This window comes from Impatiens glandulifera, chromosome 2 (assembly GCF_907164915.1).
Source record: "Impatiens glandulifera chromosome 2, dImpGla2.1, whole genome shotgun sequence".
Taxonomy (NCBI): Eukaryota; Viridiplantae; Streptophyta; class Magnoliopsida; order Ericales; family Balsaminaceae; genus Impatiens; species Impatiens glandulifera.
In genome coordinates this window covers 42,820,357-42,964,535 of record NC_061863.1, presented here as the reverse complement: position 1 = coordinate 42,964,535, position 144,179 = coordinate 42,820,357, and the positions used below count along the sequence as shown (strand labels likewise).

At 32.1% G+C, this 144,179-nt stretch overlaps 4 protein-coding genes, 2 long non-coding RNA genes, 3 other non-coding genes and 1 pseudogene across 14 annotated transcripts; 2 read left to right on the top strand and 8 right to left on the bottom strand.

Annotated features, from left to right (window-relative positions):
- Positions 1-6,267: 6,267 nt before the first annotated feature.
- TRNAQ-CUG lies at positions 6,268-6,339 on the bottom strand. Its single transcript has one exon. It is a non-coding gene; the product is annotated as a tRNA-Gln (tRNA).
- Positions 6,340-32,239: 25,900 nt separating this feature from the next.
- TRNAG-UCC lies at positions 32,240-32,311 on the bottom strand. The gene has a single exon. It is a non-coding gene; the product is annotated as a tRNA-Gly (tRNA).
- A 465-nt stretch (positions 32,312-32,776) lies between these two features.
- On the bottom strand, positions 32,777-32,848 carry TRNAQ-CUG. The gene has a single exon. It is a non-coding gene; the product is annotated as a tRNA-Gln (tRNA).
- A 5,590-nt stretch (positions 32,849-38,438) lies between these two features.
- LOC124928146 (inactive protein tyrosine kinase pTKL-like) lies at positions 38,439-43,713 on the bottom strand. The gene is made up of 8 exons (XM_047468675.1): positions 43,482-43,713; positions 42,144-42,306; positions 41,934-42,061; positions 41,357-41,495; positions 40,264-40,381; positions 39,723-39,789; positions 39,132-39,635; positions 38,439-38,608 (listed from the first exon to the last, which is right to left on the bottom strand). Exons 1-8 carry the CDS (start codon positions 43,671-43,673, stop codon positions 38,600-38,602), a joined length of 1,320 nt encoding a protein of 439 aa, XP_047324631.1. The 5' UTR covers positions 43,674-43,713; the 3' UTR covers positions 38,439-38,599.
- Positions 43,714-46,905: 3,192 nt separating this feature from the next.
- LOC124926505 (serine/threonine receptor-like kinase NFP) lies at positions 46,906-50,587 on the bottom strand. Its single transcript, XM_047466741.1, has 2 exons — positions 49,423-50,587; positions 46,906-48,008 (listed from the first exon to the last, which is right to left on the bottom strand). Exons 1-2 carry the CDS (start codon positions 50,572-50,574, stop codon positions 47,271-47,273), a joined length of 1,890 nt encoding a protein of 629 aa, XP_047322697.1. The 5' UTR covers positions 50,575-50,587; the 3' UTR covers positions 46,906-47,270.
- A 16,492-nt stretch (positions 50,588-67,079) lies between these two features.
- Positions 67,080-68,328, bottom strand: LOC124924694 (CASP-like protein 5A1). Its single transcript, XM_047464693.1, has 4 exons — positions 68,123-68,328; positions 67,863-67,995; positions 67,678-67,761; positions 67,080-67,193 (listed from the first exon to the last, which is right to left on the bottom strand). The coding sequence occupies exons 1-4, from the start codon at positions 68,326-68,328 to the stop codon at positions 67,080-67,082; spliced, it is 537 nt and encodes a 178-aa protein (XP_047320649.1).
- Positions 68,329-73,283: 4,955 nt separating this feature from the next.
- On the bottom strand, positions 73,284-88,277 carry LOC124924693 (annotated as a pseudogene).
- Positions 88,278-89,350: 1,073 nt separating this feature from the next.
- LOC124927108 lies at positions 89,351-90,269 on the bottom strand. The gene is made up of 2 exons (XR_007098387.1): positions 90,175-90,269; positions 89,351-89,449 (listed from the first exon to the last, which is right to left on the bottom strand). It is a non-coding gene; the product is annotated as an uncharacterized LOC124927108 (long non-coding RNA).
- Positions 90,270-121,908: 31,639 nt separating this feature from the next.
- LOC124926395 lies at positions 121,909-124,700 on the top strand. Of its 6 annotated transcripts, XM_047466612.1 has the most exons (4): positions 121,909-122,106; positions 122,447-122,532; positions 123,240-123,305; positions 123,641-124,700. In XM_047466612.1, the coding sequence occupies exon 4, from the start codon at positions 123,643-123,645 to the stop codon at positions 124,435-124,437; it is 795 nt and encodes a 264-aa protein (XP_047322568.1). In that variant the 5' UTR covers positions 121,909-122,106; positions 122,447-122,532; positions 123,240-123,305; positions 123,641-123,642; the 3' UTR covers positions 124,438-124,700. The 6 variants fall into 6 exon arrangements, 5 of the variants coding, with proteins under 5 accessions (XP_047322568.1, XP_047322569.1, XP_047322566.1 ...); XM_047466613.1 differs by lacking the exon at positions 122,447-122,532; XM_047466610.1 differs by lacking the exon at positions 121,909-122,106 and having other exon boundaries at positions 122,364-122,532.
- A 3,878-nt stretch (positions 124,701-128,578) lies between these two features.
- Positions 128,579-129,874, top strand: LOC124926396. The gene is made up of 3 exons (XR_007098343.1): positions 128,579-128,654; positions 128,794-128,879; positions 129,587-129,874. It is a non-coding gene; the product is annotated as an uncharacterized LOC124926396 (long non-coding RNA).
- Positions 129,875-144,179: the final 14,305 nt, after the last annotated feature.

Here is a 144,179-nt window from a genome sequence, read left to right as displayed (position 1 = left end):
AGACTGGTAACACTGGATTGTAAGGTCTTGAGATTGGGTGTTGTATTGTCGATAGATATGAGACTAGTAACATTGGGATTGAGACCATTAAAATTAATGGTTGGTTTGTGGTTGGTTTACTGAGTTATAAGAGATGTCGTTAATATTTATTTACTAAAATGATAAGAGATTATGAAAGTGTGATTGAGATTTGTGATTGGTTTGCTGATGGATAAGAGGTCGATAGAGATTTTGTGGTTATTTTACTAAGAGGGGGGGATAAGAGGCGTGTGAAAGTATTATTGAGATTGGTGGTTAGTTTGCCGATGGATAAGAGATATGAAAATATGATTAAGATTTGTGGTTGGTTTACCGAGGGATAAGAGACATGTAACATTGGTTTGTTAATGATAAAAGATTTTTTGTTGGTTTGACGAGGAATAAGATGAAAGATAGTAATATGAGAGACTAATTGGAAAACAAAAATTATTGGTGGTTAAATATATGAATGAGATTGTTGGTTTACCGAAAAAGTTAAGGTAAAGACATGTAAAGAGGTAATTGAGAAGTATTTAAAACGAAATATTGACTCTTCTAAAAGTTCTAATGAAGAAAGTAATAAGAAGAAATATTATTGCGTTCAATTCAACCCAGATGAGGTTATTAGTGATCCAGGACTACGCAAACCGATTAATGAATATTATATTTTAATTGGAGATCAGCTTCGAAGAGAATATTTGATTAGAGGTCCTTGTCAACCATTTGGTCATAACTATCCACAAAAACAATTTGGTATAGAGCATTAGTTTAAAAGGTTTTCATGGTTAGAGTATAACATTTCAAAAGATGCTGCATTTTGTTTTTTGTGTTATCTCTTTGTAAATTCTCACACAGGATATCGAGTAAGAGATGAGGCATTTACTAATTCGGGAATAAGAAATTAGAAAAAACAATGGAAATATTTAATAGACATGTTGGTGGTGTAGCTAGTATTCATAATAATGCAAGAACGCAACTTGAGGCTTTGCAACAAAAGGATCAAAACATGGTACTAGGTGTCACTTTAATCAAGATGATAAAAGATATGTTGAAATTTAAAGAGGAAGGATGGGAGAAATATTTGGACGACGTCAACACATTTTGTAGTCAGCATATGATCCCAATACCGAATATGGAAGAAAATATGAGAACTCATGGTCAAAGTAGACGTAATGGGTAAATGGTTACTAATTTTCATCACTATCGTGTTGGAAATTTTTGTGAGGTATTAATTTTTCTCAATAGTGGTCAAATAATCTATTGAATTTTATTGTTTTCTAATAGCATTTTTTATTTACTTTTTTTTTATAATAATAGGTTCTTGATACGATGATTCAAGAGATGAACAATCATTTTCGGAATCAACTACGGAGGTACTTACTTGCATTGCTTGTTTAGATCCAACATTTTCAACAAATGAACACCCAAATAACTCAATTGTCTCCATTTGTTTGTATGTCTAGTAGTAGTTGAATTGTAAAAGGATAAATATTTTATTAGTATCGGTGTGATTTTGTATCTTTATTAATATCATTATTAATTATACTTTTATTTTTGATACAAGTGTTGTATAGTAAAAAAAAAATACTTGATAAATTTTGGAGTACCCGTTGAAATTTGGCTTTGGATTCGCCATTACCTGTTAAAGAACGGTCTCTACTTTATAAAATCTTAGTTTTTTTAAAATTTAATTTTATTATGTTTTATTTAACCAATCATTTTTCAAGTCCTAGACATGCACGAGTTTTCTTGTATTTAAAATTTTAGAATAATATTTAAATACATGTACATGCGATTGATGTAGACGATTGTTGAGGGAAATACCTAAAAAATATCAGTTTAAGGCATTATTATTTAAAAATAAATTTCAAATGGGCCTTTATCAAATATTTGTTTATGAAAATATTCTTAAAATATTTTGAAGTTGTTTTCTATCTTTTAAGATTTTTAGAAAATGGCTTAGGACTTTTAATTAAAAAATAATAATTTTAGAAATTAAAAAATCAAACAAACCCTTCAATTCTTTAGTCAATGGCTAAAATCCCTCGGTCTTGGGTTGAGATCACTCGTTTGGATGCGGGGAACTCTCGGTCAAGGTGTGGAGAGACTAGGGATGGCAACGGGTACCCTACCCGACGGGTAGTGAAGTACCCATCCCCGAACCCGATTTTCATTTTACTACCCGACCCCGACCCCGAACCCGACGGGTATCTCTACTTCTATACCCATTCCCGATTCGTCGGGTACCCGATCCCCGACGGGTACCCAATTACCCGATTAAATTACTTATAAGATTATAAAGTTTGAAAAAAATAAACACAACTTTAATAAATAATTTTAACATTAGTAATATTAAAATATTAAAAATAAAAATAAAACCATTACTTACCCACCTCATAATTTTTGTAAATTTTGAAGAAGATAAACTAGAGTGGAAAAAAGTAGAATGAACATTGAAAAAAAAACTAGAGATTGAATATGAAGAATTATGAGAGAGAGTAATATTTTGTTATTAAAATAAAAATTGAAGTTATGTAGAGAAATATTGTTTTGTGAATATAAAATAATTAAAATTTAGTGTAGTGTATTTATGACTATGGTTGGAGTGAAGTGTGGATAATATCAAATTAAATGATGCATATTTATGATACATTTACAATGATGAAACATTTTTGAAAAGTCACACATTAAACTTTAATAAAAAAAATCAATAATATTAATATAACCGGGTATCGGATATCGGGTTTGGGTTTCGTACACTCCCCATCCCCGACCCTATACCCGACCGGGTACCTTCTCCCTCTCCCCATGCCCGACCCCGACCCCGAACCCAATTTAAAATACCCGAACCCGACTATCGGGTACCCACGGGTATCAGGCATACGGGTACCCATTGCCATCTCTAGGAGAGACCTTAGTCTTGGGCTAGAGATTCTCGATCGGGTGTGGGGAGCTCTCAATCGAGGTGCGGGAGGCCTCATTCCTGGGCTAGAGGTCCTCGGTCAGGTGAGGGGAGCTCTCGATCGAAGTGCGAGAGGTTCTCGGTCGGGGCTAGAAATTCTCGGTCAGGTGCGGGTAGATCTCAGTCGAGGTGTAGGAGATTCTCGGTTGGGGATAAAAATCCCTAGTCGAAAACCATATAAGGCTTGTTTTCTCAATCAAAAATCAAGCCCATGCTAAACATTTCTAGTCAGGTGCAGGGGAGGGAACGATTTTCATGATCAAAATTTGAACCCAAGTTGAGCCCTCGGTCGGACTTCAAGAACATCAAACTGCAGGTTTGATGATTTTAAATGGGACCTTAATCCTTCGATCCAAAGGCATGGGGAGTTTTGTCTAATCCCAAAGATCATTTATAACATCATTCTGATGTGTTAATCAATTAGGATTATGTTCCATTTAAATCAAAAAGTTTTGAAGAACAAACGTGTTTTATTTTTATTTTTAATGTTTAATGAAGTGTGAATATCTTGTCAATAGTTTCCTTATATATCATATGTGTAACCCCCAGAAAAACCCTTAAGTTTTGTTCCGCGGAAAAATTGATGTTCGAGAATTTCAACATCGGTTTACATGTCAGGAATAATTTTTTTTTAAATAAAACTTTTTTTAAAAGATTTCAAATAATTTTTGACAACTTTAAAAATTAATTATAAAAATAATTAATTTTGTTCAAATTTGAATAATCCAGGGATTTGCATTTAATCAAATGACAATTTATTTTTCCTAGAAATCTATAAAAAAAAATATTTATTTGAAAATAGAGTCTCCAATTAATTTTTGAAAATCAATAAAAATGGGATACGTATACAAACGTATTAGCCAAAGTTTCTTGTAATTTGTAGTTTGGTGATACTCGAAAAAGGGCTTTCACGCTTCATCTTCCGTACCCATTTTAAAAACGATCTCTACTTAAATTTGGCTTTTGAAAATCGGTTTTATAACATTTTATTTTAACCGATTATTCTTCTGGTCTTAGACATGCATAGGTTTATGCATATTTAAATAATTTTAAATACAATTATTTAAATGCTGGTATTTGTTGCTGATGATAACTTAGGGACGAAAGTACCTGAAGAACACTAGTCATTTTAAAGACATTATGATTTAAACAAAAATTCCAAACAATCCTTTATCAAAATATTTTTTGTTGAAATATCCCAAAAATATTTTGAAATCATTTTCTAATTTTTCAGGATTTTGAAAATGAGAACCAAACAGACCTTAGGACCGGTGTCCTAGGCTTTGGGTTCGTTTTCATCGGTCAGGGTCTGGGACCCTCGGTCGGACCCATCGCTTCGGGCTAAGAAGCCTCAATCGAGGTGCTAAGGACTCTTGGTCCTTGGCTGAGATTATCGGTCGGGGTATAAAAACCAACGGTCTTGCTAAGGATGTCTTCAAAATGGAAAGCACAACCAATCTAAAAATTAGTAAGAAATTTTAACCAAAAATAAAAGTTGTTGAGCAAATCCTATCTATTTTTCAAAAGCAAACCATAGGTTGTGAAATGCTTGGAATCAAAAGGATATTACATTCCAACCATGTAGATATAACAATGACAACTAACATAGAAAATGTAGATATAACAATGAGAAAAATCTACAGCTCCAACAAATTATAAGAGAATTGAACATTTTCTCTAGGGAACCAACCTCGTCTAGTTATAGGAAAGCTTCTAATTCAGCTAAGTATTCAACATGGATGAAACTAACAACCATTTATTTTTGTATACTTCTTCAAGTAAAAGGTACTATTTGTTTTAAAAAATGAGAGTTCAAATATTACTTCATGACACAATAACTACTTCACAGCTGTGGCAGGAACAAAATGACCAAGCCTATAGTCCTGTTCAAAGAAAAGATGTGAAGAATTCAGGCAAGATAATACAATTAGTCTTGGAAATGACTGAGAAGGATATAATGATAGGATGTTGACCTTGAAATTTATGAACTCGGCTAGTGGAGGGTCAAATGTAAGCACCAAATCATCATGTCCTACGTCATAAATCATAACTTGGGTTATTGGATAGAGCATCAGTTTTCATGGTATTTTATGTCATTGAATATGATACCATGTACAGAAACTGCAATGCCAGGCTGGTAAGCTGCATAATACTAAGTCAGAATTCAGATCGGCTTAAACCTTTGAAAATCAAAATGTAAGAGTTCATGTGATTAAGTTTCATAGCCAAGAGGGACATTTTTTGTGTACGCATAATATATTGGTGAAGTAAATCAGAAGAAGTGCCAAGATGATTCAAACATTTCACCTTCAAAAAGACAGAAATTAGGTAATTTAACCCAAAAGATGTAGGTTCTTTCCAGAATAGAATAGAATTGAATATACATGGTATTAAAGGACACTTCATAGAAACATTCTTACAGTTTTTTTCATTACCGGGTCATGATAACACAAAAACATAATGTATGATAATTAGTCAGAACGTACTCAATCTTTTCATAATTATATTATATATGATACCAATCAATCTAATTCTATAATAGAACGTACTCAATCTTTTCATAATTATATTATATATGATACCAATCAATCTAATTCTATAATGGTAAGAATATATATAATATCTAATATTCCAACATAGGCAAACAGTGAATCATATCATGAGTTAAAATGCCTTCTAATAAACACAATTAGATATATGTTGCATTCTAAATTTTTCTATCCTACCATGCAGGATAACAACAACACAAAAACATAATGCGTCTGCCGGGAGTCGAACCCGGGTCTATTGCTTGGAAGGTGAGTACTCACTGGATCTGAATTTAACTCTACTTAATTTATCACAACCAAACTTGTAAAGAACAAAGGCCAAAAACCAAAAACAGTACAGAATAAGGTAAATATTATTATTATATGTATCTTGTCTGTCTGTCTTCTGGATAGTGGGTCAAATTTTCGAATCCCATGAGCTTTTGTTTTTCATGCCATCTTGTTGACAATTACTTTACCTATCTTCCAAGTTATAGGATGAAGATGAACCACCCTAATTAAATTTACAAACCTACCTTTGGAAATGAATAAGAGATAAATAAATGACATAAAACAGAGCATTTTTAGAGAAGATGCTCTCAAATGATAACCGTTCAATATTGGAGAGCTTAAAACTGATAGTTCATCGACTGCAGGACGGCATAAACTTGTGCACCAAACACTCCTGAACAAGCTGGACTACAGGACGGCTGCCATTGCTCACTCCTTCAACTGAATATTAAAAAATATTTATTTATTAGGTCCTACCGAGAATTGAACTCGGGTTACTGGATTCAGAGTCCAATGTCCTAACCGCTAGACCATAGGACCATTTTGAATAGCTTATATTTTATTTAATCATTAAATTATTATTTATCTAAGCAATTCTAACCAAATATTTACCACCATGTCTTATTTTACAATGATGCCCATCGTTTTTACAAAACACTCATTTAATTTGAAAATAAATGAAGATTTGAGAAAGACTTATATCTATGCTAATGATGGTAAACCGTTAAATGAATTTGACAAATTGCAATTTTGTTTCTCGCATACTTGATTGACTCTTTTCGAGTCTAATTGTTTCCAATGATTTATATATCTCACAAACTTATGCAAAAGGGTAGGGTTTATTTTTTGAAAATCTATTTTATTTTAATTAAAAAAATATTAGTGTGAAATTCGTGTATACTACGAAAAAAAATTCAAGGTTAACATCACCACAAACTAACACATAACAAATTATTTGAAAAAATCAATCGAAATGAAAAACTTCAAGCGAACAAAGTAAACCGGGGATCAACGACTCTACTAACACCCATGGCGTCCCTTCTTCGAGCGTAATTGAAAAAAAAAATTCCTTTTTCAATGTATCATGATTTCCGTACGAGGGAAATGTTATACTTTTTATACGACCACATTAACTAGATTTGAAGATTGAATTGAAGCTAGACTAGGGTTTATGTAAGCCTAAGACAATTTTATAGTTAGAATGTTAATTTATTTTTAAGGATAAACTTCACTAAAACCGCATTACAACTTAATAATGACTTTACATGACACATATAGCAACTTGTATGTAAGTTACTGGTAATTCTTGTATTTTAATAAGAAAGTAAAGTCTAAGCAGCGACCATAGTTGTGGGATGTCATGTTAGTTCTCCATTAATTCAAAAAAAAAATTAAAAAAAATTAAGTCTTATTATTTAAGAAGTATAAGAAATTCAAAACATCAACGTGACAATTAATATTCTTCACCATCATCATGAACCCTAACAAAATACTTAGTTGGCTCTACATCAACAAACCTCAAACAAGAAAAAATAATAGGTCCTACTTTTTTTTTGGGGGGGGGGAAACGACTTATCGTTATTTCATTTAAAATTCCCAAAAACGGGAAAAAAAACCACGAGTTTAAGATATCATTTTAGACAGGCCTAGAATGATTTTGAAGTCGTAACATTCTGAATAAAAGCTAAAAAGCTAAAAACGTAAATGAATTATCTGTTTATAATGCTTTCAATTCTAGTGAGTTTAAAAAACGGTAAACTCCAGTTTTTGCATATATTCCAGTTCTGCTCCGTGCTTGGAATTCCTCTCCACGTTCTCGCGAGGGCGCTGCAATCCGATACAATATCTTTCCATAACTCGTCAACGCTCATGCGGGTTCTGCCATATACCCTTGCATTCCATTCTTGCCAAATATTATACACCACTGCTTCAAAGCCGCACTTAAACACGCTTATTGCAAATTTATTTCTCTTGGCTTTGAGTAGTGCTGCTTCTTTGATTTAATTCCATTCGCTCTGGAAACTAATCAGCTCCAGGCTTTTATATAATCTGTCATAAAGCTCCAAATCAATACAGCAGTTCCCGAATATGTGATCTATGGTTTCTTCATTTCTTATGCATAGAAGACAACTCGCATCCGGGATGCTCATATACTTGCTAATACGATCACGAGTGTTGATTCTTTCCTAGAAGGCGAGCCATAGGATGAACTGGTGTCGTGGGATAATCTTCGTTGACCATACAAGAGGAGCCCATTCCACTTTATGCGCTTTTTCCTAGATAACTCTCATATTTTCTTCAATACCAGCTTCCCATTGTCCTCGACTTTCCATTCATGAATATCCGGTTTGTCGTGTAGTTGTATGTTACTTATATGATCAAGTATCCTCTTTCCTTATGAAATTCTTCTCAAGAGCAAGTTCCAATTCTCGTCTTTGATGTCTCTGATTTTCGCTTTTGCGCAGTCCCTTCTGATACGGGTATTTTGAAACTCCTCCTCGTCGATGATAGGCTGGTTTTCGAACTAGGGGTGCCATAATAGAGTGCATTTCCCGTCCCCTAATCGGATGTAATAAAGATCTGCAATACCGCTTCTTAGTTTAAGAATCTTTTTCAAAGACTAGCTCATACCTTCGTGAATTTTGCAGGCCAGATGCTGGTTTCGTGTTTCATAAACCTCGTATGCACCCATTTGATTCATAGTGACTCCTGATTGCGCTCCAAAGCCCACAGATGCTTGAAGGTTAAAACCTTGTTCCACTCAATACAATTCTTCAAGTCGATGCCTCCCTCGTCCTTCGGTTTGTAGAGAGCGGTACATTTGACTTTCTTTCCTCTTCTTCCACTACTACCCCAGATAAATTTTCTCATCGGTGTGTCGAGTTCCTTCATTACATTCTTCGGAATGACCATTTTCTGCGCCCAGTAGCCAACTATGCCCATAACCACGGTTTTGATAAGTTCGATCCTCCCTACATAAGAAAGTTTTTTGATGCCCAGCCAGATATCGTGTTTTTTACCTTTTCAATCAGCAGCTTGTAATGTGAGATCTCGATCTGCTTCGCAGTTAACGGAATTCCTAAGTACCGAGAATTGAACTTGGGTTACTAAATTCAGAGTCCAGTGTCCTAACCACTATATCATAAGAACAATTTGAATATTTAATATTTTATGTCATTATCGATCCATATGAAAACACTCCTTCCCCGGGAAAAAGAACTTGAAAGAATGTGCTCTATTACCCAAAGACAATGAGACTTTTACGACCACTTAAGAACCAAAGGACAAAGGCTTGACTATGTTAACCTTAGATCCATTTTTGGCTATTCATTTCATGGTAAATGAATCTAGAGATCCAATAAGGAGGGGTTTATGTCACCTAGAAAAAAAAACAAATGAATGAATTATAGGCCTAATTCCTTAGACAATGAACACTCTTCTTAAAGTTGTTAAGCATGGGAACGATTTTCCATTTATCTGGAGTAGAAGTCAAGAAAGGAGATAGATATAATCCCGATTTTCTGTCATGTTCTAAAACAATTTTAGTAGGGAGAAGGCATAAGCTCTAAAATGCTATGTCTTGTAGGGAGCAGATAGACCTGGGATCAAATGAGATTGATTTTTTCAACTTCTTCTTACTATCTCGTGGGTTCTGAGATGTCTTTACTTTTCAGGCTTAGACTTTGCCCTTCTATCGCGGAGATCGAGCCAATACAAAACTAAACAAAGAGGAATAAACTAAAAGTAAAGGCAGACATAAATTAGTTGAGAATCCAAATTTTTTCTAGCTAATAAAAGATATCATTTTACAACTAAAAGGACATGAAGGGACTTTATAACGTATATAGAATAGTTGCGTAGCCGCCAGAAGCTAATGCAAGAGCAGCGGGTTAAGAAAGTGTACCATCACCTAGAAGAATTGATAAATAACTTGAGATCTACGGGACTTTCCCATTCTCGTTTTCTACCATTGTTATTCATAGGACTAAGGAGAACCAACTCTTAACCCGCGCCAATTGAAGCCGAAAGAACGTAGTACGGTTCCCTACTAGTGGTCTAATCAATCATAAGTATAAAAGGACTCGAAGTACCTTGACTAAGACGAATCCCTTGGCTTCTCTTTGCATCCCAACTCTGACTTTCTAACTCCCGCTACTTTTAATTTTTACATTTTTTAGGGTTCCATACTAGGAGTAGTTTTATTATCTGATCGTGTAATCGGTCATAAAGGTTATGAAATTTTAGTCTTTACTTCCCTCCCAAGAGTTCAACTTTGAAATAAATAAAAAAGTTAATAGCAAACCCCATAATTAAAAATCGTCTGCTACGACCATTTCAATGAATGGTTCCAAGTGCTTAAAAATAAATTTCTCATAGAACGGAAATGATCAATTGCTCGTGAATGTCTTTGCGAGAGAAATTAAATACATATCATTCCTTATTTATTGAAACTATTATACAAAAATAGAAAGAAAAAGATATTGTATAAGAAAGAAGCACGAGTAAAGATAATAAGACTTTGTTCTCTTGTCCTGCTCAACAATTTATGTTATATGGTTCACGAATGTATAGCATAGATCATCAACCCGTAGATGTTCGAGATGAAACACCACCCGAAGTGGTGGTGGAGGCTATGGTTGTTGACATAGATCATCAATCTGAAGTGGTGAAGTCTAGGAAACTTATACTTGAATCATCCGAAGTGGTGCAGCCGATTAAGAAATTATGGACAAAAGAACCTCAACCCACATAGGTTGAAAAAGAAGCCTCACTTCTCTTAAAACACAACCTAAGAGGAAGAAGAAGTTAATGATTAACAATCGGCCAGGGTTTCGAGTTGAAACACCGCAACTTCCGACTGTAAAAGTAGAAGTAGAACCTCAACCCGTAAAAGTTGCAAAAGTAGCCCCACTCTCGCTTAGAACACATTGTAAGAGGATTAAAAAACCTAGGACGGATCTTTACTCTCCTTACATGGAAATAGTTAGGAAGAATTTATCCCATGTCTTCGATTTTCTAGAATTTCTGATTGATCAACATCTTGTGGGCTTAATTTTTACAGATTTTGACTCAAGGTAACATCTTTATAACTCTTCATAGTCATTATAATGTTTTTTGTTAACTCTTATAAAGATGTTTTTTCTTCATTTATGTTTTTAGTGAAGTTTTATTCCAGAGCGACCGAGTCACGTTGAACAGAGGACACATGCTTTTGCTGAAAAGTGATACATATTTAGACTCTGGAATAATTGATGCTTGGACCCAATTGATCAATTACCGCACAAAGAAAACTCCCAACAACATCCTGAAATTTGTTTCTCTTATTTTACATATGTAAGCCTTTTTTTTATATGATTATTATATTTTTTTAATATGATGTTTATTTGCAGAAGTGGTGATTGTTTTGTCAATATAATTAAAGAAGAAATGACAATATTTCATATATCATCTGAAGATTTAAAAAAGGCTGACCTTGTAAGTAACATCTCCAATATTTTAGAACATTCTGAATTTTTGAATACCTAATCATCTAATATCTTAAATAAAATGGTCAAGTTTTTGCAGATTATGTTCCCTATTTTAGAACATGTTCATTATTATTTGTACTGCATCAACAACAAAAATCCAAATATGATACATCTAAGGCCTTGGTAATAAGATTTACCATGGGAAGAAAAATATGATACATCTAGATTTACCATTGCCAGAAGATTTACCATGGGAGGAAAAATATGATACATTTAAGGCATTGGTAATAAGTTGGATTTCTATATCTAAAAGTTTTTATATTTCATATTTATGTTTATATTTTTCTTGCCTTGTTAAAATAGAAAAATACTTTTCCTAAATTCATGAAGACTGTTGACTCAGAATCGTCGCTTCAATAGCTGACTTCGCATTCAATATTATGAAATTTTCCTTGGCAAGATTGTGATAATAAAACAGATTGTGAAATATACTACATGTGACAAATGGGGTCATTTACAGGAGAAGAAACATCACTGCTTCCTAGGATTAACAACAAGAAAATTATAAGTAATATAGTTTTAAGATTGTTTGTGAATTATATGTACTGACCTGCTGAAACATGTGTTTTTGAAGTTCAAAGCAGTACTTGAGTCGAAGAGGATAAAGTATGGTTCATCACTCCTGGAGTCAAAAGTCAACAATGTTAAGATCTAAATTCCCGAAAAATTAAAGAGAGTTGCTATATTGTTAGAAAATGAATATGAAATGAATTGTAAAATAAAACCATTTGCAACATTGTTTGGTTGCTACATTATATATGAAATGAATTGTAAATTAACATTTGTTTATATTTAAAATTACATAGAATGTTTGATTCGTTGATACAATATATTGAAAATAGTCCATTTTCTGGATAATTGGTCTCGAAGATGTCTATATTTTGGAGAAATGGTCCAGAACATGGTCTTATTCGGGACAACATGGTCTCAAACATGGTTGTGTTTGGGAAGAAATGGTCCTTAACATGATCATGTTCGGGAAGAAATGGTCAATTAAATTGTGAATTTATTGTATTTCGATATGGATGGGTAAGCATACTGTGTTAATAGATCCATTATAGTAATGTTGAATAGGTCAGTTTAGTTAATAATCGGATAAGGTTCTTTGTATTTGTGTATAGCTATTATTTTACCAGGATGTGGAATATGATATGTAGATTCCTCTTCTACTGAAGAATATAACTTGTTTAATAACCAAGATTTTTCATTTTGTCTAAATCCTGTTGTGTATTGATTATATTTTATCATTTAATGATGTATACAATATATTCCTTTCATTTTTTGAGTGAATCTTTCCCAGATCTAGAAGAAAGAAGAAATCGCCGAAGATCGAAGTCGCGAAAAATGAATAAGAAATCGTCGAAGTCTGAAATCGCGTAAGGAGAAAGGAATACGATCGGCTCGAAACCCAAAATTCAAAAATAGAGAGAATGAGAAAGAGGGGAAAGGAGGGAAGGGAAGGATTAAAAAAATTAAAAATATATTTTATTTTAGTCCACCGTGACTTTTTTTTTCCTCGTTGGCTGTCAGGTGGGGCGTCGCTGGGAAGTCGCTCCCCAGCGTCGCTCTCCTTATCATATATATATATATATATATAATGCTATACATTATCTGTTTTTATTCTATTTCATGCATAAGTATTTAAAAAATTACTAATATTATCGTATAAAATAATATATTTAAGAAATAGGGTGAGAATCTTGTGAGCAAAAGAGATAAAAAAAATTGAAGTTGGTATAATTTTCTAAAATTAGATGGATGATGGATCTATACATACCATCTCTGAGTGTTGTCAAAAATTAAAAAAATGATGAAAACTCTTTATACCATCATCAATAGTTTCATGCAAATTATAACTAAAATACCTATCTATTTTTTTAAATCTTAAATACAAATGACATTTTAGTCATTTATCTCATCTTTATCGGTGATATTAATTACAGTTGGTGGAGAATTTTCTTCTACATTAATATGTTCGATGAGACCACATCTTTTAATGAGATGAATAACATAAATTTATATAAAACATAGTTGTGTTGATCTAGCTTTAAAGTAAGACCCATAGAATTAAAAGAGTTGTAAATAAAGAAAGCAATATATAGAGCAATGACATCTAAAATTGATTTTGAATATTATTATTTGAAATTATATATTTAGTTAATGAATCGAATAAATTACAATGTAATTGAATTATCATTTTTATAATTAAACTGAAGAAAATAGATTCCGAAAATAAAAGAATAAATAACAACAGGAAAATTAAAAAAAAAATCTTTAATAATAATAGGAATAAAAATAAGAGTAAGTCATTTTAATCTATTATTAAAAGTTATGTGTTTTCTTTAACATAAATCAATGAGGTGAAAAATGAGTGTCTAGCTATATCGAACCAGAAATAGAGTAGATTGGAGTAGATTGGTAACCACGTAGCCAAAGGTCTTGGATGATATTATTATATATATATATATATATATATATAAAATGAGGAAAATAAAAGTATACAATGAAGAGAAAGAAATAATTTATTATCTTTTTTTATTTCTTTTTTAACTCAGAGAAAATATAATAAAAATATGAAATCATTTATAATATATATATATTATTAAATACATTAAAACCTCTATATATATTATTATTCGATAAATTAATAACCTCGATAGAAATAATAAGTTATCCGGTCCCAACTTGGGACGGTCCCAACTTGGGACCAGTACAAATTAGACCTCTTATTATAAAATAATAAGATAATATTTTTTTGAAATATCAGTGTATATATATTTGTCCCAACGAAACTATAAATTAATAATTACTAAAATATTCAAAATTCTAAAATTATCTAGTAAAAAATGAATATATAGTCACTTATTTTTTTGTTAAATTTTAAATGTATATTGAGCTCATCTCTAAATCTCCTCATGGTAAGATCCACTTTTGTCAAAGTCAGTTGCTGATAGGAACTCTAATGATCACTTTAGAGTGTTTGATATTGTTCATTGACTAACTTTTATATTGAAAGTTTTGTCAACCCACTACACCAAATCTTATTGAGTGTGTCCTTAGTGATCTCTCTTATACTTGCATTACATTTTTTTTTTGTTGATTGGTCATAGTTGATTTTTGAACACCTTTTAGTTTATGAGTCATAGTGGATGTGATTTTATAAATTTTTTAATGGATATTTTATAGTGATCAATTTTTAACTATATTTAATGTATTACGTTGGTACTAGGGATGACAATGTGTACCCGTATACCCGATGATTGGGTTCGGGTATTTTAAATCGGGTTCAGGGTCGGGGTTGAGGTCGGGTATGGGGAGTGAAAAATGGTACCCGGTCGGATTCGGGGTCAAGTATAGGGGGTGTTAGAAACCCAAACCCGATACCCGAATATATTAATATTAATATATATATATTAATAAAATTTAAGTGACTTATCAAATTACACAAGTTGTAACTAATGAATATCATTAAATAAATACATTAATTATTTTATCATTACTCTTAACATCACGCTTAACATTATTTTATTCATTTGTAATTAATGTTTCCCTCTCATATTATTTTCATTAAACCTTACTTCAAGAGTTCAAGTCTTCAACTTCTATCTTCTTCAACCTTCTTCTAGTTTTTTTTCAAACTATCCAATAACAAAAAATATTATATTTTTTAACCTCTACCAAATAAGTTACATAAGTATGCAAGTAATTAATGTTTTCATTTAATAAAGTTAGGTATATTCTTCAACTTTTACAACCTTATATTTATTTATTAACTTAATCTTCAATCTTTATTTTGTATCTTCTTATTCCGTTTTAACAGTAACAGAGTTGACTTTTTCTGTAAGTTCTACACTTAGGTAAGTAATACTTTCATTATTTTAAAATGTTTTTGTTTAATATGTGGAATCTCTTGATTACTAGACAATTTCCTATTTTATATATATATATATATATATATATATATATAATTGATATATGCGACATACTTTCATTCTATATATAATTATTTGACTCATATTAAATAAACCACATTAAACATTATATAAATTTATTCAGGGTTGTAAATTATAATAGAGTATTAATATTATTAAATATTTTTTATGAAATAATATATAATTTAATAAAGTAATACAATAAATAAAATTATTTTTTATAAGGCAAAATAAAGGGTCAAAGAATTTTCAAGGAATATTAAAAGTTCCTTATATTTAGTTAAAAAATAAAAGTGTTTTTGTAAATACTATGTTTAACTATATTTAGGAAATAATAGTTCAATATATTAGTTATTTATTATTTTTGTCGAAGATTTGAGGTAGGTTATTAGTTAAATATTTTAATCTTAATTCTATTTTTTTTTATTTGTTAATGTTGATTTTTTATTTATTGATTATGTAGGTTGTAATTTACATGCGTTGAAGAAGTGTATTCAAGAAGGATGCTTTTTGTGATAAAACTAATTTAATGATTTTTGAAGTTCTTGTGTTTAATTAAAAATTATGTTCTATCACTTTTAAGTTTATTTGTATTTTTTTTAGTATGGATGAATTTATATTATGTAGTATGGATGAATTTATATTATATAGTGTGAATGATTTTCTATCTATTATTTAAGAATATAATATTTATTAATAGTTTTAGGTTAATCATATTTTACAGTAACATATTATCTTTAATTTATATCATTTTAGTTAATTAAAATATAATTTTTTAATATTTAATATCGAGTAATGGGGTACCCATCGATGATCGGGTACCCGACAAATCGGGGATGGGGATATAAATAGAGATACCCGTCGGGTTCGGGAATGGGTACTTCACTACCCGGCAGGTAGGGTACCCGGGTTCGGGTTCGGGCCCATTGTCATCCATAGATGGTACCATGTACCAACTTTTTTGTACCATAACTAAATTTTTACTTATTAAAAAATAATGAACTTGACAAATCTATATATATATATATACATTGATGCTTAATTTTAAAGTGTTTGGATTGTCGGGTCGAGAATTGTGGTTAATTTGGATATATATGTGAGAGTAAATGAATACATGAGTCGGATTATGGGTTGACCCGCCTATAAACTTAACATATTTAAAAATAAAATTAAAAATGTTATATGTATGTTTCAAACTTACAACCTAACAAAAACAAATATAATTCTTTAATCAACTAAACTAATAAGACTTTATTTATTAAATTCAACACCAAATTTGATGAACATGAGACATTTTAACGATATAAGTTTAACTTTTTAACTAACTAATCTATATATATATATTGAAAGAATAGGGAGAATCTTGTTTAATCTTCTTGCCCTTTACATCAAGGAAATCTCCAATATATATACATTACAAAAGATTAATAAGGAAACTAATAATATAATAACGATATTATTTTATATGCCTAATATAAAATTATTTTCATAATCTATTCACATATATTATTTTATATTCCTAATATAAAGATTATTCTCATAATCTATCACACCTCCGCAGTCGAAACAGGAGCTTTGCAAACGCTGAGACTGGCCCGAAAATCATCAAATAAAATCTTAGGCAGACCTTTAGTAAAAATATCAGCAATCTGGTATCGGGATGGCACATGCAAGACACGAACTTCACCCCGTTGGACTTTCTCACGAACGAAGTGAATGTCCATTTCAATATGTTTAGTGCGCTGATGTTGTACCGGATTACTAGAGAGGTAAATAGCACTAACATTATCGCAATAAACTAAGGTTGCCTGTGTAACCGAACATCTGAGTTCTAATAATAAGTTCCGGACCCAACATGATTCCGAGACGACATTTGCAACCCCTCTATACTCTGCTTCAGCACTAGACTTTGACAAAGTAGGTTGCCTTTTAGAAGACCAAGAAATCAAATTATCTCCAAAAAAGACACAATAACCTGATGTAGATCGACGAGTATCAGGACACCCACCCCAATCAGCATCCGTATAAGAAATAAGGGAAGTAATAGATGATTTGTATAACTGCAAACCATAATCAGCAGTGCCTTGAATATAACGGATGATTCGTTTTAAGGCATTCATGTGAGCAACTTGAGGAGCATGCATAAACAAGCAAACTTGTTGTACAACATAAGAAATGTCCGGACGAGTGAATGTCAAGTACTGTAACGCCCCACATAAAGAACGATAAGAGGTAGGATCTCCATAAGAAATGCCGGATTGAGTGCTCATCTTTCCTTTAGAATCAACAGGAGTGGAAGCTGGATTACAATCTGTCATACCTGCTTTCTTAATAATGTCATGAGCATATTTCGTTTGAGACAAGAATAAACAATTCTTGTGTCGGGTAACAGCAATGCCTAAGAAATAACTCAAAGGACCCAAATCTTTCATTGCAAATACAGTGCTAAGTTGAGAAATGACATATTTCCGAAGGGACTCTGAAGAAGCAGTGAGCACAATGTCATCAACATAAAGAAGAATGTAAGCAGTGTCATGATCATGACGATAAATGAATAAAGAAGTATCCAATTTGCTGTGATTAAAGCCAATTGATGCAGCAAAATCAGCAAAACGTTGATACCAAGCGCGGGGTGCCTGTTTCAAACCATAGAGAGACTTTCTCAAAAGACATACATGATCAGGACGAGCCGAATCTTTAAACCCCAAAGGTTGATACATGTATACTGTTTCATTCAAGTTGCCATGTAAGAAGGCATTCTTCACATCCAATTGATGAATAGACCAAGACTTGGATAAAGCAATGCTAAGAACCATCCGTATAGTTGCCGGTTTCACAACCGGACTGAAAGTTTCATCACAGTCAATCCATTTTCTTTGAGTTTTCCCATCACCAACAAGACGAGCCTTATGTCTCTCAAAAGAGCCATCAGATTTCGTTTTATGCCGAAAAATCTAAAGCGAACGAATAATATTTACATTAGACGGACGCGGAACTAAGGCCCAAGTACCATTGTCAATAAGCGCATCATATTCTTCCTGCATAGCAATTTTCCAATTATGGTCACGTAGAGCATGTACGGGATTTTTTGGAATGGGTGATATAAAGGTAGAAGTGTGAAGAGAGTGGTCTTGGTATTTTTTTATTGGGTTTGACAATTCCATGACGACTACGAGTGGCCATAGGGTGAGGGTGGGATGCTACGGGAGAAGGAGGAGTGGGAGAGTTTGAAGACTCGTTCGCAGGGTGAGTGTGGGATGTTATGGGAGAAGGAGAATAGTGGGGGGTGGTTGTGGGTTGGTGTTGGTGCTCGGGTGTGGTGAGAATTTGATGCAAGAGATGGGTGTTAAGGGCACCTGAATCATGACTCAAAAAATCGTATGTGTGAGATTTCGGAGTATGAATTTTGGAAAAAGGAAATGCTGACTCATCGAACCATACATGTTTGGCTATTATAATTTTTCGAGATGACATATCAAAACATTTATACCCCCTATGATTGGGCGGATAGCCAAGAAAAACACAAGGAGAAGACCGAGGTTCAAGCTTGTGTATTTTGGATGGTGGAAAAAGAGGATAACATAAACACCCAAAAACTCGAAGATGAGAGTAGTTAGGATCCTTTTGATACAAAATCTGAGTTGGAGAATTATAACCAAGAAGCTTTGTAGGTAAGATGTTGTGAAGGTAGGTAGCCATTTCGAGAGTATGATGCCAAAAAGATGGTGGCATGGATGCATGACAGAGAATAGTGCGAACAATATTATTGATTGTTTTTATTTTTCTTTCGGCCTTGCCATTTTGAGGAGAGGTATAAGGACAAGAAAGACGGAAAGTCATACCATGTTGGTGACCGAATTTTTCAAAACGAACATTTTTAAATTCAGTACCATTGTCACATTGGAATGCCTTAATTTCTCTCTCAAATTGAGTACGAATATATGTTCGAACATGAATAAATAACTTATAGACTTGAGACTTAGAAGAGATCGGAAAAGTCCATAAAAAATTCGTGTAATTATCAAGAAAGAGAACATAATACTTATGGCCGAGAGAACTAGGAATAGGGGATGTCCACAAATCACTGTGTATAATGTCAAATGGCATAGTAGTATGAGACATAGAATCGGGAAAAGGCGATTTTATTAATTTACCCAAAGGACAAGAATGACAAACATGTTTAGCCTTAGGACATTGAATGAAATTACTACTACGCAATGAATTTAAAATTGCATTTCCCGGATGACCGAGACGGGAATGCCATATATTTGGAGAAATAACTGAAAAAGCTGACGGTGTGAAAGAAGAGAAGACTTGACGATCTGTGAGAAAAGGGTAGAGATTGCCACTACTATTACATCTCACTCGTTTGCTCCCCGTCTGCAAGTCCTTCACAGTAAACCCAAAAGGATCAAACTCAATGGAAACATTATTATCAATAGAGAATTTCCTAACGGAGATGAGATTTTTGACTAGTTTTGGAACATGAAGGACATTTTTTAGTTGAAGTGTGTTTTGGTGTAGAGATTTGTGACCATAACCATGAATTGGAATTTTGCTACCATCACCAACAATAATTGAATTATTATGACTATTGATAAGGGAGAATATGACGATAAATTACCTTGAGAATTTGTCATGTGAGAGGTAGCACCCGTATCCATATAGTAGTTTGGATCAGACAATGTCATTGTGTGCATTGCTTGATCAATATTTGTTGACATGTAACCTTGAGACGATGGGCCTGACGTATAGTAAGCCTGAAGTGGTTGTGGCCCGAGGATACTGGTCTGATATGCAGGCTGACTGGGCTTCGTGGCGGACCAAGGAGATGGGCCTGGTGCCTGTGATGGATATGGGCAAGGAGGAAGAGCCCAAGGGCCTTGCTGCCAATATGCCCAAGGTGGAGGATACATCCATCCTGCTTGGGTCTTCTGCTGGTGCGAGGCGGTAGGACCACGCTGTGGGTTTTGCTGCTGCTGCGAGGCACCACCATTACGCTGTTGATTGCAAGAGGCACCCTTACCCTTACCGGAGCTGCCCTTTCCCTTGGTGGTTTTCCGGCCATTGCCACCATTATGTTGATTATTACCCCGAGAAGAATAATGGGAATTATCAGCATTATTTTGGGACGATAAATGTGATTGCGTGATGTGAGCCTCTACATGAGACTCAATAGAGAGATCAACAGCATTCTCATGTTCTTCTAATTCAAGCATTGAACGAAGAGTATCAAAAGAGGGCAACGGGTTAAGATGACGAACGGACGTTCGAAAGGGCTTATATTCCTCCGAGAGGCCTTTCAAAAGTTGTAGAGCCATTCGATTGTCAGAGACTTTATCTCCAACATTCCTCAAATTATCAGCTAGAGTTTTTAGATTAGCGCAATAAGACTTAACACCATCAAAATGAGCAAGCTTGGTATTTGTAAATTGCGCATCAAATTGCAAAGCTCTTGCAGATTTGTTGTTAAGAAAAAATTGCTGCAATCTGTTCCAAGCATCAACTGCCGAGTCATCAGGATCGAGGATGGAATTTAGGAGATCATTAGAAATGGTCCCGTAAATCCATTGACGAACAATGTCATCAAGTCTCTGTGTTAAAGCCTTTTCGGATTCCGTCGGAGCGGGAACCGCGACCGAAGGATTAACTGTTAGAGGTTGAATATGGTTGATCACCATATTAGCACAGCAATGAAGTTGAAAAAGGGTGGACCAGCTGTTGTATTGTTTTCCTTCATAATCAAGGGTGATAGGGATGCACGCCTTGATGTTGGAAACAATGGTGGCTGGATGAACCTTGTTTTCGGCCATAGATGAAGAAGAGAGAAAGAAAAGAGACGAAAGTTAGGTTTAGAGAAAAGAAGCGGAAGCTGGGTTTAGAAAAGAAAGAAAAGAGAACCTAGGGCTCTGATACCATGAAAGAATAGGGAGAATCTTGTTTAATCTTCTTGCCCTTTACATCAATGAAATCTCCAATATATATACATTACAAAAGATTAATAAGGAAACTAATAATATAATAACGATATTATTTTATATGCCTAATATAAAATTATTTTCATAATCTATTCACATATATTATTTTATATTCCTAATATAAAATTTGATTAACATGAGACATTTTAACGATATAAGTTTAACTTTTTAACTAACTAATCTATATATATATATATAATGAAGCTTAATTTTAATGTGTCTGAATTATCGAGTTGAGAACTGTGGTTAATTTGGATATATATGTGAGAGTAAATGGATATTTGAGTTGGATTGTGGGTTGACCTGCCCATAAACTTAAAACAGTTAAAAATAAAATTAAAAATATTATAGGTATATATGAACTTGAAGTGTTAATTTGGATATATATGAACTTGAAGTGTTAAGACCTCCATTTCGGTGATTATTCTAATTTCTTTATTGATTTTGTCCATACACAGCGTTACTTGTAAGTTCTCCTGTTGGACGTGAAGAAAGAATGTGTTTCTCATGCGTAAGAAGAAGTCTCGTAAGTTCGTTGACACTTATAGGTTCTCGTCTTATGGAGATCACAACAACAATTGATTCAAACTCTGATCTCAAACCTCCAAGAATATAAAGAACAAGATCAATATCTGTAACGTTATGGCCAGCTATAGCAAAGGCATAAGTTGTTGATTTCATCTTCCTGAAACTATTCTCAAACACTTGTGTTACCTTTTTTGAAAGTTTAGATTTGAAGTCTCAATTGCATTAATCATGACATAGTTTGACTACAGAATTTTTTTCCTAAGGATTCCCAAAGTTTTCTTGTCGTATCATTAGCATTTACAATGACTTATGTGAAAAACAAAATTGGTAAAAGTTAAGAATAACCAACCTACACTTTTTGAATCTTGAATTTCTCATTCTTTAAATATTAGATTCTTGATTGTTTTTGTTATCTCATCTTTATCTGTGATATTAATTACAATTGATGGAGAATTTTTTTCTACAACATCTTTTAATGAGATGAATAACTTAAGATTTATATAAGACATAGTTGTGTTGATCTAGCTTCAAAGTAAGACGCGTAGAATTAAAAGAGTTGTAAATAAAGAAAGGCAATACATAGAGCAAAGAGAGCCATGGCGTCTAAAATTGATTTGAAATATTATTAATTGAAATTATATATTTTATTAATGTATCGAATAAATTACAATTAATTGAGTTATCATATTTATAACTAAACTTTAAAGAAAGTAGAATACGAAAAAAAAAAAGAATAAATAAAAATAAGAAAAAAAAGTCTTGATAATAATAGGAGTAAAAATAAGAACAAGTGATTTTAGTCAATTATTAAAAGTGGTCTGTTTTCTTTAACCTAAATTAATGAGGTGAGAAATGAGTGTCTAGTTATATGGGGACAGGAAAGAGAGGTGATAATATTATATATATATATATATATATATATATATATAAATGAGGAAAATAAAAGTATATAATAAATGAAGAAAAATAAATAATTTATTATATTTTCTAATTTCCTTTTTTTACTCAGAGAAAATATAAAAAAAAAATATGAAATCATTTATAATATATATATTTTATTATATACATTAAAATCTCTATATATTAATACTCATTAAATTAATAAGTTCCATAAAATTAATAATTTATCCAGTCCCAACATCAGACATGTACAAAATTAGACCTCAATCGATAAAATAATAAGATAATATTTGTTTTTAAATCTCAGTGTATATATATTGATCCCAACGAAATTATAAATTAATAATTACTAAAAGATTTAAAATTCTAAGATTGTCTAGTAAAAAATGAATATAGAGTCACTTATTTTTTTTTTTTTGTTAAACTTCAAATGTATATTGAGTTCATCTTTAAATCTCCTTATTGTAAGATCCATTTTTGTCAAAGTTAGCTGATAGGAACACTTATGATCACTTCAGAGTGTTTCATATTGTTCATTGACTAAATTTCATATTGAAAGTTTTGTCAACCTACTACACCATATCTTATTGATTGTGTCCTTAGTGATCTCTCTTATATTCGCATAACATTCTTTTTGATTGATCATGGTTGATTTTTGAACACCTTTTAGTTTAAGAGTCATAATGGATGTGATTTTAAAAAAATTTAATGGACATTTTATAGTGATCAATTTCTAACTATATTTAATCTACTACGTTGGTACCACGTTTTTTACCATAAACTAACTTTTTACTTATTAAAAAATAATGAACTTGACAAATATATATATATGATGATGTTTAATTTCAAAGTGTCCGGTAATTTGGATATATATGTGAGAGTAAATGAATAATTGGGTCGGATTGTAGGTTGACATGCCCATAAACTTAAAACGGTTAAAAATAAAATTAAAAATGTTATATGTATATTTCGAACTTACAACCTAACAAAATAAGTACAACTCTTTAACCAACTATGCTAATAAAACTTTTTATTTCAAATTCAACATTATTTGTTGAACGGGGTAATTTTAACAATATAAGTTCAACTTTGTAACTAATTAATCTATATATATAATATTGGTTAATTTTAAAGTGTCGCATTGTCGAGTCGAGAGTTGTGGTTAATTTGGATATATATGTAAGAGTAAATGGATATTTGGATCGGATTGTGAGTTGATCCGCCCATTAACTTAAAACGGTTAAAAATAAAATTAAAAATACTATATGTTTGTTTCGAACTTGCAACCTAACAAAACAAGTACAACACTTTAACTAACTAGGCTAATAAACTTTATATTATAAATTCAACACCAAATTTGATGAACACGAGACATTTTTAAAATATAAGTTCAACTTTTTAACTAATTAATCTATATATATGATGCTTCGTTTCAAAGTGTTTGAATTGTCGGGTCGAGAACTGTGGTTAATTTGGATATATATGTGAGAGTAAATGGATACTTGGGTCGGATTATGGGTTGACCCGCCTATAAACTTAAAACAGTTAAAAATAAAATAAAGAATGTTATATATTTGTTTCAAACTTGCAACCTAACAAAACAAATATAATCTTTTAACCAACTAGGCTAATAAGACTTTATATTTTAAATTCAACACTAAATTTCATAACGCGTGACATTTTAACAATATAAATTTAACTTTTTAACTAACTAATCTATATATATATAATGATGTTTAATTTCAATGTGTCTAAATTATCGGGTTGAGAGCTCTGGTTAATTTGGATATATATGTGAGAGTAAATTGATATTTGTGTTGGATTGTGGGTTGACCCGCCCATAAACTTAAAATAGTTAAAATTAAAATTAAAAATGCTATAGGTATATTTCGAACTTGCAACCTAACAAGTACAACCAAACTAAGAATTAATATATTTTATTAATAAAATTTTAATTATATTATATTAAAATAATAAATATTTATTATATATTTTCAAAATAAAATAAAGAATGTTATATATTTGTTTCAAACTTGCAATCTAACCAAAACAAATATAACCTTTTAACCAACTAGGCTAATAAAACTTTATATTTTAAATTCAACACTAAATTTCATAACGCGTGACATTTTAACAATATAAATTTAACTTTTTAACTAACTAATCTATATATATAATGATGTTTAATTTCAATGTGTCTAAATTATCGGGTTGAGAGTTGTGGTTAATTTGAATATATATGTGAGAGTAAACTGATATTATGGTTGGATTGTGGGTTGACCCGCCCATAAACTTAAAATAGTTAAAACTAAAATTAAAAATGTTATAGGTATATTTCGAACTTGCAACCTAACAAGTACAACCAAACTAAGAATTAATACATTTTGTTAATAAAATTTTAATTATATTATATTAAAATAATAAATATTTATTATATATTTTCAAATTACTTCTCTCATTTAGTTCTCTAATAAATTAAATATATAATAACCGTAAAAATTAATAAATTTTATAAATACAATATTAAATATATATATATATAATAATAATAATGCTTAAAATCTAAATTGTTGGATTGTCGGGTCGAGACGCGTAGTTAATTTAGATCTTAAAGTGGGAGTAAATGAGTATGACCTGTATGGGTCAAACCGTGGGTTGGTTTAAATAAAAAAAAAACATATAAAATTTTTATATTTTTTCTTTCATTTCTCTCTTAACTAATAAATAAAATGTATAATAATATTAACAACTTAAAAATTTTAAAAATAAAAATTTAATTTATTTATATTAGTATAATATATATATATATATATATACATGTATATATATATATACATGTATATAGTATATACATGTATATAGTATATACATGTATATATATATACGTGTATACATGTATATACGTACACGTATATACGTGTATACGTACACGTATATACGTGTATACGTGTATACGTGTATACGTGTATACGTGTATACATATATATACGTGTATACATATATATACGTGTATACATATATATACATATATATACGTATATATATATATATATATATATTATTTTTTATTTTTATTTTTAAAAAATAAATAAAATATTAAAATTTAAGAATTAATTAATTTTAAGAATATAAAATTAATCTAATTATATTAACATAATAAATATGCTTATATAGAATTTTTAATAAATATTTATATGTATTATTAATTTTATTTGTATTAATTATTTTTATATTATTATATTATATATACATATATATGAACCATTTTTTTAAAATTATATTATATATATAAATATAACAATCTATTTAAAACTTAATTTAATATATATTTAAATAAAAATAAATTATTCTTTTTGATTATTTGTCTATAATTTATATTTAAAACTAATATTTTTTATACTCAAAAATAGTTTAAAAAATAATTTTTTAATTATTTAACTATATTTAATATTTAACACAAAATGATAAATAATAATTTATATATTGAAAATATAGTTTTAACTTATTAATAAAAATAGTTTACTGTTTTTTATGAAATTTAACACAAAAAAAATCAAAATTTTAAAATTTTATTAATTATAAAATATATACAACAACATGCCTATACAAAATTATAAATAAAACATATCATTCATAAGTGGTCTGATGGTTAAAGTGATCATTTTCCACACTCGAGATAAGAGTTCGAATTATTGCAAATGCAAATTTAAGTAAATTATATGTGTAAATAAGACGAAGTAATAAATGAGAGGTGGTTGATTTGACGAGGGATAAGAGACTGGTAACACTGGATTGTAAGGTCTTGAGATTGGGTGTTGTATTGTCGATGGATATGAAACTAGTAACATTGGGATTGAGATGATTAAAATTAATGGTTGGTTTGTGGTTGGTTTACTGAGTTATAAGAGATGTCGTTAATATTTATTTACTAAAATGATAAGAGATTATGAAAGTGTGATTGAGATTTGTGATTGGTTTGTTGATGGATAAGAGGTCGATAGAGATTTTGTGGTTATTTTACTAAGAGGGGGGGAAAAGAGGCGTGTGAAAGTATTATTGAGATTGGTGGTTAGTTTGCCGATGGATAAGAGATATGAAAATATGATTAAGATTTGTTGTTGGTTTACCGAGGGATAAGAGACATGTAACATTGGTTTGTTAATGATAAAAGATTTTTTGTTGGTTTGACGAGGAATAAGATGAAAGATAGTAATATGAGAGACTAATTGGAAAACAAAAATTATTGGTGGTTAAATATATGAATGAGATTGTTGGTTTACCGAAAAAGTTAAGGTAAAGACATGTAAAGAGGTAATGGAGAAGTATTTAAAACGAAATATTGACTCTTCTAAAAGTTCTAATGAAGAAAGTAATAAGAAGAAATATTATTGCGTTCAATTCAACCCAGAAGAGGTTATTAGTGATCTAGGACTACGCAAACCGATTAATGAATATTATATTTTAATTGGAGATCAGATTCGAAGAGAATATTTGATTAGAGGTCCTTGTCAACCATTTGGTCATAGCTATCCTCAAAAACAATTTGGTATAGAGCATTGGTTTAAAAGGTTTTCATGGTTAGAGTATAACATTTCAAAAGATGCTGCATTTTGTTTTTTGTGTTATCTCTTTGTAAATTCTCACACAGGATATCGAGTTAGAGATGAGGCATTTACTAATTCGGGAATAAGAAATTAGAAAAACAATGGAAATATTTAATAGACATGTTGGTGGTGTAGCTAGTATTCATAATAATGCAAGAACACAACTTGAGGCTTTACAATAAAAGGATCAAAACATGGTACTAGGTGTCACTTTAATCAAGATGATAAAAGATAGGTTGAAATTTAAAGAGGAAGGATGGGAGAAACATTTGGACGACGTCAACACATTTTGTAGTCAGCATATGATCCCAATACCGAATATGGAAGAATATATGAGAACTCATGGTCAAAGTAGACGTAATGGGCAAATGGTTACTAATTTTCATCACTATCGTGTTGGAAATTTTTGTGAGGTATTAATTTTTCTCAATCGTGGTCAAATAATCTATTGAATTTTATTGTTTTCTAATAGCATTTTTTATTTACTTTTTTTTATAATAATAGGTTCTTGATACGATGATTCAAGAGATGAACACTCATTTTCGGAATCAACTACGGAGGTACTTACTTGCATTGCTTGTTTAGATCCAACATTTTCAACAAATGAACACCCAAATAACTCAATTGTCTCCATTTGTTTGTATGTCTAGTAGTAGTTGAATTGTAAAAGGATAAATATTTTATTAGTATCGGTGTGATTTTGTATCTTTATTAATATCATTATTAATTATACTTTTATTTTTGATATAAGTGTTGTATAGTAAAAAAAAATACTTGATAAATTTTGGAGTACCCGTTGAAATTTGGCTTTGGATTCGCCATTACCTGTTAAAGAACGATCTCTACTTTATAAAATCTTAGTTTTTTTAAAATTTAATTTTATTATCTTTTATTTAACCAATCATTTTTAAAGTCCTAGACATGCACGAGTTTTCTTGTATTTAAAATTTTAGAATAATATTTAAATACAGGTACATGCGATTGATGTAGACGATTGTTGAGGGAAGTACCTAAAAAATATCAGTTTAAGGCATTATTATTTAAAAATAAATTTCAAATGGGCCTTTATCAAATATTTGTTTATGAAAATATTCTTAAAATATTTTGAAGTTGTTTTCTATCTTTTAAGATTTTTAGAAAATGGCTTAGGACTTTTAATTAAAAAATAATAATTTTTTAAATTAAAAAATCAAACAAACCTCTCAATTCTTTAGTCAATGGCTAAAATCCCTCAGTCTTGGGTTGAGACCACTCGTTTGGGTGCGGGGAACTCTCGGTCAAGGTGTGGAGAGACTAGGGATGGCAACGGGTACCCTACCCGACGGGTAGTGAAGTACCCATCCCCGAACCCAATTTTCATTTCACTACCCGACCCCGACCCCGACCCCGAACCCGACGGGTATCTCTACTTCTATACTCATTCCCGATTCGTCGGGTACCCGATCCCCGACGGGTACCCAATTACCCGATTAAATTACTTATAAGATTATAAAGTTTGAAAAAAATAAACACAACTTTAATAAATAATTTTAACATTAGTAATATTAAAATATTAAAAATAAAAATAAAACCATTACTTACCTACCTCATAATTTTTGTAAATTTTGAAGAATATAAACTAGAGTGAAAAAAAAGTAGAATGAACATTGGAAAAAAAAAACTAGAGATTGAATATGAAGAATTATGAGAGAGAGTAATATTTTGTTATTAAAATAAAAATTGAAGTTATGTAGAGAAATATTGTTTTGGGAATATAAAATAATTAAAGTTGAGTGTAGTGTATTTATGACTATGGTTGGAGTGAAGTGTGGATAAGATCAAATTAAATGATGCATATTTATGATACATTTACAATGATGAAACATTTTTGAAAAGTCACACATTAAACTTTAATAAAAAAAAATCAATAATATTAATATAACCGGGTATCGGATATCGGGTTTGGGTTTCGTACACTCCCCATCCCCGACCTTGTACCCGACCGGGTACCTTCTCCCTCCCCATCCCCGACCTTGTACCCGACCCCGACCCCAAACCCGATTTAAAATACCCGAACCCGACTATCGGGTACCCACGGGTATCGGGCATACGGGTACCCATTGCCATCTCTAGGAGAGACCTTAGTCTTGGGCTAGAGATTCTTGATCGGGTGTGGGGAGCTCTCAATCGAGGTGCGGGAGGCCTCATTCCTGGGCTAGAGGTCCTCGGTCAGGTGCGGGGAGCTCTCGATCGAAGTGCGGGAGGTTCTCGGTCGGGGCTAAAAATCCTCGGTCAGGTGCGTGTAGATCTTAGTCGAGGTGTAGGAGATTCTCGGTTGGGGATAAAAATCCCTAGTCGAAATCATATAAGGCTTGTTTTCTCAATCAAAAATCAAGCCCATGCTAACATTTCTAGTCAGGTGCAGGGGAGGGAACGATTTTCATGATCAAAATTTGAACCCAAGTTGAGCCCTCGGTCGGACTTCAAGAACATCAAACTGCAGGTTTGATGATTTTAAATGGGACCTTAATCCTTCGATCCAAAGGCATGGGGAGTTTTGTCTAATCCCAAAGATCATTTATAACATTATTCTGATGTGTCAATCAATTAGGATTATGTTCCATTTAAATCAAACAGTTTTGAAGAACAAACGTGTTTTTTTTTAATGTTTAATGAAGTGTAAATATCTTGTCAATAATTTCCTTATATATCATATGTGTAACCCCCAGAAAAACCCTTAAGTTTTGTTCCGCGGAAAACTTGACGTTCGAGAATTTCAACATCGGTTTACATGTCAGGAATAATTTTTTTTTAAATAAAACTTTTTTTAAAAGATTTCAAATAATTTTTGACAACTTTAAAAATTAATTATAAAAATAATTAATTTTGTTCAAATTTGAATAATCCAGGGATTTGCATTTAATCAAATGACAATTTATTTTTCCTAGAAATCTATAAAAAAATATTTATTTGAAAATAGAGTCTCCAATTAATTTTTGAAAATCAATAAAAATGGGATACGTATACAAACGTATTGGCCAAAGTTTCTTGTAATTTGTAGTTTGGTGATACTCGAAAAAGGGCTTTCACGCTTCATCTTCCGTACCCATTTTAAAAACGATCTCTACTTAAATTTGGCTTTTGAAAATCGATTGTATAACATTTTATTTTAACCGATTATTCTTCTGGTCCTAGACATGCATAGGTTTATGCATATTTAAATAATTTTAAATACAATTATTTAAATGCTGGTATTTGTTGCTGATGATAACTTAGGGACGAAAGTACCTGAAGAACACTAGTCATTTTAAAGACATTATGATTTAAACAAAAATTCCAAACAATCCTTTATCAAAATATTTTTTGTTGAAATATCCCAAAAATATTTTGAAATCATTTTCTAATTTTTCAGGATTTTTAGAAAATGATTTGAATTTCCAAAATTATAAAAATAATTTTGGATTTTTAAAATGAGAACCAAACAGACCTTAGGACCGGTGTCCTAGGCTTTGGGTTCGTTTTCATCGGTCAGGGTCTGGGACCCTCGGTCGGACCCATCGCTTCGGGCTAAGAAGCCTCAATCGAGGTGCTAAAGACTCTTGGTCCTTGGCTGAGATTATCGGTCGGGGTATAAAAACCAACAGTCTTGCTAAGGATGTCTTCAAAATGGAAAGCACAACCAATCTAAAAATTAGTAAGAAATTTTAACCCAAAATAAAAGTTGTTGAGCAAATCCTATCTATTTTTCAAAAGCAAACCATAGGTTGTGAAATGCTTGGAATCAAAAGGATATTACATTCCAACCATGTAGATATAACAATGACAACTAACATAGAAAGTGTAGATATAACAATGAGAAAAATCTACAGCTCTAACAAATTATAAGAGAATTGAACATTTTCTCTAGGGAACCAACCTCGTCTAGTTATAGGAAAGCTTCTAATTCAGCTAAGTATTCAACATGGATGAAACTAACAACCATTTATTTTTGTATACTTCTTCAAGTAAAAGGTACTATTTGTTTTAAAAAATGAGAGTTCAAATATTACTTCATGACACAATAACTACTTCACAGCTGTGGCAGGAACAAAATGACCAAGCCTATAGTCCTGTTCAAAGAAAAGATGTGAAGAATTCAGGCAAGATAATACAATTAGTCTTGGAAATGACTGAGAAGGATATAATGATAGGATGTTGACCTTGAAATTTATGAACTCGGCTAGTGGAGGGTCAAATGTAAGCACCAAATCATCATGTCCTACGTCATAAATCATAACTTGGGTTATTGGATAGAGCATCAGTTTTCATGGTATTTTATGTCATTGAATATGATACCATGTACAGAAACTGCAATGCCAGGCTGGTAAGCTGCATAATACTAAGTCAGAATTCAGATCGGCTTAAACCTTTGAAAATCAAAATGTAAGAGTTCATGTGATTAAGTTTCATAGCCAAGAGGGACATTTTTTGTGTACGCATAATATATTGGTGAAGTAAATCAGAAGAAGTGCCAAGATGATTCAAACATTTCACCTTCAAAAAGACAGAAATTAGGTAATTTAACCCAAAAGATGTAGGTTCTTTCCAGAATAGAATAGAATTGAATATACATGGTATTAAAGGACACTTCATAGAAACATTCTTACAGTTTTTTTCATTACCGGGTCATGATAACACAAAAACATAATGTATGATAATTAGTCAGAACGTACTCAATCTTTTCATAATTATATTATATATGATACCAATCAATCTAATTCTATAATAGAACGTACTCAATCTTTTCATAATTATATTATATATGATACCAATCAATCTAATTCTATAATGGTAAGAATATATATAATATCTAATATTCCAACATAGGCAAACAGTGAATCATATCATGAGTTAAAATGCATGCCTTCTAATAAACACAATTAGATATATGTTGCATTCTAAATTTTTCTAAACCTACCATGCATGATAACAACAACAACACAAAAAAATAATGCGTCTGCCGGGAGTCGAACCCGGGTCTATTGCTTGGAAGGCAATTATCCTAACCGTTGGACTACAAACGCTTGGTGCAACTACTCACTGGATCTTAATTTATCAAGTAAAAAAAGGCAAAAACAGTACAGAATAATAAGGTAAATATTATTATTATATGTATCTTGTCTGTCTGTCTTCTGGATAGTGGGTCAAATTTTCGAATCCCATGAGCTTTTGTTTTTCATGCCATCTTGTTGACAATTAATTACTTTACCTATCTTCCAAGTTATAGGATGAAGATGAACCACCCTAATTAAATTTACAAACCTACCTTTGGAAATGAATAAGAGATAAATAAATGACATAAAACAGAGCATTTTTAGAGAAGATGCTCTCAAATGATAACCGTTCAATATTGGAGAGCTTAAAACTGATAGTTCATCGACTGCAGGACGGCATAAACTTGTGCACCAAACACTCCTGAACAAGCTGGACTACAGGACGGCTGCCATTGCTCACTCCTTCAACTGAATATTAAAAAATATTTATTTATTAGGTCCTACCGAGAATTGAACTCGGGTTACTGGATTCAGAGTCCAATGTCCTAACCGCTAGACCATAGAACCATTTTGAATAGCTTATATTTTATTTAATCATTAAATTATTATTTATCTAAGCAATTCTAACCAAATATTTACCACCATGTCTTATTTTACAATGATGCCCATCGTTTTTACAAAACACTCATTTAATTTGAAAATAAATGAAGATTTGAGAAAGACTTATATCTATGCTAATGATGGTAAACCGTTAAATGAATTTGACAAATTGCAATTTTGTTTCTCGCATACTTGATTGACTCTTTTCGAGTCTAATTGTTTCCAATGATTTATATATCTCACAAACTTATGCAAAAGGGTAGGGTTTATTTTTTGAAAATCTATTTTATTTTAATTAAAAAAATATTAGTGTGAAATTCGTGTATACTACGAAAAAAATTCAAGGTTAACATCACCACAAACTAACACATAACAAATTATTTGAAAAAATCAATCGAAATGAAAAACTTCAAGCGAACAAAGTAAACCGGGGATCAACGACTCTACTAACACCCATGGCGTCCCTTCTTCGAGCGTAATTGAAAAAAAAAAATCCCTTTTCAATGTATCATGATTTCCGTACGAGAGAAATGTTATACTTTTTATACGACCACATTAACTAGATTTGAAGATTGAATTGAAGCTAGACTAGGGTTTATGTAAGCCTAAGACAATTTTATAGTTAGAATGTTAATTTATTTTTAAGGATAAACTTCACTAAAACCGCATTACAACTTAAAAATGACTTTACATGACACATATAGCAACTTGTATGTAAGTTACTGGTAATTCTTGTATTTTAATAAGAAAGTAAAGTCTAAGCAGCGACCATAGTTGTGGGATGTCATGTTAGTTCTCCATTAATTCAAAAAAAAAATTAAAAAAAATTAAGTCTTATTATTTAAGAAGTATAAGAAATTCAAAACATCTCCGTCAAAGTGACAATTAATATTCTTCACCATCATCATGAACCCTAACAAAATACTTAGTTGGCTCTACATCAACAAACCTCAAACAAGAATAGGTCCTACCAAGAATTGAACTTGGGTTACTGGATTTAGAGTCCAATGTCCTAAACAATAAACCATAAGAACAATTTGAATACTTAATATTTTATGTCATTATTCACCTATATACATAATATACAATTAATATTCAAAACAATTCTAATTAAATATTGACCACAAGTCCAAATTTAAACACTGAAAAGGTCCATAATAATCATTACCTTTATCGAAACAATCATATATCATTTATTTTAATAATTGAATATTTGAAGACTTGTATTTATGTTAACGATATTAAGCAGCTAAGTGAAAGGAACAAATCGTAATTTTATTTCTCAAAAACTTATAGAAGACTGGTCGATCACTCATCTTCGCGTTCTATGGCGGGTTATTTATATCTATCACAAACTTAGGCAAAATGGTAAAAAAAAAATTTGAAAGAGTAACTCCTTTTAGTTAAACGAGATTACTGTAATACTCGGAAAAATTTAAAATAATCCAGACGTATATCAACATAAAGGATACCTATGATATGAATAAATCAATCAAAACAAAGATAATTATTCAAAATGAAAAACTTCGCTATACACATAAAATATGGGCGAACTAAGTGAACTGGGTCATCGACCCTACTAAGACCCTTTGAGGTCTCTTCTTCGACCATAATTGAAAGCTTCCCTATTTCGTGTATCATGATTTCTGCATAAGGGAAATGTTATGTTTTGTATACAATCACTTTAACTAGATTTTAAGGTTAAATTGAGGATAGAATTGTGTTTATTTTATGCTTAAGACAAATTTTATAGAATTTTGAAGGAAAAACTGCACCAAAACTGCATTACAACTTAAAAATCTATAATGAAGTATTTTTATTGACATGAAACCATCATTGGATTTACATGATACTTTGCAAACAATCCATCATCGTCGAGTTTTCTCTCGCTGTCGTTGCTCACTCCTTCCGAGAATTAAACTCGGGTTACTGGATTCAGAGTCTAATGTCCTACCTGTTATAGACCATAGGACCAATTTGAACATTTAATATTTTAAATAATATATGAAAATTTAATATTCAAAACAATTCTAACTAAATATTGACCACAAATCCAAATTTAATATTGAAAACTTCCATAATAACCGCATCACCTTTATCGAAACAATCATTTATCATTTGTTTGAATAAATGAATATTTGAAGACGTATAGACGTATATTTATGCTAGATATGTTAAGTCGCTAAGTGAAAGGATAAATTGTAATTTTATTTCTCGAAAACTTATAGAAGATAGGTTGATCGGTTCATCTTCGAGTCTTGTGTCAGGTTATTTATATCTATCACAAACTTATGCAAAATGGTAGATTTTATTTTTGTGAAAGATTAGTAACTCCTTTTAGTTAGTCGATATTACTATGAAACTCGGAAAAATTCAAAATTAATCAAGATGTATAGCAAACATAAATCACACCAAATTATGATAGGAAGAAATTATTTAAAAAATATATAATTACTCAAAAGAAAAAACTTCTCTACACACTCAGAATATGGGCGAAAACTAAGTGAACTGGGGTCATCGACCCTACTAACACCCCTTTGAGGTCCCTTCTTTGGCCATAATTGAAAGCTTCCCCATTTCGTGTATCATGATTTCTGCATAAAGAAAATGTTATGTTTTGTATACAATCACTTTAACTAGATTTTAAGATTGAATGGAAGATAGGGTTGTGTTTATTTAAGCCTAAGACAAATTTTATAGTTTTTTAAAAAAATATTTCACTAAAACCGCAGTACAACTTGAAAATCTATAATGAAATAGTTTTATTGACATGAAACCATCATTGGATTTACATGATAAATATAACATATTTTATAACATATATAGATGTGTGTAAGCTACTTGTAATTTTTATGTTTTAATAAGAATGTAAAGTCATATTAGTTAAACATTATCATAAGAAACTCACTAAAAAAATATATATCTAGGGTTTATGCAGCTGGAGCAATATTAGCTCCGTTATTATCATCGTCATCATTGCCCTCGAATTCTTCACCATCATCATGAACCCTAACAAATACTTAGTTGGTTTTCCATCAATAAACCTCAAACTAATAGCCATGTGAGCTAACACCCTCTTTTATTTATATCAAAACCTCATCTATCTCCACCACCTATTTAAATAGTTTTTTATTGTCTTAACAATAAAGATCATTTTACTCTCTTTTTATTCTTCACGTTTTTATTATTCAATTCGACTTAAAATTAAGAAATAAGACTTGATTGCCATGTCATGTTAGTGTCGCGAGATGTGATGACTTGATTGCCATGTCATCTAATAGTACTTACTCTTGCCAATGAATTAAACAAACTTGTATTATTCTCAAAAACATTGATTTTGAATTTTTAGATATAATTTTATAGAGCTCTATAATTTGATTTATGATGCCAATTTCAAACATTAAAATTAATTTTTATCATAAAATGATAATGTTAAATAAAACTTGTGAATCTTGTATATTAGTTATGTTTTTGTTTAGGATTTTGATTTGTACTGTTTACCTTTTATATTGTGTAATTTTTCATTTTATGCTATAAAAATGATAAATATATATATATATATATAAGAATATTTAAAAAAAATTAATAAGATAATTTATGAAAATCTCTTTATTTATTTTTAAATAAAATAAATGTAAGGTTTTTCAGTTTATTTTTAAAAGTGGAGGGACCAATTGAAAGGGAGTATAGTGACACACTCATGCTTGTGGCAGCAACAATGTTCTAAATTTCGCCTAGGCGCTATTCTAGCTCGCACAACAATCTCTATTCGTTAAAAAAAATCGTTCTGTCACCTTTTCGTCGCACATGGGCGTCTAGGCTTTCAATTCGGACGCCTAACCTATTTTTGTTTTGAAATTTTTAACTAAAACCACTTCTAAATGCTATCTTGGACCCTCCCACTAACCTCTACCTCTCTACCTCATGATAAGAACCTAAACATGCTAATGAATTATCTACACCAACAAGAACTTGTACTTTACCAGTGAGTTGTTAGTTTTTGTTATTATTATTATGTTATTTTATATTACGTCTATTGTTGTGATATTTGGACAATAGAATTTGTTTTTTTTTATTTTGGTTTAGAAGTTTGGATCAAACTTTGTGATTGTTGGAATAATTGGAAGGTTGTTATTCTCATATTTCGAATTTTGAAATGGATCATTAACAGTTATAATTATATATTTAAATTGTTTGGTGTTACTCTCTACTTGATTTTTTAACTATTTAAAGATTTATTGTTAAATTTTAGTATTTCGTCAGGCCCCGCCTAAACATCAAGGCTCTAGCCCCAATCGAGCGCCCGACTGGAAACTAGCAAAGTTTAGAACACTAGGCAGCAATGAGATGAACTCACAACTTCCGTGCATGAACACATCTGTTCTAGAAACAACTCATCATTATTATTATTATTATTATTATTATTATTATTATTATTATTATTTTGTTTTAAACAATGTTAGATATAACTTGCTAAAAGATTAAAAAATAAAAATAAAATTTTGTAATTTATTATTATTATTGTAGAAAGTGAGGTTGAAATAGAAAAAAGATATTGTATTGAATTATATAAAAAAAAATTATATAATTTATGTTTGATATATAAATATTATATAAAATTTATAAAATAAATATAATAATATTATCACAATATTTTTTAAATATATTATTTTATAAAATAATATTAATAAATTTTTAAATACTTATTTATGAAAATAGAATAAAAAGCACAAAGATAATGTGTAGCATTATGTATATATATAATCTTGTAAGCAAAATGGTTGCTCAAAATAAAGAAAGATATATTTCTTGCTAAAATTTGACATCAACCAAAAAAAATAATTAGAAGAGGAAAAAAAAAATTCTGGACAAAAGTTGATTAAACTATTTTTTAACTTATCTAAAATTTATTATTTTTATTCATTTTTTACTTAAAAAACATTATATAATTTAATTACATCATTCATACCAAATTAAAATAAAATCACTCCCACATTTTATTTTGACAGATTTAAAAATATTTGTGAGTAAAATAACAAAATATTAATTTTTAAATAAATAGAGTGTTATCACTCAATTCGGTCACAAAAATCACCATTTCCAATCAATAAGAAGTTACTTAACTACTTCAATCAGAACTGAAAAGTTCATATAAGTGTGATAATGACTTTAACTTAACCATTATAATTTTCATCGACTATATATAGATTCATTTATTTGTGACATTATCATATTAGTTTACAATATATATATATATATATATATAAACTTTACACTAAAGGTTGAACACAATAAGAGGTGACTTATTCATAAGATAATTATGAACTTGTTAAGATATATATTGGACTACTTAAATATCAAGCATCTTTGTTGTCATATATTCCTTGCCACAAACCATGTTTTATTCTATTGACTAGATCGATTTGCATACACATGAAATAATTTAATTTATAACCATTAATTAGATGTTTATAAATACATTCATATCATCAAGTGTTTTTAGGTAATTTATATTTTTAAACTAAAATAGAATAAAGTGAGTGAAAGGGAGGAGGACAATAAAATAAATCCATTTTACACTAACAAAATTTAACAACCTACATGGAAAAACTGGAAAGAAAGTAACATTCATAGTTAGTTTGACTGTAAATTGAATATATAAAATCGCTTCGATTAGTCTTGTTAATGGTACATAATACTTATATAAACCAAGATTGTTTAATTTTCCTGCACACAAGAACCAAAGACAAATTAATAATAATAATCAAATGGAATGAAATGCTACATTATATAAAATCCTAACAGAATGAGTAACCCATAATTAAGCCAATTTTCAAATTTGTACTTACATAAAATCACTATAATTATGAAACAGATTTGATAAGACCACTTTTTACTCACTGAACCCTTCTCATTTTGTCGCGTCAACATCTATTTAACTTTAAATAGGTGCGAAAACGACAAAATAAATAAATAAGAGTGTTCCAGTAAGAAGAGAAGGGTGATATGTGGCTTAAAGATTAAACACAAAAAAAATCCAGTTAAGATGTTGTTTAGTCTTTTAACATATTCTACCTAGTAATATATCAGGTCAAAGACCAGTAATCCTAACTAAGTATGCTAAAAGAATCAGAAGAAAATGTCAGAAGAAAGCAATTTTTTTAAGTTCAATTCCTACAGAGCGCTATATGCTAGTCAACCTAGGAATAAACCCGGATAAAAATAAAATAAATCTACAGATTTTGTTCACCTGTTTTTTCTTCTTTGCCCTTCTTTTTCTCCGTGGTTTTCTAATTTCAGAACTGGAGCTAACATTACTGCTCAGCCCTACTGTCCCAACATCTGAAGCTGCCCTATTTCCAAATGATGGTCCATTCCAGGCGTTGGATGTGTAGCTTGGTGCAGAAAATTCGGCTCTGTGTACAACGGGTTTCTTACTTGTAAAACCTCCAAAGTTCGAATTTCCATGAGCAGAATTCGAGAAAGAGCTGGGGGTGGGGAGAGATGGAGGCAGCCTGGCTTGAGCAGAATTTGAGAAAGAGCTGGGGGTGGGGAGAGATGGAAGCACCCTGACTTGAGCAGAATTCGAGAAAGAACTGGAAGTGGGTCGAGGTGGAGGCTTCACAGCTCGAGCAGAATTCGAGAAAGAACTGGAGGTGGGGCGAGGTGGGGGCTTCACAGATCGAGCAGAATTCGAGAAAGAACTGGAGGTGGGGCGAGGTAGAGGCATCTTGGCTTGAGCAGAAATCTGTTTCTGCACAAATACATTAAAATAAGAACTTAGGGGAAGAACAAACAATATAACTGTATATTTGATACACAAGATATTGTTAGAACTAACATGGTTCCTTTTGCCATTTGATAATCCGGATGCTGCTGGTTTCCTTGATGAATTAGATGTTTGTACCCTGGATAGGAATAACAGAAATTGCAGACAAGTTATGAACAATGTTTAGTGTTTAAAGGAGAGCAAAAGAGATTAAAAAAAAATTGAAGTTGGTATAATTTTCTGAAAGTAGATGGATAATACATCTATCTATACATACCATTTCTGAGTGTTGTCAGAAATTTCAATTTTTTGATGAAAATCCCTTATACCATCATCAATAGTTTCATGCAAATTATAAATACCTTTAGATTTTTTAAAATCTTAAATACAAAGGACATTTTAGTCATTTAACTCGCAGTATTTTTTTCATTCAAAATATACGATTCTTTGAAAGAAAGAAAAAAAAAAGTGTTTTCTTAGAACAAAAATTGAGTTGTATACAAAATGAACATGAGTAGTGGAACATGGACAAGAATGATTTTTCATAGAGGGTGTGACAACAAGCAACTAATAGCCACAAAGTAAACATGGTTTAAGTTTATTGAACATTTACCTAGTACTTTTTATTTTCAACTCATCAGCATCGGCATCAGCTTCATCACTTGAATTTCCATTTAAGAAAAAATCATCATCACTCACATCAAGAATTCCATCATCCTCACCTCCCGTTTCTGCAAAAATGGAATATCCAAGATAAAAGCATAAATGGATTAGCATAGCCAATCTGCTTCAAAGAAAATAAAAAAAAAAAAAAAAACAATGCAGTTATAGTTTATCTGTATAACATCAATATATTTAATTATTTTGCTGAAGCAAAAACCACAACTTACAAATGGACAGCCAACCTATGGTTAGCAAAGTTCTTTTACACTAACTTTAAACCTTTAAGTTCCTACTTCGGTTGTATCCCATTTGAAACATAAATAATTTTTATTTGTTTCCAAATACATAAACAATTTTTTTTAATTAAAAGTGTAGAATGTTGAATACTATATTTTTAGTGTTCTATAAGTACATATATGTAAGTTGATTTGATACAATGTCGGGGAAAGTCATTAAAAACTATTTTACCCTTGCAGTGACGTAATTCTATCAATCTTGAGGATTTAAAGAGTTGTTTTTTAGATGCTCTTACTATATTACTGAATTAAGCCAGACTATTAGCTTAACTTGAGTTGAATCTAAATAATGAAGTAATTTTAAATAATAATTATCAAACTAACTTATTTCACATAAGCACTTATTTAGATTAAGTGATAAATTGTGTTATCAAACAACGCCTAATCTTAGTTTCCAAACATCTATGTATCTGGACAGATCCAAATAAAAGATAAAAAAATGTTTTCTAATGGGGCCAATTCAGATGTGTTCTTCCAGATTTAAACTAATGGAATGTCAAATAAACTACTTATGCCTACTATAGACAGACACGAAGGAAAAAAAACATTAACATACTTCTAGATCAGAATCCATATCATTGCAAATTATAGTAAAAAAAAAATTGTACTTTTATAAATATTTTAACATGAAAAATAATCTAAGTTCTGAACGTAATCCTCTTCCCCAAAATAAACACATAGTGTGTGTGTGCTATATGATTTTGATTAGTAACTCAAGTATTAGGGTAAAGAGTAAAATCTAGATACCTTCCAGGTTCTTCCCACTAGCAGCAGCTGCTGCTATATTAGCTTTGATCTGCTCACGTAATATATTTATCTTCTTGACAATGTCTGTATTATCACCTCCCATGAATAACGAAACATACTTCTCTGTCTTGGGAAAGAACTGCAATAAGATGAGATATCAGCTTTCACCATACAAGAATACTTAATATTTGTATAATAATACATAATTATAAGGAAGAATTATGTTGACAGAAATCCCTTTATTATGATTAACCCATTTCACTGACAAACGTTACAGAACAACAATCACTACTGCTCCTTAACCAAACAAATTTGGCAACATGGAATTCTCAAACATTACATTTTTTTAGACAAGGGTTTTTTCTCCTGGAGGATGCTAGCACAGCATCTCAACCACCACAACACCCCACCTCAATCAAGGTATTCTCAGTGGAAATCGAACATGAGATCTCAACCTCTTAGTTCAATACTTATACCACTTGAATTATACCAGGGTGGGTAATTCTCAAACATTACATCTCTTTCCCAAACACAATTTTTATTATCATGTAGAAAAATGAGTTCATGGATACCTTACCCTAACATATTCCAGATCTTCCTTAAGGCTACGAAGTTGCTCTGCAATCATTGCCCCATGTGATGGATCAGATGAATCAAGTTGTGACTTCTCTAGACGCTTTATTTTTCGATCAATCTTCCTCCTCTCTAAGAACAACGTTCATAATTTATGGAATTGTGCTAAGATCATACTCGAGGACAAGATTAAAATAAATATATATGTTCTCACCGAAAAACCTAACCATCTTGTACCGCAAGAATATTTTGTTATCAGCAGAGAGTTTTTTCTTTTTTTGCTGAATATCAACAGATAATTGGCTTTGAGTATCTTGCTGTTTCTTCAATTCTTCTAGCTTCTTCATTTGAGCTTCTCTAATTTCAGGCGGGATATCCTTAAAGAAGGCACTGAGTTAAAAGATATATAAACTATGGAAATGAAAAATGATGCATTCATTTGCAGCACGAGTACTGTAATAAAAATTTCTTGTCTCGTATATCTGACTTTTTAAACTGTATGTTAGAATTATAAGTTTACCAACAATCTCAAAAGATAATTGGATGGTGATGAGACTGCATACTGATACATGCTACAACAATGTAAGGACTTCACCTCTATACATACTTCCAAGAAACATATAATGATATAAAAGACACGAGTCCACATAAAATTTTAATCCCATACTATTGCTAATAAAGATCACTTAATTCATGTCCTCAGTTTTTTGCTCCACTACAAAAGCTGGTTACTAATTAAACTAAAAAATATATGTTCAATGGTCCGGTTCAAATTGTTTTATCAACATAAGTGTTCTATAGAAAATTTTCAAAAAGAAAAAAAAAAGTAGACCAACATCTACCATATAGGGATCACAGACAAAAAAGACTGATAATTAGATTGATAACTTAGGGAAAATTACACATCTTACTGTGAGGCAAAAGTGTCAAAGCATATCCAAGTTAAAAATTGCAATCAAAGTATCTCAAACTTTCTTGGTGCATTTGCAATCAAAGTATACATGAACAAATACTCAAATAGAGAATGAAAGCATCATATTTATGACAAAGAAAGTATACAAGATGATGGGGGCAACTGGAATCCTACAGAATAAAAGGCTACACACAGTTGAATCATGAGAAAGCTGAGTATAGTTAATGAGAACACTCTCCATGAATGAAGTTTGATAAGTGAGAGCCTATACATATTCTTCAAATTGCACCCACTAGACCAAATATAATATAATGACAATGTTATAAGATAACAAGGAAGAACAGGCAGTGTATCTCCTCATATGGGTATAGATTCATTATAGTGAAGTTCTATTCCTACATAAAGATAAAGATTACAAACTCAACTTAATAGAAAAAAATAGAGATATCTTTGGAATTACCAAAGATTTATCTATAAAACAAAGTTCTTCATTTTATTGAATGCCTGCAACTATCAATAAGGTAAGAGAATAGCCTATTATATTTATATTCAAGGGTTTATCCTGACCACTGTGTAAAACCCATATGCGAAAGCTGAAGCAATGAACATGAGACAAGTCTATACATAGATAGGAAGTACCTTCTGAAGCAATCTCTCAACCGAACGAATCTGGTTTTTGAAAGAGGCGGATCTAGGTTTGGTCTTTCCCTTGCCCTTGACATTGGGTTTGGACTTCTTATCAACGCCTAATCCTTTGGAGTGCTGCTGAATACTGCCTGCTGCCGGTTTACGTCCGTCGAATGTGCGCTTTCCATAGCCGCCGTGCGCCATGAGATGAGTAAATGGAGGTTTAACAGATAAACAAGCTTAAATATATTTGGGCGTGGGGAGTTATTAGGTATAAATATATAATTTCTCTCATCATTAATATATATAAATAAATAATATGTTTATGGGGGTTATGATTCAAATAATAAAAGATATATAATCACTATAATTTTTTATAATAATTTAAATATATCCTATTTATATTTTCTTTATCATATTTATTATTTTATTTTTTTCTACCCATTTTTATGTTTTGAAAATATTGTATTTTTTTTAATAAAATTGATATTTTAAAAAAAAAATATGAAAAAAACATGAAAAATTGTTTTCCCGCCCATTGGAAAATAGTTTTTCTCAATCTATGAGTCGCGTCTCTTCATTTGGTCTTGTGTCTTCCGGTTGATCTTTCATTGCTCGCGTTTCTTCTTCTTTTCTTATGGTTTCTCTGCCATTGCTCGCGTTTCATCTTCTTCTCTTCCGGTTGCTCTTTAGTTTGCTCGATATCAAACATTTATAATCAAAATGGTAATAAAATAGTTTCTAAAGCTTTAGTTTAATTTCTCATTTTAGTTTTTTAAACGTTACGTTTTATTATTTATTTCTTTTAAAACTTTACGTTTATTTCTTATTTAATAATCAAGAATCACATAAAGAAATTGTTAGATAAATAAATAATAAATAAAAATTATGAAGTAACTCATTTAAAATTATATTTATGTAGTATTATTTTAATATTGTAGTTGGTTTTATGTAAACGCAAATTGATTAGTTTTTAAGTGGATGAATTACATAAAATTTTCTTGTAAATCATTTAAAAGTAGATTTGACTGCACTTTTTGAATCATATATCAAAGTTTTCATGTAAAACGCATACTCATTAGCTTTTAAATGAATGATTTGTAAAATGTTTTCATGTAAATCATTTAGAATGTTTGGTTTAATGTTCAAATACGACTTTTATTGCTTGAAAACTGAAATATATAAAACAAATACGACTTTTATTATTTGAAAAATGAAATATATAAAACAAATACGACTTTTATTGTTTGAAAACTGAAATATTTATAACAAACTGTCTTATAAAACGATTTACACATTCATATAAAACGGCACACCTTCATATAAAATAATTTACATCTTCATATAAAATAATTTACACCTTCATATAAAGCGTAATTCATACATGTAATGAGATTTACTTAAGTGCTTAAAAGTTTTTTATTTTTATTTTTAAATTAAGGAGAACTAGCATGACACCCCAACAGTTATGACTCACTTCAACTACTTTCATATTGAACCGAACATGTAACTTTTTGGTTTCTTAAACCGACTCTTACCACTAAACTATTTTGGTAAAAGTTAAAATATTATAATAAAAGTTATTAAAATCGTTTAGAATAATTGGTTTAATATTAAAATACAACTTATAATGCTTGAAAATTGAATTGTATAAAGCAAATAAGATTTTTATTACTTAAAGACTGAAAAATATTTAAAGTAAACCGTCATATAAAATGATTTATATCTTCATATAAAACGATTTACACATTTATATAAATGTTAATGTTCAAATACAATTTATAATGCTTAAAAACTGAATTATATAAAACAAATACGACTTTTATTGCAAAACTGAAATATTTATAACAAACTGTCATATAAAAAAACAATTTACATATTCATATAGAGTGTATTCCAGATAGGGATGGCAATGGGGCGGTTCGGGGCGGGGAATGCAATTACCATCCCCGCCCCGTTTTAATTTCGGGAATTTTTTTAATACCATCCCCGCCCCGTTCGGTTTTTTTCGGTTTCGGGGAATCCCGCGGGGCACCGTTAATAATTTTTATTTAAAAAAAATAAATAAAAATTATACAATAAAATTATATAAACGAATTTTTTAATATAATATATATTGTAATATATTAAAATTTTATATTATTATAAAGAAATAATTTTAATAATCTTATAAAATATAGTAAATAAATAAATATATTGATGATTTAATATATTTAATTATATTTATGGTATTCGGGGCAGAATCGGGGTGAAAACGGGGTGAAATCGGGGCGGGTCGGGGCGGGGGACATAAATACCATCCCCGCCCCATCCTTGTTCGGTTTCGGGGAAAAACCGTCCCAAACGGGGCAATTCGGTTCGGTTTTCGCGGGGCGGTTTCAAATTGCCATCCTTAATTCCAGATATGTAATGAGATTTACTTAAGTATCTAAAAATTAAAATATTATAACAAAAATTGTTAAAAATTAAAAGATTATAACAAAAGTTGTTAAAATCATTTAGAATGTAAAAATTTAATGTTCAAATGCGACTTATAATAAAAACTGAATTATATAAAACAAATACGATTTTTATTGTTTGAAAACTGAAAAATATATAATAAAATGTTATATAAAACAATTAACACAATCATATAAAACGATTAACACCTATATAAAACGTATTACAAACCTATAATGCGATTTACTTAATTTTTTTAAAATAAAAGGTTATAATAAAGGGTGTTATAATCCTGATAGGTATTAATAAAAATGTATTGACAAGAAAATATAAGGAATGATAACACATCTTTTTTATTGAATTCAAATTTTATTTATTATTAAATTTTCAATAAAATTATCATCTCCACCATGTTTTATTGTTATATATATATATATATATATATATATATAAAAGAACGATAGAGATGGAGAAATATATTGAAAATAAAGTGTATGACATATGAAGATTGACAAACAACATAAAATATATTGATAAATAAAATGTAGAAAATATATAAAAATGATAAATAATCAGAAATATATTTAAAAAAATGTAAGGGATGATAATGAATTAAAAATTTAATAAAAGAGAAATTTTAATTTAATATATTTTAATCATATAAATATATTTATTTATTTTTATTTTATATTGATATATATAATATATTTATTTTATTAGTATTATCTTGAAACAAAATATCTATTAATATTTAAAGATTTGTACTTAGACTTCTAATAAATATGTGTAAAATAAATAACATATTATATTTAGTTATGTTAATTATATTACATGACAGTTGATTAGTTTATATAATGGGTTATTTGAAATTTATTTAAAATAAATTATAAAAATATTTTTATATTTAAATTTTTAAATTAAAATATTGTTAGCAGATTTATTCGCTAGAAATATACTGATATGCTAAATAGTTGAAAGAAAAAAAAAACTCAAAATAACCAAATATCAACCACACTCTAAACCTTAACTAAAAACAAATGATTACAACTCAATTCATTTCGATAAACCTTAATTAGATAAATCAAACTAGAAGAGTTTTTCTTGACAAATCCACAGATATAATAATATTACAATAAACATTATTTAAAATTCGGTGAAAATTACTCGCACTAATGTTACGTGGTGACAAACTCAGACTCAACAAATAACAAGTTGTCGCCAATCTTCCACAAAGCATACACAACAAGATTACCCTACCTCTTATCTCGCACTAATGTTGTATGGTGACAAACTCTCATGAGACACGTCAAATAACATGTTGTCGTCTTACACAAAGCATACACAACAAGATTACCCTACCTCTTATCTCGCAATAATGTTGCGTGGTAACAAACTCTCTTGAGACACGTCAAATAACAAGTTATCGTCACTCTTACACAAAGCATACACAACATCAACCATACTAGGCCTTCTCGACGGATTCTTACTCAAACAAGCCAAACCAACCGTCATCACATTCACAACACTCTCAATCGAATAATCACTCTCCCAATCTCCAATCCATTCTTTAACCCTAGTTTCCCTCATCTCTTTACTTCCACACTTTAGAATCTCTTCCACAGTCTCCCCTATCACCCTCCCATCCTCGTCAATAACTTCCCTAGACGAGATGAGCTCGAGAAGGACCACTCCAAATGAATAAACGTCCATCTTGGTGGAGACGATTCCATCGGATAAGTACTCAGGGGCAATGTAGCCTTGAGTTCCAACAATGTGCATTGTTATGGCGTTGCATCCCGATTTTGCTAGACCGAAATTGGCGATTTTGGCTCTCATGTTGGAGTCTAGAAGGATGTTGCTCGTTTTTATGTCTTTATGAACGACTTTAGGTTGTGTGTGCTCGTGGATGTATTGCAGACCGTTGGCTACGTCGATTGCAATCTTGAGCTTTGTCTTCCAATTCAATTTTTCTTTCTTTTTGTTGCCATGTAACCATGAGTGAAGAGAGCCGTTTTCGATGTGTTCGTAGACAAGGTAGCAATTGGCATTCTCGGGATCTACACAGAACCCTTCCAGCTTAACCAGATTGCCGTGATTTACCTTCAATGAGGAAAACAAATTCAAGTTTTAAAGATGATTTGTTCACTCTTTTGCAAATCCGGAAGGCCATAACTTCAGCCTTTACATGATTTAACATTGTAAAGAGATTCTTTAGCCATTAGTTGGGTGTAAAATCATAAAACTCTAGGGACATAATTAAACATGATTAAGTTTGAGAGGCGAAATAAAAATTAATCTTTTTGAAGCATAAGTTCCAAAAATTATTTACAAACAATAGTTAATTTAAAAGTGTTAATGACTACATGCATTCATAGAAAGGGAGAAAGTAAGGTTTTGAAATAAGTTCTGATTTTTTTCCATAACTATAACTATTTTGAAATTCATGATTTTCAAGATTAAAAATTAACTCCATTTATTTATTAATTTTAAAAAAAAATTATTAAATAATTATATATATATATATATTATATAATGTTTAAATTATATAATAAATATTTTTTAAAATTATATAATTTACACAATTTTTTTTATAAATATATTAAGTCTATTATATAATATGTTATTTAATTAAATATTAAGAATAAATTCTCATATCTTATTAATAATAAACAACTTAAATAATGTTAACTTTTTTAAAAGTTATTCAAAAAATTCATACTTTAAAGACTTTTTTCAAAATTCTCTTACTTTTATAATAGATATATGTAGTAGCTTTTCAAAAAATGACCATATTCATCAAACAATAATAAACATTCATTATAAATAAGATCCAACCAAAGAATGTGACAAAAAAACCATCATATTCAAAGACCACTAATTTATTAAGATTATTAAACAACTCCCCAAATATCTTATTCTACTCGTGTCTCAATCCCAATTGTGGTTTAACTTTGACTAATCTTTGAATTATTTAAATAAAAAAAAAATTAATTTTTATTAAACATAAAAAATAAAAATATAATTCATTAAATTAACCATCATAATCAAATACCACTAATTTATTAAGATTATTAAGCAACTCCCCACTAACTTATTCTACTTGTGTCTATCCCAATTATGTTTTAACTTTGACTAATCTTTGAATTATTTAAATAAATAAAATTAGAGGAGGATAATAACTCTTTTTTTTAATTAACTCAAATTTCGAACGAAAACAAGGTCACAAATTAAGTCACGAATCAAGACGTGATTGATCACTATGTTCGGATCATATTCGGAACGAAATCAAGACCACAAAAATATCCCGAACATTGGTCATTTTTTTCAAATTTATGAATATTGTTTTTAGACATATTTTTTTTCTTCCCTAATTCACATGTGGCCACATAAAATCTATAGAATTTAGAATCTTCTCTTTATAATTTCGTTCCCTAAATTATATCATAATAATTAGAGATGAACCCTAAAAACTTCTAGCAATTTGAATGGAAGTAATGAAAAGCAAAAATATTACCTTTTGAAGAATCTTCAACTCTTCATAAGCATTCCATTTCATCCTCTTTATAGCAAAAAGCATCCCATCAATGGAGCCTTGATAAACAGATCCCTGAATCACCTTTCTATCATCAAATCCATCAGTTGCTTTGATCAATTCCTCAATCTTGAACACTCTAAACTTATCCAAATGATCTGAAACATCACTCAATAAACTAACTTCCATCTCCTTATTATCATTATACTGCACTCTCTTACCCACTTGGATTATTCCCTCTTCACCTTTCACCCCATCTCTCTTCCTCCCCACCATTTCTCTATAACTCCATAAACAAATCACGAGAATTAACAGCAATCCAGAAAACCCTAACCCAATTGCCAACCCCTTAACAGTCCCATCATCTTCATGAATAGAAACAGGCGGAGGAGGAGGCACATAAATAGGTTGAGTTATATTTGGAAGACGAAAAACTGGCACGAAAATTGTTTCAGAAGGCTGAAACTGGTTTCCTCCATTGATATCCACTATGGACTGAGGTGTTGTCCCAAATCTGGAAGCAATTGAATCAATTGTATCCGAAGGACGAAAAACATAGCTAATTAGGTAAGAATGTTTCGGCAATTGAGTGATGTTTATACACTTACAGAAGATTGGGAAGATAACGACATCTCCAATGTCAAGTTGTTCAGGGATTAAATTAGGGTTTACAGCTTCAACAGACTGGTAAGTTGTAAGGTTTTGAAAAAGTGTTGTGGAAACTAAGTAAAAAGTATCGCCAGATTGGATTTTGTAAGATAGGTTAGCATAAGAAAGGCTTACAGAGGAATTGACGGTAGTGCAGGAACAAGTGATGGGAACGAAGAGTGACTGGTCTGAGATTAATGGTGTGGATGGAGAGGAGATGTTGCTGGATTCAGCGATGGAGAGACGGGAAACGGCGAAGAGATCTCCGATGGAAGCTAGGTCTAAGAGATTAGGAGATATGGCTCTGTAGAAAACGTATGTTTGACATGGATATGTAGTGGGATCTGGTTTGCAAGTATAGCCTGTTGTGTTTGATGGAAGTTGAGCTTCTGTGTTGAGAAAATGAAGATCGGAGAAGACGATGATGATAGTGAGAATGGAGAAAATGGAAGTGTGCTCCATTTTCAATTTTCTTACTTCTTTCATTTTTTTTAGAATGATATATAATAAATAGATAGTCATGAGTTAGGTATTGTTTGGCTTAGATGTAGAAATTTGACGAAAAGACCTTAAAAATAACCCTAAATGTGCTGGTCATAAATTAAATTGTGCAAATGATCACTTCAAACTATTCTGACGAATTTATTTCATCGCGTAACGCGAAGGACATGTTATTCACGCGAAAGAAAAACTTGTGAAAAGTGCAAAATATTTTCGCAGTATCGTCACGCGAAGGGGACAAGATCGTTACACGAAGGGCAAGATCATCACGCGAATGACAGGATTGTATCGCGAATGACATGATCGTCACGCGAATGACACGATAATTCCGAACTTTTCACATGTTTTTCCTTCGCGAGACGATCATGCCTTTCGTGTTACGCGACGAGGTAATTTCATCAGAATATTTTGAAATGGTTATTTACGCAATTAAATTTATGACCAAAGCATTTAAGGACTTTTTTTTGGATCATTTAATCAAATTTTCCCTTAGATGAGACTATTTAGAAGAGTTTTTTTTTTACTATTTATGTTTTTCTTTATTTGAATAATTAAAAAAAACAATAAATATACTGGTTAATATGTCTTTAATTAAGCTTAATTTTTTCAACTCTTTATATTTAAATTTAGATGTAAATTCATAAAATCATTTTTAAAATTGGGAATTTCATTCCTAATAAATATGTTCAGATTGTGATTCTAATGGATAAATAAATATATAATATTTTATTTTATTTATATTATAACTAACTTTGTTATTAATTGTCGAATAGACCGTTTATAGACGAGACAACTGTTGATGAGTATCTGGTCCAAATTCAAATTTAAGTTATTATATTTAAAAATTAAAAATAATAATAATAAAAACCTTATAATATTCCGTCCATTTTTTCTTCAAACTATTCTTTACTAATATTTTCTTCCAAACTCATTTCTCTCAAATTGTTGAGCAGAATAAAAGTTTTGATACATGATAAAGTTAGGCTATGTTTGGTATGAAGTACTATAGATAAAGTATATGTATAACTACAGTAAGTTATAAATATTGTTTGATTAATTTATATTTATATGTACAAGATTCTTTAGGTATAATTTATACCTTCAAAGTGGTATAATATTATACCTACTCACACCCGTTACAAGACGACTGTTTAGTTTTTATAAAATTTAATATTTCAATTTTATCTCTTAATTTTATTAAACTTTTAAAATTTTAATTTCTTTTGATATATTTTAAAATATAATAAAAATAATAAATTATAATTAAATATGTATTTATATTTAAGTGTGTTTAATTATTTAATTTAAATAATAATAATAATAATTTAATTACTTATTTTTATTTAATTTTTTAATTTATATATATATATATTTTTTTTTTCTCTGTAAACAAAAATTTTTAGAATTTTAAGTATAAAATTTTTATTGTAATATTTTTATAAATAATTAAATATAATAATTGTTTTAAAAACTAATAATGTTAATTAAAAAAAATAACAGTCATATATAAATTAATTTATAAAATAAAATTATGTTTCTTTATTAATGAACTATATTTATAATTAATTATATAAATTAATAATATAATTATTAATTAATACAACTTATACATATAATTTATTTAGAAACAAATTTATAATCATATCATTTTAATTTAAAATATATTTATTTTAAAATTATTATTATTAATATTTTATTTTATACAAACAATTAATATTGTTTTAATATACAAAAATTTACAAATAACAGTTACATTTTAATTAATTTATAAATAAATTTTATGTATATAATTATATAAATTAAATTATATATAAAATAATGTAAGTAATATAATATAATAGGATTATTTATTTTTAAAATATATTTATATAATAATTAGAATTATTTTTATTAATTTCAATATAATTAACTATACAAATTACATATAAAATAAATATTAAAATAATAATTTATCTAAATATAAGGATAAAATAGTCTTTTATACTTCTTATACCATCAACCAAACACAAAATAATAAAATCTATATAATTTATACCTATTTTATATTCTTAACCAAACACTACCAACTTATATAATTTATACCTCCTAATAACTCCTTACAATTTATACCCCTTATAACTTATACCTGTATAACTTATACCTGTATAACTAGTATCATATACCAAACACTACCTTAGAATATATATAATATTAGAACCTTTCATAAGATTTTGAAATGACGTAAATTTAAAAATTTAAATAAAAAATGATATATAAATTTGAAACTTGTAATCAATATAAATATAACAATTTAATTTAAACAACTAATTTAATAAAATAGATATAAATTTGGATGAATATGTAACATTGTTTTTATATAATTAAAAATTTTATTATTAATTTTTTATAATATATATAGAAATACATTTTTTTTTAATAATTGAGTATTCGTATCATGATGTAGTGTACATTTTTGTTAGAGGAAATGAGTTTTTATTGTTAATTTGCCGCTTGACTAGTAATAAAATTTGAATTTGTTAAATTTTAAAAATAAGATAAAATTTTGAATTATATTCAGCATATAAATATTATTATCACTTCAAATGATGAATTATATATTTTTAAATTAATTATATATATATATATTATCTGTATATTAGTTTTGTGATATAAAATACAAATCAATTAAAGGCAAACTATTAACTTATAATATTTTTTTTTATTTAATAGAAAATTTTCAATTCTCTTTTAAAAATAATTACGTAGACACTCATAATATTACAATTCTTTTTTAATACAAATATATCTAATAATGGGAAAACTTTAGATATTAAAATACATCAAAATATATACTGTCATTATTAAAATTATGGTTAAATTGTACGGAAAGATGATTCATTTGAATAATTAAAATATAATATATATTTTTTATTAAAAATAATAAAATTAAAATACAATATTAACTTATTTTGAAAATAAATTATAATTTAAAAAATATATAGTAAAAGTCAATCTTTCATTTTAATAAATATGTGCTAAATATATTATTGAAAGGTCACCCTTTTTTCAATGTTAAAATATAATAAAATTGATATTTTGTCATAATTTTGATTTTATTAAATAATAAAATAAAAATATAATTTAAAATGATTTTTTTTTCATTTTCTGTTTGTTGATTATTTTGGATAGAAGATTATAAGACCGTGATTTTCTTATATTTGGAATAAAATTTATTTTTGTAGATAATAATTATTATTATATGAATTTTCATTTAGAATCATAAATATTCACTTGAGTTAACTTTTTAAATTAATTTATATATATTAATTTATATATTTTATGATTTATTTTATAAACATGACAGATGTATTTTTTTTTAATTATTTAAAGCCAATTTTAATAAAAGTTTAGACCACGATTAATTTTTAAATTAATTATAGAGTAGCGTGATTAGAATAGAGGCGGATTTATGCAATGTAGGGCTTAATGTGGGCTCAAACTTTAGAAAAATTATTTTATTTATTTATTTTTATAGTAAAAATGTGATTTTATTTTTATTTTTTTCAATTTATTTTAAAATTTATTTATATAATTATTAAAAAAATATTAAAATTTATTTTTATCCATTCATTTTTATCTAAAATTTTATCATTATTTTTTTAAGTCTAATCTAAATCTTTTGTAAACTCACCCAAACATAGAATTTTAGATTTGTCCCTTGGGTCAGAATAATTTAATTCCAAACAAGGCATTAGAGTACGTCTATTCATTTATGATAATAATTGAATTCCAAACAGGGCATTAGAGTAGGTATATTCATTTATGATTTAGGCGGTGGTTTAATGATTTATACGGTCAACATAACATACCTCACAAAAAGAGTGAAGACATCACCTGTTTCAAGAGTTTTTTTTTTTTTTTTTTTAAACAAATCATGTTTAATAAAAAAAATTATAATTTGAATTACTAATTGGTTTAATTATTAAAATGATTTTTATATTTAAAATTGAAAAAGTATTTTAATATTTTAGTTAATAAAATTTAATATGAAATAATTTATATATATTTTTTTTAATAAAAGTCTAAAAATAAACCTATCAAACCAACTCTAAAAGTTAGTTTTATCATGATTTTATAGTGTTTTTAAAATTTCGTCCAAAAATATTTATTTGATAAAGATAATAGGTTATTTGAATTTTAATTATTTAACTAATTTTTTAAATTTAATAAAATAAAATAAATTTATTTTAATAAATAAAATTAATGATTTAATAATTAAAATAATAATAATAATAATGTTATAAAATAATTAGATTAGACAAATGAAACAAGTTCTATTTGAAATATTCAATTTTGAATTTTTGAGTGATACGTATGCTACATCTATTTTTTCGCTATACAACTTTCAAACAATTTTTTATATTATATTCACTTTTTCATTCATATCCCTTAAAATATTCACCCTTCCCCCGTATTCCAATTTAAACTAATTAATTATTTTATTTTATAAATATAATTAAAATTAATAAATATATTAAATAAAATATACTACAAAAATATTAAAATAATATATATTTTATTTTTACTTAATTTTATAAATATAATATATATAATTAAAATTTATCTTTTTAAATTAAATAATTCAAATAAATATTATAACCCTATAATAAAATACATTACATCAACATTTAATATTATATATTAAAATAAAAATATATTATATTATATAAATATTAAAATAACACATTTATTATATAAATATTAAAATAATATATATATTTTTTATAAGATTATAAAATATTATAAATATTTTAAAATTTATGTAATTTATTTTATTTTAAGTTTTTTTTAATAAGACGCTGTTGCAATTGTTGCAGAATGAATTCTTTCTTGTCAGATGAATAAATATTATAAATTAAAATAAAATAAATTACATAAATTTTAACAAAAAAAAAAATTTGATAATAATATAATTTAGTTTAGTTTATTTTATTTAAGGTGTATGTTAAATATTTTATTTTAATTTATAATATTTATTTAAGTAATTTAATTTAGTATGTTTAGTTTTAGTAATATATATTATATTTATAAAATTAAGTAAAAATAAAATATATTTATCATTCTAATATTTATATAATAAGTGTTATTTTAATATTTATATAATACAATATATTTTATTTTAATATATAATATTAAAGATTTATGTAATGTATTTTATTTTAGTTTATAATATTTATTTGAATTATTTAATTTAAAATGTTTAATTTTAATTATATTTATTATATTTATAAAATTAAGTAAAAATAAAGTATATGTGTTATTTTAATATTTTATAGTATATTTTATTTTAATATTTATATAATATATTTTATTTAATATATGTTTTATTAATTTTAATGATATATATTTATACTTATAAAATAAAATAAATAATAAATTTAATGCGGAACATGTTGTATAATTAATAATTTAGAGAGATAAATATTTTAAGAATAAAAATGAAAAAATAGATAGATCGAAACTCTTTAAATTAATAATGTTGAGATGAAAGAAATTTATTAATTTAGAGAGTTATTAATTTATCGATTAATTAATAATTATTAATTAATTGAATAATTAATAATTATTAATTTAAAGTTTAAACCTATTCAATATATAATTTATATATAATAAAAATAAGTAATTATATATATGACAAAAAAAAAACAAATTAGTCTATATCTTTTTATATCTCTTAGATTTAAGTTGCAGCGAAAATTTAAGAGATATAAGTAATGTAAATAAGAGGAAAATTGTAAAGTATTATTAATTAAGTTTGACATATATTATATATATATATATATGAAAGGATAGAAAGATAGAAATATATTAACAAGAAAGGGTAGAGAATGATTTGTTATCCCTTTTAATTGAATTGAAAATTTAAAAATTCTTTCTCATTCTTGGATTGAATTGACATATATTAAAAATTTAGATCCGAGATGACACACCATTCCCTATATTCTTGTATTAATATATTTATCACTCTCTATCATTAATTCTTCTATTATATTTATCACTCTCTATCATTAGGGAACGGAAAAAATATTGGGAAAAATCTTTGGTAATAATGTTTAAGGAATGATGTGTCACATTCTAATTGGTTGAAAATTTGAAAATTGAATGTTTGACTTTAAATTACATGAATGTTTGACCTTCTAAATTATTAATTTATAATTTTTTTTAGACGCTGAAAAAATATTATCTTATTATTTTATTGATTTTTTCAGTTTTACATTAGCCTAAGTCAAGACGAGACAAATTTATTATTTTAAAGAGCTGATTAATTTATCAATATTAATTTAAAGAGTTTATATTGTATAATAAAAAAAATTGTTTGAAAGTGAGTAGACAAGGAACTACCCCAATCCAATAATAAAAGATTACAGAAAATTTTTAAATTCAATTTAGTAAAAAGAACGATAAATATTTTTATAGTTTTTTTTTCTTTCATTCTACACTATTACACTTACTTTTCCTTGTTATATAGGTAAATATTACAAAATAAAATGATTGGAATAAAATAATTTATTTAATTGTAACTTTTCCTTTTAAAGAAGATTCTGATGAACAAAGGTACCAAACATTTCTGCTTGAAAATTAAAAAAAAAAAAAAATAATTAAATTTTAATTAATTTTTTAAATAATTCATTTATTATAAAAAATAAAGAAAAAAAATTAAAAACAACAACCAAATAAATAAATATATATATATATATATATATTACGAGAAATAAAAAATAATAAAAAGTATACAAATAAAATACCCAACTTTTATTATAGAGCTTCTTTTATTTTTCTCAATTGTTTTTGCCTCATTTGGCTTAGATGACCCTATTTAAATTATCATTTTCTATTTATACTTTACTTTATTTGAATAATTGGAGAAATAAAAAATAAAAAATTAAATATGTTTATAATTAAACTTGATTCTCATAATTTATAAATCTGAATTTAGATGTAAAAATAAAACAAAATCAAAAATATATTTTCATAGTCATTTTTAAATCAGTATGTAAAATTGCAGTTGTCACTCTTAGTTGAATTTCATTAATAATAGAGTAGGATCTAATTGTAATTGATAAATAATTTATTGTTAAAATATGATAAATTTTATGGAAAGATGATTCATTAGGATAATTTAAATAAAAATGATTTTATGTAATATATTTTGTTTTTTTATTAAAAATAATAAAATATAAAGATGATGTTAACTTATTTTAGAGATTAAAAATTATAATTTTAAAAAATATACTGAAAGGTCAATCTTTCATTTGATAAATATATGTTAAATAAATTATTGGAAGGTTAATTTTTTTAATGTTCAATTATTATAAAACTGATATTTGTTATAATTTTGCTTTTATTAAAAAGTTAGTAAAATGAAAATTGAAAATAATTTTATTATTATTATTTTGGATACAAGATTATAATAATTTGATATTTTAATATTTGGAATAAAATTTATTTTGTAGATAATAATTTAAATAATGTGAATTTTGATTCATCAGGTATAAATTTTTTTTTTTATAGTCTTAAAACTCCTATAAGTAAATAGGATTTAATTCATATTATTCTATGAATATTAAGATTTTTTAATAAACATTAATATTTATTTTAATCATAATCCCAATTGTATTATTCAAGCATTTGAAGCATTTGAATGAAAGTTTAGAATACAATTAAACTTTTTTTCTATGGGATCGAGATGGTGGTTAGAATAATTAGAAAAATCAAACAAGAGCTAGTTTGATATTAGTTTTTTAAGAGTTTTGTTTTTAAATTTTGTCAAAAAAAAAACTATTTAATAAAAAAAAGTAGGTTATTTGATATTTTAATTAATAAAATATTTGTTTGTATTTAAAATTTAATAAAAATAAGTAAATATATTATATTTAATGAAATAAATGATTTAATTAGAATTATAATGTGAAAGGAAGAAAATAATAAAATTTTAATAAATATTCAACAAATAAATTTACAAAAATCACAGATCAAACTAGGCCAATTGAAACGGTTGTCTATATAGTCTGTTTTCAAATTTTCATTTTTCTTATTGAATATTGGCTCCAGTTCAAATATTTTTTTTTTATAAAAATCTTTAAATTAAATTTAGTCAAATACAATAAATATTTTAATAAATTTTTATTTTTCATTCTAAACTAGTACACTTACTTTTCCTTGTTATGCATGTAAATATTACAAAATAAAAAGAATTGAATCAATTGTGACTTTTCTTTCAAAGACAAATAATAGATGTTTAGTCTTCTTTTGAAATATCTAGTACTTGTGACCACTCCAATAGTCCAATGTTGAATGAAATGAGAGGAAGATTCTGAATAACAAAAAAAAAATAAAAAAAAATTAAACAATGCTGCTTCAAAAGTAATAAAAAAACTATGATTTGTTTTATATATTTTATTATTCTTTTACCGACAAAAACATAAATTTCTTTTAAAACAACGTACTATTATCTAATAAAAATAACAAAAAGAAATAAATAAATGAAGAATAATATTCAAACACAAACACATAAAGTAAAAAATTGAAATAAAATTTGAGAAAAATATCTATTTTATTCATTATAGAAAGTCTATGTCCATGTGTTGAGAATAATTAACATCCACTTGCTTGTTGTTTCATAACACTCTTCATTGGATGTTAATTTACCTAAAGAATATGTCTCATTAAAACCTTACTAGAAAAAAAACCGGTGGGAAAAATAAAAAATGTCTAGTGAAGGAAAAAGAGTATAATATTCTTGTGTTTATATCTCCCCTGATTTGTGTATTGCTTCAAATTTCAAACTCGACACATCCCTATTCTCTTTACTAGTTTTTCAAATGTACAAGTCGGTAATGCTATGGTTAATAAATCCGCTAAGTTTTCATCTGATCTAATTTGTTGCACATCAATTTCACCATTCTTTTGAAGATCTTGAGTAAAGATTTTTTTTGGTAAAATGTGCTTTGTCCTATCTCCTTTAATATAACCTCTTTTCAGTTGAGCTATACAAACAAAATTATTTTCAAACAAAATTGTTGGGAGAATTTTCTCATTAGTCAAGCACAATTCTTTAGAATGTGATGTAACATTGACCTCAACTGAAAACATTATCGGCTAGCTCACGTATTGCTAATATATCAGCATGATTTGATGAAGTAATTGTTAAAGTTTGCTTCATAGATTTCCATGAGATAATTGTTTCACCACACATAAAAGCATATCCAATCTGAGATTTAACTTTGTGTGGATCAGATAAATATCCGGCATCAGCATAACATAGCATAGCCAATTAAATCTAGTAGAGAACCTTTCGAATAAAAATAACCCGAGGTCAATTGTCTCTTGGAGATAATAAAAAATGTGCTTTATTCCATTCCAATGTCGTCGAGTAGGGCAATAACTAAATCTCACTAATAAATTTATAGCAAACGCGATATCTGGTCGCGTGTTATTTGAAAGATACATTAGTGCACCAATAGCACTTAAATAAGGCACTTTAGGGCCAAGTTCTTCATCATCTTCTTCTTTTGGTTTAAATGGATCTTTTTCAGGATCAAGTGCTCGGACGACTATTTGTGTACTTAGCGGGTGACCAAAATCCATCCGAAAATGCTTTAATACCTTTTGCGTATAAGCTGATTGATGGATGAATATGCTATTTTCTAAATGCTCAATTTGTTATCCAAGGCAAGATTTTTCCCAAAATCTTTGATTTCGATTTTTTTTTTCAAATATTCAAAAACTGTTTATAGCTCTTCAGGAGTTCCAATCAAATTTAAATCATCAACAAATACTGCAATGATTACAAATTCAGATCCACTTTTCTTTATGAAAACACATGGATAAATTGGGTCATTCACATAACTTTTTTTTAATCAAAATTACACTAAGGAGATTATACCACATTTGGCCAGATTGCTTAAGCCCATACAATGATTTTTTCAATTTAATAGAGTAAACCTATTTGAGATTTGATTTTCATAAATCAGACATCTTAAATCCTTCTAGGATTTTCATATAGATATCGTTTTCTAAAGAGCCATAAAGATAAATAGTTACAACAACCATTAATCTCATTTCGAGCTTTTCTCGTACTGCTAGGCTCACAAGATACTTGAATCTTATCCCATCTATGACCGGGGAATATGTTTCCTCAAAATAAATTTCCAGTCTATAGGAAAAACCTTGGGCTACAAGCCGTGCGTTGTATTTGAGAATTTCATTATTTTCATTTGTTTTTCGCACAAACAACCATATGTAGTCAACTAACTTTACATTTTTCGGTATTTGGACTATTGGACTAAATACTTTTCATTTATTCAGTGAATCTAATTCAGACTGAATTGCTTCTTTCCATTTTTGCCAATCATTTCTTTTCCGACATTCATCAACTGATTTTGGTTCAAGATCCTCATCATTTTTATTATATCGAGTGCAACATTATATGCAAATATATTATCAACTACAATCTTCTTTCGGTTCCAAGATTTTTTAGAAGTTATATAATTGAAAGATGTTTCAATAATTGCATTATCATTAGAATAAATATTTTTACTATCACCATCTTCAGGGGATATATCTTTTTCAAAAACCTCTTTAGGGTTTTAATCATCTATTTGCACAATCCTTTTCTTTTTTGGATTTTTATTTTTGGAACCTAAAGGTCTACCGCTCTTTTGACGTTCAGTAGATTCATTAGCACTTGACATTTATCCTTTAGGGACATTCATTTTAGTTAGTGCATTTGCCGTTGCAATATAAGATTTTATAACTTTTTGCAGCATCGTTGAAAGCATCAGACAATTGATTTCTCTGAACTTTTTATTCACATTGTTTTGTATGAAGATCACTGTTATCAATTAGAATTCTCCACAAAATTTCTTTTTTCAGTTGATTATTGTCTCCCCTATTGTCAAAAGGTGCGATTCGTCAAAATGACAATCTGCAAATCTTGTAGTGAATAAATCATCCGTAGTTGGTTTAAGATATTTAATAATTGGTGGTGATTCATATCCGACATAGATGCCCAACCTTCTTTGAGGTCCCATTTTAGTTCTATTAGGTGACGTAATTGGTACATAAGCTGCACTCCCCAAAATTCACAAATGAAAAATATTTGGTTCATTTCTAGTTATTTGCATAGGGGAATAACTATGATAGTTTGTCGGTCTTATTTTTAGAAGTGTTGTAGCATTAAATATGGAATGTCCCTAAACAGAAGCGGGGAGTTTTGATCTCATTAACATAGGTCTTGCAATTAATTGTAATCTTTTAATGAGTGAACCAGCCAAACCATTTAGAGTATGTAAATGAGGAACATGGTGCTCTACTGTAATTCCAATGGATGTACAATAATCATCAAATGCATGTGATGTAAATTCTCTAGCATTATCAAGGCGTATTTTCTTTATTGGATAATCTGAAAATTGTGCTCGCAATTTAAAAATTTGTGCAATTAGTCTAGCAAAAGCTAGATTGCGAGTTAACCATAAATAAACATGGAACGAACGCGTTAATGCGTCAATTAATACTATAAAGTACTTAAAAGGTCCACACATAGGCCCACATATATCACCTTGAATTCTTTCTAAAAACGTTGGAGATTCAACTCCCACTTTGGATAAAGATGGTCCGATAATTAATTTTCTTTAAGAACAAGCAACACATGTGAATTAATTTGAATTCAACATTTTCTAGTTTATTAGACTATGGCCATTTGAATTTTTAATTATTCGTCTTAACATTACGCTGCTAGGATGTCCAAGTCTGCGTGCCAAGTAATAACATTAATAGCTTTTAGGCATACTATATTATGTATTTATGCGACATATATTTTTGTATAATATAAGTCGGATGAGAAAGTACGTAGATTTTCAAATATCATTTTCTAGTCATCTATTATTTGAGTAATTAAGATATATTCATTTTCTTCCTCATTTGTCGTTTCAGTATAATATTCATTTTTATCGAATATCATTAAAGTTTAGGAGATTTTTCGAGCTTTGCTCGAGAATAAAACATTCTTAATCGTAATTTTGGTTCCTTTAGTGAGAAATATAATTGTTTTGACTGAACCGCTTATTATTTTTAATGTGGTCTTTCCCGTCTTTTTATATTTAATTTAGATGTAAATTCTTAAAGTGCTTGAGTTCATGAGATGTACAATAAAATATTATTTATTTAGATTAGTAAAATATGTAATTTAGTAAATAAAATTTAATTTTTGAGTTTCCGAGTTTAAGTAACTCGAATTATCGAGCCGAATTCGAGTAAAAGTTTTGATACTCGATCGAATTTGAGTTTAAATATATATAATGCTAGACCATTTCATAAATTTTGAAACGGTATAAATTTAAAAATTAAAATAAAAAATGACATATAAATTTTAAACTTGTAATCAATATAAATATAACAATTTATAAATTTATGAACCAAACATAAAATTTCTGAGTTTTTAGTAATTAATGCATGGTCTATTTGGTCATTTGTAGAAAGAGTAGGGGCAAAACCAAATTTTCTAATTTCATTTATGTAGTTCAGGGGCTAAATTGAATAAAAATAAGTTATGAATGACGTCCAAGGGCTGAAATATACTTCTTCATCAACTGGATTATAATTAAAAATAATTTACTCTCTATACAACTTAATCGTTTAAACCAGGTTAAACGTGAAACATATCTTATATTTATAATTAAAATTTAGATTTATTTAAATAAAATAAAAATGATATAAATAAATTAAATGAATTAATAAATTTAAAATAAATTTTATCCATTTAATTATGTTGCGTCTTAATAACCCAAGCCCTCAAGCACCAAAGAGATCCTCAATAAAATAAGAGAAAGCCCAAATCAGGCAAATATTTAAGCGCGTCAAAAGCACCCATGTCCAAACGGAAACGAAAGATTCGAGTCAAATTGGAGTTCGATAAGAGCTAGGAATCTTTGTTTGCTTCGGGATAAGTGGATCATTTTCACAATGATTTGTAAGTTGTGTACCATATTTTTACTTCGTTACATATATTTTAAGTTTAAAATACATGAAATTAACCTATAAACAGGTTTTAGAAATATATTAGATCAAAACTAGATAAATTTTGGACCTGAAATTATCTTAAGATATATGTTTAAGATTAAACAAATAAATAAGGTGTAAAATAATATTATTTAAATAATCAAAAGATTAAAATAGAGACGTGATGCATAACGTCGAAATTCTTTTTCAGGTGTAACTAAACATCGAACTACGAACATAATTTTAAAAATGCGTTTAAATACGCAAAATATTGTTCATTCCTAATTTCTCGAGAAGTAAATTAGGTTGCGACTCTAAAAATATCAAAGTTAGTATAAATCGATAATTTGAAATGTATTCTAGTCGTGCATACTATTTTAATTATTCTTCTCACTCGAGATTCGAGATGAATGTGAATTATAGGGAGTGACTATCAAATTCGAAAATCCCTTCTAAAAAAGGGTCAATTTTTGAAAGAAAAATGAAAAATAAAATAAAAATTGTTTGCAAAATGGATCAGATTTCCTATGAATAACTATTGATCATTGTTCGGGTACTCTTATTCGATTCAAGATCCTATAACGAAAAAATTTATTATAATTCAGTATGTTAAAAACAAATAATGCTAAATTATCTTTGAAAAATGCAGTCGGGTGAATTGGGTGATTCATAAGAAAGTATTTTGTAGGTTCAAAGTGAATCTTGATAATAAAAATATGTGATTACTCCTTTTATTTTCAGAGTATTATTTTTATAATATATATATATATATAAAATAAACTAATAATTTATAAATAAATCTTTCATTTAATTTACCTTTACATAAAATATAACTTAATTAAAAAATATAATATTAGCTAGTATATTTATATTTATATTTATTTTAAAAATAATTTATAAAAATATAATGTAAATTATTTTTTCAAAACCTATCAATTTATTTATTATGATAGTATATATAATACACTAATCATTTATAATTTAAAATTTATACACACTATGTATAAATTTGAATGTTGGAAGAAGAACAAATCTATATAAGGTTCGGTTGGACCGAAATCCACCACAATATTTCTTTAACAATAAAAATGTGACACTAATTCATAATTTCTTAATTTTTTTTTAATTTAATTCATTATTCTTTATCTATTTTTTTTAAAATAAAAAAACTTACATTTATCCTTCATTTTATTAACAATTATTTGGTTATTTGTAAGTCATACCAAATTGTTTTTCAAGCTCACACTAACTTAAAATTTTGAATCCCTAGTTTATACGTAAGAGCACAGTATATATATTTTTTTAATCATTAATTTTAAAAAGCATTAAAATTTTTTGACAATTCATTTCTTGTTTTTGTTGAAAGTAATTTATTTCCAAAGCTTAAAAATGAAAATACTAATATAATAAAATTTATTAAAATATGATTAACTGAAAATTACAAGTTATTAAATATTATATTTAATATGTAGGAATTGATGGGTAAAGTGTTTTTATAATTTATGAATATTTTTATTTTGTAATATTTGTTTTATGTCTAACAATATTTGTAAAAAATATATGTTTTTAAAATAATTAATATTAGTGTAGAATTATATATACATAAGAGAGGGGTTATAATGGGCTAAGTCCAATACAAAAATGATTTATTATCTATTATATCTCAATAGTGGTTAGTGTGATAATATTTTTATATCATAATTTTTTAACCACATATTTTTTTTTTTTATGTTTATGAGATAAGTGTCGTTATAATTATAATTAATACAATATAAGTTATAATTATATTATTATTTTGATATTGTAATTCTTAAAAGAAGTGTATATAAGAATAATATGATTTTTAAGAATCACATTAAATTTATATTTATAAATGTTTGGTTAGAGAAATAAATACCTACAGGGGAAAATCAACATAGACTAGATATCTCTAGCAGATCGAACAAAAATGGTTTTTTCAAAGTGAACAAATTAGCATGGTTACATTCTTCTTTATCCTTTTAAACATACCTTTAACTTTAATTTTTGAATCCTTAGTGGTAGTACTTATATTGAGAAAATAAGTTATAAATTCATTTTTACAATTCTAATATAAAAATAGGTCAACATATTATATAAATAATTCATTCCAATTTATTTGATGTTCAGTTTGTTTAAGGTAATTTACTATGGAAACATATTTAAATATGAACAAATGAAAATTTACAATTGACTAAATATCATATTTATTATTTATAGAATTGAAAATATCAATCTTTAAATTTAGAATTAGTATAATCAAAATTATATCCATATAATATATAAGTGCTTAATCATGTTGTAGTTTAATTATTGATTTTATAGTCACCTAAGACATTTCATCATATATTATTAGTTTCGGTTATCTATATATATATATATTTTTATAATTGCTGATTTAATTTAAGGTGGTAATACATATTAATGATCTATTATTATTAATCATAGAAATATTTGCTATAATTGTAAGCATTTTGAGAGAATCGAAACTCTGAATAATTTTATAAAATTTGTAAGTCATCCACTATACAATTAATATTCTTTTTAAAAGCTTGCTATATAAAATAGGTAATAATTTTGAATTTTAGGGGCTATATAAAATAGGTAATAATTTTGAATTTTAGGGGGCCACCATCCCTCCCTCCAAGTGCCCCCAAAATAGTTTCTTAATTAATACCTCAATACTAATTATTATATAATTATATACTATCAATTAGAACAACTTCTCCTGTTTGTATTTCTTTATAACTTTTTAAATTATATTCATATCTTCTTTTCAACTTTTAATTATCATCAAAATCTTTATATATATTATATTATATTATATTATATTATATTATATTATATTATATTATATTATATTATATTCACCTTTATTTGGAACATATGATGTTAATTACAATAATACGAGACATCTAATATCTAGTGTGGTTACATGCCCAAACAGCCCAGACCAATACATAGGGGTATAATAATAAACCGTGTTTTAAGTAATGTGTGAAGGATTGTCACAACAAAATAATTTGACTATTAAACTTTAGCAAAAAAAAAATTCTTCACGGATTACATTAGTGGTGAGCATTAAGTTGATTAATTCGAATCCGAAATACTAATTCGGAGTATGAGCAACAAAGGTTGTATAATGAATAGTGTGCAGTTAAGCTGACCTAATAGTCGTCAGATCACAATCCCATAATCTTGGAGGAAAACTCTACACAGGTGCATATCCCTACAGGGGCCTCTAGCCCACTCCTTATTACCCCATTAGAACATAGGTTTGTGACAATAAACATAGATTGGGACAAATATACAGAAGGTAAGTCTAACTCATAGGTTTGTGACAAAAAAATCTTAGCAGCTTGGCCCAGCAAAGCTAAGAACAAAGGTATTTCTGTGTAAAACAAATGATAAGCATAAAACAGAAATCTAAACTATCACATCTGTAAGCAAGAGAAGAGATCAAAGTATTCATCAAAACTGGCATTATTTCTTTTATTTAGAGTCTTGGGAGTATTTACTACTATGGTCTTCCACACATGCAATGCAGCCTGGACCAACAGAAATTGGCATAAACACAAACAATTGTACTGAAGTTAGTTTCATTGACCAGTTTTCTCATAGACAGACATATTAGTAAATCTTGGTAATATAGGATTGTCATTTTCCAAATTGAGAATAAATCCCAGTCTAAGGAAAATACCACTCCAACAATCAAATTCCAAATTCATTCAATTTCATCTAAAACAATACCATCAAATCAATAAATTGGTATGAAAAAGATGCATTCTATATATAAATAAATTGAAATAAACAGATTCTAAAATGATATTTGTATTGAGAATTCTTTCCATCATAAAATTGTTTATATAGAAAAGTGGTTATGTGCAAAAAAGAGTTCAAGGAAATGAGGGACGACTACACTAAAGAAGCGAGACACCAGAAGTTACCGACAAACGATAAAAATGAGAACAACCAACTGATGAATGAGATACTAATGAAACATGTTAAGGGTACACAGGGATTGGGATTTACCCAACACGTCTCAAGTTCGTGCTGAATAAGGAACATGACTCCTGCGCACCCACTAGATGCAGCAAAGAGAATAGACGATGTCGCCTGTAGAAACAAAAACAAAAAATATTATAATCAATCAACATATGATCCATCTATGATGGGAACTTCCAAAAATAATAATAACTATAGTTTTAAATACATACCCCGTCACCAACAGCGAAGAGTGTCAAAATGGAAAAATTCATCAGCCTACGTCTGACCAACATGGCAAAGATATCCATCCCCGCCATGCACAGACTCCACAGACACTGGATAATGACCGATACCATGAGGAATCTAGTGCCACAAACAAAACAACACATAACACAACACAACTAATGTCAGATAAGACAATGAAAAGCAAATGTGAAACCTATTAAAATACAATCTAGGGATGACATAAAAGTATAAAATATTGTTTAACCTGAATGAACTGATGTCCATGGGAAAATCCCTAGTGGTGGCCATGACACATAGGGTTATTCCGGCGAAGACAAACTGAATGATGCGGAGTAGAAGGCTGCCTTTTGTTCCAGGCATACCCTGTATGTCAGTCATCCTCGGCATGTCATCCACAGGAGCCGGTATCGGTCCTACCACAGGGTACACGTCTGGCAGGCTGATATCCATCTCTACGAGTTAAGAAATAAAAGGTAACAAGTAGAGTTATATTTAAAAAGATCAAAGTGTTGGGATACCAGGAGATGAAGTATCCATTAATTCAAGAACAACGGCAACATCGAATAATTGCGAAAACGAAAGAAAACAAACTAAAGAACGCATACACAATATTTATAGTGGTTCGGCCAAAACAGGCCTACATCCACTTTGAAGCACAAGAGGCTCTCAACTTTATTATCAAGAATGTTATAGGAGTATTACAATGCTTTTCTCTTAATGAAACCTCACACAACTCACAAGGAAGCAAATTGTATCTTCACACAACTCACAACATATGGAATAGTATTACAATGTTTCTCTCTTAATGAAACCTCACACAACTCACAACATATGGAATGTATCTTCACAAATTGTGGAAGTACCTAATCATAGGTATCTAGGGAGTGATGAGAAAGTAGTTGAAGAAACATATATTTTTTTCCTAACACCTTCCTTTGTCTTGATTCGCCTCCCTATCTCTGTCTTCTTCCTTTTCAAAATTAGATATTTGTCGAAAACTAAGGACACTCAGAACGAACTTACATCGCCTACTCCTCAAAAGAAGATACCAATTGAAAGCCGAGAAGACCAAGACAAACTTTCATCGTCTACTTCTTCAAAATCAGATATCTACCGAAACCGAGAATACCCAAGATGAACATCGATCGTCTACTTTCTCAAAACAAGATATTGATCGAAGTTGAGAAGACCCAAGACAATATTCTATCGTCTAAATTTTCAAAATCATATATCTGTCGAAAACCGAGGACACCCTAGACAAACATACAATGTCTACTTCCTCAAAATAAGATATTGATCGAAAGTTGAGAAGACCTAAGACAAACTTACATCTTCTAAATAATTAGGTATCCAACATCATCTCTTTACTCAAGCTCCAGATCTAGCAAAACAGTTGGCACTCATCTTGCCTTGAACTTTGCACACTCAACCAACTTGAATCGCATACTTCTCTAATTGTCTTCAATTGTTTTCACCATGATTCATAGTTTTTTCGAAAGAAATTGCGAATGTCCTTCCATTTGAATTGATAGAGCCTCTCATCTAGCCTCTTTTCATGATAAGGAATCACATTCAAGGTCTCATTCATCTTCTCGCATCAGATGCCAATTCAATGAGCTCATTTGACTTCGAATTGACCGAGCCTCTCATCTAGCCCCGTTTTATGACTAGGAATCTCATTCAAGGTCTTATTCATCTTCTCACATTGAAAGATAATGCAATGATTTATTCTTGGTTCGTTAGAGAGTTGTTTAATGATGTCTCCACCTAAATTTATAAGTGTCTTCCATTGGGATATCAGGGGATGAAGTATCCCTTAATTCAAGAACAACGACAACATCGAATAATTGCGGAAACGAAAGAAAACAAACTAAAAAACGCATACACAATATTTATAGTGGTTCGGCCAAAACAGGCCTACATCCACTTTGAAGCACAAGAGGCTCTCAACTTTATTATCAAGAATGTTGTTGGAGTATTACAATGATTCTCTTTTAATGAAACTTCACACACAACTCACAAGGAAGCAATGCTCTCAAGGCAAAGACTTAGCTTTCTAAAGTGCCCGACTGCACTTTTAAATAAGCCTCAATTAGGTTAATATCAATATCTTGTGCAAATCTCTCAAATAGCTTCCAAAATATTCTTATCATATTTTCTAAGTGTATTTCCATAACAAAAGATCTACTTTCCTTTTGTGTTAATTTTATTTCTTAATATCAAAATGATACACCAAAATATATATTTTTCTTTTGTTGAATATACCATTTCCTTGTATTAAGATTGTGTATCATGAATATACCATATTTGTAATATTTGTAAATCCAATCTCAACACAAAGCAATAGTAATATATAGCTGAAAAAATGTCTTCAATTGTATCACTTCATCTTATAATGTATGTTTTAAAGCATATCAAATACCACTACCAATTATTATGGTTGGTGTTGTATCGTGGGTGTTTTATGGTTTGCTTTTTAAAAGATGACTGTGTCGACAGTTTGACTTGACTTTAGTAGTAAGCATGATCTTAACTTAATACTTAATTTCTCTCCATAATGACAATAATTTTGTCTCTGATGGTAATGACTCGGTAGGGAACTCCTAATGTCAATAATGAGTAGATATAATCATATAAAGATTTACTTACTTACTATCTATTATTTTGTTGTTTCTCTCATATGTATGCACTAGATAGGTTGGTTGACCAATTTTATAGAGACAACATAGTAATTCATTATTCATGTCCAAATAAAACATACATAAGATAGATAGCTAGCTAGCTAGCTGTCCAAATAAAATTAACCATATTCACACAATAGTACATACAAAGCCTTCCTACCTAAATGTTATATCTTGATCCAAATTTGTTTTCAAATAATCTTCAACTAATAATAAGTAACCCAACAACACAAGTAGAAGATGAATACCCGGTAATATCCAGAGCAGGATGAGAGACGAGAAGGCGGTCAGAATCCATCCAATAAACGTCAGTGCAATGTAGCTCTGGAACATCCTTACATCCGACTTATGAGCGGGTTCATGGATGTAAAGGTCCATAATATCAGCCGATATGGACGCTGCTCCGAGGGATCCCAATAATGTGATCTTCAAAATACAATAAAATTACAACAAGTCAAGTTATTAATTTCAAATGAAATGAAAATAGGAGTAATTACTAGCTTCTATATATATATATAGATAGAGTACTTACACACTCTACAACGACACTAATGGACACCGAAAGGCGACTGTGGAAACGAGTCTCCTTCCAGAACGACCATGCGTCTGCAACAGTCATCACGGCGCTCCACATTATTTGCCAAACGGTCGGAACAATCATATATCTGCACATGTTGCTAGCTAGAATTAGTTAAACAAATACATTTTTTTATATATGTTGCCATGCCATGCCAGCAAATTAACTGTATCCATTCCATTGAAATTTCCAAACAGTTGAAACGACAGGTGAGCTGCTACTACTACTACTGGGGTTATACAGCAATTCTGTGTCCCACAACATGAACCGGTGTCTTATTATCTTTTTTTTTTACATCATCTTCTTTCTCTTTCTGAAAATAAAAAAAATACTCAAAACATTTTACATCCGTCAAGGAAGAAGACTTGGATTATAAGTAACATGCAAGATTCACATTTTTTCTGCTTCTTCTTCTTCGTCGAGAATAGACTATGATGATCCGGTTGAAGAAATCTCGTATAATTTTTGAATTTGTTAATTAAGAAGATTACATAGATAATGAATGTAAACTTACCTTATAAAAGAGAATTGGATTTTACCAATTGTTAACTTGAAGACAATTAATGAGGCCATACCCACCACTAATTGGAATAGCCTCAGAAATATCGATGTGCGGGTGCCGGGAGTGCCGGGAAATTCCTTCATTCTTCTCGATCTGCTCAAATGTATACCAGTTGTTTTGGTAAGAATAAACTAATTAAATTATTAATACAGAAAACAAAACAAAAAGCATTTAATTTTCCGCCATTAAATCTCCCACCTTTCTTCACTCTCACTTCCAAGCTCTGTTTCCTCTAGAACCAGAGCATTTTATTTAGAAGATGGAATGAATAATTAAAATTCACAAACAAACAAACCAGGTTTAGTAAAAGGACTATTCTTTGTCTAACCTTTTTCAAACAATTCCTTGTCTAACCTCACTCACAACTTCCCGTGCATGAACACATTTGTTCTAGAAACAACTCATCATTATTATTATTATTATTATTATTATTATTATTATTATTATTATTATTATTCTGTTTTAAACAATGTTACATATAACTTGCTAAAAGATTAAAAAATAAAAATAAAATTTTTGTAATTTATTATTATTATTGTAGGAAGTGAGGTTGAAATAGAAAAAAGATATTGTATTGAATTATATTAAAAAAATTATATAATTTATGTCTGATATATAAATATTATATAAAATTTATAAAATGAATATAATAATATTATCACAATATTTTTTAAATATATTATTTTATACAATAATATTAATAATTTTTTAAATACTTATTTATGAAAATAGAATAAAAAGCACAAAGATAATATGTAGCATTATATATATATATATATATATATATATATATATATATATATATATATATATATATATATATATATATATATATATAATATTGTAAGCAAAATGGTTGCTCAAAATAAAGAAAGATATATTTCTTGCTAAAATTTGACATCAACCAAAAATAATAATTAGTTTTTGTCGAGGAAATAAAATTTTCTGGACAAAAGTTGATCAAACTATTTTTTTAACTTATCTAAAATTTATTATTTTTATTCATTTTTTACTTAAAAAACATTATATAATTTAATTACATCATTCATACCAAATCAAAATAAAATCACTCTCACATTTTATTTCCACAGATTTTAAAAATATTTGTGAGTGTAATAATAACAAAATATTAATTTTTAAATAACTTAATAGAGTGTTATCACCCAATTCGGTCACAAAAATCACCATTTCCAATCAATCAACAAGAAGTTACTTAACTACTTCAATCAGAACTGAAAAGTTCATATAAGTGTGATAATGACTTTAACTTAACCATTATAATTTCCATACACTATATAGATTCATTTATTTGTGACACTATCATATTAGTTTACAATATATATATATATATATATATATATATTGGACTACTTAAATATCAAGCATCTTTGTTGTTATATATTCAATGGACAAACCATGTTTTATTCTATACTAACAGATTTGCATTCACCTGAAACAATTTAATTTATAACCATTTTAATTAAATATAGGTTGCCTGATGTTTATAAATACATTCATATCATCAAGTGTTTTTAGTTAATTTATATTTTTAAACTAAAATAGAATAAAGTGAGTGAAAGGGAGGAGGACAATAAAATAAATCCATTTTACACTAACAAAATTTAACAACCTACATGGAAAAACTGGAAAGAAAGTAACATTCATAATTAGTTTGACTGTAAATTGAATATATAAAATCGCTTCGATTAGTCTTGTTAATGGTACATAATACTTATATAAGCCAAGATTGTTTAATTTTCCTGCACAGGAGAACCAAAGACAAATTAATAATAATAATAATCAAATGGAATGAAATGAAATGATACATTATATTATACAACAAACTTCTCAACCTCAACCAAATGACAAGGACATACTGCTAAAATCCTAACAGAATGAGTAACCCATAATTAAGCCAATTTTCAAATTTGTACTTACATAATAAAATCACTATAATTATGAAACAGATTTGATAAGACCACTTTTTACTCACTGAACCCTTCTCATTTTGTCGCGAAAACGACAAAATAAATAAATAAATAAAAGTGTTCCAGTAAGAAGAGAAGGGTGATGATATGTGGCTTAAAGATTAAACACACACAAAAATCCAGTTAAGATGTTGTTTAGTCTTTTAACATAGGTCAAAGACTAGTAATATATCAGGTCAAAGACTAGTAATCCTAACTAAGTATGCTAAAAGAATCAGAATAAAATGTCAGAAGAAAGCAATTTTTTTAAGTTGAATTCCTACCGAACGCTATATGCTAGTCAACCTAGGAATAAACCCGGATAAAAATAAAATAAATCTACAGATTTTGTTCACCTGTTTTTTCTTCTTTGCCCTTCTTTTTCTCCGTGGTTTTCTAATTTCAGAACTGGAGCTAACATTACTGCTCAGCCCTACTACTGTCCCAACATCTGAAGCTGCCCTATTTCCAAACGATGGTCCATTCCAGGTGTTGGATGTGTAGCTTGGTGCAGAAAATTCGGCTCTGTGAACAACGGGTTTCTTACTTGTAAAACCTCCAAAGTTCGAATTTCCATGAGCAGAATTCGAGAAAGAGCTGGGGGTGGGGAGAGATGGAGGCACCCTGGCTTGAGCAGAATTTGAGAAAGAACTGGGGGTTGGGGGGAGAGATGGAAGCACCCTGGCTTGAGCAGAATTCGAGAAAGAACTGGAAGTGGGTCGAGGTGGAGGCTTCACAGCTCGAGCAGAATTCGAGAAAGAACTGGAGGTGGGGCGAGGTGGGGGCTTCACAGATCGAGCAGAATTCGAGAAAGAACTGGAGGTGGGGCGAGGTAGAGGCATCTTGGCTTGAGCAGAAATCTGTTTCTGCACAAATACATTAAAATAAGCACTTAGGGGAAGAATAAACAACATAACAGTATATTTGATACACAAGATATTGTTAGAACTAACATGATTCCTTTTGCCACTTGATAATCCGGATGCTGCTGGTTTCCTTGATGAATTAGATGTTTGTACCCTGGATAGGAATAACAGAAATTGCAGACAAGATATGAACAATGTCTAATGTTTCAAGGAATGCAAAAGAGATACAAAAAAAGAAAAGAAAAAAAAAATTGAACCCATATCATATCTCCCCGAATTTGTCATCTTAACGACTATCTTTTAAACATCTGCAAGGCTAACCTTACAAATCCGATCAAGATAAAATGAGGTAAAGAGTAAATTCATGATACCTTCCAGGTTCTTCCCACTAGCAGCAGCTGTTGCTATATTAGCTTTGATCTGCTCACGTAATATATTTATCTTCTTGACAATGTCTGTATTATCACCTCATTCACAATTTGTTTAAAGAGCATAACATAATATCCAGCTTCTATTTGCTTTTTTGATGACATTGCTTGGAGGAAGAAGTTTGATCTCATTGTTTGACAATTATGCTTGCTAACAAGTTATGACTACTTCAAAAAACTTCAAACTTGACATAAAGGGTATCTAATTTGATAATGTAAGAAGCGGGACAAAATCCAGTTCTAATATTGAGTCTAGAAGTACAATTAATACTCATTGTTTTTAATTTCATACCTTCAGTTCTAATATTGATTGAGTCTTTTGTCAGATTCAGTTGTTCATAAGTAAAATTTTCAACTGAGGCCATAGGCTCGTTGTCATCTGATACGGGATACCTCGATAAAGCAGAAAAACCAGCAGCAGAGTAGTTCAACACATCAAGAAGTAGCTGCAACAAATTAAATCTCAAGTCTATCTACAAATTTGATGGCTTAAGATAATTTCCAAACTGAAGGCCTTCTATCAAAAACTGTTAACAAATAGTCTAATACTAAAAAAAGTACATAGACATGACATACAATATTCACTCAAAAAATATCACATAAACAACAGAAGATGAGACCTCCTGAGACAGCAAAATCAACTTCACTTGTGTAAATGTGAATCATATGTTTCGCATTGAATCCTGCTATCTTAAGATCACATTATATCATGGCTTAATAACGTGAATTAAGTTGTATTGTTTTTTTCTTTTTTTATCTGGGTTTAGTCCTGGGATGGCTAGCACGACCCCCCACAGTCATGGCCCCCTTTTATCAATGCGTTCTGAATGAGAATCGAATACGAGACATTTGGTCTACTAGGTAGGTTTTATTGACTTTTAGGATACAACTTAGTTTCGTTCCAGGTAAACCGTGAACAATTATCTAGCAAGTATGTAATCATCTTCATAGATGCAGTGTACAAAGGATTTTATAAATTTCTATCCTTATTTTTTTTGTTTGTCAACATCCATTATAATCTTGATATTGTATGCTATAATTGTCTAAGTTTTATATTCTCTCACATTTTTAAACTAAGTCTTTGAATGCTCTCTTTTTCAAATAAAATGTTGACCTTTTAAAAAAAAGGCTTGAAAGAACATGGAAATGATATGGGGAAGGACATAGGCAGTTCCAATAGAGATGTAATGTCTTTATTAGAAGCTATTGCCTCAAAGAATAGGAAGCATAATATTTTAAACCTAACAAATTTAGAAATTTGTGCAGAAAGAAGGATGTTCTGCAATGTGTTCGAGCAAACTCGCATCTTAGCTAATTTATAATTTTCTTGTTCAAATTGCTAGGCTTATTTAACATGAATTTCCACAGAAGAAGTTTCTCGAGAATTAATGGGCTACTTCAATAAGAATCGTATATAGTAAGAAACTAGAATTGTCAAGGATGAAAGCAAACATACACCTGAAAGAAGGCATTAATGTGCTCTTCTTTTTGAGAATCTTCACTTTCCATGAGTGTCATCTTCATATGTTTTCCACGCCATGAACTTGCCTGAATACAAGATTTGCGATATGAAGCAAATTATCAAGCCCAAGGAACTTGAATGTTTAATCTTGCACATCCTCGCAACAAATCAGTTAGATTCAAACCCATGAACCCACAGAACAACATCATCACATACCATTTTAACTTAAATCCACGGAGTTATCAGTTGATTTCAAGTCGTATTAAGCCTACCATTACATGTACTAATAACATCCTATAAGAACTAGCTTATAGAGGAGAAATGAAGATATTAGACCATTTTTGAAGAAAAAACAACGAAGCATTGAAATTGAGTTAATGATTCAACGAAAAGAAATGCTTACCTCGGATGATTTGATGGATTGCAGAAGGCTTTGCAAAGTATCCGTCGTCGTCGCTGCCATTGCTCACTCCTTCAACTCAATCGTCTTTCACTCTCACACTAATTTTACCTTTTGTCTAAGATCTTCCATTTCCCGCCATTTACATAAATTAAATTTATTCACATGAACTCTTAACATGACAAATATACCCACAAACTTTTACGATAAGTTAGAAAAATCCTAAATTATTTTCCAAGGTTACATACGTGTTAAGCTACGGAATCTCCCAAGGTTACGAAGGCACGATAACATTTTAACTTGCTGAATATAAAAGAAAACGGGATTAACATAGCTAAGCAAAATAAAAAATAATTAACAATAAACATAATCATCAATTTATGTAAAGATATTATAAAATAGAGTACTCTATAAAATAAACACCTTTTAGACTTGATTGTAAGTAGACTTCTCTCGTCCATCAGAATATTAACTATATCTTTTTGTATGTTAATTATAATTTATAATGACATTAAAAGTAAGTTGTTATATTTAATAATGAGTATTCTTTAAACAAACGAAAAATTAGTTAGAAAATAGGAAATAATAAACAAACAAGAAAAAACCTAAATTTTCAAACCGGCCCAATTAATTGTTAAAGGCCCGACGTTCAATTTTAAACTCAAACACATCTTTGGGCCGGGTCATATATGGGTAACTCTCGGCTCATCATATTATTAACATATCATTTTTAATATAAAATTATAATTACATTCAAAAGTAAATTATACCTTGCAGTCAAAATTTAATTATTTATGTATATGCTCTAAATTAATTACCAGTTGTAAAACGAGAAATATTAATAAAAACTATGAAAGAGGAGACTCAAATTTTAATTTCGGCACTCTTTATCATTATAAACCTAACCGCCATCCTTTTGAAGCTCAAGCCACCCCGAGTTTTATATTGCCAAGTGTCATTCGACACGTGCTAAGCTACGGAATCTCCTAGGGTTATGAAGGCCCAATCACATTTTAACGTGCTGAATATAAAAAAACGGACTAACAGAACTAAGCGAAATAAAAAATAATTAACCATAAACATTATGACCCATTTATGTCTACAAATTATAAAATAAACAACTTTTGGGCTTTCGCCCATCAGAATATTAACTTTTTTTTGTATGTTAATTATAATGACATTAAAATTAAGTTACTATATTTAATTATGAGTATTCTTTAAACAAACGAAAAATTAGTTGGAAAATAAGAAATAATAAACAAATAAGAAAAAACCCAAATTTTCAAATTGGCCCAATTAATTGTAGACATATCTTTGGGTTGGGTCATATATGGGTAACTCTCGGCTCATCAGATTATTAACATATCATTTTTATATAAAATTATAATGACATTCAAAATTAAATTATACATTACAGTCAAAATTTAATTATTTATGAGTATTCTCTAAATTAATTACCAGTTGTAAAACGAAAAATATTAATACAAATTATGTAAGGGGAGACTAAAATTTCAATTTCGGCCACCTTAATCATCATAAACCTAACTGCCATCTTTATGAATCTCGAGCCACCCCGGGTTTCATATTGTCAGGTATCATTCGACACGTGCTAAGCTACGGGATCTCCCGGTAGTTTTGAAGGCCCAATACTATTTTAACGTGCTAAATAAAAAAAACAGGACTATAACTGTTTATGTCCCATTTATGTCTACAAATTATAAAATAAACACTTTTTTGGCTTGATTGTACATGGGTTTCTCTCCCCCATCAGAATATTAACCATCTTTTTTATGTTAATTATAATGACATTATAAATAAGTTATTATATTTATATTTAATTATGAGTAGTCAAAATTTAATTATTTATGAATATTTTCTTAATTAATTATCTGTTGTAAAACAAGAAATAATAATAATAAAAAGGGGAGACTTAAATTTCTGTTCCGGCATCTTTTAACCTTCGAACATGACCTACCCGTTTAAAGCTTGTCATGTTTAGTTTTTTATTTTTCTAATTTTGAATTAAGAGAATTAACATTATATATGAATTTTTTTATAAACTATTTTATACTTTTATTTAATTAAAAGATAAAAATAAAATATTTATTTTCATTAATTTATAATATATATATTTAATGAAACGAAACAAATCACAAAGCTTGTTTTTGTCTCCATCATTGTAATAACACCCTCAAAGTTTCTATTTATTTCCATTCCCATCCCAATAACTTTTTCAATCTAAGAAAACAACCCTAATTGCATTCGGTTACTAAACTTTAATTTCTTTGATTTTTAATTTCTTTAATAGGCTTTTGTATTACCGCCCACACTTTGATCAACTTTTCAAAACAACTGGAAGCCTAAAGTTTTGTGGATAATAATTAATAAACTTATCTCTAATTACACTTTTTCAAATAATTCATTCTATATTCAATTCTCAAGAATATCCAAAATTTTGAAGTTAGAGAAAAAATGAATGACACTAATACTCATCATAATACTAATACTATAAGACATCTAATTATCATTAACTTTTAAAATCAAAACTCTAATTGTGACTTTAATACTTATTGATATACCCTTTTAATTTCATGATCTTTCATATAGAAATCTAAGGTTTCCACCGTATTTGCTGTCTTCACCGTTTGTGGACAACATATTTTTACACTCCAAAATTACAATAAACATGTCTGATCTAATATGATGATCATACTTGATTATTAGATCGGGATACTAAGAATACTATAACCGTTTCACAAACTGCCCTTGGTACGTAGGCCTATTTTAACACGGTCTAAACGATACTTTTTGAAAGTACTCAAAATTTGAAGGGTTAACACGTTCAGATTAACCAGCATGACAAATCGTGAATTTTAAGTATAATATTGCTATTTTATAAAATGCACAAAATAACTATTTAAACGTCCGTTTTTGTGTCCAAACACAATTGTGCATTAACACTAAAAATTTGGAAGAACTGATACGTTCAAATTAATCGGTTTGAAAGATTATGAATTTTGAGTATAATATTACATTTTGCAATATTTCAGGAAGGTGCTCAAAAGATCAAAAAAGAGAAAATCGTGTCATCCCCGGCGTTTCAAGACTCGGTCAACGCAAGAAAACGCGAGTCAACCATGCCAAGAATAGTCAAATACGTGGGATGACATCAGCATCTTCGTTAGCGAAGTCTATCCATGAAAGAACCCATTTGATGTTCTTCATTCAGTATCTTCTAGCTGAAGGACGATCAACAACAACCCTAAAATTCTAAAAATCACCGCAATCTCTATACTTGATGGATTTGAAAGATCTTGGATGTTTTGAAAAGCTCTAAGAGTCTTCTACAATAATTCTTAGCCTGATTGTAGTTTGAAACCTTCAAACTCAACGTAGTTTCGAAATAAGGCAATGTTCCCAAAATTAGATCGAAATTGACATATCTTTGGTTTTTAAATCCATAACTTGAACAATTGTGCTTCAAAAAAGAAGAGAGATATATTTTCTATGCTTGAGAGAAATTGAGAGCGTTGACATCATCGTCTTCGACGAGACATATCCTCGAAAATCTGAGACATATACCGATCGAATGGAACTAGTTTCACATTGTCATTCAATGTTTAAGGGACCTTCCATGCACTCGCAAGACGATGCAAGTGCACAAGTTCAACTTTTAGTGCAAACTAAAGTTGTGTGCAACTTCAAAAGTTCATAACTTTTTATCTACTCAACCATTTGAGAAATGAGTTGTCATTGGAAAGGTCATTGATTCAGATTTCTATTGATACCAAGTAGCGCTCGTGGTTCGGCCTACAGCCCGCACTAGGTCTCCCGCAAGCCAAAGGTATTGACGTTCTATCGAGAAATGTATGAACACTCACATTTTCAATGAGTCCAAGAACACCGTCATTGATAGTATGAGTCGTTTACTAGAGCTCATAAAAGTTCGCTACTAAAGACGAAACAAAAAAGAGACTTGACTTTTAATTTTTATTTTTAACTTGGGTTACAAGGCATGAAACCGACTGATTTAAGTTGTAGAATGTAGCTAGACAAGTTATCTACCTAGGAGGCTCAGCCTGAACTCAAAACTCGATCTGTATGACTCATAGAATTGGTTGCGTGTTAAAAGACCAAAAACCCTCAAATTAACCTTACTTGGACATGTTCACCCTCATTATTTGGACAGTAAATTGGATTGTAAATAATTTTCCTAAATTCTAGAGAGAGAATCATAAGAGAGATTAAAAGAAATTGAGAGCGTTGACAACATCGTCTCCGATGATAAAATTTTCTTCTCCGACGAGGATGCTTACAATCGGCTAAAGCATTCTTCTCCAATGTTTCTTAGGTCTATATTCTATTCAAGGTAAGTCTTAACTTCATTTGTAATATTATTGTTAGATAAAATTAGATCGGTTAAATAAAACTTAACAAAAATAAATCTCTTGTGCAAAGAAACTTAACCGGTTTTATTCAACCGGTCAAACTACTTAACCGGTTAAGAAACTTAACCGGTCAAGCAATCAAACCGACCCCAAACCTGACCGAACAAGAAAGACAAGATCGGTCAAATCAGAAGGCCAGAATCATTAAACAGTCGGGCAAATCAGAAGCTATGGAAAAACCGGAAGTCATCTGGTTAACATAAACAACCGACCAGTATAAAAAGACACTTCGGGTATCTGTTGAGAATGATACCGAAGGAACAGACTTAGTATTGCCATATTCATACAAGTCTGAGGACTTAGTCGGGCATACCGAAGGATCTATAGTTTGAATTTCAATCGAGCAACATTTTATTTTTCACTTCACTTTTGCGTCATCTTCTTACTCGGGAAGCATTCAAGTCTTTATTATCTAAACATTGTCTAAACTTAATGGTCGCATAGGGTGGTTTCTAGGCAAGGAATAAGACTAATACATTTATTAGACATCGAATTAAATAATCAAAAGAATTAATCGACTCTATGACTCTATTGTCTCTACCTTATCTAAAATTAATGGACTCCTAGGGTTATCTCTAAGAAATGAATATGACTATATTTTATGATAGATAAGGCTTATCCTTTTCAAAAATAAGCTCACATTTGGGACTAGCTAGGTTTTATTTTTTTTTAAGATAATACAGTGATCAGGTAAAGATATAAAAATTATGATGGTTGGATCAATATATAGATATGAGAATGAATTATTGACCATTTTTAGATGGTTTAATTGTTTTTTACTTGTGTTTAAATAAAATGTTATCTAAATTTGTAAAAAATTTAAATTGTGGCTTTCAATACATTAACCTGTTCAACCAGATACGTTAAAAGATAGGTTCGATCATCAATTCACTCAATTTTATTGATTCGCAAAAAATAATTATTATATAATTCAATTATATAAAAAACTCTACCTTAAAGAATACTATTAATAAATTATATGTAAATCAATTTATAAAAAAATATATTTTCTACTATTATTGTTCATATTTTTCAAATATTCATTCTAGTTTCATACATAACTGAAATCGAATTACACCTTTTATATATATATATATATATATATATATATATATATATATATATATATATATATATATATATATATATATATATATATATATATTTTAACTATCACCCTTTTAGAATTTTAAAAATCTCAATTTGATAATCATTTTCCTTAGTTTTTCTGTTGTACTTTTCATCTATGGATGAATTTTTAACATTAAATTAATATCTACGTATAAAATTAAATTTATATTTAGGAAGTCTGGTTAATTTTTTAAGAATAATTTTAAGTGGATCAAACATTATTTAATTTTATTAATAACATTACTCAATTTATTAATACAAATATTAAAATGTTTTATCATTATATATTAATATTTTTAAAATATTTTTAAAAAATATTTTTTTTCTCAAATCAATACAGATCAATTTTTTTTAAAATAATTTATAAATTGTATAAAAAAAATTTTATGCAGAGGAGTCCTTAGATTTCAACCTAAATTTTTAAATGATTTTCTTTTTTCTATATCTATTTATATTAATTGTGTTAATTAATTGCTTAAGCTTGTTAAATTTATTTATTGTAATAATTTTTTTAATAATTTATATCCAACACAATTATTTAAAAATAGTTAAAAGTCAGTTAAATAATCAAAACAAAACTGCTAATGAGAGCAATGAATTAAATTGCAATTAAAATTAATAAATAAATAACAAAAGAGAATATATATGGTATTTATATGCCTTTTTCCAAAATATAATTAACTAAATATATGAAAAGTTATGACTATTAAATTTATTATATTTTTTAAATTATAAATTGTTTTATTTAGAAGATTGAATATTGATGATGCAAAGCATGTCTCCATCCCTAGCTATCTTTTTTAAATTATAGTCTCAATTCCCAAACAAACAAACAAACCAGGTTTAGAAAAAGGACAATTCCTTGTCTAACCATTTTCAAACAATTTTCCCATAATATATATTTTTTTTTTAAAAAAAAATTCTTTCTAAAATACTGATTTCTACTCTCCACACATATTATAATCCCACTAATTACCATTTATCCTCTATAACTCACATTCCGTTTGAATATGCTGAATCCAATCCAATTCTCACTTGTTTTTTTTGTAATACTCTTAGTCTTAATCGCCGCCTTTGTCTTCGCGATGAATCGGTTGTTGCGTCGTCCTCCTCCTCCGCCTCCTCTTCCCGTTGCCGCCGCCGGACCTACACCTCAGCCTCCCGTTGCCGCCGCCGCCGGGCCTCCACCTCCTTTGCAGTAGTACTATATATACGTACGTGTTTCCTAAGATATGGTTAAGTAGCCAGATATTTATATAATGTACTCAAGCGGCCCGGATTGTGATATTGCAAACCCTATGTCTCTCTTTAGTTGTTCATGTTATTATTATATATAACTTTGTTGCATGTGATTAGAAAGCGAATTAACTAATTAAAATATTATATTTATATGGTTTTATATTTGAACTGTTGGTCTAATTCATCTTTCCTTCTTTTCATTCATTCTGGGAGGGTTGGAAATGGAAAATATTTCAGGAGGATAGAACTCCTCCATTATTATTTTCAGGAACACATTGTATGTGTGAATGAACAATTTATGATTTGCTTTTTAAAAGATGACTGTGTCGACAGTTTGACTTAGCTTGACTTTAGTAGTAAGCATGATCTTAAATTAATACTTAATTTCTCTCCATAACGACATTAATTTTGTCTCTGATGGTAATGACTCGACAGAGAACTCCTAATGTCAATAATGAGTTAGATATAATCATATAAAGATTTACTTACTTACTATCTATTATTTTGTTGTTTCTCTCATATGTATGCACTGCACTGCACTAGATAGGTTGGTTGACCAATTTTATAGAGACAACAGAGTAATTCATTATTCATGTCCAAATAAAACATACATAAGATAGATAGATAGCTGTCCAAATAAAATTAACCATATTCACACAATAGTACATACAAAGCCTTCCTAAATGTTATATCTTGATCCAAATTTGTTTCTAGTATTTTCAAATTAATTAATTTGTTTCTAGTATTTGTTAAGAAGATTACATAGATAATGAATGTAAACTTTCCTTATAAAAGAGAATTGGATTTTACCAATTGTTAACTTGAAGACAATTAATGAGGCTATACCCACCACTAATTGGAATAGCCTCAGAAATATCGATGTGCGGGTGCCGGGAAATTCCTTCATTCTTCTCTGCACAAATGTATACCAGTTGTTTTGGTAAGAATAAACTAATTAAATTATTAATACAGAAAACAAAACAAAAAGCATTTAATTTTCCGCCATTAAATCTCCCACCTTTCATCACTCGTTCTCACTTCCAAGTTCTGTTTCCTCTAGAACCAGAGCATGAATGAATCTATTGTGCTTTCACTTTATTATCTTTATAAATTATTCTAAAGCAGCTTCATCTTCAATCTCCATAAGCCTTTAATATTGTAATTTCTTTAGTCTAATTTAATTAAAAACAATGATTAACATAGTAATTTCTATATGCCTATGTATACAAATGCATTAAAATAACAACTTAGGGGAAGAATAAACAACACAACTGTATATTTGATACACAAGATATTGACTAACATGGATGCTGCTGGTTTCCTTGATGAATTAGCTAGATGTTTGTACCCTGGATAGGAATAACAAAAATTGCAGACAAGATATGAACAATGTCTAGTGTTTCAAGGAATGCAAAAGAGATACAAAATAAGAAAAATAAATTAAAGTTGGTATAATTTTCTAAAATTAGATGTTTGTACCCTGGATAGGAATAACAGAAATTGCAGACAAGATATGAACAATGTCTAGTGTTTCAAGGAATGCAAAAGAGATACAAAAAAAGAAAAAAAAAATGAAGTTGGTATAATTTTCTAAAATTAGATGGATAATGCATCTATACATATAGCATTTCTAGTGTGTTCAGAAACTAATAAAAATAAAAAAATTGATGAAAACTCCTTATACATCATCAATAGTTTCATGCAAATTATAACTAAAATTGAGTTGTATCTTAATCCTATTGAAAAATTGTCAAATTTGTAGTTAAAAAAAAAAGGGTAGTAAATCAAAGTTTCATTTAACAAATTAAATGGAAGTAATTGCCCGATCATGATCCCAATTTTTTAGAACATGCATATTTTTGTTTGGTACAAAAAAACTGCAAGTTGTATTTTAAGATGGATCGCAAATGGTGGCCAGATGACAAACAAAATTTGAGTTAGATGAGATCACATATCAAAACTCAAAACTCTATGTACCAAAAGGGTTTCAATTGTTTCAAAGTTAGAAGGAACATGAAGTTGCATAAAGTTGTCAATGAGATACACGATTTTCAATTGAACCATACAAAATGAACATGAGTAGTGGAACATGGACAAGAATGATTTTTCATAGAGGATGTGTCAACAAGAAACTAATAGCCACAAAGCAAACATGGTTTAAGTTTAATGAACATTTACCTTGTACTTTTTATTTTCAACTCATCAGCATCAGCTTCATCACTTGAATTTCCATTTAAGAAAAAATCATCATCACTCACATCCAGAATTCCATCATCCTCACCTCCCGTTTCTGAAAAAAAGAATAATCAAGATAAAAGCATAAATGGATTAACATAGCCAATCTGCTTCGAAGAAATAAATAAAAATAAAGACAAAGCAGTTATTCTTTATCTTTATCAATATCAATATATTTAATTATTTTGCCGAAGCAAAAACCACAACTTAATTACAAATGGACAGCCAACCTATGGTTAACAAAGTTCTTTTACACTAACTTTAAACCTTCAAGTTCCTACTTTGGATTTTAAAAGTCGTTTTATAGACGCTCTAACTATATTACTAAATTAAGCGAGACGTTTAGCTTAACTTGAGTTGAATCTAAATAATTATAAAATTATATCAAATTAACTTAATTCACATAAGCACTTATTTAGATTAAGTGATAAATTGTGTTATCAAACAATGCCTAATCTTAGTTTCCAAACATCTATTTATCTGGACAGATCCAAATACAAAGAAAAAAAGTGCTTTCAAATGAGGCCAATTCAGATGTGTTCTTCCAAAAGATTTATACAAAAGGAATGTCGGATACCAAGGAAAAAAAACATTAACATAGTTCCATATCGTTGCAAATTATAGTATTTTTTTGTTGTTGTACTTTTATAAATATTTTAATATGAAAAATAAGTTAAGTTCTGAATGTAATTCCCTTCCCCAAAATAAAAAACATAGAGTGTGTGTGCTATATGATTTTGATTAGTAACTCATGTATTAGGGTAAAGAATAAAATCATGATACCTTCCAGGTTCTTCCCACTAGCAGCAGCTGTTACTATATTAGCTTTGATCTACTCACGTAATATATTTATCTTCTTGACAATGTCTGTATTATCACCTCATTCACAATTTGTTTTTTTGCCATATATACACTTTATTTTGTGCCTCATTCACAATTTTTTTAAAGAGCATAACATAATATCCAGCTTCTATTTGCTTTTTGTATGACATTGCTTGGAAGAAGAAGTTTGATCTCATTGTTTGACAATTATGCTTGCTAACAAGTTATGACTACTTCAAAAAACTTCAAACTTGACATAAAGGGTATCTAATTTGATAATGTAAGAAGCGGGACAAAATCCAGTTCTAATATTGAGTCTAGAAGTACAATTAATACTCATTGTTTTTAATTTCATACCTTCGATCAGTTCTAATATTGATTGAGTCTTTTGTCAGATTCAGTTGTTCATAAGTAAAATTTTCAACTGAGGCCATAGGCTCGTTGTCATCTGATACGGGATACCTCGATAAAGCAGAAAAACCTGCAGCAGAGTAGTTCAACACATCAAGAAGTAGCTGCAACAAATTAAATCTCAAGTCTATCTACAAATTTGATCGGCTTAAGATAATTGCCAAACTGAAGGCCTTATATCAAAAACTGTTAACAAATAGTCTAATATTAAAAAAGTACATAGACATGACATACAATATTCACTCAAAAAATATCAAATAAACAACCGAAGATGAGACCTCCTGAGCCAGCAAAATCAACTTCACTTGTGTAAATGTGAAACATATGTTTCGCATTGAATCCTGCTATCTTAAGATCACATTATATCATGGCTTAATAACGTGAATTAAGTTGTATTGTTTTTTTCTTTTTTTATCTGGGTTTAGTCCTGGGGTGGCTAGCACGACCCCCCACAGTCATGGCCCCCTTTTACCAATGCGTTCTGAATGAGAATCGAATACGAGACATTTGGTCTACTAGGTAGGTTTTATTGACTTTTAGGATACAACTTAGTTTCGTTCCAGGTAAACCGTGAACAATTATCTAGCAAGTATGTAATCATCTTCATGGATGCAGTGTACAAAGGATTTTATAAATTTCTATCCTTATTTCTTTTTGTTTGTCAACATCCATTATAATCTTGATATTGTATGCTATAATTGTTTAAGTTTTATATTCTCTCACATTTTTAAACTAAGTCTTTGAATGCTCTCTTTTTCTAATAAAATGTTGACCTTTTAAAAAAAAAGGCTTGAAAGAACATGGAAATGATATGGGGAAGGACATAGGCAGTTCCAATAGAGATGTAATGTCTTTATTAGAAGCTATTGCCTCAAAGAATAAGAAGCATAATATTTTAAACCTAACTAAATTTAGAAATTTGTGCGGAAAGAAGGATGTTCTGCAATGTGTTCGAGCAAACTCGCATCTTAGCTAATTTATAATTTTCTTGTTCAAATTGCTAGGCTTATTTAACATGAATTTCCACAGAAGAAGTGTCTCGAGAATTAATGGGCTACTTCAATAAGAATCGTATATAGTAAGAAACTAGAATTGTCAAGGATGAAAGCAAACATACACCTGAAAGAAGGCATTAATGTGCTCTTCTTTCTGAGAATCTTCACTTTCCATGAGTGTAATCTTCATATGTTTTCCACGCCATGAACTTGCCTGAATACAAGATTTGCGATATGAAACAAATTATCAAGCCCAAGGAACTTGAATGTTTAATCTTGCACATCCTCACAACAAATCAGTTAGATTCAAACCCATGAACCCACGGAACAACATCATCACATACAATTTTAACTTAAATCCACGGAGTTATCAGTTGATTTCAAGTCGTATTAAGCCTACCATTACATGTACTAATAACATCCTATAAGAACTAGCTTATAGAGGAGAAATGAAGATATTCGACCATTTTTGAAGAAAAAACAACGAAGCATTGAAATTGAAGTTGGTATAATTTTCTAAAATTAGATGTTTGTACCCTTGATAGGAATAACAGAAATTGCAGACAAGATATGAACAATGTCTAGTGTTTCAAGGAATGCAAAAGAGATACAAAAAAATAAAAAAAAATTGAAGTTGGTATAATTTTCTAAAATTAGATGGATAATGCATCTATACATATAGCATTTCTAGTGTGTTCAGCAACTAAAAAAAAATAAAAAAATTGATGAAAACTCCTTATACATCATCAATAGTTTCATGCAAATTATAACTAAAATTGAGTTGTATCTTAATCCTATTGAAAAATTGTCAAATTTGTAGTTAAACAAAAAAGGGTAGTAGATCAAAGTTTCATTTAACAAATTAAATGGAAGTAATTGCCCGATCATGATCCCAATTTTTTAGAACATGCATATTTTTGTTTGGTACAAAAAACCTGCAAGTTGTATTTTAAGATGGATCGCAAATGGTGGCCAGATGACAAACAAAATTTGAGTTAGATGAGATCACATATCAAAACTCAAAACTCTATGTACCAAAAGGGTTTCAATTGTTTCAAAGTTAGAAGGAACATGAAGTTGCATAAAGTTGTCAATGAGATACACGATTTTCAATTGAACCACACAAAATGAACATGAGTAGTGGAACATGGACAATAATGATTTTCATAGAGGATGTGTCAACAAGAAACTAATAGCCACAAAGCAAACATGGTTTAAGTTTAATGAACATTTACCTTGTACTTTTTATTTTCAACTCATCAGCATCAGCTTCATCACTTGAATTTCCATTTAAGAAAAAATCATCATCACTCACATCCAGAATTCCATCATCCTCACCTCCCGTTTCTGAAAAAAAGAATAATCAAGATAAAAGCATAAATGGATTAACATAGCCAATCTGCTTCGAAGAAATAAATAAAAATAAAGACAAAGCAGTTATTCTTTATCTTTATCAACATCAATATATTTAATTATTTTGCCGAAGCAAAAACCACAACTTAATTACAAATGGACAGCCAACCTATGGTTAACAAAGTTCTTTTACACTAACTTTAAACCTTCAAGTTCCTACTTTGGATTTTAAAAGTCGTTTTATAGACGCTCTAACTATATTACTGAATTAAGCGAGACGTTTAGCTTAACTTGAGTTGAATCTAAATAATTATAAAATTATATCAAATTAACTTAATTCACATAAGCATTTATTTAGATTAAGTGATAAATTGTGTTATCAAACAATGCCTAATCTTAGTTTCCAAACATCTATTTATCTGGACAGATCCAAATACAAAGAAAAAAAGTGCTTTCAAATGAGGCCAATTCAGATGTGTTCTTCCAAAAGATTTATACAAAAGGAATGTCGGATACCAAGGAAAAGAAACATTAACATAGTTCCATATCGTTGCAAATTATAGTATTTTTTTGTTGTTGTACTTTTATAAATATTTTAACATGAAAAAAAGTTAAGTTCTGAATGTAATCCCCTTCCCCAAAATTAAAAACACAGAGTGTGTGCTATATGATTTTGATTAGTAACTCAAGTATTAGGGTAAAGAATAAAATCATGATACCTTCCAGGTTCTTCCCACTAGCAGTAGCTGTTACTATATTAGCTTTGATCTACTCACGTAATATATTTATCTTCTTGACAATGTCTGTATTATCACCTCATTCACAATTTGTTTTTTTGCCATATATAGACTTTATTTTGTGCCTCATTCACAATTTTTTTAAAGAGCATAACATAATATCCAGCTTCTATTTGCTTTTTTTATGACATTGCTTGGAAGAAGAAGTTTGATCTCATTGTTTGACAATTATGCTTGCTAACAAGTTATGACTACTTCAAAAAACTTCAAACTTGACATAAAGGGTATCTAATTTGATAATGTAAGAAGCGGGACAAAATCCAGTTCTAATATTGAGTCTAGAAGTACAATTAATACTCATTGTTTTTAATTTCATACCTTCGATCAGTTCTAATATTGATTGAGTCTTTTGTCAGATTCAGTTGTTCATAAGTAAAATTTTCAACTGAGTCCATAGGCTCGTTGTCATCTGATACGGGATACCTCGATAAAGCAGAAAAACCAGCAGCAGAGTAGTTCAACACATCAAGAAGTAGCTGCAACAAATTAAATCTCAAGTCTATCTACAAATTTGATCGCTTCAGATAATTGCCAAACTGAAGGCCTTATATCAAAAACTGTTAACAAATAGTCTAATATTAAAAAAGTACATAGACATGACATACAATATTCACTCAAAAAATATCAAATAAACAACAGAAGATGAGACCTCCTGAGCCAGCAAAATCAACTTCACTTGTGTAAATGTGAAACATATGTTTCGCATTGAATCCTGCTATCTTAAGATCACATTATATCATGGCTTAATAACGTGAATTAAGTTGTCTTGTTTTTTTCTTTTTTTATCTGGGTTTAGTCCTGGGTGGCTAGCACGACCCCCCACAGTCATGGCCCCCTTTTATCAATGCGTTCTGAATGAGAATCGAATACAAGACATTTGGTCTACTAGGTAGGTTTTATTGACTTTTAGGATACAACTTAGTTTCGTTCCAGGTAAACCGTGAACAATTATCTAGCAAGTATGTAATCATCTTCATGGATGCAGTGTACAAAGGATTTTATAAATTTCTATCCTTATTTCTTTTTGTTTGTCAACATCCATTATAATCTTGATATTGTATGCTATAATTGTTTAAGTTTTATATTCTCTCACATTTTTAAACTAAGTCTTTGAATGCTCTCTTTTTCAAATAAAATGTTGACCTTTTTAAAAAAAAAGGCTTGAAAGAACATGGAAATGATATGGGGAAGGACATAGGCAGTTCCAATAGAGATGTAATGTCTTTATTAGAAGCTATTGTCTCAAAGAATAAGAAGCATAATATTTTAAACCTAACTAAATTTAGAAATTTGTGCGGAAAGAAGGATGTTCTGCAATGTGTTCGAGCAAACTCGCATCTTAACTAATTTATAATTTTCTTGTTCAAATTGCTAGGCTTATTTAACATGAATTTCCACAGAAGAAGTGTCTCGAGAATTAATGGGCTACTTCAATAAGAATCGTATATAGTAAGAAACTAGAATTGTCAAGGATGAAAGCAAACATACACCTGAAAGAAGGCATTAATGTGCTCTTCTTTCTGAGAATCTTCACTTTCCATGAGTGTAATCTTCATATGTTTTCCACGCCATGAACTTGCCTGAATACAAGATTTGCGATATGAAACAAATTATCAAGCCCAAGGAACTTGAATGTTTAATCTTGCACATCCTCACAACAAATCAGTTAGATTCAAACCCATGAACCCACGGAACAACATCATCACATACCATTTTAACTTAAATCCACGGAGTTATCAGTTGATTTCAAGTCGTATTAAGCCTACCATTACATGTACTAATAACATCCTATAAGAACTAGCTTATAGAGGAGAAATGAAGATATTCGACCATTTTTGAAGAAAAAACAACGAAGCATTGAAATTGAAGTTGGTATAATTTTCTAAAATTAGATGTTTGTACCCTTGATAGGAATAACAGAAATTGCAGACAAGATATGAACAATGTCTAGTGTTTCAAGGAATGCAAAAGAGATACAAAAAAAGAAAAAAAAATTGAAGTTGGTATAATTTTCTAAAATTAGATGGATAATGCATCTATACATATAGCATTTCTAGTGTGTTCAGCAAATAAAAAAAAAATAAAAAAATTGATGAAAACTCCTTATACATCATCAATAGTTTCATGCAAATTATAACTAAAATTGAGTTGTATCTTAATCCTATTAAAAAATTGTCAAATTTGTAGTTAAACAAAAAAGGGTAGTAGATCAAAGTTTCATTTAACAAATTAAATGGAAGTAATTGCCCGATCATGATCCCAATTTTTTAGAACATGCATATTTTTGTTTGGTACAAAAAAACTGCAAGTTGTATTTTAAGATGGATCGCAAATGGTGGCCAGATGACAAACAAAATTTGAGTTAGATGAGATCACATATCAAAACTCAAAACTCTATGTACCAAAAGGGTTTCAATTGTTTCAAAGTTAGAAGGAACATGAAGTTGCATAAAGTTGTCAATGAGATACACGATTTTCAATTAAACCACACAAAATGAACATGAGTAGTGGAACATGGACAATAATGATTTTTCATAGAGGATGTGTCAACAAGAAACTAATAGCCACAAAGCAAACATGGTTTAAGTTTAATGAACATTTACCTTGTACTTTTTATTTTCAACTCATCAGCATCAGCTTCATCACTTGAATTTCCATTTAAGAAAAAATCATCATCACTCACATCCAGAATTCCATCATCCTCACCTCCCATTTCTGAAAAAAAGAATAATCAAGATAAAAGCATAAATGGATTAACATAGCCAATCTGCTTCGAAGAAATAAATAAAAATAAAGACAAAGCAGTTATTCTTTATCTTTATCAACATCAATATATTTAATTATTTTGCCGAAGCAAAAACCACAACTTAATTACAAATGGACAGCCAACCTATGGTTAACAAAGTTCTTTTACACTAACTTTAAACCTTCAAGTTCCTACTTTGGATTTTAAAAGTCGTTTTATAGACGCTCTAACTATATTACTGAATTAAGCGAGACGTTTAGCTTAACTTGAGTTGAATCTAAATAATTATAAAATTATATCAAATTAACTTAATTCACATAAGCATTTATTTAGATTAAGTGATAAATTGTGTTATCAAACAATGCCTAATCTTAGTTTCCAAACATCTATTTATCTGGACAGATCCAAATACAAAGAAAAAAAGTGCTTTCAAATGAGGCCAATTCAGATGTGTTCTTCCAAAAGATTTATACAAAAGGAATGTCGGATACCAAGGAAAAGAAACATTAACATAGTTCCATATCGTTGCAAATTATAGTATTTTTTTGTTGTTGTACTTTTATAAATATTTTAACATGAAAAAAAGTTAAGTTCTGAATGTAATCCCCTTCCCCAAAATAAAAAACACAGAGTGTGTGTGCTATATGATTTTGATTAGTAACTCAAGTATTAGGGTAAAGAATAAAATCATGATACCTTCCAGGTTCTTCCCACTAGCAGTAGCTGTTACTATATTAGCTTTGATCTACTCACGTAATATATTTATCTTCTTGACAATGTCTGTATTATCACCTCATTCACAATTTGTTTTTTTGCCATATATACACTTTATTTTGTGCCTCATTCACAATTTTTTTAAAGAGCATAACATAATATCCAGCTTCTATTTGCTTTTTTTATGACATTGCTTGGAAGAAGAAGTTTGATCTCATTGTTTGACAATTATGCTTGCTAACAAGTTATGACTACTTCAAAAAACTTCAAACTTGACATAAAGGGTATCTAATTTGATAATGTAAGAAGCGGGACAAAATCCAGTTCTAATATTGAGTCTAGAAGTACAATTAATACTCATTGTTTTTAATTTCATACCTTCGATCAGTTCTAATATTGATTGAGTCTTTTGTCAGATTCAGTTGTTCATAAGTAAAATTTTCAACTGAGGCCATAGGCTCGTTGTCATCTGATACGGGATACCTCGATAAAGCAGAAAAACCAGCAGCAGAGTAGTTCAACACATCAAGAAGTAGCTGCAACAAATTAAATCTCAAGTCTATCTACAAATTTGATCGCTTCAGATAATTGCCAAACTGAAGGCCTTATATAAAAAACTGTTAACAAATAGTCTAATATTAAAAAAGTGCATAGACATGACATACAATATTCACTCAAAAAATATCAAATAAACAACAGAAGATGAGACCTCCTGAGCCAGCAAAATCAACTTCACTTGTGTAAATGTGAAACATATGTTTCGCATTGAATCCTGCTATCTTAAGATCACATTATATCATGGCTTAATAACGTGAATTAAGTTGTATTGTTTTTTTCTTTTTTTATCTGGGTTTAGTCCTAGGGTGGCTAGCACGACCCCCCACAGTCATGGCCCCCTTTTATCAATGCGTTCTGAATGAGAATCGAATACAAGACATTTGGTCTACTAGGTAGGTTTTATTGAATTTTAGGATACAACTTAGTTTCGTTCCAGGTAAACCGTGAACAATTATCTAGCAAGTATGTAATTATCTTCATGGATGCAGTGTACAAAGGATTTTATAAATTTCTATCCTTATTTCTTTTTGTTTGTCAACATCCATTATAATCTTGATATTGTATGCTATAATTGTTTAAGTTTTATATTCTCTCACATTTTTAAACTAAGTCTTTGAATGCTCTCTTTTTCAAATAAAATGTTGACCTTTTTAAAAAAAAGGCTTGAAAGAACATGGAAATGATATGGGGAAGGACATAGGCAGTTCCAATAGAGATGTAATGTCTTTATTAGAAGCTATTGTCTCAAAGAATAAGAAGCATAATATTTTAAACCTAACTAAATTTAGAAATTTGTGCGGAAAGAAGGATGTTCTGCAATGTGTTCGAGCAAACTCGCATCTTAGCTAATTTATAATTTTCTTGTTCAAATTGCTAGGCTTATTTAACATGAATTTCCACAGAAGAAGTGTCTCGAGAATTAATGGGCTACTTCAATAAGAATCGTATATAGTAAGAAACTAGAATTGTCAAGGATGAAAGAAAACATACACCTGAAAGAAGGCATTAATGTGCTCTTCTTTCTGAGAATCTTCACTTTCCATGAGTGTAATCTTCATATGTTTTCCACGCCATGAACTTGCCTGAATACAAGATTTGCGATATGAAACAAATTATCAAGCCCAAGGAACTTGAATGTTTAATCTTGCACATCCTCACAACAAATCAGTTAGATTCAAACCCATGAACCCACGGAACAACATCATCACATACCATTTTAACTTAAATCCACGGAGTTATCAGTTGATTTCAAGTCGTATTAAGCCTACCATTACATGTACTAATAACATCCTATAAGAACTAGCTTATAGAGGAGAAATGAAGATATTCGACCATTTTTGAAGAAAAAACAACGAAGCATTGAAATTGAAGTTGGTATAATTTTCTAAAATTAGATGTTTGTACCCTTGATAGGAATAACAGAAATTGCAGACAAGATATGAACAATGTCTAGTGTTTCAAGGAATGCAAAAGAGATACAAAAAAAGAAAAAAAAAATTGAAGTTGGTATAATTTTCTAAAATTAGATGGATAATGCATCTATACATATAGCATTTCTAGTGTGTTCAGCAACTAAAAAAAATAAAAAAATTGATGAAAACTCCTTATACATCATCAATAGTTTCATGCAAATTATAACTAAAATTGAGTTGTATCTTAATCCTATTGAAAAATTGTCAAATTTGTAGTTAAACAAAAAAGGGTAGTAGATCAAAGTTTCATTTAACAAATTAAATGGAAGTAATTGCCCGATCATGATCCCAATTTTTTAGAACATGCATATTTTTGTTTGGTACAAAAAAACTGCAAGTTGTATTTTAAGATGGATCGCAAATGGTGGCCAGATGACAAACAAAATTTGAGTTAGATGAGATCACATATCAAAACTCAAAACTCTATGTACCAAAAGGGTTTCAATTGTTTCAAAGTTAGAAGGAACATTAAGTTGCATAAAGTTGTCAATGAGATACACGATTTTCAATTGAACCACACAAAATGAACATGAGTAGTGCATGGACAAGAATGGTTTTTCATAGAGGATGTGTCAACAAGAAACTAATAGCCACAAAGCAAACATGGTTTAAGTTTAATGAACATTTACCTAGTACTTTTTATTTTCAACTCATCAGCATCAGCTTCATCACTTGAATTTCCATTTAAAAAAAAATCATCAACACTCACATCCAGAATTCCATCATCCTCACCTCCCGTTTCTGAAAAAAAGAATAATCAAGATAAAAGCATAAATGGATTAACATAGCCAATCTGCTTCGAAGAAAAAAATAAAAATAAAGACAAAGCAGTTATTCTTTATCTTTATCAACATCAATATATTTAATTATTTTGCCGAAGCAAAAACCACAACTTAATTACAAATGGACAGCCAACCTATGGTTAACAAAGTTCTTTTACACTAACTTTAAACCTTCAAGTTCCTACTTTGGATTTTAAAAGTCGTTTTATAGACGCTCTAACTATATTACTGAATTAAGCGAGACGTTTAGCTTAACTTGAGTTGAATCTAAATAATTATAAAATTATATCAAATTAACTTAATTCACATAAGCACTTATTTAGATTAAGTGATAAATTGTGTTATCAAACAATGCCTAATCTTAGTTTCCAAACATCTATTTATCTGGACAGATCCAAATACAAAGAAAAAAAGTGCTTTCAAATGAGGCCAATTCAGATGTGTTCTTCCAAAAGATTTATACAAAAGGAATGTCGGATACCAAGGAAAAGAAACATTAACATACTTCCATATCGTTGCAAATTATAGTATTTTTTTGTTGTTGTACTTTTATAAATATTTTAATATGAAAAATAAGTTAAGTTCTGAATGTAATCCCCTTCCCCAAAATAAAAAACACAGAGTGTGTGTGCTATATGATTTTGATTAGTAACTCAAGTATTAGGGTAAAGAATAAAATCATGATACCTTCCAGGTTCTTCCCACTAACAGCAACTGTTACTATATTAGCTTTGATCTGCTCACGTAATATATTTATCTTCTTGACAATGTCTGTATTATCATCTCATTCACAATTTGTTTTTTTTGCCATATATACACTTTATTTTGTGCCTCATTCACAATTTGTTTAAAGAGCATAACATAATATCCAGCTTCTATTTGCTTTTTTTATGACATTGCTTGGAAGAAGAAGTTTAATCTCATTGTTTGACAATTATGCTTGCTAACAAGTTATGACTACTTCAAAAAACTTCAAACTTGACATAAAGGGTATCTAATTTGATAATGTAAGAACCGGGACAAAATCAAGTTCTAATATTGAGTCTAGAAGTACAATTAATACTCATTGTTTTTAATTTCATACCTTCGATCAGTTCTAATATTGATTGAGTCTTTTGTCAGATTAGGTTGTTCATAAGTAAAATTTTCAACTGAGGCCATAGGCTCGTTGTCATCTGATACAGGATACCTCGATAAAGTAGAAAAACCAGCAGCAGAGTAGTTCAACACATCAAGAAGTAGCTGCAACAAATTAAATCTCAAGTCTATCTACAAATTTGATGGCTTAAGATAATTGCCAAACTGAAGGCCTTCTATCAAAAACTGTTAACAAATAGTCTAATATTAAAAAAGTACATAGACATGACATACAATATTCACTCAAAAAATATCAAATAAACAACAGAAGATGAGACCTCCTGAGCCAGCAAAATCAACTTCACTTGTGTAAATGTGAAACATATGTTTCGCATTGAATCCTGCTATCTTAAGATCACATTATATCATGGCTTAATAACGTGAATTAAGTTGTATTGTTTTTTTCTTTTTTTATCTGGGTTTAGTCCTTGGGTGGCTAGCACGACCACCCACAGTCATTGTCCCCTTTTATCAATGCGTTCTGAATGAGAATCGAATACAAGACATTTGGTCTACTAGGTAGGTTTTATTGACTTTTAGGATACAACTTAGTTTCGTTCCAGGTAAACCGTGAACAATTATCTAGCAAGTATGTAATCATCTTCATGGATGCAGTGTACAAAGGATTTTATAAATTTCTATCCTTATTTCATTTTGTTTGTCAACATCCATTATAATCTTGATATTGTATGCTATAATTGTTTAAGTTTTATATTCTCTCACATTTTTAAACTAAGTCTTTGAATGCTCTCTTTTTCAAATAAAATGTTGACCTTTTTAAAAAAAGGCTTGAAAGAACATGGAAATGATATGGGGAAGGACATAGGTAGTTCCAATAGAGATGTAATGTCTTTATTAGAAGCTATTGTCTCAAAGAATAAGAAGCATAATATTTTAAACCTAACTAAATTTAGAAATTTGTGCAGAAAGAAGGATGTTCTGCAATGTGTTCGAGCAAACTCGCATCTTAGCTAATTTATAATTTTCTTGTTCAAATTGCTAGGCTTATTTAACATGAATTTCCACAGAAGAAGTGTCTCGAGAATTAATGGGCTACTTCAATAAGAATCGTATATAGTAAAAAACTAGAATTGTCAAGGATGAAAGCAAACATACACCTGAAAGAAGGCATTAATGTGCTCTTCTTTTTGAAAATCTTCACTTTCCATGAGTGTCATCTTCATATGTTTTCCACGCCATGCCATGAACTTGCCTGAATACAAGATTTGCGATATGAAACAAATTATCAAGCCCAAGGAACTTGAATGTTTAATCTTGCACATCCTCACAACAAATCAGTTAGATTCAAACCCATGAACCCACGGAACAACATCATCACATACCATTTTAACTTAAATCTACGGAGTTATCAGTTGATTTCAAGTCGTATTAAGCCTACCATTACATGTACTAATAACATCCTATAAGAACTAGCTTATAGAGGAGAAATGAAGATATTCGACCATTTTTGAAGAAAAAACAACGAAGCATTGAAATTGAGTTAATGATTCAACGAAAAGAAATGCTTACCTCGGATGATTTGATGGATTGCAGAAGGCTTTGCAAAGTATCCGTCGTCGTCGCTGCCATTGCTCACTCCTTCAACTCAATCGTCTCTCACTCTCACACTAGTTTTACCTTTTATCTAAGATCTTCCTCCTCCCGCCATTTACAAAAATAAAATTTATTCATATGAACTCTTAACATGACGAATATACGCACAAACTTTTACGATAAGTTAGAAAATTCCTAATTTATTTTCCAAGGTTACACACTGTTAAGCTACGGAATCTCCCAAGGTTACGAAGGCACAATAACATTTTAACTTGCTGAATATAAAAGAAAACGGGATTAAGCAAAATAAAAAATAACTAACAATAAACAGAATCATCTATTTATGTCAAGATATTATAAAATAAACACCTTTTGGACTTGATTGTAAATAGGCTTCCCGTCCATCAGAATATGAACTTTATTTTTGTATGTTAATTATAATTTATAATGACATTAAAAGTAAGTTCCTATATTTAATTATGAGTATTCTTTAAACAAACGAAAAATTAATTGGAAAATAGGAAATAATAAACAAACAAGAAAAAACCCAAATTTTTAAACCGGCCCAATTAATTGTCAAATGCCCGACGTTCAATTTTAAACTCAAACACATCTTTGGGCTAGGTCATACATGGGTTACTCTCGGTTTATCAGATTATTAAAATTTGCCGTCAAAATTTAATTATATATAAGTATTCTCTAAATTAATTATCAGTTGTAAAACAAGAAACAATAATAAAAAATATGAAAGGGGAGACTCAAATTTCAATTTCGGCCCCTTAATCATTAAAAACTCAACCACCATACTTTTAAAACTCGAGTCACCCCAGGTTTCATATTGTCACGTGTCATTCAATACGTTACGGAATCTCTCAGGGTTACTAAGGCCCAATAATATTTTAACGTGCTGAATATAAAAGAAAACGGTACTAACAGAGTTAAGCGAAATAAAAAATAATTAACAATAAACATTATGGCCCATTTATGCCTACAAATTATAAAATAAACACCTTTTTTGGCTTGATTGTATGTAGGTTTCTACATTCATCAGAATATTAACTATCTTTTTGTATGTTAATTATAATTTATAATGACATTAAAAGTAAGTTCCTATATTTATTTATGAGTATTCTTTAAACAAACGAAAAATTAGTTGGAAAATAGGAAATAATAAACAAACAAGAAAAAACCTAAATTTTCAAACCGACCAAATTAATTTTCAAATGCCCAAAGTTCAATTTTAAACTTAAACATATCTTTGGTGTTAGATAAAATTAGACCGGTTCACAGAACTTAACACAAATAAACCTTCCATGCAGGAACAAAGAACCGGACCAGTCAAAGTACCCAATCGGTTTGAGAAAACGAACCGGTCAGACCAATGAACCGGTTAAGAAGCTCAACCGGTCAAGTTATCAAACCGACCTGAAACATGACCGCTCAAAAGAAGGCTGGAAACACCAGACAACCGGTCAATAACTGGAAGTCATCAGGCTAAGTCAAATGACCGACCAGCATAAGAAGATACTTCGGGTATCTGTTGAGAATGATACCAAAGGAACAGACTGAACATTTCCATATCCATACAAGTCTGAGGAAAGTCTGCAGGCTGCAGAAGACAGTCCTACAAGATCTTTCCACTTCAGGATAAATCAGAGGCAATCTTCCAAGTACAGACAACTGTCTAACAGACAATCACCATATTGAGTAAAAGACAAACCTAGTAGGTTTGTCTTACACACTGGAAGATCAAACCGTCAGGTCTGAAAAGTTGACCGTCAGGTCTGAAAAGTTGACCGCCAGGTCTGAATCACCGAACCTCTGCTCAGCCAATCAAATTCAAGGAAAAGAAATATGACCGTTAGCATATTTCACCTATAAAAGGAGCAGCTGAAGAGGAGTAAATGTGGGAACACAGTGAACATTTAATTTACAAGTGATAAGAGTGTGTTCTCTCTCTAGAAAAGCTTAAGTGCTAAGTTAAAGTGTGTATTTACAATTTCGGTGTAAATTGTACGGGTGTTATCGAGCAGGAAATAAGTCTTGATCGGATTGTATTTGTATTCCTTAGTGAATATTCTACTCGCGGTTTCGAGAGGAAGGGGTGACATAGGAGTTTTATCTCCGAACATCCATAAAAACCTATCTTGTTATTTACTCTCTACTGGTTCTACATTCTAACCGACCTGTACTAACCTACATACACCGCCTTAACCGACTCTACACCACCTAAACCGAATCACCAAGTTATAAAACTGACCCAGCAACCTCCAAACATGTCCTATTCAAAAACCGGTTCTGCCTATCTTGTGAGTGTGCTGCTTCAACCTGAAACAAACCTCTTCCGCGCTTGAACCTGGTTCAAGGGTTTGTGACAGTTTGTGTAGTATTGAAACCCCGGTGTTAATCTCTAACAGGATTAATCACCACCCTTTGAGTGAGACGCGATGACCGGTCCAACCCGATCCTCCAGCCGCGACCTAGATCCTAACAATTGGTATCAGAGCAGTTAGTTTCAATACTCAAGCAAGCATGTCGTTTGATAGGCCCCTAATGCTAGAAGGTGATGATTTTGCCAACTGGAAGGCATGCATGCACCTACACTTAATCACCTTGGATGATGAGATGCAGTTCATTCTGGCTTAAGGACCGATAATCATTGATAAGGACAGAAAGGAATGGACAGCTGAAGATAGGAGAAGAAATAACCTGGACAACCATGCTAGAAACCGGATCTCCAACAGTGTGGACAGAAACACGTACTGCAAGATCAGAGACTGCAAAACCGCAAAGGAAACATGGGACACAGTTATTCAGATTTATGAGGGAAATAAAAGAACCAAGGAAAACGAGGTAATGGTAGCTACCCAGAAGTTTGAAAGCATCAAGATGAAACCGAAAGAAACAATGAGAGAATACAGTGACCGGTTCACAGGTGTGTTAGACGAGCTAGCAACTCTTAGCAAGAAGTATGATAACAAGGAGGTCATCATGAAAGCTTTAAGATCTCTTCCAAGTGCGTGGGATATAAAGACAATGGTGATGAGGGAATCAAACTGCCTAAGCAAGATGAAACTATATGATGTATTTGGAGATCTTAAGGCATATGAGTTTGAAATGAGATCTAGGACTGAAGAAGAAGTCTCGGCTTCAACCACAACCAGAGCACTAATCACATCCACAGAACCGGCTGCACCTACACCGATCAGAACCGCCGAACAGTTCACCGAGGATGCCATGGCAATGCTTGCACAGAAATTTGGGAGGTTCATGAAAAGGAGCCAACCGACAAACAACTACAACTATGGTGATAAATCCAATGTAAGATGCTATAACTGTAACTGTTTGGGACATTTCAAGTGGGAATGTAGAAAACCGAGGAGGGATGACCGGAAACCGGATAACCAAAATAACCGAAATAACTATCAACAAACCGGTGAAGGAAGTGAGGTTTAGAAGGCACTGATAGCCGATGATAGAGGAAGCTTATGGGCTCACAGTGACAGTGATGATGAACTCACATGCCTCATGGCAAATGAGGAACATGTATTTGACTCTCCTTATGAAGAATTTACTAAAGATGAGTTATATAATGCATTAAATGATATGGTAGTAGAGTATAAGAACCTACTAGCCATGTTACCTAAGCAACTCAACTTTAGAACCGACCCTATAGTACCCATTCTGACAGAACCAGAAATACCCGTTATAACCGAACCAGAGATCATAGAACCTGATGAAATCCCTACCTTAGAAACCGAGTTAGCACCTGAACCACCACTCAAGACCGAACAGTCTAGTGAACCAGTTCGAGAACTAACCGAAGAGGAAAATGCCCGACTCCAGTATAAAATGGCCGCATATAAGAGATCTAGTGACATGGTAAAGAAGATGTGTAGCTATAAGAGACATCCTTTTTGCATGTTTGGTCTAGGGTACAAAAATGATAGATCCAAAAACCCGTAGACAAAGTAAGGTTCACAAAGAACGACCTCCCTCTTATAAGTTTCAATAGAAGTTCCTTAACCGCTGAAGAGGAATTGACCGCATATTATACTGCAGAAAAACTAACCTATGTAGGTCCAACCGACTCTGAGAAGTGGCTTGACCCTGAGAAAAGAAAAGCCGACCTGCTCAAAAATAGGAGAACCAATCCTCAATCGCATAGGTCAAACCACAAATCACCCTCATTTAAAGCCTTCATAGAAAAACCGAAGTATCCAAAACCGAGTGCCAAAAAGACGGTTAAGACCTTAGAAAAGAAAGCTCTCCGGTTTTTCAAGGTCTAGATGCCCAAGGGACTAATCGCATGTGGACCCAAGTAAATGTGGGTACCAAATAGTTGTAAATATGTACATTTTGCAGGATTTAAAGAAACGACTAGGAAACTCTGAATGGTATTTGGACAATGGTTGCTCCAGGCATATGACCGGGAACAACAACCTTTTAACCGACATCAGAATAGAGACCGGTGCACTAATCACTTTCGGTGACAACTCAAAAGGTAGAACTGTGGGCAAGGATAAGATTGTCCATGGTAACCTGACAATTGATAATGTACTCTTAGTTGAAAACCTACGTTTTAACTTGCTAAGTATTAGTCAAATGTGTGATGCTGGATACACGGTAGAATTTCTTAAACATGCATGCTTAGTTAAGAACTCTCAAGGCACCATACTACTAACCGGAAATAGGCTAGGAAATATTTACAAGGTAGACTGGAAAACTAAGATAGAATATCATGTATGCATGATAGCTAAGACTGATCAAATATGGCTGTGGCATAAGAGACTAAACCATCTAAACATGAAAACCTTAAACTATATTCGCGGTAAAAAGTTAGTCGAAGGCATTCCTGACATAGTATTTAACAAGGATAAGGTTTGTTCAGCATGTCAAATTGGTAAACAAACTAGATCAACTTTTAAAAGTAAAGGAAATATTCAATCTAACCGATGCCTAGATCTTCTTCACATGGATTTATTTGGACCGATTCAGGTCATTAGCCTAGGAGGTATGCTTTACACCATGGTAGTTATTGATGATTACTCTAGATTTACATGGGTAATATTTTTACCATCCAAACGTGAAACCGCATCAAATTTGATCACACTACTTAAACGTTTGCGAAATGAAAAATCAACTCGCATTAATAGTATTAGAAGTGATAGAGGTACCGAATTTACCAACAGCACTTTAACCGCATTTCTTGATGAATCCGGTATTAGACACAAGTTGTCTAGTGTTAGGACTCTTCAACAAAATGGCCTGGCCGAGAGAAGAAACCGGACTCTCAAGGAAGCCGCACGGTCCATGATAGCCGATTCGGGCATTGCTCATAAATTCTGGGCTGAGGCTATCAACACCGCATGTTACACACAAAACCGGTCCTTAATCAACAAATTTCACAACAAAACACCGTATGAGATATACTTTAACAGGGTTCCCAACCTTAAATACCTTAAGATTTTCGGTTGTAAATGCTACATTCCTATAAATGGCAAAACCTATCTTTCTACTTTTGATGCAAAAACCGATACTGGAATCATGCTAGATTACTCAGCAGTAAGTAAGGCATATAGAATATATAACAATAGAACCTTAACCATGGAGGAATCACTTCATGGTGTTTTCGAAGAATCGGTTGAAAGCAACACTGCATCATGCTTTGATCTGCACAATAGATTGGAAAATAACAATATCCATTCTGTTAGTGAAGATGAAATTCCGGTTTTTAGGCGGTTTGTCCATGACCAAATGGGTAATATTGAAACCTATCCGGATCAAGCTGTCCCACGACAGGAAGCTAACACCTCGGTCCAAACCGAGGAAATCGGTCGGTCTGACAATCCTGTTCAGCCTACCGATATGTCTAGCCTTGATCAAGCAAACGGTAATTTGGTAGACATCCCTGAACCGAATTTCAAAAAGAACACCAAACATCCTCCTGAGCAGATTATAGGTGACCCTTCAGAACCTGTTCGAACTAGGCGTCAAATTCTGGAGGAATACTTCAATTCCTCCTTTATATCCCAGATTGAGCCGAAAAGAATAGATGAAGCACTGTCAGATCCGAATTGGATCTTGGGAATGCAAGAAGAATTAAACCAGTTCGAGAGTAACAAAGTCTGGTACCTAGTCCTTAGACCGAAAGATCAACCGGTTATAGGAACAAGATAGGTATTTAGAAATAAACTCAATGAAGACGGTTTGGTCACGAGGAACAAAGCCAGATTAGTGGCACAAGGTTACAAACAGGAAGAAGGCATTGATTTTGAAGAATTATTCGCCCCTGTAGCTAGGATTGAAGCTATTAGGATTTTTCTAGCTTTTGCTGCATTCAAAAACTTTAAGGTTTTCCAAATGGATGTTAAAAGTGCATTTTTGAATGGTGACCTACGAGAAGAAGTATATGTTGAACAACCACTCGGTGTCAAAAATGATGAACTACCCAATCATGTATACCGGTTGAACAAAGCTTTATACGGTCTAAAGCAAGCACCTAGAGCCTGGTATGACACACTAACCGCATTTTTGTTAAATCATGATTTCACCATCGGTTCGGTGGATAAGACGTTATTTAAATTTGAGAAAAAGGAACATAATCTACTTGTTCAAATCAATGTAGATGATATCATCTTCGGATCAACCGATCCTAAGTTATGTGATAAGTTTTCAACCCTGATGACCAACAAGTTTGAAATGAGTATGATGGGAGAATTAAGTTTCTTCCTAGGTCTTCAGGTTAAGCAACTCAAAGAAGGAACTTTCATAAGTCAACCTAAGTACACTAAAGAACTGTTAAAGAAATTCGGGATGGATACATGCTCCTCAGCGGCTACCCCAATGAGCTCATCGGTCAAATTGGACAAAGATGATGAGGGTCAATCAGTGGACCTGACCGCTTACCGGGGCATCATCGGTTCTCTCCTATACCTGACAGCAAGTAGACCGAATATTCTATTTGCAGTCGGTGTGTGTGGAAGATTCCAAGCCAATCCAAAACAATCCCACTACACAGCCGCAAAGCGAATATTGAAATACCTAAAGGGAACACCTAACGTCGGCCTGTGGTACCCAAAGGATTCATCCTTTAACCTAACGCGCTATTCAGATGCAGACTATGCAGGTTGCAAGATTGATAGAAAAAGCACCAGCGGAACATGCCAATTCCTAGGTGATCGGCTTGTCTCATGGCATAGCAAGAAACAAACATCAGTGGCCACATCAACCGCAGAAGCTGAATACCTAGCGGCCGGAAGCTGCTGTTCACAACTTCTTTAGATCCAACAACAACTGAAGGATTTCGGTGTCACAGCCTAAGAGTCTCCGATCTTCTGTGATGACACAAGTGCCATAGCAATCACCTACAATCCGGTTCTACACTCCAGAACCAAGCACATTGACAAAAGGCACCACTTCATTCGGGAACATGTCATGCTGAAGCATATCCGGTTGGAATACGTATCAACAGATCAACAAGTAGCCGATATCTTCACCAAGCCTCTACAAGAAGCTAAGTTCTCTTAATTCAGACTTACACTCGAATAACCGACATTAGTCAGATCATCCCTAAGGATGCTTAAAAATGGAAATCGGTTCGGACAGACAAAACCGGTAGTTCCTCCTAAACTGTCGGATTTCAAATCTTCCAAGGTATCTATGGAAGAATCGCCTGGTCTATCAGACAGAGTAAACCGACTAGTTACTTAGTGCATGCACCAAATAACCGCATCGGGATGAACAACTGATAACTGACCGGTTCGGAAATAGTTTATCTTAGATTATTTGAACTTCAAACAAAAGTGGAATAATTACCTGCGTTTAAACTTATCTGTCATGAAACATTACCTTTTCAAAGTAAAATGGTCGCACCTAAAAAGACGTGAAGATTTGATATCTTTCATGGTCCAGGTCTATGACCAACATCCTAGGCTGTAGACATGCCTATTTCATGCAAAACTCTTTATCCTATGGTTAATAGACATTATCACCTGTGATACCTGGATAATAGGCTTCTCTCTCCACTAGTATATAAGTTGAACAAACCTTAAACAAAACAATCACAAGCTGCATAACTCTTTCTCTCACTAAGACAAAATGTCTTAGTTCCCAAACATCTTTCAAGTGGAATTCAACTCTGCTCAAAGCACTAAGCATTATGAGATCTTCAAGATGATCAAATCACTTGAAGATACTGGTCTCCAAATCTTTCTAGATGACAAACATGTCATCTATTCTGAGTCTGTCCTGGAGTTCTTTTATAACGCCAGGGTTTTTCGTGGAACTCCTCACTTTGACACTCACATCTAGTCAAAAGTAGGAGGAATCGTCTTTGACTTTACCGAAAATGACTTTGCCAGATGCTTTAACCTACCAAAGCAGGGGCTAACCTATCTCAACATACCGGCCGAACTAAAAGCCGATATCTCCTTAGCTTTTGCCCGGTCAAACCATCCAGTGGATGACTACGGTGCTAAGTCACAATTGAAAGCTGAATACCAGCTTCTCAATGATGTAATTGGTCGAGGCATCCTGGGAAGGGATGTGACCAACACATACTGCACCGCTGCCTTCAACATGATGGCTTCCATAACTACTGGCACACCGGTAAATTGGTCGAGGGTATTGTTCGACGTCCTAGTCTGGATGATTGGCATTCAATCAGTCGGCCTCGTTCCTCAAATAAGTTGTCTGCTTCTAGAGCTTGGAGTTCCAACATGCCCGGGGGAAGGGCTGAACCAAGCCCAAGTACTTACCAAGGAAGTCATCGACTCTTTCTATGAGCGGTTTGAGAAGGCGTGGAAGAGGAGGAACCGTCACATTCATTCCAACGGTCACACCAACTCAAGTAGATATTAGGTCACTTCCTCCTACACCCGGTCATTTTGCTACACGCACCAGGTGTATCTTCGGTCTACTTCCTTATGATCATTTCGGTTTCATCTATGTTCTCTTCGGTTTAGTCTAAGCTATCTTCAGTTTCAATCGGTTACTTTTCAGTGTGTTGTTGCAATAGTCATTAATGAAAAGTAACATTTAATTAATGAGGTAACCCCCAACTACATGAGTAATCAATACCCAACTAACTTGGTTACTTTTCAACTAAATCCTAACTCGAGCTCCGCAATTAGTCAAAAGCAACCTCTTCCCAACACACTTTGGAAACATAAATATTCTCTTCTCCAATAAGACAAAACTGACATTCAATGTCAATATTTTCCCTCCAAAACCGAATCTATATAAAGGGCTATCTCCTAATCAACTCAACACATCCTAAACACATAAATCTCTTGTACTCCTTCTCTCTCTACTAGCAAAGTTTGAATCATGCCTAGCAGAACTTTACCAAACTTCCTAAGCATTGATTTTGACCCTTGCTTGGAAATCAGTGATCAAGAAACAAAAGAGATGTTATTTGAATCCCTCATCAACACCGGTCTTCGACCCTTTCTCGAAGAATCCGGCCCTATACTCCTTGAAGATGTCAAGACCTTCTTTAGAAGTGCTTGTATCAGAGGAAACTACATTGTTTCCACGGTGAGAGACCATACTTTATGGCTTGATGAAGCCGAATTTGCTCAGATGTTCAATCTGCCCACCGAAGGGTTTTCGGACTTCCCTCCCAGGGAAGGAAGAGCCGCGGTGTCTTACTCTTGGCTGTTCTCAGGAACCGGGAGGCCGGTGGAGAACAACGGGCCAAAGACCTGTCTTCGGTTTCACGTCCAACTCCTACTTGAAATCATCAACCGCTCGTTAATCTGCCAATCCCCTAACTAGCGGTACTCCAAAAAGATGTATAACATGATGACCTACATCATTAGTTATGCCCCATAAACTGGTCATCGGTCATATTCAACAACCTGAAAACTATGGTGTTGACCAAAAGGGGCCTCGGCTATGCTCCTCATATAAGCCGCTCATTCTCAAGTATCGTCCAGAATTCGTACCGGGTACACCAGCATCTCTTGCAAACATCCTTGATGTGTATGAGGTAGAGGATAAGTTCTCTAGGATGGTTATTGCCTAGGCTATATTTCTTTTGTATTCCTTCCTTTATGTATTTCCAAACCGATCGATATATCGGTTTCTATCCTGTACTTTCATTCAATGAAACTATATTTCAGTCTAAATAACCGGGTCCAAATAACAATTAAGACCATCCACCTAAGTAACCGGTTAATATTATCAAATAACTTCGTTTTCATTGAAATATCCGGTCATTATCAAAGAAACCGCATCTTCGCAGTTATGCACGGTCTCATGAAGAACCGCTTAAATCAAAAACTGTAAATAATTCAGAACACTCATCTAAATAACCGGTTAAATCGATAGACAAACCTGTGTTAAATAACCGGTTAAATCATAGAACTTTCCGGTCAAGGTCAAAACACCGCAGCATCGCGGTTCACAAACCACTTCATAATACGGTTTCAAAAAGGGGATTACGTCATCAAAATCAAAATCGAAAATTTTGGAGGGAAATTTCCCGCCCAAAGAGCTCCTGCTCAAAATTACCGCCTCTGATTTGGCGCCCAAAGTTTGCCGCCTTTTGACATCCCGCCCATTGCTTCCCGCCTCTTGGATTACCGCCTTTTGGCTTCCCGCTCACTAATTGCCGCCTTTTGGCTTGGAGGGAAAAATCCCGCCAAAAGTTGATGGGACGGTTGGGCTTCCAGACCGCGCCTATAAAAAGGGTCCTTGGCCATTTCATTTTTCTCTTACGCGAAACAACTTCCTCTCTCTAGGCTCTCAAACTCTCTCACATCGGTTATTCTCTTGTTTTCTCAAACCCTCTCAATCATCTAAGATGGGTCGTGCTTCGACTTTATTCAAACATATCATTCAGGTGGATTTTGAGGAGATCCGACAAAACAGTTCGGTTGCGGCAAAGGAAGTTATTGACCGGATTTCCGAAACCGGACTCGAGTATTTTCTAGGCGGTCCTTTTGTTCTCTACAGAGAAGCGGTTGAAAAATTCTTCAAAACCGCATCTCTCTCTGGCGACAAAATAACCGCAACTGTTGGCAGCAAGCAATTCGATATAACCGAAGAGTCGGTTGCGGAAATCCTACGTCTCCCAACAGATGGCCGCAATGCTTCGATGGAACTAGACCCAACGACATTCGAGGCGGCTTGCCAGATTCTCTCAGCAACCGGGAAGCCGGTAAAGGTATCCGATAAAAAGTCCTCATTGCGACCAGAATATATACCGCTTTGTGACATCTTCACAAAGTCGGTTCAAGCGAGAGGTGGAAATTACGACAACCTCACCAAGGCCAAAATCGAGATGCTTATCGGTTTGCTGGACGGTATGAACGTCAACTGGGCAAAAGTGATTTTCCGAAATCTACAAGACATGGTGAAACCGGATTCCGCCCGGTCATGGGGATACGCCATCCCTCTTGGAAAAATCATGCTCCACCATAACATCAACACCGGTCCTGGTGTTCTCCTCCCATCGAGCAAGATAATAAGATCCAAACAATTCCGGGAAAAGAAGCAGCCGGCCCCCGGTTCTACAGGTGGCCGAAAGAAGAAACCTACAACTGAGAAACCGGCTCTGATAAAAGGCAAGTCCGGAAGCAAGGATAAACAACAGATAGAATCTACGGAACCGCACTCTGAAACACAAGATGAGGAAGACTCAGCTTCCACGTCTGACCGAACCGGCATGCAGAATACCGATGCCAATCCGTCCGATAAAGAAGGACCGATTGAAGAGGAACAATCGGCTACAAGCCTTGAAAACACCGAGGCCGGTGCAGACGGCCGTGGGGAGGAAGAGGTTACCACTGACAACGATCAGAAGATGGCCGAAATTATAGTGCGCAGAATCTTGGAGGAAATCGATCTGCTAGCTCAAACGGCTGCTGAAGTATACAGTGAGTGGTTGGGTTATCGGTGCAACAAATTCTTCAAGCATATGCTACCGGGCCTAACCGATGAACAAAGTTTCAGAAGGCTGAAGGAGATAGAAGAAGACGTCATCAGCCTGACAAACGCTGAGAATCTTAACGAAGCCATGGACCGACAGGCATTAGTGGTACCGCATGCTCGGCTTCAAAAGCTAACAGTACGTATACGAAAGCTTTCAGAAAGGTGTGTTGCGGGAACACCGAAGGCTAAGTTACAGCTCTTGGTGTTGGATAAGCTTGAGATAAAGAAAGGAGAATTCACTGAAGAAATAGAGCGGCTTGAAGCGGTGCACGGACAACAAAATACACAGCACTCTCAAGCTCTTGAGACCGGTAACAGTCAGAATCCAGGAAATACATGTCCTCTGGCTAATCCGGTCATAAACGAAACCGACGAAAGGACGAAGACTCCTTTCATCGGGCCACTTGAAACCGATCAACCTGGGGATTCAGAACCGCCCATCATAGAAGAGAAAATCAAGACTCTTATTAAAGAGTTGGTCAAAGATGCGGTCAAATCCTAGAAGAAGAAGGCTAAGAGGGTCGCGGTTCAGGCACTCCAAATGGCCGAAACAACGAGGAATAATCTTGTGAAGGCAGAAGACCGGATCACAAAAATCGAAGCCGACTACCAGGACGACACAATTCTGCACAACGAACATCTTCAGCGAACAGAAGACTTGGAAGATAAGACCTCCAGGATGGTGGAGTACATGGATCGGTTTGAAAGGGAAACCGAGCAACAGCTCACAAAGGTCGATGAAGACCTGGGGCGGTCAAGCAACGAAGCCGCTTCCACACTCATTAGTCATCAGCCTCGAGGAAAAGAATGCAATCCTTGAGGACCGCAATACCCAACTTGAAGCCGACGTCAAGGCGCTCACCGAACAGGTAAATGAATTAATCAAGGCCAAGATTAATGCTGATACAGCGGTTGAGGAGGCAAACGCCCGAGCGGCTAAGGAAGTTCAAGATGCGCTGGACGAAGAAGCGCAGAAAGCAAAGGAGGCACCGCGATTGTCTGAAGAGGAAATAGCCGTGCGCGAACGAAACACAGCGGCTAAATATTCGGCACTTGTGAAGTCCATGGCAGCTCAAGCAGCCAAAGATGCAGAGCGGTTCAATGCACAAAAACAAGGGCTCGAAGAATATGCCAAGGCTCACAAGAAGACCAAGGCAACTTCTTCCTCTTCGGTTCCGGCAAAACGGAAAAGGAAAACATCATCAAGGAAGGTTCAGGTAGCCGGGATGCTGGAAAGGATTACCGAGACAATCATTGAAACTCAACTGAACCCAGCTATGCACACCGAGGATGAACTCGAAGAAAACCTCGAGCCGCGATCTACAAGACATCGAGTCTCCAATGCGGTTCCAATCAGCACGGTCGGTCAACCGCAAGTTGGAGGTTCATCTTCACGAACGGCCCCACCGGATGAGGAACAACCAACCGATGACATGATGGAAGGGTTCCTACCATCCGAATCAGAATAGGGGCTCACTTTTCTTAATCTATGTTTATTTCGGTGTCTATATAATATTTTCCCTTTTTCGGTTACTTCTATATATATAAAACTATTTTTGAAACCGGCCTATACTTGCATTCCTACATGGTTTTGATAATTTTAAATAAAATAATCAAAAAGGGATAAATTGATAAGATAAAAGATAATGATCTTCCAAACATTTTCTCAAAATTTTTTAAAATTTTTCGAAAAATTCTCCCAAGTTAGTTTCAAAAATCCGGTCAAATAAAGAACCGGCCTACGTTTGCATTCCTACATGGTTTTGATAATTTTAAATAAAATAATCAAAAAGGGAGAAATTGTTAGATAAAATTAGACCGGTTCACAGAACTTAACACAAATAAACCTTCTATGCAGGAACAAAGAACCGGACCAGTCAAAGTACCCAACCGGTTTGAAAAAACGAACCGGTCAGACCAATGAACCGGTTAAGAAGCTCAACCGGTCAAGTTATCAAACTGACCTGAAACATGACCGCTCAAAAGAAGGCTGGAAACACCAGACAGCCGGTCAATAACCGGGAGTCATCAGGCTAAGTCAAATGACCGACCAACATAAGAAGATACTTCGGGTATCTGTTGAGAATGATACCAAAGGAACAGACTGAACATTTCCATATCCATACAAGTCTGAGGAAAGTCTACAGGCTGCAGAAGACAGTCCTACAAGATCTTTCCACTTCAGGATAAATCAGAGGCAATCTTCCAAGTACAGACAACTGTCTAACAGACAGTCACCATATTGAGTAAAAGACAAACCTAGCAGGTTTGTCTTACACACTAGAAGATCAGACCGTCAGGTCTGAAAAGTTGACCGTCAGGTCTAAAAAGTTGACCGCCAGGTCTGAATCACTGAACCTCTGCTCAGCCAATCAAATTCAAGGAAAAGAAATATGACCGTTGAAATATTTCACCTATAAAAGGAGCAGCTGAAGAGGAGTAAATGTGGGAACACAATGAACATTTAATTTACAAGTGATAAGAGTGTGTTCTCTCTCTAGAAAAGCTTAAGTGCTAAGTTAAAGTGTGTATTTACAATTTCGGTGTAAATTGTACGGGTGTTATTGAGCAGGAAATAAGTCTCGATCGGATTGTATTTGTATTCCTTAGTGAATATTCTTCTCGCGGTTTTGAGAGGGAGGGGTGACGTAGGAGTTTTATCTTCGAACATCCATAAAAACCTGTCTTGTTATTTACTCTCTGCTGCTTCTACATTCTAACCAACCTGTACTAACCTACATACACCGCCTTAACCGACTCTACACCACCTAAACCGAATCACCAAGTTATAAAACCGACCCAACAACCTCCAAACCTGTCCTATTCAAAAAGCGGTTCTGCCTATCTTGTGAGTGTGCTGCTTCAACCTGAAACAAACATCTTCCGCGCTTGAACCTGGTTCAAAGGTTTGTGACAGTTTGTGTAGTATTGAAACCTCGGTGTTAATCTCTAACAGGATTAATCACCACCCTTTGAGTGAGACGCGCTGACCGGTCCAACCCCGGTCCTCCAGCCGCGACCTAGATCCTAACATTTGGGTTGGGTCATATATGGGTAACTCTCAGCTCATCGGATTATTAACATATAATTTTTATATAAAATTATAATGACATTCAAAATTAAATTATACATTATAGTCAAAACTTAATTATTTATGAGTATTCTCTAAATTAATTACCAGTTGTAAAACGAAAAATATTAATAAAAACTATGTAAGGGGAGACTCAAATTTCAATTTCGGCACTCTTTATCATTATAAACTCAACCGCCATCCTTTTGAAGCTCGAGCCACCCTGGGTTTTATATTGCTAAGTGTCATTCGACACGTGCTAAGCTATGGAATCTCCTAGGGTTACGAAGGCCCAATAACATTTTAACGTGCTGAATATAAAAAAAAAACGGACTAACAGAACTAAGCGAAATAAAAAATAATTAACCATAAACATTATGACCCATTTATGTCTACAAATTATAAAATAAACACCTTTTGGGCTTGATTGTATGTGGGTTTCTCCCTTTTTGTATGTTAATTATAATGACATTAAAATTAAGTTACTATATTTAATTATGAGTATTCTTTAAACAAACGAAAAATTAGTTGGAAAATAAGAAATAATAAACAAACAAGAAAAAACCCAAATTTTCAAATTGGCCCAATTAATTGTCAAAGCCTCGACGTTCAATTTTAAACTCAAACATATCTTTGGGTTGGGTCATATATGGGTAACTCTCGCCTCATCAGATTATTAAAATATCATTTTTATATAAAATTATAATTACATTCAAAATTAAATTATACATTACAGTCAAAATTTATTTATTTATGAGTATTCTCTAAATTAATTACCAGTTGTAAAACGAAAAATATTAATAAAAATTATGTAAGGAGAGACTCGAATTTCAATTTCGGCCACCTTAATCATCATAAACATAACTGTCATCTTTTTGAATCTCGAGCCACCCCGGGTTTCATATTGTCAGGTGTCATTCGACACGTGCTAAGCTACGGGATCTCCCGGTAGTTTTGAAGGCCCAATACTATTTTAACGTGCTAAATAAAAAAAACATGACTATCAGAACTGTTTATGTCCTATTTATGTCTACAAATAATAAAATAAACACTTTTTTGGGCTTGGTTGTATGTGAGTTTCTCTCTCCCATCAAAATATTAACCATTTTTTATGTTAATTATAATGACATTATAAGTAAGTTATTATATTTATATTTAATTATGAGTAGTCAAAATTTAATTATTTATGAATATTTTCTTAATTAATTATCTATTGTAAAACAAGAAATAATAATAATAAAAAAATTATTCTGGCTTATTAAAAAAAATTAATAATAGAAAGGAGAGACTCAAATTTCTGTTCTGGCCCTTAATCATCATAGACCCAACCACCATCTTTTAACCTCCGAACATGAACTACCTGTTTAAAGCTTGTTATGTTTTGTTTCTTATTTTTCTAATTTTGAATTAAGAGAATTACCATTATACATGAATTTTTTTATAAATTATTTTATACTTTTATTTAATTAAAAGATAAAAATAAAATATTTATTTTCATTAATTTAAATAATATATATATTTAATGAAACGAAACAATTCACAAAGCTTGTTTTTTTCGTCATCATTGCAATAACACCCTCAAAGTTTCTATTTACTTCCATTCCCACCCCCCAATAACTTTTTCAATCTAAGCAAAACAACCCTAATTGCATTCAGTTACTAAACTTTAATTTCTTTGATTTTTAATTTCTTTAATAGGCTTTTGTATTACCACCCACACTTTGATCAACTCTTCAAAACAACTGGAAGCCTCGACAAAAGTTTTGTGGATAATAATTAATAAACTTATCTCTAATTGCACTTTTTCAAATAATTCATTCTATATTCAATTCTCAAGAATATCCAAAAATTTGAAGTTAGAGAAACAATGAATGACACTAATACTCATCATAATGCTAATACTATAAGACATCTAATTATCATTAACTTTTAAAATCAACACTTTAATTGTGACTTTAATACTTATTGATATACCCTTTTAATTTCATGATTTTTCATATAGAAACCTAAGGTTTCCACCGTATTTGCTGTCTTCACCGTTTGTGGATAACATATTTTTACACTCCAAAATTACAATAAACATGTCTGATCTAATATAATGATCATACTTGATTATTAGATCGGGATACTAAGAATACTATAACCGTTTCACAAACTGGCCTTGGTACGTAGGCCAATTTTAACACGGTCTAAACAATACTTTTTGAAAGTACTCAAAATTTGAAGGGTTAACACGTTCAGATTAACCAGCAAATCGTGATTTTTGAGTATAATATTGCTATTTTATAAAATGCACAAAATAACTATTTAAACGTCTGTTTTCATGTCCAAACACAATTGTGCATTAACACTAAAAATTCGGAAGAACTGATACGTTCAGATTAATCGGTTTGAAAGATTATGAATTTTGAGTATAATATTACTTTTTGCAATATTTCAGGAAGGTGCTCAAAAGATCAAAAAAAAATCATGTCAACCCCGGCGTTTCAAGACTCGGTCAATGCAAGAAAACGCGAGTCAACCATGCCAAGAATAGTCAAATACGTGGGATGACATCAGCATCTTCGTTAGCGAAGTCTATCCATGAAGGAACCCATTTGATATTCTTCATTCAGTATCTTCTGGCTGAAGGACGATCAACAACAGCCCTAAAATTCTAAAAATCACCACAACCTCTATACTTGATGGATTTGGAAGATCTTGGATGTTTTGAAAAGCTTAAAGAGTATTCTACAATAATTCTTATCCTGATTGTAGTTTGAAACCTTCAAACTCAACGTAGTTTCGAAATAAGGCAAAGTTCCCAAAATTAGACCGAAATTGACATATCCTTGGTTTTTAAATCCATAACTTGAACAATTGTGCTTCATAAGAGAAAAGAGATATATTTTCTATGCTTGAGAGAAATTGAGAGCGTTGACATCATCGTCTTCGACGAGACATATCCTCGGAAATCTGAGACATATACCGATCGAATGGAACTAGTCTCACATTGTCATTCAATGTTCAAGGGACCTTCCATGCACTCGCAAGACGATGCAAGTGCACAAGTTAACTTTTAGTGCAAACTAAAGTTGTGTGCAACTTCAAAAGTTCATAACTTTTTATCCACTCAACCATTTGAGAAATGAGTTGTCATTGGAAAGGTCATTGATTCAGATTTCTATTGATACCAAGTAGCGCTCGTGGTTCGGCCTACAGCCCGTACTAGGTCTCCCGCAAGCCAAAGGTATTGACGTTCTATCGAGAAATGTATGAACACTCACATTTTCAATGAGTCCAAGAACACCGTCATTGATAGTATGAGTCGTTTACTAGAGCTCATAAAAGTTCTCTACTAAAGACGAAACAGAAAAGAGACTTGACTTTTAATTTTTATTTTTAACTTGGGTTACAAGGCATGAAACCTACCACTGATTTAAGTTGTAGAATGTAGCTAGACAAGTTATCTACCTAGGAGTCTCAGCCTGAACTCAAAACTCGACCTGTACGACTACGACTCATAGAATTGGTTGCGTGTTAAAAGACCAAAAACCCTCAAATTAACCTTACTTGGACATGTTCACCCTCATTATTTGGACTTAAATTGGATTGTAAATCATTTTCCTAAATTCTAGAGAGAGAATCATAAGAGAGATTAAGAGAAATTGAGAGCGTTGACAACATCGTCTCCGATAATAAAATTTTCTTCTCCGACGAGGATGCTTACAATCGGCTAAAGCATTCTTCTCCATTGTTTCTTAGGTGTATATTCTATTCGAGGTAAGTCTTAACTTCATTTGTAATATTATCATACTAGTGTAGCATCGATTAGTTTCTTATTTTGATCATATATTCATTTGAATTCTAGTTTAGTCAGCTTATATTGTTATTTGGTTGAATATATCGTATGTTTGATTGATTTCTAAGTTAAACACTAGCTAGTAGAAGATTATATTAGAAATCCACATGTTTGCTTATATTTTAATCTCCTTCTCATCTCCTATTTGTATTCATCGAATATGTCGTGTTACAATGAACTACAAATATGAGGTTCTATGATATTCCCGATTTTTGAAGTGAGGCATATCATTATATATATATATATAGGAACAACATAAAAAGTATTTATTCATTTTTATATTAGCATAGTAAACATTGATAGGCACCGGAGTATATCTACACTAAAAAAAGACAAAGAACACCATACATGAAAACAAATGTCTCTAGACACTTATTTAATTTAAACCTTTTAAAACTAAAAATATTCAACAGACTCTTTATTATATTCTCTCCGGGATCGCGGGTAACAGCACGCACAATTAGGTTTTCCTACTTCGCTCGCAGCGCTTGCTGCCTTGTCTCCAAACCCTCTATGTGCTCTCTGGTACGTAGCGCGAATGCACGCTTTTTCACTTTCCTTTCTTTGTGCGCTTTTTCACTTTCCTTGTTGTATTGCATGTCTTGTATTCAAATGGGAAGTCTTCTTTGCTGCATTACACTGGATAGGCTTAAGACTTTTAGGCTTCTAGAGATATTTAAATCTCTATTGAATGTTACTGAAATCAAATTTTACTAGCATTGAGAACATGGATAATCGGGTAACTCAATTTCGATCCCAATTTTTCAGCCTCTAAACTATTTGTTTATGTCAAACTCAATCCCAAAACTTTATATAAGTCCAATTTTTACTTTAAAGTTTCAATTTTAAAATTTTAAAAATTATTTAGTTCCATTATACACCAAACCAACCGATCTCTTCTTTTTTGAATTGAAGCATCTAAATTATTTTAGAAAAAATCAAGAAAATAAGGAGGGTCAAAAATATTATTTTTTACAATAATAAAGTTTTCCATTATTTATAGGACCTGTTTGAAAAACTCTCTTTCTTCGAGAGCTTATATCTTGAGTTTTATATTCCTAAAAATCATGAAAGTTTTAAAATAGGTCCATATATATATTTTTACATCCACAAAATATTCAAAATATTTGAGGCACGTTTAGAAAAACACGTTTTTTCATATCTAGAGATTTATAACTCCGAAAATTTCAAACTCGAATGTAACGTGCTAATAAAATTATAGTTGGCATGCATAAGTTTTTTCAGAATTTTTCGAACACTTTCGAAAAACTATTTGACCTTTTTAGTGTCATAAACGGGGCTCCAATTCTCTGAAATTTTCAATAGAATTTTTTGTACACTAGTGAACTTTTTTTCTTCAAGGATCCATAGTTTGAATATCAATCGAGCAACATTTTATTTTTCACTTCACTTTTGCGTCATCTTCTTACTTGGGAAGCATCCGAGTCTTTATTATCTAAACATTGTCTAAACTTAATGGTCGCATAGAGTGGTTTCTAGGCAAGGAATAAGACTAATACATTTATTAACACCGAATTAAATAATCAAAAGAATTAATGGTATGACTCTATTATCTCTACCTTATCTAAAATTAATGGACCAGTAGGGTTATCTTTAAGAAATGAATATGACTATTTCATTATTTAACTACATGATCATTAATTTTATGATAGATAAGGCTTATCCTTTTCAAAAATAAGCTCACATTTGGGACTAGCTAGGCTTTACTTTTTTTAAGATAATACATTGATCAGATAAAGATATAAAAATTATGATGGTTGGATCAATATATAGATATGAGAATGGATTATTGACCATATTTTAGATGGTTTAATTGTTTTTTACTTAGTGTTTAAATAAAATGTTATCTAAATTTGTAAAAAATTTAAATTGTGGCTTTCAATACATTAATCTGTTCAACCAGATTCGTTAAAAGATAGGTTCGATCATCAATTCACTCAATTTTATTGATCGTAAAAAAATAATTATTATATAATTCAATTATATAAAAAATCTACCTTAAAGAATAATATTAATAAATTATATGTAAATCAATTTATAAAAAAAATATATTTTCTACTATTATTGTTCATATTTTTCAAATATTCATTCTAGTTTCATACATAATTGAAATCAAATTACAAAATATATATTTTAACCATCACCCTTTTAGATTTTAAAAATCTCAATTTGATAATCATTTCCCTTAGTTTTTCTGTTGTACTTTTCATCTATATATGGATGAATTTTTAACATTAAATTAATTTCTACGTATAAAATTAAATTTATATTTAGGAAGTTTGGTTAATTTTTTAAAAATAATTTTAAGTGGATCAAACATTATTTAATTTTATTAATAACATTACTCAATTTATTAATACAAATATTAAAATGTTTTATCATTTTATATTAATATATTTAAAATAATTTTAAAAAATAATTTTTTTCTCAAATCAATACAGATGAATTTTTTTAAAATAATTTGTAAATTGTATAAAAAATGTTATGCAGAGGAGTCCTTAGATTTAAACCTAAATTTTTAGATGGTTTTCTTTTTCTATATCTATTTATATTAATTGTGTTAATTAATTGCTTAAGCTTGTTAAATTTATTTATTGTACTAATTTTTTAATAATTTATATCCAACACAATTATTTAAAAATAGTTAAAAGTCAGTTAAATAATCAAAACAAAACTGCTAATGAGAGCAGTGAATTAAATTGTAATTAAAATTAATAAATAAATAACAAAAGAGAATATATATGGTATTTATATGCCTTTTTCCAAAATATAATTAACTAAATATATGAAAAGCTATGACTATTTAATTTATTATATTTTTTAAATTATAAATTGTTTTATTTAGAAGATGGAATATTGATGATGCAAAGCATGTCTCCATCCCTAGCTATCTTTTTTAAATTATAGTCTCAATTCCCAAACAAACAAACAAACCATGTTTAGAAAAGGACAATTCCTTGTCTAACCATTTTCAAACAATTTTCCCATAATACATATTTTTTTTTTTAAAAAAAATTCTTTCTAAAATACTGATTTCTACTCTCCACACATATTATAATCCCACTCATTACCATTCATCCTCTATAACTCACATTCCGTTTGAATATGCTGAATCCAATCCAATTCTCACTTGTTTTTTTTTTGTAATACTCTTAGTCTTAATTGCCGCCTTTGTCTTCGCGATGAACCGGTTGTTGCGTCGTCCTCCTCCTCCTCCGCCTCCTCTTCCCGTTGCCGCCGCCGGACCTCCACCTCAGCCTCCCGTTGCCACCGCCGCCGGGCCTCCACCTTCTTTGCAGTAGTACTATATATACGTACGTACGTGTTTCCTAAGATATGGTTAAGTAGCTAGATATTTATATAATGTACTCAAGCGGCCCGGATTGTGATATTGCAAACCCTATCTCTCTCTTTAGTTGTTCATGTTATTATTATATATAACTTTGTTGCATGTGATCAGAAAGCGAATTAACTAATTAAAATATTATATTTATATGGTTTTATATTTGAACTGTTTGTCTAATTCATCTTTCCTTCTTTTCATTCATTCTGGGAGGGTTGGAAATGAAAAATATTGCAGGAGGATAGAACTCCTCCATTATTATTTTCAGGAACACATTGTATGTGTGAATGAACAATTTATGGTTTGCTTTTTAAAAGATGACTGTGTCGACAGTTTGACTTGACTTTAGTAGTGTAAAGTGAAGTTTTAAATAAATAAAAAAAAAAGAAGTGGCTGATAGACGGCCACGTAGGTGGCAGAATTTTACAAGGCGTATATTGATTCAGTAGTCCATCTTTCTCTCTACATTTCCAGCAGCTTCTCCATCTTCCCAGCATCTTCTCCATCTTCAACTTTAGCAGCGGCATTCCAACCCAACAAGCTTCCTACCTTACCCTTCTTCAGCCGATCCACTTCAGCAGCTCAACTCATCCGATCAACATCCTCATCTTCAACAGATCTTCATTAGTTCAGCAACAGATCATCTTCATCATCAACATTTCATTTGGATTTAAAGGTAAGTAAGGATATTTGATAATGTTATGGATAATTTCATGTTATAAATGAAATGGAGTTTGCTGGTAGGAATAATGAAGTTGATTTGTTTGAGATGGTTGAATGATTTAAGGTTGTTTATTGTTTAGGAAAGAAGAAGAGAAAACAGAGAATGAAGGAATATGGATTATCTGGTTTTGGATAAACTTGAAGAGGAAAAAAGATATTTAGGATTTATGTATAAATTTGAATGGTTATTGGAAGAGAATGAAAATGATTGTTGGATTTAAGGAAGTAAATTATATGGATTATTAGTAGGTGGAATTATATAGACTGATTTGAGTTTAATTTGATAATTGAAGGAAGAAAGTGTCAAAGACCCATTTGAAAATAGCAAAGGATAGTTGGTAGAGCTTAAGAGTGGAAATAACTAGATATTGGGGGTTAGGTAAGAAATCATACATTCTTACAGTTTATTTTACTAAAATGTGATTATGTTGAAAAAATGGTTTTATTAAAATGTATTTCTAAACTTATGGATCAAGTTGACATGGAAATGTTTTGATAAAATGTTTAATAAAAGTATTTGATAAAACGTTTGACAAAAATGACTTGATAATGTGATTTATAAAATGATTTGCGAAACTAGTTGATAAAGTATTTTTGATAAGCCTATGCTAAATACTTTGTGATACTTTGTGAAAGACTGATACATATGTATAGATTTGATTATGTGAATAATACAAGAATAATTTTATTACTCTAGATAGGATTCTGTACTTATTTATTTGATAATGGTTATTAATGCCTCGAGTGCTTATACCGGTAATGAGTCAACGCGTGACAGTCACGTCCGGTTGATGGTTAATGAGTCAATGTAGGACCCCCAAATCCTCATTGATGGTTAATGAGTCAACGCAGGACATTAAAGTCTTGGTTGATGGTAATGAGTTATCATAATAATGTAGTCATTATCACTATCCCAGAGTTATATAGAAAAAGGTATATTGGTGATAAACAGTACGTATTATATTTTTTATAAAGGTTTGATCTTTCTATACTTATATTAAATGTCTCTTGATCCAACTGTAATGAGATTATGATTTTCTTACTGGGCAAGTTTAGCTCACCCATTTTAATGGGTCCCCTTTTCAGAGAAGGATCCAAATCAAGTAACTAAAGCTACTGGACAGTGAAGACTTGGATATCGATATACTTTTGGTAAGAAAAGTTAGTCCTCTCCTTAGCATAGTGTATTAAGGGAGAGTTAGAACGATGTATTTTGTAATACTTAAGATAGTAGCAATGTCACCTTGTATTTTTGGACTCTTGATGAGGTGGCAAGAACATATTGTAGCTGAAAGGATTTTTGGTTAATGAAAGAAGGGCGAGATTTTGGATTAAGAAGTTAGTAAAGAATTATGTTAGCCTTGCATGTTATTTTCTAAGTGTATTTCAGATAGATGATATGCGGCGGCTGGTCACGACTCGGTTCGGGGCGTGACAGCTTTAGTGGTATCAGAGCATAAGGTTTAACAATGGTATTAATGATGTAGGAATGGATGATGAAGTGCTTGCCGGTTTTGCACGACGTACAAGGAAAAGACGTGATACCCATGAACCAAATGGACCTGTAAGTCAAGAGGAGGGGGAGACCTCTAGAGCGGTAACAGTTGAGGATATCGTTAGAGTTATGTCAGGAATAGCACAACAACATACACCGACAAATAAGTTTGCTGAATTCAAGAAATTGGCTCCACCATACTTTGATGGTAGCAGCGATCCGCTAAAAGCTGACAAGTGGATAAAAGAGTTGGAGAAGTTCTTCGATGTACTCAAATGTGACGATGCGGAAAAGGTACGATTTACAATATTTCAGTTACAAGGAAATGCAAGCGACTGGTGGGAGTTGGAGAAGCAAACTTACGAGCGCGATACAAGTACACTCTCATGGGATACATTTAAGAAAGCTTTTTACAACACCTACTTTCCCAAGAGCTTGAGGCAAGAGAAAGAGATGGAATTCATAAATCTGAAACAGGGGAATATGACTGTTGCTGAATATCAAGCTCGGTTTGTGGAATTAGAAAAGTTTGCTCAATCATGGATGGGAAGTGAGACTACGAAGGCAAGAAAGTTTGAAATGGGGTTGAGTCCCCACATTAGGCAAGTTGTGGTTCCTTTTGAGCTTAACACTTTCATTGAGGTGGTTGATAAGGCACGATTGATTGAAAGGGAGTTGGGTATTACGAGAAGGATGGATGAGGCGAACACGAAGAAAAGAAGTCATCAAAGTGCCAATGAAGGAAGTCGAAACTCATTCCAGAATAGAAGGCCCATTTTCTGCGAGTAGTCCAGCTCAAGCCTCTAGAAATGTGTCTTCACATAATTCATCGTCGTCTGTGAAATGTTCGCATTGTTCTGGAAACCATCGCATGGAAGATTGTCGCTGGCTATCGGGAGCATGTGTTTTGTGTGGGCAGCATGGTCACTTGAGAGCAAATTGTCCACGCTTTAGAAAGCCATTCACTCAGCCTAATGCGCGCGAGACAGGAAATTCTATGAATCGAACACCCTTTCCCAATAAGAATCAGAAAGTGGGACAGACTTCAGGAGGCCAAGATATAGTGTTTTCTACAATGAATGTCGAGCAAGCGCGTGCGTCTAACGCGGTGGTCTCAGGTACTCTTTATGTTTCTTCCGCTTATGCTTTAGTGTTATTTGATTCTTGTGCTACTGATTCTTTTATTTCTCAAACCTTTATCAAAAATCATAATTGGAAACCTGAACCTCGAGACGTGAGTATAAGTGTAGAAACTCCATTGGGTGATAAAATAATTGCAAACCTAATTTGTAAGTCTCGAGAAGTACATATAGGAGATAAAGTGTTACTAATAGATCTTACGGTATTAGATATGCATGGTTTCGATATCATTTTGGGGATGGATTGGTTAGCTCACAACTTTGCTACAGTTGATTGTCATGAAAAGAGGATAATATTTCAAATTCCCGAGCAACCTATATTCTCTTTTATGGGAAGTAAAACGGTTATTCCTCCAAAGATGATATGCTCTTTGGAAGCGAAATGCATGATTAGAAAGGGTTGTGAATGCTATCTGGTGGTGTTATGGGGTACCGAAAAGAATGAGAAATCCTTAGAAACTGTTCCGATCATAAATGAATATCCAGATGTGTTTCCAGATGAATTGCAAGGTTTACCTCCTGATAGAGAGGTAGAATTTGCTATTGATGTAGTGCCTGGAACAGCTCCAATAACAAAGAATCCTTATCGTATGGCTCCGGCAGAATTGAAAGAATTACAAGATCAATTGGAAGAACTATTGCAAAAGGGTTACATCAGGCCAAGTGTTTCCCCATGGGGAGCTCCTGTTCTTTTCGTGAAAAAGAAGGATGGGACAATGAGGCTTTGCATTGATTACTGAGGGCTTAATAAGGTAACTATTAAGAACAAATATCCGTTACCAAGAATTGACGACTTGTTTGATCAGTTAAAAGGAGCACAAGTTTTTAGCAAGGTTGATCTCCGATCAGGTTATCATCAGTTAAAGATTAAACCGGCTGATATTGCCAAGACAGCATTTCGAACAAGATATGGACATTATGAGTACGTGGTAATGCCTTTTGGTTTGACGAATGCTCCAGCTGTTTTTATGAATCTTATGAATAGAGTATTCAAACCATTTCTAGATGAATTCGTGATAATCTTTATTGATGACATATTGGTGTATTCCAAATCTGAAGAAGAACACGAGAAACATCTCAGAATAGTACTCCAAACTTTGAGAGAAAATCAGTTGTATGCTAAATTTTCAAAGTGTGAGTTCTGGTTGAATAGTATCGCATTTCTAGGACACATTATATCTAAGGATGGAATATGTGTTGATCCTAAAAAGGTGGAAGCGGTATCTGAATGGCGTAGATCATCTACTGTTTCAGAGATACGTAGTTTCTTGGGTTTGGCAGGTTACTACAGGAGATTTGTTAAAGGGTTTTCTCAAATAGCATCGCCACTTACTCGCTTGACACAAAAAGGCGTAAAATTTGAATGGTCAACAGAATGTGAAAGGAGTTTTCAAGAACTCAAAAGACGATTGACTACGGCTCCTGTTCTAGCCATACCTTCTGAAAGTGAAGATATTTTTGTGTATTATGATGCTTCAAATAAAGGTTTGGGATGTGTGTTAATGCAAAATAAGCATGTCATTGCTTATGCATCTCGACAATTAAAACCACATGAACGTAAGTATCCTACCCATGATCTGGAATTAGCAGCGATAGTATTTGCATTGAAGATTTGGCGACATTTCTTGTATGGTCCAAAAGTCGATATTTATACCGATCACAAGAGTTTGAAGTATATCTTCACCCAAAGTGAATTGAATATGCGGCAGAGGAGGTGGATGGATCTAATTCAAGATTATAATTTGACGATAAGTTACCATCCCGGAAAAGCTAATGCCGTAGCTGATGCTTTGAGTAGGCAGCCATCAAGCGAAGAGCCAAGTTTGATTTCAAATATTGTGATTCGTCCTATGTTAATTGAGAAGGTTAAAAACTCTCAACAAGATGATTCTCAAATTATTAAAATCAAAGGAGATATGGAATATGAGGCTGTGAAGGGATTTCAGCTTGATAAAGATGGAGTTTTGCGTTTTCACAATCGGTTATGTGTTCCTCAAAATGATGTTTTAAAGAAAGATATATTAGAGGAAGCGCATTACTCTAGATATACTGTTCATACCGGTAGTACCAAGATGTATCGAGACTTAAAGGAGCATTATTGGTGGAACAACATGAATAGAGAAATTGCTCAATATGTCTCGGAATGTTTGACATGTCAACAAGTGAAAGCGGAACATCAACGACCCGCAGGCTTACTACACCCTTTACCCATTCTGCAGTGGAATGGGAAGATATCTCTATGGACTTTGTATCCGGAATGCCGAGGACAAAGAGGAATAATTCAGTTGTATGGGTAATTGTTGATAGGTTGACAAAATCTGCTCACTTTCTAGCAATTCCAACCGGATTCTCGATGGAAAATTTAGCACGACTGTATGTCAAAGAAATATTGAGGTTGCATGGGATACCGGTTACTATTGTCTCGGATAGAGATAGCAGATTTGTATCACATTTCTGGAAGATTTCTGGAAGAGTTTGCATCGATGTTTGGGAACTAAGCTGAATTTTAGTACTGCATTTCATCCTCAAACTGATGGGCAAACAGAGAGAGTCAATCAAATTATGGAAGATATGCTTCGAGCTTGTATTATTGACCTAGGTGGATCATGGGATGACCATTTGCCTTTGATAGAATTTGCTTACAACAATAGCTATCAAGCAAGTATTCAAATGGCTCCTTATGAAGCATTGTACGGTCGCAAATGTCGTTCACCTTTGTGTTGGGATGAAATAGGTGAAAGAAGATTAATGGGACCAGAGATTGTGCAAGAAACGACTGACAAGATCCGAAAAATCAGAGAGAATTTAATCATTGCACAAAGCAGACAGAAGAGTTATGCGGACAATCGAAGAAGATCTTTAGAGTTTAATGTGGGAGATCATGTATTCCTAAAGGTGTCTCCGATGAGAGGTGTTATGCGATTTGGAAAGCATGGAAAACTGAGTCCCAGGTTCGTTGGACCGTTTGAAGTGTTAAAGAAAGTTGGCAGCGTGGCTTATGAAATTGCATTACCTCCAAATTTATCAGAAGTGCATAATGTCTTTCATGTGTCCATGTTAAGAAAATATGTTCCTTCCAACGACCATATAATAGAATCTATTCCACTAGAACTTGGGAAGAACTTAGCATATGAAAAGATCCCACTTCGAATTATTGATAGAAAAGAACAGATTCTACGTCGACGAACTATTAAGTATGTTAAAGTTCAATGGAGTAATCATTCTGAGAGGGAAGCAACGTGGGAACTTGAAGATGATATGAAAAACATGTATCCTTCACTTTTTGAAAGTTGAATCAAGTTTGGGGACCAAACTTCTTTTAAGGAGGTAAGATTGTAAAGTTAAGTTTTAAATAAATTAAAAAAAAAAAAAGAAGTGGCTGATAGAGGGCCACGTAGGTGGCAGAATTTTACAAGGCGTATATTGATTCAGTAGTCCATCTTTCTCTCTCTCTACATTTCCAGCAGCTTCTCCATCTTTCCAGCATCTTCTCCATCTTGAACTTTAGCAGCAGCATTCCAACCCAGCAAGCTTCCTACCTTACCCTTCTTCAGCCGATCCACTTCAGCAGCTCAACTCATCCGATCAACATCCTCATCTTCAACAGATCTTCATTAGTTCAGCAACAGATGATCTTCATCATCAACATTTCATTTGGATTTAAAGATAAGTAAGGATATTTGATAATGTTATGGATAATTTCAGGTTATAAATGAAATGGAGTTTGCTGGTAGGAATAATGAAGTTGATTTGTTTGAGATGGTTGAATGATTTAAGGTTGTTTATTGTTTAGGAAAGAAGAAGAGAAAACAGAGAATGAAGGAATATGGATTATCTGGTTTTGGATGAACTTGAAGAGGAGAAAAGGTATTTAGGATTTATGTATAAATTTGAATGGTTATTGGAAGAGAATGAAAATGATTGTTGGATTTAAGGAAGTAAATTATATGGATTATTAGTAGGTGGAAATATATAAACTGATTTGAGTTTAATTTGATAATTGAAGGAAGAAAGTGTCAAAGACCCATTTGAAAATAGCAAAGGATAGTTGGTAGAGCTTAAGAGTGGAAATAACTAGATATTGGGGGTTAGGTAAGAATTCATACATTCTTACAGTTTATTTTACTAAAATGTGATTATGTTGAAAAAATGGTTTTATTAAAATGTATTTCTAAACTTATGGATCAAGTTGACATGGAAATGTTTTGATAAAATGTTTAATAAAAAGATTTGATAAAACGTTTTACAAAAATGACTTGATAATGTGATTTATAAAATGATTTGCGAAACTAGTTGATAAAGTATTTTTGATAAACCTATGCTAAATACTTTGTGATACTTTGTGAAAGACTGATACATATGTATAGATTTGATTATGTGAATAATACAAGAATGATTTTATTACTCTGGATAGGATTATGTACTTATTTATTTGATAATGGTTATTAATGCCTCGAGTGCTTATACCGGTAATGAGTCAACGCGTGACAGTCACGTCCGGTTGATGGTTAATGAGTCAATGTAGGACCCCCAAATCCTCATTGATGGTTAATGAGTCAACGCAGGACATTAAAGTCTTGGTTGATGGTAATGAGTTATCATAATAATGTAGTCATTATCACTATCCCAGAGTTATATAGAAAAAGGTATATTGGTGATAAACAATATGTATTAAATTTTTTATAAAGGTTTGATCTTTCTATACTTATATTAAATGTCTCTTGATCCAACTGTAATGAGATTATGATTTTCTTACTGGGCAAGTTTAGCTCACCCATTTTAATGGGTCCCCTTTTTAGAGAAGGATCCAAATCAAGTAACTAAAGCTACTGGACAGTGAAGACTTGGATATCGATATACTTTTGGTAAGAAAAGTTAGTCCTCTCCTTAGCATAGTGTATTAAGGGAGAGTTAGAACGATGTATTTTGTAATACTTAAGATAGTAGCAATGTCACCTTGTATTTTTGGACTTTTGATGAGGTGGCAAGAACATATTGTAGCTGAAAGGATTTTTGATTAATGAAAGAAGGGAGAGATTTTGGATTAAGAAGTTAGTAAAGAATTATGTTAGCCTTGCATGTTATTTTTTAAGTGTATTTCAGAAAGATGACATGCGGCGGCTGGTCACGACTCGTTTCGGGGCGTGACAAGTAGTAAGCATGATCTTAACTTAATACTTAATTTCTCTCCATAATGACATTAATTTTGTCTCTGATGGTAATGACTCGGCAGGGAACTCCTAATGTCAATAATGAGTAGATATAATCATATAAAGATTTATTTACTTACTATCTATTATTTTGTTGTTTCTCTCATATGTATGCACTGCACAGCACTGCACTAGATAGGTTGGTTGACCAATTTTATCGAGACAACAGAGTAATTCATTCATGTACAAATAAAACATACATAAGATAGATAGATAGATAGCTAGCTGTCCAAATAAAATTAACCATATTCACACAATAGTACATACAAAGCCTTCTTAAATGTTATATCTTGATCCAAATTTGCTTCTAGTATTTTCAAATAATCTTAAACTAATAATAAGTAACCTAACAACACAAGTAGAAGATAAATACCCGGTAATATCCAGAGCAGGATGAGAGACGAGAAGGCGGTCAGAATCCATCCAATCTAATAAACGTCAGTGCAATGTAGTTCATGGATGTAAAGGTCCATAATATCAGCCGATATGGACGCTGCTTCGAGCGATCCCAATAATGTGATCTTCAAAATACAATAAAATTACAACAAGTCAAGTTATTAATTTCAAATGAAATGAAAAGAGGAGTAATTACTAGCTTCTATATATATAGATAGAGTACTTACACACTCTACAACGACACTAATGGACACCGAAAGGCGACTGTGGAAATGAGTCTCCTTCCAGAACGACCATGCGTCTGCAACAGTCATCACGGCGCTCCACATTATTTGCCAAACGATCGGAACAATCATATATCTGCACATTTTACATCCGTCAAGGAAGAAGACTTGGATTATAAGTAACATGCAAGATTCACATTTTTTCTGCTTCTTCGTCCTCGTCGTCGAGAATAGACTATGATGATCCGGTTGAAGAAATCTCAGTGTAATTTCTGAATTTGTTAAGAAGATTACATAGATAATGAATGTAAACTTACCTTATAAAAGAAAATTGGATTTTACCAATTGTTAACTTGAAGACAATTAATGAGGCTATACCCACCACTAATTGGAATAGCCTCAGAAATATCGATGTGCGGGTGCCGGGAGTGCCGGGAAATTCCTTCATTATTCTCGATCTGCACAAATGTATACCGCCAGTTGTTTAATTTGGTAAGAATAAACTAATTAAATTATTAATACAGAAAACAAAACAAAAAACATTTAATTTTCCGCCATTAAATCTCCCACCTTTCTTCACTCGATCTCACTTCCAAGCTCTGTTTCCTCTAGAACCAGAGCATGAATCTATTGTGCTTTCACTTTATTATGTTTATAAATTATTCTAAAGCAGCTTCATCTTCAATCTCCATAAGCCCTTAATATTGTAATTTCTTTAATTAAAAACAATGATTAACATAGTAATTTCTATATGCCTATGTATACAAATGCATTAAAATAACAACTTATGGGTATATTTGATACACAAGATATTGACTAACATGGATGCTGCTGGTTTCCTTGATGAATTAGATGTTTGTACCCTGGATAGGAATAACAAAAATTGCAGACAAGATATGAACAATGTCTAGTGTTTCAAGGAATGCAAAAGAGATACAAAAAAAGAAAAAGAAATTGAAGTTGGTATAATTTTCTAAAATTAGATGTTTGTACCCTGGATAGGAATAACAGAAATTGCAGACAAGATATGAACAATGTCTAGTGTTTCAAGGAATGCAAAAGAGATACAAAAAAAAGAAAAGAAAAATAAGTTAAGTTCTGAATGTAATCCCCTTCCCCAAAATAAAAAACACAGAGTGTGTGTGCTATATGATTTTGATTAGTAACTCAAGTATTAGGGTAAAGAATAAAATCATGATACCTTCCAGGTTCTTCCCACTAGCAGCAGCTGTTACTATATTAGCTTTGATCTGTTCACGTAATATATTTATCTTCTTGACAATGTCTGTATTATCACCTCATTCACAATTTGTTTTTTTGCCATATATACACTTTATTTTGTGCCTCATTCACAATTTGTTTAAAGAGCATAACATAATATCCAGCTTCTATTTGCTTTTTTGATGACATTGCTTGGAGGAAGAACTTTGATCTCATTGTTTGACAATTATGCTTGCTAACAAGTTATGACTACTTCAAAAAACTTCAAACTTGACATAAAGGGTATCTAATTTGATAATGTAAGAAGCGGGACAAAATCCAGTTCTAATATTGAGTCTAGAAGTACAATTAATACTCATTGTTTTTAATTTCATACCTTCGATCAGTTCTAATATTGATTGAGTCTTTTGTCAGATTCAATTATTCATAAGTAAAATTTTCAACTGAGGCCATAGGCTCGTTGTCATCTGATACGGGATACCTCGATAAAGCAGAAAAACCAGCAGTAGAGTAGTTCAACACATCAAGAAGTAGCTACAAAAAATTAAATCTCAAGTCTATCTACAAATTTGATGGCTTAAGATAATTTCCAAACTGAAGGCCTTCTATCAAAAACTGTTAACAAATAGTCTAATACTAAAAAAAGTACATAGACATGACATACAATATTCACTCAAAAAATATCACATAAACAACAGAAGATGAGACCTCCTGAGCCAGCAAAATCAACTTCACTTGTGTAAATGTGAAACATATGTTTCGCATTGAATCCTGCTATCTTAAGATCACATTATATCATGGCTTAATAACGTGAATTAAGTTGTATTGTTTTTTTCTTTTTTTATCTGGGTTTAGTCCTGGGGTGGCTAGCACGACCCCCCACAGTCATGGCCCCCTTTTATCAATGCGTTCTGAATGAGAATCGAATACGAGACATTTGGTCTACTAGGTAGGTTTTATTGACTTTTAGGATACAACTTAGTTTCGTTCCAGGTAAACCGTGAACAATTATCTAGTAAGTATGTAATCATCTTCATAGATGCAGTGTACAAAGGATTTTATAAATTTCTATCCTTATTTCTTTTTGTTTGTCAACATCCATTATAATCTTGATATTGTATGCTATAATTGTCTAAGTTTTATATTCTCTCACATTTTTAAACTAAGTGTTTGAATGCTCTCTTTTTATAATAAAATGTTGACCTTTTTAAAAAAAAAAAGCTTGAAAGAACATGGAAATGATATGGGGAAGGACATAGGCAGTTCCAATAGAGATGTAATGTCTTTATTAGAAGCTATTGCCTCAAAGAATAAGAAGCATAATATTTTAAACCTAACAAATTTAGAAATTTGTGCAGAAAGAAGGATGTTCTGCAATTTGTTCGAGCAAACTCGCATCTTAGTTAATTTATAATTTTCTTGTTCAAATTGCTAGGCTTATTTAACATGAATTTCCACAGAAGAAGTGTCTCGAGAATTAATGGGCTACTTCAATAAGAATCATATATAATAAGAAACTAGAATTGTCAAGGATGAAAGCAAACATACACCTGAAAGAAGGCATTAATGTGCTCTTCTTTTTGAGAATCTTCACTTTCCATGAGTGTCATCTTCATATGTTTTCCACGTCATGAGCTTGCCTGAATACAAGATTTGCGATATGAAACAAATTATCAAGCCCAAGGAACTTGAATGTTTTATCTTGCACATCCTCACAACAAATCAGTTAGATAAAAACCCACGGAACAACATCATCACATACCATTTTAACTTATATCCACGGAGTTATCAGTTGATTTCAAGTCGTATTAAGCCTACCATTACATGAACTAATAACATCCTATAAGAACTAGCTTATAGAGGAGAAATGAAGATATTCGACCATTTTTAAAGAAAAAACAACGAAGCATTGAAATTGAGTTAATGATTCAACGAAAAGAAATGCTTACCTCGGATGATTTGATGGATTGCAGAAGGCTTTGCAAAGTATCCGTCGTCGTCGCTGCCATTGCTCACTCCTTCAACTCAATCGTCTCTCACTCTCACACTAGTTTTACCTTTTGTCTAAGATCTTCTGTTTCCCGCCATTTACAAAAATAAAATTTATTCACGTCAACTCTTAAGTTTTCCAAGGTTACACACGTGTTAAGCTACGAAATCTCCCAAGGTTACGAAGGTACAATAACATTTTAAATGAATATAAAAGAAAACAGGACTAACATAGCTTAGCAAAATAAAAAATAATTAACAATAAACATTACCACCTATTTATATCTACAAATTATAAAATAAACACCTTTGGGGCTTGATTGTATGTGGGTTTCTCTAGTCCATAAGAAATATTAACTTTCTTTTTGTATGTTAATTATAATGACATTAAAAGTAAGTTGTTATATTTAATAATGAGCATTCTTTAAACAAACGAGAAATTAGTTGGAAAATAGGAAATAATAAACAAACAAGAAAAAACCCAATTTTTCAAACCGGCCCAAATAATTGTCAAATACCCAACGTTTAATTTTAAACTCAAACACATCTTTGGATAGGTCATATATGGGTTACTCTCGGTTCATCAGATTATTAACATTTGTCGTCAAAATTTAATTATTTATGAGTATTCTCTAAATTAATTATCAGTTATAAAACAAGTAACATTAATAAAAAAATATGAAAGGTGTTAGGATCTAGGTCGCCGCTGGTGGACCGGGGGTTGGACCGGTTAGCGGTTCTCACTCGTAGGGTGGTGGTTAATCCTGTTAGAGATTAACGCCGGGGTTTCAATACTACACAACCTGTCACAAACCCTTGAACTAGGTTCAAGCGCGGAAGAGGTTTGCTTTCAGGTTGAAGCGGTACACGTGTATGATAGGCGGAGTCGGTTTCGGATGATGATGATTTGAAGGATGGTGGGTCGGTTTCGGCAATCTGGATACTCGGTATGGTTTAGTCGGTTTGGAGCGGTGTAGTTAGGTTAGTCGGTTATGTAATGAAGCCAACAGAAAGTAAATGACACAACAGATTTTATGGATGTTCGGAGATAAAACTCCTACGTCACCCCTTCCTCTCGAAACCGCGAGAAGGATATTCACTAAGGAATACAAATACAATCCGATCGAGACTTATTTCCTGCTCGATAACACTCTTACAATTCACACCGAAATTGTAACACACGCTTAGAATTTAGCTCTTAGGCTTTCTTAGAATATCACACTGTTATCACTTATAGTAAATGCTTTCAACGCTTCACTTGTCTCACTTAATATCTCTTAATGTCGCACAGTATCCCGCTTTGTAACTGCATTTACTTTTCTGCAACTGCCTCCTTTTATAGGTGAAGTATGCCAACGGTCATATTTCAAGGCCTTGAATCTGATTGGCTGGTCAGCTGTGCAGTGATTCAGTGTCTCAGACCTGCCGGTCTTCTCCTCAGACCTGACAGTCAATCTCAGACCTGGCATCCTGTTTCAGACCTGCCGGTCTGTAAAGCAAACCTGCTGGGTTTGTCTTTTACTCAATGTAGGCACTGTCTGCTTGGACAGTTGTCTGTACTTTGAAGATTTCCTTTCTGGCTTATCCCGAAGTAGAAGGATCCGGTAGTACTGTTTTCTGCAGCCTACAGTCTTTCCTCAGACTTGCATGGATATGGAAGTATTCAGTCTGTTCCTTTGGTATCATTCTCAACAGATACCCAAAGTGTCTTCTTGTACTAGTCGGCCTCTTGACTTGGCCGAATGTCTTTTGGTAGTGAAGTGACCGGACTTCTTCCGGTCTTGTGGATTGATCGGCTATTTGATGGATCTGGCTTTTAGGCTTTGGCCGATCCTTCTTCTGTTCGGTCATGTACCGAATACTCTTGATCGGTTTGGTAGCTTGACCGGTTCGGTTTCTTCAGTTGGTTTTCTTTTGTTCATCCGGTCCGGTTCCTTGTTCCTGCGTAGGAAGTTTGTTTAAGTTAGGTTTATTTGAACCGGTATGAATTTATCTAACAATTTCTCCCTTTTTGATCATTTTATTTAAAATTATCAAAATTATGTAAGAATACAACCGTAGGCCGGTTGTTTTGTTTGGCCGATTTTTGAAAAAGACTTAGAGAATTTTTCGAAAAATTTTAAGGGAGGGGTTTAAAAGAATCTCTGCTTTTGGAAGAATCTCTATAATTTATCTAACAATTTCTCCCTTTTTGATCATTTTATTTAAAATTATCAAAATTATGTAAGAATGCAAAATAAGGCCGGTATTCAAAAATAACTTTATATATATTTATAGCGAACCGAAAAAGACAAAGCCTAAAAACTTAAGACGAATAAGAAAGGAAGGAGAGTCCCTATTCTGAGTCCGTGAATTCGTAGGCGCTCTTCTTTCTCTTTGGTGGTGCTGGCGGTTGCGGTTGAGAGGATTGTGGCCTTTTTGATCGAGACCGCAACTGTTCTACGACCTCTTCCTCGATTAGGTCTTCTTGCTGTGAGGGGCCTGTTTCAGCTGGTTCAGAGATCGTGTTGAGCGTCTCGAGGATTCGAACTTTCTTACTGGCCGGCCTCTTTCTTTTCTTTGATGCCGAAGCTGAGGCTGCCGGTGCTGAAACGGAAGTTGCTGGCGCTGAAGCGGAAGCGGCTGCCTTCTTCTTTTTCTCATTTTCCTTTGCAAAGCCCGTCAGCCTTTGTTGCTCCGTTTCTAATCGTTCGGCATCCGCCGCAACCTGTCTTGCCAATTTCTCAGCATATCCTGGATACATGATCTCAGCCCTTCGTATTCTTTCGGCCTCTATTTCGTCTTCGGTCAGCTGAGTCGCCCGTGGCGCCTCTTTGTCTCTGCTAACCTCGGCGTCCAGCCTTTCCTGGACTCTCTTAGCAACCAGAGCATCGGCCTCTATAGCAGCGGCATCCGCGGCTTCCTTAGCTTTCAGGATCTCGGCCATTTGTGCAGTGAGTGCCTTTACCTCGGCCTCGAGATCTTCGTTCTTCTTTTCCAGTGCCGAGACTCGTTCAATTGTTGGGTCGACCCGTTCGAAATCCTTCTTTAATTCCGAAGTGAGACCCTCCAGAGCTAAAATATGCTGAGCACAGTTTGCTCGCTCACCGGCCTCTTCCCATAGTCCGGTGGTAAGTTGCTCCAGGCGCGTTTGATGATGATCCACAACTTTCTTTGTCACATCGACGAACTGCATGGCCGAATCGAAAGCGGTCTCACATCTATCCTTGAGCGGTCGAAGCTTGGAGACGTTGTGTTCAGTTATTCGGTCATCAATCTTCTCTGATGTTGATGCTTCAAATTGCCGGAGTCGGTCCTCAATCCGCTTTGAAACAACCACTTCAAATTTTTGAAATAGGTCATCAATCCATTCCTTAGGAGGAACGAAGACGGTGGTTGGCGGTGGAGGAGTGGGAGCGGACTGCTCGGTCTGATTAGGGTCGGCTCTCTCAACATCGGAGTCCAGTATTTCAACAACCTCAGTAGGTGTTTCTAATGTGACCGTCTTCTCCAAGGCCAGTGCCGCATTTTTCAGGATCGGTACCTCGACATCCTCTAAAGATTGTACCTCAACAGTTCTTGGAGACGGTACCTCATCAGTTCTTGGAGACGGTACCTCATCAGTTCTTGGTACCTCATCATCATCTGGCATCGGAGTCTCAAAGTCCCTCGGTGTCGCGGTGTCTTCCCTTGAAGTTGATGCCCAGTCCATTTGAAAATCTTCGACGACCGGAGCGGTATATACTGGAACTTGTTTCTGAACGCAGATTGCTTCTAACCGCGCTATCTCTTGGTGTAACTCCAATTTGCCTTTTTCGAGCTTTTCTACTACTAGCGGTGCTACGGTAGACACCGATCCCTCTTCGGCATATTCTTCCTTAATCTTTCTGATACGCTTTCTTATCTGTCGAAGCTGACTTCTCGGTATCAGCAGGCCAGTTCGGCATTGTACCTCATGAATGGTATTGGATTTTGTGAGGCTTAAGATATGGTCCTCCACTTCCTCCAATCTGTTGATGCATTTTACCGAATCGAAATCCTGTAGGATATCTTTATATTTAGAGTTGAACCGGTAATCGTGCCATTCCAAGTACAAACTGATAACGTCCACGTTTCTTTTGATAATGCCCTGAAAGATATTCTGGGCTAGTCTTTCGGCCTCGGCCTCATCGGCTTCTTCCCTGCTGAGGCCTTCTTGATCGGCTCCCTCATGATTCCCTTCCCCATCCTCGGTGGTCTGAGGGTTGAAACTTTGTTCGGCATCGGTCGGAGTCCGAGCCGAGAGATCGTCCTCCTGATCCGTTCTATACTCGGTTCCTTCTGTTTCGGCTTCCTCATCAGCCCACTCCTCATCCTCTGTTTGTTGAGGAGGTTCTTCGAAAACTACCTTTTCCTTCCTCTTTCCTCCGGTGTTTTCTTTCGCCGGGGTCTTTTTCTTTGCGGCTTTCTTCTTTTGGCCATCTGTGGAGCTTGAAGCCGACGGCTTTCGTGGAAGAAATTGCTTTGATCGAATGATGCTGCTTTTTCGTATTCCAACACCGGGACCGACTTTGATCTTCAGATGTAAGAATATCTTACCGAGTTGTACAGCATACCCCCAAGACCTGTCCGAGCCCGGTCTTACCATTCCCATAAGGTTGCTGAACACCGCCCTGGCCCAGTTAATCTCCGTTCCATCCATCAGACGAAAAATCATCTTTATTTTGTCCCTGGTTAGATTACTGAAGTTTCCTCCCCTTGCCAGGATCGCCCTGGCAAAGACGTCACATGCCGGAATGAGCTCCGGTCTCAGCATTTGTTTCTTGCCGGATGTAGTAAGCGGTTCGTTGGTTGCCGATAGAAGTTGGCAGGCTGTTCTATATGTATCCTCGTCCATTTCTGCCATAGCATCCATGCCGGTAGTTGGGAGACGCAAACTCTCGGCCACTACTGCCTCGGTAATCTCTATTTGAGAACCGCACACCGTTGCGAGGATCCTGTCGTAGGAGATGGTTGCGGTTTTGAAGAACTCTTCTACCGCTTCCTTGTATATTATGTGAGGACCGTTAAGTAGATGTTCCAAACCGGTCTCAATCAGCCGGTTAGCTACTTCTTTTGCCTCGGTCGTTCCATATTGCCGAATCTCCTCAAAATCTACTTGAGAATATAATTTGAACAATGCCGCATCACGACGAACCATGTTTTGAGGATTCTGAAAATGAAAGAAATCGGCTTCGAAGGATTTTAGAAGTGTAGAGAGAGAAAGTGAATTTGTGAGAATGAAGAAGAATATGACGAAGGCCCCCTTTTATAGGCGCGGTTTGGAAGCCAAACCGTCCCATCACGAATGGGCGGGAAATTTCCCTCCAAAATGAAATGTGTCAGTCTGAGCGGTTTCGTACGAAACGGTGGGCGGTTTTGTTAGGCGGGAGATTTCCCTCCAAAATTTTGGCTATGTCATCGGTGACGCAATCTTTTCCTTGATACCGAATGACGGATCGGTTTCTAATAGTGTTTCGGATATTTTGATTGCTCGGTGTTTAGCAGTTTTAAACATTTTATGAAACCGGATACGAACGATATGATGCCGGTTATGTTAGATAAATGCAAGAAGTAAAGAGAGGCGATCAAGACTGAAACAGTATTTTATTATAATTGAAACCGATAGGATCGAAAGGAAGACATTTAAATAAAGATGTTTAACCAGTAAACACGAATTTGGAGTACTTTTCCACCACGGCATCTTTATCGAGAATGTTTGAGGGGGATGCCGGTGTGCCCGGTCCAAAATCTGGCCGGTACTTGAGGATGAACTTGCTGATGTGTGGTGCGAAGCCGAGACCTTTCTTGGTCCGCACCATTTTCCTCAAAGTTTGAAAAAGGACCGCTGCCCAATTGATGGGCGTGTGGTTGTAGATGTGGGTCATCATATTATAGGTATTCTTTGAGAACCGCTGATTTACAGATTGGCACAGAATGGACCGAGTGACAATCTCAAGAAGTAGTTGAGTGCTTTTACCGAGGCGGGTTTTTAACCCATAGGTTTCCACCGTCTCGAAGGTTCCTAAGCAGCGGTACACATAGTAGTACTCATCAGTGCCCACCAAGGCCGGAAAGTCAGAGAACCCTTCTTTGGGCAGATTGAAAAGGGCAGCAAATTCGGCTTCATCGAGCCGGAAGGTGTGGTTCCTTACAGTTGTGACAATGCGATCTCCCCAGTTGACCGCATTTCTGAAGAATTCCTTTACATCCTCAGTTAGTATGGGGCCGGATTCGGCAAGGAAGGCTTGAAGACCGGTAACAATGAGACTTTCAAACATGTGTTTCTTTGGGTGATCGTAGTCCCATTCGGCCAAGCATGAGCCGAAGTCAACACTCAGAAAATTTCCCAAAGTTCGGCTTGGCATGATGATGTAGAGAGAGAGAGAGAGATTCAAGAGGGTGCAAGTGATCGTGAATGTGAGAAAGTGAAGGGAGGATGGCTCCTTATATAGAATTGTTTTTGGAGGGAAAATCAGAGCATTGATTGTTGGTTTTGTCTTATTAAGGGAAAGAATCTTTTCCTTTCCAAAGTGCATTGGGAAGTAGCGGTTTGCAGATTTCGAGATAAATATTTGTTGGAAAGTAACCAGATTAGTTGGGAATTAAGTGTGCAGGTGGTGAGGAGTTATCTCATTAAATTGGAATATCTCATTAAATGCATTTAACACATAATGATATATATTAGATGGAGACCGAAGACGGTAGAGACAACACCGAAAATGACATACATAAATGATGAAGTAGCATACATAGAACCGAAATGGACATGGATGAGGCCGATATGGTTAATGGTGCATCCGGTACATGCAGCAAAACGACCGGATGCAAGAAGGTGTGATCTAATGGTTCCTCCTCTCTTCAACCCGATCGTAGAACGAGTCGATGATTTCCTTGGTGAACACTTGGCTGCGGTCCAAACCTTCGCCTGGACAGGTTGGGACCCCGAGCTCCTCAAACAGCCGGCTGATCTGGGGAATGAACGCCACCGACCTGGTGCCGATTATCCAGATCAGGGCATCGAACAGCACCCTGGACCAGTTGACTGGTGTCCTCGTTATAATGGCTGCCATCATATTGAACGTTACCGTGCAATATGTGTGGGTTACATCTTTCCCGAGGATGCTCCTCCCTATTATGTCATTGAGGAGCTGGTATTCAGCCCTCAAAGGATATTTGGAGCCGTGATCATCGACGGGCTCATCTGACCGAGAGAGGGAGAGAGAAACTTCAGCCTTGGTGTCGGCTGGAGGATTAAGGTCCGTGAGCCCTTGTTTGGGCAGATTGAAGCACCGAGCAAAGTCTTGCTCAGTGAAGTCAAAGATGGCACCCCTAACTTTTGATTGAATGTGGGTGTTGAAGTAGGGTGTCCCCCGGTACACCCTGGCATTGTTGAAGAACTCAATGACGGACTGAGGATAGATGAGTTGATTATCATCTAGGAAGTACTGGAGACCGGTATCCTCCAGTTGTTTGATCATTCGGTATAGATCATAGTGATCTGTACTGGAGCATGATTCGAAGTTCACTTGTAGGATGTTTGTGAAGGTAGACATTGTCAGGATGCCTTAGAGAGAGAGATGATGTTCTTGTGAGTTTCTTTGCTTTAGTGAGGGAAAGAGTGTATTGAGTTGTGTGTGATTAAGTGAAATAATGCTTCCTTTAAATACTGTTTTTGGGGCTAACCTATTGTCCAGACATTAAATGGAATGACCTGTATTAACTGTAGGATAAAAGGTTATTCACCAAAATGGGTATGCTTGCAGTCTAGGTGTCGGTCATAGGCCTGAACCGTGAAAGATATCAAAAGATCTTCACGTCTTTTTAGGCGCGACCAGTTTTCTTTGAAAAGGAAACATTTCAGAGCAGATATCTATAAACATTGGTAGTTGTTCCTCATCTGTGAAATTCAAATAATCTGGGATGACCTGCTTCCGAACCGGTCAGTCATCAGTTGTTCATCCCGATGCGGTTAGCTGGTGTTTCCACCAAGTAACCGGTCGGTTTACTCTTTCTGATGAGCTGGGCGGTTCTTCCATAGGCATCTTGAGAATTCAAAGATCAGCAGCTTTAAGAAGAACTACTTGTTTTATCTGTCGAAGCCGGTGTTCCTTTTTAAGTATCCTTAGGAAGGATCTGACTGATATCGGTTAAACCGAGAGTAAGTCTAAATTGAGAGAACTTAGCTTCCTGTAGAGGCTTTGTGAAGATATCGGCTACTTGTTGATCGGTGGGTACGTATTCCAGCCGGATATGCTTCAGCGTGACGTGCTCTCGAATGAAATGATGTCTTATGTCGATGTGCTTGGTTCTGGAATGGAGAACCGGGTTGTATGTAATCGCAATTGCACTTGTGTTGTCACAGAAAATTGGGGACTCTTCGGCTGTAATACCGAAGTCCTTCAGCTGCTGTTGGATCCAGAGAAGTTGAGAACAGCAACTTCCGGCCGCCAAGTATTCAGCTTCCGCGGTTGATGTAGCCACGGATGTCTGCTTCTTGCTATACCATGATACCAGTCGGTCACCAAGGAACTGACATGTTCCGCTGGTGCTCTTTCTGTCAATCTTGCAGCCTGCATAGTCTGCGTCTGAATAGCTCGTTAGATTGAATGATGAGTCCTTTGGGTACCACAGACCGACATCAGGTGTGCCCTTTAGATACTTCAGGATCCTCTTTGCGGCTGTGTAATGGGATTGCTTTGGATTTGCTTGAAATCTTCCACATACACCAACTGCAAACAGGATGTCCGGTCTGCTTGCTGTCAGATATAGCAGGGAACCGATCATGCCCCGGTATGCAATCTGATCTACTGATTGCCCTTCATCATCTCTGTCCAATTTAATGGATGAACTCATTGGAGTGGCCGCCGAGGAGCAGGTGTCCATACCGAATTTCTTTAGAAGCTCCTTGGTATATTTCGGTTGACTAATGAATGTTCCTTCCTTGAGTTGCTTAACCTGAAGACCTAGGAAGAAACTTAATTCTCCCATCATACTCATTTCAAATTTGTCAGTCATCATTTTTGAAAATTTGTCACAGAGCTTGGGGTTAGTGGAACCAAAAATAATATCATCTACGTAGATTTGAACAAGTAGAATATGTTCCTTCTTTTCAAATTTGAACAAGGTCTTATCCACTGAACCGATGGTGAAGTCATGCTCTACTAGAAATGCGGTTAGCGTATCATACCAGGCTCTTGGTGCTTGCTTCAGACCGTATAAAGCTTTGTTCAGCCGGTATACATGGTTTGGAAGTGCAGCGTTCTTGAAGCCGGGTGGCTGTTCAACATACACTTCCTCTCGTATATCACCGTTCAAAAATGCACTTTTAACATCCATTTGAAAAACTTTGAAATTTTTGAAAGCAGCAAATGCAAGAAAAATCCTAATGGCTTCAATCCTGGCTACAGGAGCAAATGACTCTTCAAAGTCAATGCCTTCTTCCTGTTTGTAGCCTTGAGCCACTAATCTGGCTTTGTTCCTCGTGACCAAACCGTCCTCATTGAGTTTGTTTCTGAATACCCATCTTGTTCCTATGACCGATTTATCTTTCGGTCTGGGAACTAAGTACCAGACTTTACTACTCTCGAACTGGTTTAGTTCTTCTTGCATTCCCAAGATCCAGTCCGGATCTGACAATGCTTCATCTATTCTTTTCGGTTCAATCTGGGATATAAAAGCAGAGTTAAAATATCCTTCCAGAAGTTGACTCCTAGTTCGAACAGGTTCTGAAGGGTCACCTATAATTTGCTCAGGAGGATGTTTACTGTTTCTTCTGAGATTCAGTTCAAGGGTGTCTACCGAGTTACCGTTTAATTGATCAAGGCTAGACATGTCGGTAGGCTGACCAAGATTGTCAGACCGACCGGCTTCCTCGGGTTGGACCGAAGTGTCAGCTTCCTGTTGTGAAACAGCTTGATCCGGCTGGGTATCAATATTACCCATTAGGTCATGGACAAATCCCCTGAAGACCGGGGTCTCATCTTCGCTATCAGAATGAATATCGTTATTTTCCAGTCTGTTATGTAGATCAAAGCACGAAGCAGTGTTGCTTTCAACCGATTCATCGAAAATAACGTGAATTGTTTCCTCCATGGTTGCAGTTCTATTGTTGTACACTCTATATGCTTTGCTTACTGAAGAGTATCCCAGCATAATGCCGGTGTCGGTCTTTGCATCAAAAGCAGTGAGTTGAGTTTTACCATTATTATGAATATAACATTTACAGCCGAAAATCCTGAGGTATTTAAGTTTAGGAACTCTGTTAAAATAAACCTCATATGGTGTTTTGTTGTGAAATCTGTTTATCAAAGACCGATTTTGTGTATGGCATGCAGTGTTGATAGCTTCAGCCC

Bases quoted from the DNA above. Each gene is read 5' to 3' on its own strand.
- LOC124926505 (XM_047466741.1), bottom strand. From the start codon at position 50,574: ATGAAAGAAGTAAGAAAATTGAAAATGGAGCACACTTCCATTTTCTCC. The intron at 48,009-49,422 runs GTAATATTTTTG...TCCTCATTGAAG, and splicing joins AGTTGAAGATTCTTCAAAAG to GTAAATCACGGCAATCTGGT.
- LOC124928146 (XM_047468675.1), bottom strand. From the start codon at position 43,673: ATGGCGCACGGCGGCTATGGAAAGCGCACATTCGACGGACGTAAACCG. The intron at 40,382-41,356 runs GTATCTAGATTT...CCATTTTTGCAG, and splicing joins TAGTGGGAAGAACCTGGAAG to AAACGGGAGGTGAGGATGAT. The intron at 39,636-39,722 runs GTTAGTTCTAAC...GTATTTGTGCAG, and splicing joins CAAATGGCAAAAGGAACCAT to AAACAGATTTCTGCTCAAGC.
- LOC124926395 (XM_047466613.1), top strand. From the start codon at position 123,643: ATGGATGATGAAGTGCTTGCCGGTTTTGCACGACGTACAAGGAAAAGA.
- LOC124924694 (XM_047464693.1), bottom strand. From the start codon at position 68,328: ATGGATATCAGCCTGCCAGACGTGTACCCTGTGGTAGGACCGATACCG. The intron at 67,996-68,122 runs GTTAAACAATAT...TTGTGGCACTAG, and splicing joins ATGGACATCAGTTCATTCAG to ATTCCTCATGGTATCGGTCA. The intron at 67,194-67,677 runs GTAAATCCCAAT...CTGTTGGTCCAG, and splicing joins ACGAACTTGAGACGTGTTGG to GCTGCATTGCATGTGTGGAA.